At 43.8% G+C, this 144179-nt stretch overlaps 1 protein-coding gene across 2 annotated transcripts; it reads left to right on the top strand.

Annotated features, from left to right (window-relative positions):
* Positions 1 to 49890: 49890 nt before the first annotated feature.
* On the top strand, positions 49891 to 123626 carry LOC116501370 (microtubule-associated protein 1B-like). 2 transcript variants are annotated; one of them, XM_032206877.1, is made up of 7 exons: positions 49891 to 50150; positions 57977 to 58078; positions 99739 to 99821; positions 110619 to 110759; positions 111372 to 117636; positions 121951 to 122189; positions 122904 to 123626. In XM_032206877.1, exons 1-7 carry the CDS (start codon positions 49979 to 49981, stop codon positions 123057 to 123059), a joined length of 7158 nt encoding a protein of 2385 aa, XP_032062768.1. In that variant the 5' UTR covers positions 49891 to 49978; the 3' UTR covers positions 123060 to 123626. The 2 variants fall into 2 exon arrangements, with proteins under 2 accessions (XP_032062768.1, XP_032062769.1); XM_032206878.1 differs by lacking the exons at positions 49891 to 50150; positions 99739 to 99821 and having other exon boundaries at positions 58058 to 58078.
* Positions 123627 to 144179: the final 20553 nt, after the last annotated feature.

Raw genomic sequence — 144179 nt, 5'->3', positions numbered from 1 at the left:
AAAGAATTGGTTGGTTGGTCACAGCCAAAGGGTTGTGGTCAACGGTTCTATGTCTGGGTGGAGGCCAGTCACAAGTGGTGTCCCTCAGGGGTTGGTCTTGGGACTGGTACTCTTCAGCATCTTTATCAACGACATAGATGACAGAATCAAGTGCACTCTCAGCAAGTTTGCAGATGACACCAAGCTGAGCGGTGCAGTCGATACAATAGAGGGAAGGGATGCCATCCAGAGGGACCTGGACAGGCTGGAGAAGTGGGCCCATGAGAACGTAATGAGGTTCAACAAGGCCAAGTGCAAGGTTTTGCACTTGGGCTGGGGCAATCCCAGGTATTTATATAGACCGGGCAAAGAAGAACTTGAGAGTAGTCTGCAGAGAAGGACTTGATGGACTTCCTTCTGGACGAGAAGCTGGACATGAGCTAGCAGTGCATACTTGCAGCCTGGAAGGCCAACTATGTCCTGGGCTGCATTAAAAAAGAGGCGGCCAGCAGGGAGAGGGAGGTGATTGTCCCCCTCTACTCTGCCCTTGTGAGACCCCACCTGGAATACTGCGTGCAGGCCTGGGGCCCCCAGCGCAAGAAGGATGTGGAGCTCTTGGAACGGGTCCAGAGGAGGGCCACTAAGATGATCAGAGGGCTGGAGCACCTCCCCTATGAAGAAAGGTTGAGGGAACTGGGCTTGTTTAGCTTGGAGAAGAGAAGGCTCCAGGAAGACCTCATTGCAGCCTTCCAGTACTTGAAGGGTGTTGAGGGAATCGGGAAACAGCATAGATCCCACGGCCTGCTGCAGCTGAGCAAACCAAGATACCAGGATAACTGTGAGAAGCTTCTATGACAGTGTTCCCACATCGCCCAACTGAGGAATGCAGGAAAATATTGTTACCAGCAGCGGGTACCAAGGATAAGGTTTACGTGACTACTAATCACAAGGGGATTGTTTTCTTGCAGGTGGGGTTGTTTTCTTCTAGTTGTTTTTCTGAGTGCTTTGACCAATAATCTTGTGTGAAACACTGTCCACCCCTGTTAAGTTCTCTATAAAAGTTAGGCTATTCGGGCAATAAAATGTAGCATGATCTGACTCTACTGGTGTCTGTCGTGCTTTCGGCTGTGCTTCCTGCAATATATGGCGCCCGAACAGGCTGACCTGAACAGGACATCGCAGCGGTGCCGGGACGGACATCGCAGCGCAGTGGGACACTAGCGGCGCCGGCACATTGGACCACAGGGGGACCAAGAAGCCAGCGGCGTCGGGAGCAGCGGCGCCGCGACCCCGCCGCGCCGCCGGGACATCGGAGCACCCATCTGACCGGCGCTGGAGCAGACCAGACACCGACCCGAAAACACTGTACACGGGCCTCACGGTGAGACGCGGAATCGCGGAGGGACGTGGAATCGCGGTGGGATGCGGAAAACGGACTCGCGGTGGGACGCGGAATCGCGGTGGGACGCGGAAAACAGACTCGCGGAGGGACGCGGAATCGCAGTGGGACGCGGAAAACGGACTCGCGGAGGGACGCGGAATCGCGGTGGGACGCGGAATCGCGGTGGGACCCGGAAAACGGACTCGCGGTGAGACGCGGAATCGCGGTGGGACGCGGAATCGCGGCGGGACGCGGAATTGCTACGGAACGTGGGAAATTGACGTGATCACGGTGCGACGCAGGCCGTCCGGGATCGAGTTGCTACGGGAGATAAGAGGCGTCGCCGAACAACAGCAGGGCGGAGATCGCGTAACCATGGAGGCGGAGGCGGCCGTGCAGCTTCTCTCTAACATCCTCACTATGAGAGGCGTGGCTTGCAATACGAAAAAGGTTAAATCCTTGATAAATTGGGCCCAGAAGGAGGGTTTTCTGAAGGAGACCCCTCAAACTTTTAGCCCAGATGAGTGGCAACTCATAGGAGACCGTTTATGTCAGACGAGTACCACACGTGGAAAGTTTGACAAGGATTTATGTAAAACTTGGCGTTTGGTGATTGATGCCCTGAGCGGTCTGAAGGCCGAACGCCAGGTTGTCATGGCAGCGACACAGGCTTTGTCCGTGCAGTCTGGGGCTACCAAAACATCGACTACGAAATCCGACACCTCATTGTCACGATTATTTCCATCGGGTCCTATACTGACCCCGGTTCGAGGCATGACCTCTTCAATAAAGGACTCAGCAGCAGCCATCGCCAAGGGACTGTCTGAGCCCGGTACGGATGCGGCCTGTGAACTGCCCTCTTCGCCTCCTGCACCGGAAAATCTCGACACGATGCCCCCAGCATCTGCGCCGCCGCCAGAGAACCATAAATCCATCCAGGGTGTCTCTCCCCCGTTATCTGCCACCCCAACTCCATCAGCACCGATATCAACCAGGTGGTCGGGTATCATACGTGACGCCATTCTCGAGGGAGATTGGCATGCCTCCTCCTCTTTGGCCTGCCCAGTTATTGTCAACTCTGGGCAAGGCACCGGATCATGGCAGCCACATGATTGGAAGCTTCTACAACAAGCTAGAAAAACAGTCACGGATTATGGCTTACACTCCCAAGCAGCACGACAGATAATTCACTGGATCTTCCAGGCAGATTTGATGTGTCCCTTCGACTGCCAAAACATAGCCCGTCTGTTGTTAACTCCCTCTCAACTGTTGATTTTTGAAAGAGAATGGCTACGATTGGCACAAGTGGAAGCGAGTCAACCGCGTCCAACGGGGGACCCCCTATATGGCACCACAGTTGAAATGCTAACAGGGACAGGCCCGTACTTCGACCCTCAGCTTCAGCTGCAGTTCCCTGAGATTGTTCATCGAACAGCTGCACAGCTTGCACTTCGAGCTCTTTTTGCCCTCCCTGGGGAAAAGAAAGCTCCTCCATTTGCTTCAATCCACCAGGCCCAAGGTGAACCTTATGCCAAGTTCATCGACCGATTGTGGACAGCGATCATGGATCATCCTGACCTGACACCAGACTTGAAACGGAGCATGTTTAGAATGCTTGCTTTTGACAACGCGAACACAAAAACCCAAAGCATCCTAGCTACACTACCAAAAACTGCTCCCATCGAAGAGATGTTGGAGAGGGTAGAGTGTGTTGATCAGTCCAAGCAAGCAGCTGTGATGGCTCAAGCTGTTGCATCAGCCATCGGTGATCCTTTGGCTGCCATAGTGTCCCGATCCAATGGTGGTCCCTCGAGACGTAACCCCCAGGAGCAGTGGCGATGTTATCGATGCGGGAGGCTTGGCCATACAAGAAGACAGTGTACAGCTACCCTCTGGTGCGACCTATGCCGATCTGATACACATGCTACACCGATGTGCAGGGCTCAGGGAAACTCCAAGAGGAGTGCGTTCGGCCGCGCGACGACAACAGTAGCCGCAGTACAGCCAGACGGGGCGGATTTCTCGACAATAATGCCCCAGCCACCAGAGGAAGCCTCGGGGTGGACCTGGCAACATCAGTAAGCGTCACGCTTTCCGATAAGTCTGTAGCGGCCATTCCTACGGGGATCCAAGGCCCACTATCAAACACACCATTAGGCGGCTTGCTATTAGGTAGATCCTCTGTAGGCCTTAAAGGATTGATGGTCATTCCGGGGGTTATCGATGCTGACCACGTAGGAGAAATTAGAGTCATGGCGTACACGTTCAACCCACCCTTGTTTATTCCGAAAGGTACCAGAATAGCCCAACTTGTTGCACTCCAAAATTATCAACCCTGTGCGGGAGCACAGGTCGACCGAACAGGAGGTTTTGGCTCCACGGACCATGTTATCTGTTTTACCAGATCTCTGGCCTCCCGACCTATGATGAATGTGATATTATCCATCGGATCACACCAAATTACTGTCACCGGCATGATCGATTCTGGTGCGGATGTTACGATCTGCAGCATCACGATATGGCCAAAACATTGGCCACTAACATCTCCAGCCACTGGAATTACGGGAGTTGGCGGCAGCTCAGCGACATATCTCAGTGCACAGGTTGTGACGTTAAAATTCCAAGAGAAAACGATTTCAGCTAGACTGTACGTGATGGCACTGCCCGCAAATCTTCAAATGTTAATCGGGAGGGATATACTTTCTCAGCTTGGGGCAGTGATTACTACCGACAGCAAGGATTTTCCTTAGTGGCCACTGCTGAGCAACCGCCCACCCTGACCTTGACATGGCATTCTGATCGGCCTATCTGGGTGGAGCAGTGGCCATTGACGACAGACAGGTTGCAGCAAGCACAGACTTTAGTTCAAGAACAGCTCCAGGCAGGACACATACACCCATCCACGAGTCCCTGGAACACGCCGATTTTTGTGATTCGAAAGAAATCGGGAAAGTGGCGACTCCTACAAGATCTCAGAAAAGTAAATGACCAAATGCAAGCTATGGGAGCCTTGCAACCTGGTTTACCATCCCCGACCATGCTGCCTGAACATTGGTCCCTTTTGATCATAGACTTAAAAGACTGTTTCTTTACAATTCCCTTAGCAGACAAGGACTGCCAGAGATTTGCCTTTACGGTACCTGCCATTAACAAGCAAGCCCCAGCAAAACGCTACGAGTGGCTCGTGCTTCCGCAGGGTATGAAGAACTCCCCCACATTATGTCAACTATATGTAGCCTGGGCCTTGGAGCCAATCCGAACAGCGTGGTGTGATGTCATTATTTACCATTACATGGATGACATTCTGTTTTGCAGGCCAGATTGCTTCCAGGATTCCGATCTACAGTTTATTCAGAATACCCTGTGTCCTGGTTTCAGTTAGAACAGAATTAATTTTCTTCCTAGTAGCTGGTGGAATGCTATGTTTTGGCTTAGGATGAGAAGAGTGCTGATAACACCCCGATGTTTTAATTGTTGTAGAGCAGTGCTTATACCAAGCCAAGGACATCTCAGCCTTTTGCTCTGTCCTGCCAACAGGCAGGCTGGGGGTGCAGTAAGAGCTGGGAGGGGACAGACCCAGGACAGGTGACCCAAACTAGCCAAAGGGGTATTCCATACCATCTGACGTCATGCTAAACAATATATAGGGGTGGTTAGCCGGGGGGAGGGAGCCGGACTGCTCGGGGTTAAGCTGGGCATCGGTCAGCGGGTGGTGAGCAATTGCATTGTGCATCACTTGTTTGTACATATTATTATTACTTTCCTATTATCACCATTGTAACATTATTGTTATTATTGTTATTATTATTTTGTTATTATTATTTTCCTGTCTTATTAAACTGTCTTTATCTCAACTCACGGGCTTCACTTTCCATTTCTCTCCCCCGTCCCAGAGAGGGAGGGGGGAGGGTGAGCGAACGGCTGCGTGGTATTTAGCTGCCGGCCAGGTTAAACCACGACAGTCTTTTTGGCGCCCAACGTGGGGCACGAAAGGTTGAGATAACGGCAGATCTGACCACAGTGTGTTAAACTAAAATTAGTGTAAGTATTAGACCTGCTTAATAGTCACTTGTCATAATGCTGATCGCTTTAATCTCAACTCTGCTGCGCCTGTTTTCCAAATTGAGTATTATAGTACATTATTTTCCGTACTTGCTCTCTGTCATGTTGTTTATCCTCTCCGGGCCCTGGTTTCAGATCATTATGGTACTGAGTGTTGTAGCAATGGCTTATGAGACGATGAGATATCTGGTCATGACTCTAACTTGGTATTTGTACTCAGTAACATCGTCGACTGTATTTTGGAAACTGTATCTTAGAAACTATTAGCAATTATACCTATTGTTTTTTTCCATTAGGGAGTCAATCTGTGGAGGGGAAAGGGGAAGATATTTTTTCTTACTTGATTACTCTCCCTTTCTCCTTCACCACCCCTGTATCCTCCTGCATCACTATGCCTTCCTCCTTCACCACCCTCTTACCCTCCGAGCTTGCTACAATAGCTCTCCAAGATATTGAATATTCTTGGGATACTCAGACCAGCATAGTCTTGTTGTTCTGCCTCCTGAATGCACTTCAGGTTCTGCTTAAAGTTAAACAACTACTTAGGAAGCTCATCCGGAGATCTGCCCGGAGGCAGTATAGTTGTGGGTGGCAGGGAGTATGGGAGGATATGGGCAGGCATCTAGAGCAGTTGGCACCCCCAGTGTTTTGGAAATTCACCCCTGAACAACTGCAAAATCCTCAAAAACTGGCAGAATGCTTGAGAAAAAGGTGTCATGATTCTGGCAGTTCCAAAGTGACACAAATCATTGTAACATGCTGGGGCCTGGCTCATGCCTATCGAGCTGCCATTGATACTGCTATCAACTTAGTGACAGACCCTGCGGCCACTCCAAGCCCTGTGACAGATCTAACGGCCACTGTGACCCCTACGGTGGACTCTGCAGCCGCTCCAGTCCCAGCTTCTGCAGATGCTCCAGTCCCAGTTCCTGCAGATGCTCCAGTCCCAGTTCCTGCAGATGCTCCAGTTCCAGCTCCTGCAGCCACTCCAGTTCCAGCTCCTGCAGCCACTCCAGTTCCAGCTCCTGCAGCCGCTCCAGTTCCAGCTCCTGCAGCCGCTCCAGTCCCAGCTCCTGCAGCCGCTCCAGCCCCAGCTCCTGCAGCCGCTCCAGCCCCAGCTCCTGCAGCTGCTCCAGTCCCAGCTCCTGCAGCCACTCCAGTTCCAGCTCCTGCTGCTACTCCAGTCCCAGCTCCTGCAACTGCTCCAACTCCAGTTCCTGCAGCCACTCCAGCTCCGGTTCCTGCAGCTGCTCCAGCTCCTGCAGCCGCTCCAGCTCCTGTGGCTGGGTCAGAGAAAAGAGCTGTAGCAGTGCAAGTTGACCCTGCAGAGGGTATTCCAACCCCTGTGGCAGACCCTGTAACAGGGTCAGAGAAACGAGCTGTAGCAGTGCAAGTTGACCCTGCAGAGGGTATTCCAACCTCTGTGGCAGACCCTGTAACAAGGTCAGAGAAACGAGCAGTAGCAGTGCAAGCTGCCCCTGTAGAGAAGGTGAAAAAATGGTATAGAGATTCAGGTCGTTTAGAACGCAGAGAATCTTCTGCCAAATCTAGGTATAGAGACGACGGAGACGACGACGACGCTGGGCCATCAAGGGTTCAGGAGGAGGAAGATGAGGATGCCGAAAAATCAACAGTAACTACCCGAAGCCTAAACGAGCATGAGTTACGAGATGTGCGAAAAGATTTTGGTCGCTGTATAGGTGAGCAGCTTGTCACCTGGCTGCTCCGATGCTGGGACTCTGGAGCCAATTGTGTGGAATTAGACGGCAGGGAAGCCAAGCGACTGGGATCCCTTGCTAGAGACGCAGGCATTGACAAAGCAATTGCAGATGGAGCACAATCTCACAGCCTCTGGAGGCGTCTCCTCTCAGCTGTGAGGGAAAGGTATCCCTTCAAGGAAGAACTTTTATGTCTACCAGGCAAGTGGACCACTATGGAGAAGGGAATCCAGTACCTGAGGGAATTAGCCGTACGGGAAGTGATTTATGAGGATCCAGACCTCAGACAAACATCCAAAGATCCAGATGAAGTCAGGTGTACACGACCCATGTGGCGGAAGTTTGTACGGAGTGCACCATCATCATATGCCAGCTCATTGGCAATAATGGCCTGGAAAGAGGACGAGGAACCCACAGTGGATGAAGTGGCTAAACAACTCCGGCAGTACGAAGAAAGTCTCTCCTCTTCCTTACAGGCCTGCGTCTCAGCTGTGGAGAAACTTTCTGAAGAGTTCCACCAACTTAAAGAGAATCTATCTTCATCCCCACCTGAACCAACCAGTGTCCACCGACCAAAAGAGAACACTGTGGAGAAACTTTCTGAAAAGGTTCACCAACTTGAAGAGAGATTATTCTCCTCCGTACCTGTACAGAGCAGTGTCTCAGCTATCAGGGGTAGGCGTTCATCCACACAAGGAAGACGATATGGTGGGTACTCACCCTGTGCCACCCTGTGGTTTTACTTACGAGACCATGGAGAGGACATGAGAAAATGGGATGGAAAATCTACTGCGACCCTAGAGGCACGGGTACGTGAGTTGCAAAAGAAAACAATCAAGAAAAAGGGATTCTCTGAAAAGTTTGCTGCTCCAACTTCCAGCAGACAGTCCTTCAAACACAGAAATGAAGAAGATTCTGACCAGGATTAGGGGAGCCCTGCCTCCAGCCAGGGGGAGGAAAGGGACAATCGAGTTTATTGGACTGTGTGGATTCGATGGCCTGGCACGTCAGACGCACAGAAGTATAAGGCTTTAGTAGACACCGGTGCACAATGTACTATAATGCCATCGAGATATAAAGGACCAGAGCCCATCTATATTTGTGGAGTGACAGGCGGATCTCAGCAGTTGACTGTATTGGAGGCTGAAGTGAGTCTGACTGGGAATGAGTGGCAAAAGCACCGCATTGTGACTGGCCCGGATGCTCCATGTATCCTTGGCATAGACTATCTTAGAAGAGGATATTTCAAGGACCCAAAAGGGTTCCGGTGGGCTTTTGGTATAGCTGCCTTAGAGACAGAAGGCATTAAACAATTATCTACCTTGCCTGGTCTCTCAGAGGACCCCTCTGTTGTGGGGTTGCTGAGGGTCGAAGAACAGCGAGTGCCAATCGCTACCACAACTGTGCACCGGCGGCAATATCACACCAAGCGAGACTCCCTGATTCCCATCCATAAGCTAATTCGTCAATTGGAGAGCCAAGGAGTGATCAGCAAGACTCATTCACCTTTCAATAGTCCCATATGGCCAGTGCGAAAGTCTAATGGCGAGTGGAGACTAACAGTGGACTATCGTGGCCTGAACGAAGTGACGCCACCACTGAGTGCTGCAGTGCCGGACATGCTGGAACTTCAGTACGAACTTGAATCGAAGGCAGCCAAGTGGTACGCCACAATTGATATCGCTAATGCATTTTTCTCCATCCCTCTAGCAGCAGAGTGCAGGCCACAATTTGCCTTCACTTGGAGGGGAGTCCAATATACTTGGAATCGGCTGCCCCAGGGGTGGAAACACAGCCCTACCATTTGCCATGGGCTGATCCAGTCTGCACTAGAGCAGGGGGAAGCTCCTGAACACCTGCAGTACATCGATGACATTATTGTGTGGGGTGACACAGCAGAGGAAGTTTTCGAGAAAGGGAAGAAAATAGTCCAAATCCTTCTGAAAGCCGGTTTTGCCATAAAACAAAATAAAGTCAAAGGACCTGCACGAGAGATCCAGTTTTTAGGAATAAAATGGCAAGATGGACGTCGTCAAATCCCAATGGATGTGATCAACAAAATAACAGCTATGTCTCCACCAACTAACAAAAAAGAAACACAGACTTTCCTAGGTGTTGTGGGGTTTTGGAGAATGCACATCCCAAATTACAGTCTGATTGTAAACCCGCTCTACCAAGTAACCCGTAAGAAGAATGAGTTTGAATGGGGCCCTGAACAACGACAAGCATTTGAACAAATCAAGCAGGAAATAGTCCATGCAGTAGCCCTTGGGCCAGTTCGAACAGGACCAGATGTAAAGAATGTGCTCTACACTGCAGCCGGGGAGAACGGCCCCACCTGGAGCCTCTGGCAGAAAGAACCTGGGGAAACTCGAGGTCGGCCCCTGGGGTTTTGGAGTCGGGGATACAGAGGGTCTGAGGCCCGCTATACTCCACCTGAAAAGGAGATATTGGCAGCATATGAAGGAGTTCGATCTGCTTCGGAGGTGGTCGGTATTGAAGCGCAGCTCCTCCTAGCACCCCGATTGCCAGTACTAGGCTGGATGTTCAAGGGAAGGGTCTCTTCTACGCATCATGCAACTGATGCTACGTGGAGCAAGTGGGTTGCACTGATTACTCAGCGGGCTCGAATAGGAAACCCCAGTCGCCCAGGAATATTGGAAGTGATTATGGACTGGCCAGAAGGCAAATACTTTGGGATATCATCCGAGGAGGAGGTGGGTCGTGCTGAAGAAGCCCCACTGTACAACCAGTTACCAGAGAATGAAAAGAAATATGCCCTGTTCACTGATGGGTCCTGTCGTATTGTGGGGAAGCATCGGAGATGGAAGGCTGCTGTATGGAGCCCTACACGACGAGTTGCAGAAGCTGCTGAGGGAGAAGGTGAATCGAGTCAGTTTGCAGAAGTGAAGGCCATTCAGCTGGCTTTAGACATTGCTGAACGAGAAAAATGGCCTGTTCTCTATCTCTACACCGATTCATGGATGGTAGCAAATGCCCTGTGGGGATGGTTACAGCAATGGAAGCAAAACAACTGACAGCGTAGGGGCAAACCCATCTGGGCTGCTGCATTGTGGCAAGACATTGCTGCTCGGGTAGAGAACCTGGCTGTGAAAGTACGTCACGTAGATGCTCATGTGCCCAAGAATCGGGCTACTGAAGAACATCAAAACAACCAGCAGGTGGATCAGGCTGCTAAGATTGAAGTAGCTCAGGTGGACCTGGATTGGCAGCATAAAGGTGAATTATTTATAGCCCGATGGGCCCATGACACCTCAGGCCATCAAGGTAGAGATGCAACATACAGATGGGCTCGTGATCGAGGGGTGGACCTGACCATGGACGCTATAGCACAGGTTATTCATGACTGTGAAACATGTGCTGCAATCAAGCAAGCCAAACGGTCAAAGCCTCTTTGGTATGGAGGACGATGGCTGAAATATAAATATGGAGAGGCCTGGCAGATTGATTACATCACACTCCCTCAAACTCGCAATGGCAAGCGCCACGTACTTACAATGGTGGAAGCAACCACCGGATGGCTGGAAACATATCCTGTGCCTCATGCCACCGCCCGGAACACTATCCTGGGCCTTGAAAAACAAGTCCTATGGCGACATGGTACCCCAGAAAGAATAGAGTCAGAGAATGGAACTCATTTCCGAAACAACCTTATAGACACTTGGGCCAAAGAACATGGTATTGAGTGGGTGTATCACATCCCCTATCATGCACCAGCCTCCGGGAAAGTTGAACGATACAACGGACTGTTAAAGACTACCTTGAAAGCAATGGGCGATGGAACATTCAAAAATTGGGATACGCATTTGGCAAAGGCCACCTGGTTAGTCAATACTAGGAGATCTGCCAACCGAGCTGGACCTGCCCAATCAAACCTGTTACGTACTGTAGATGGGGATAAAGTTCCTGTAGTGCATGTAAGAAATATGCTGTGTAAAACAGTCTGGGCTACTCCTGCCTCAGGAAAAGGCAAACCTATTCGTGGAATTGTTTTCGCTCAGGGACCTGGATACACTTGGTGGGTGATGCAAAAGAACGGAGAGGTCCGGTGTGTACCTCAAGGAGATTTAATACTGGGTGAGAATAGCCCATGAACTGAATTGTACCATGTTAATTACTATATAATACTGTATGTTATCACTACTATGACTACTGTAGGTTACTAATTAGAATGTATGGAAAAGAGTGTAACCTGAGCATGACATAAATGGTATGGAATAAGGGGTGGATAGATGTCCTGGTTTCAGTTAGAACAGAATTAATTTTCTTCCTAGTAGCTGGTGGAATGCTATGTTTTGGCTTAGGATGAGAAGAGTGCTGATAACACCCCGATGTTTTAATTGTTGTAGAGCAGTGCTTATACCAAGCCAAGGACATCTCAGCCTTTCGCTCTGTCCTGCCAACAGGCAGGCTGGGGGTGCAGTAAGAGCTGGGAGGGGACAGACCCAGGACAGGTGACCCAAACTAGCCAAAGGGGTATTCCATACCATCTGACGTCATGCTAAACAATATATAGGGGTGGTTAGCCGGGGGGAGGGAGCCGGACTGCTCGGGGTTAGGCTGGGCATCGGTCAGCGGGTGGTGAGCAATTGCATTGTGCATCACTTGTTTGTACATATTATTATTACTTTCCTATTATCACCATTGTAACATTATTGTTATTATTGTTATTATTATTTTGTTATTATTATTTTCCTGTCTTATTAAACTGTCTTTATCTCAACTCACGGGCTTCACTTTCCATTTCTCTCCCCCGTCCCAGAGAGGGAGGGGGGAGGGTGAGCGAACGGCTGCGTGGTATTTAGCTGCCAGCCGGGTTAAACCACGACACCCTGGAAGCGAAAGGACTAAAGATAGCTCCAGAAAAAGTTCAGCGGAAACGGCCCTGGCTATCCTTGGGATGGAAGATATCAGACTCTACCATCCGACCACAGAAGGTCGATATATCTACTACTTTGCATAATTTAACGGACGTCCAAACATTCTTGGGCAATATTCAGTGGGTCAGGCGTATCGTGGGAATTAGTAATGATGACCTGGCTCTATTGTTACCTTTGTTGCGGGGTAGGAGGGCAGAACAAAGCATTACACTGATGAATGAACAACGGCAGGCCCTTTCCCGCATATCTTTAAAGATTGCAGCTGGCGCGGCTTGCAGACGCATCACAAAACTTCCACTCTCTTTTGTAATAGTCAATCATGTGTCTCACCCATTTGCAGTGATTGGTCAGTGGCAAAAAGAAGAGGGTGAAAATAAGGGGCAACAAAGACAGGAACAGTGTGAGGCGGATGCCACTGACCCTAAAAGTAGAAATGATATAACTAAAATAGATAATTATGAAGGAAGGATGATAGGGCAACATTTTCGAATTTTGGAATGGATTTTTCTATCAATACAGCCAAAAATGAGTATCCAGACCCAGGCGGAAGCTATTGCGGAATTGGTACGTAAGGGTCGCTCTCGGAGTATTGATATCAGCGGCCAGGAACCCGGGGATATTAGTCTACCGATAACTCAGGATCATTTGGAATGGTGTTTACAGCAATCCATTCCTCTACAAGAAGCCGTGCTAGGATTCCCGGGATTGGTACATTCCCAGGCCCCGAAAGGGCCTCTATGGCAAGTTATAAGATCGTATAAATGGCAAGCGGTACCGCAAATTTCGCCTCGGCCGGTAGTGGGTCGCACAGTCTATACTGATGCCGGTGCAGTAAGTAGGCAGGCAGTGTGTGTGTGGTATGAGAATGGCACCTGGGAAAATCACCTAATTACAGGGACAACAGCGGATACATTTCAAACACTAGAATTGTCCGCAGTTGTTTGGGCTTGCCAACGCTGGATGCATGAGCCAATTAATATCGTTTCAGATTCTCTGTATGTTGTCAATGTAGTGAACCGGATTGAGGACGCCTTGATACGGCAAACTAAGAAGGACAGATTGTTGTCATTGTTTCTGCAACTGCGAGATGCCATTCAAGGAAGAACCGCACCTTACTGTGTCATTCACATACGTAGTCACCAGTTCTCAATTGGATTAGCAGAAGGTAATGCGCAAGCAGACAAGTTGGTAAGTGTAATCACAGCAAGACCAGAAAGTGACTTTATGCATGCACGTGTGTCGCATGAAATGTTTCACCAGAATGCAAAAGGTCTTCGGAGAATGTTTGGACTTACTTGGGCAGAAGCTAAAGGAATAGTAAGAGCATGCCCCTCCTGCAGTCATCATGGGCCGGGGTTAGGCTTGGGTATTAATCCACGGGGTGTTAAGGCACTCGAGGTATGGCAAATGGATGTCACGCACATGCCAGAATTTGGTACTAAAAGATATGTGCATGTGTGTATTGATACCTTTTCACGATTCATATGGGCAACAGCACAGGGAGGGGAAAAGGCACTCCATGTGTGCAGGCATTTGACAGTGTGCTTTGCCATCATGGGGGTACCACAGCAGATCAAGACGGACAACGGCCCAGCGTATGTCAGCAAAAAGATCAGCACCTTTATGAAGATGTGGGGAGTAACGCATATCACAGGCATCCCATATTCTCCCACGGGCCAAGCAATTGTCGAACGATCACATCAAGTCTTAAAGGAACAGTTAGCAAGGTTAAAAGAAATTAAAGATGTTGATGAGCGACTGTCCAAGGCGTTATTCGTCTTGAATCATCTATGCTTGACCGGTGACTGAGAAGATCCTCCTGCAAGTATCCATTTTCAATCCATGAATAAAGCAGCACCAAATGTGCTGCCGCAAATAAGAGTAAGTTACCATGATCCTGCTACAGGAGTCTGGAAGGGTCCAGTTCCTGTCTTGTTCATTGGCCGGGGATATTTCTGTGTCTCTACAACGGCCGGACCAGTTTGGGTGCCAAGCCGGTTCGTGAAGGCCGTCCAGAATGTTCCAACGGACGGAGAAATTACGGACGGAGATTCTAATATTGTCAGCAATGCTTGCACTTGTGACCAAGATCAAGCAACAACAAAATCTGTGAGTGCCGGAGATGGTCAGAACAGTATAATGTCACCCTGTCTGTCCCGGGCGTCACCTACTCCAGAAGAGTAGTACATGAGAGAGACTCAAAATGATATTGGTTCTTTCAATTAATAGCTCGATGATTTGTTTTAAACAAGGTGTAGATGGTTGCTGGGTTTAGTCACAAGGGGATTAAAGATTTGGTTTATGGTGGTGGTAATCATCGTAGTGTGTTGTAGGTATAGCTAAAAGAGTTACTTGTAAAACTGCTGTGTCAGGCTTGGTTTGCTCAAAAGAAGAAGGGGGAATTGTTGAGGGAATCGGGAAACAGCATAGATCCCACGGCCTGCTGCAGCTGAGCAAACCAAGATACCAGGATAACTGTGAGAAGCTTCTATGACAGTGTTCCCACATCGCCCAACTGAGGAATGCAGGAAAATATTGTTACCAGCAGCGGGTACCAAGGATAAGGTCTACGTGACTACTAATCACAAGGGGATTGTTTTCTTGCAGGTGGGGTTGTTTTCTTCTAGTTGTTTTTCTGAGTGCTTTGACCAATAATAGGGCCACTAAGATGATCAGAGGGCTGGAGCACCTCCCCTATGAAGAAAGGTTGAGGGAACTGGGCTTGTTTAGCTTGGAGAAGAGAAGGCTCCAGGAAGACCTCATTGCGGCCTTCCAGTACTTGAAGGGAGTGTATAAACCGGAGGGGGGACGCCTGTTTACATGTGTTGATAGTGATAGGACAAGGGGGAATGGTTTTAAACTAAGGCAGAGGAGATTTAGGTTAGAAATTAGGAGGAAAGGAATAAGGAGGATACTAATGAATAGCAGGGTGTGAGAACAGGGTATAACAAGAATGCCAGGTTAATGCTCTAGTCAAGCAGTGTCAGAATACTTGGAGGTTTGAGGTCGAAAGAGTTACAAATTCTAGAAAAACTGCTATATAGCTTCATAGCTGTTAAGAAATGTAATTCTTCTTGTGGTTCTCTCAAGGGCATAGTGAATGTGTTGGTATTGCTAGTAAGATGCTCGTTCAATGAGTTGACATTGTAGAAAATGGGTATGAATACAGATTTTTATTTTACTTTTATTAGGAGACAGTGGATAAGCATAAACTTCTTGGTACAAATATCTGGGCATTTGCAGTTAACAATCTGCTGAAAGCTCAGGATGTGGTTAGTTAATCATAAAGAAGTATATTTCTAATAATAAGAAAATGAGTAGCTTATCAGAATCGTAATAGCTGTTTTATTGTTGCAGATACAAATAAAGACTTATGTGATTGTCTCTCAGTGGATTTCTTAGGTATCATGGGCTTCAAAGTGTAAATATTGAAATCCAAAACTGTTAAGAGGAAGCTTTTTTTCAGGATTTGATTATATTTAAGCATCAGTTTGTGTGTTTGTCCCTGGGTTTTGTTTTTATTTTATGTTATTTTATGTTATTTTATGTTATGTTATTTTATGTTATTAATTTCAGATTTCACCTTAGCTAAAAGCTATTGCTTCAGTATGAAAACTGCAGAAACTACTTTCAGATTGTTCTCACTCTGCGTATTGTGAGCTTATGGTCATTGCTGTTTGAAATGACACAGTAGTACATAAACTCATTCAATAATCTTTGTATCTAGAAAGCTATAAATGCTGTGTGTACCAAATTCAGCTTTTCCTTAACAGGTTCTCTCTTCAGAAACTAGAAGAACTCAGTCAGTATCCAGATTTCAACAACTACCTGATTTTTGTTCTTACAAAGTTAAAGTCTGAAGGTAAGTTTTTTTTGAGATATTGACTGTTTTATGCTCCCCCCTCCCCCCGCCTCACTTTCTTCTCTTCAGTTTGATAGAAATAGGAAGCTTATTCCTGTTGTCATCCAGCACTATGGAGGACAGGCAGGTTCTTTAGGGACCCTTGGCAGAATGAGGACTGCAACAGGGTTGTGGTTTCAATTATAGATTTATTTTTATTATTACATTAAAAATATATTAACAATCAGTATGGCTTATCTACAGTTTCTAGCACTTAGCGTAGCTTATAGTTGCACAGAATTTCTAGAATTGTGAGTTACACAGGCTTTTCAGTTACCTGGATGGACCTTCTGCAGATTGGGTCAAATTCTTATTGTTCACTGTGTAATATAATCATAACCTAGACTCAGGCTTTATGTAAAAGAACATGAGTCACTCACTCAGTCCTCTGAGGAAAAAGGTGATGGTGGAGTGGTGGAGGCAGCCCTGGCCACTGGGTGAGGGGGAAGGATATCATGGGTTTTGTTGCCCGGCAGCACTTCCAGTCTAAGTCCCAATTAGGGCTTGTTGCTGCTCGATTTTATAGACAATGCACCCTGTGCTGTTACATTTCCCTGTTCCAGGAGGGATGTCATCATCTCCTGGCAACCCCGCACCTGGGTATTGATAGCCCTGAGAAACTTAATCACCCTGTCAGTTGGTTCCCCCATATCATCCTTGGTGATTCAGCACTTGGGTCTTGATAACACTAATGCTTTTTATCACCATGACAAAGGGTGTCCTCACACCCTGGGGCCAGAGAGGGGGAGGAGAAGGGGGCAGGGGTATACATTAACAGCCTGCTTACATATTACGGATATTTGCCTTATTGCTGGTTCTGCTAACCATACTGTCAGGGGTCAGGAGCAGCGGGTACCAGTTATACCTATAGTCAGTTTGCTGGTTGATTGATCTATGTGGAATCATGGAATGGTTTGGGTTGGAAGTGTTATATATGGAGTGGTAATTCGTGTCGAGAAAATGGTTAATATTAATAAAGAAGGGGGAGATTTAGGAATGTGGCCATGGGGGTTGGAAAACCCCATGATTGATATAACATTAGACTCTTAACGATGAGGCCATCAGGAATATAAAAGAGTTTAGAGGGAACAAAGAAGGGTGATTCAGGAGACTCCATGCAGTCTCGGGTTGCTTGTTCTCCAGCTGGTTCTCTTGTTCTCCAGCCATTAAGGCATGGATGTTTCTGGGTGTTTGCTGTTGTTGTTACATTCAAAGTTGTTTGACCAATGAAAAAGTTGTTTTGAAAAGAACTGCTGTGGAAAGAAGGGTATAAGAGGGGAGCCTGCCCTCAAGATAAAAAAAAAAAAAAAAAAAAAGAAGACAACACGATGTGAAGAAGTTATGTCATCAATAAAGAAGCAGAAAGAAGGAATGAAAAGGAACAGGCTAGCAGAACGGAGACCAGGACGGGAACAGGCACGTTGATCACCTCATGAAGATAGGTTCGGCCAAACTCAGCAAACTGCTCAGAGAAGCTTGTACAGAAAGTCGCTGGAAACAGGCGCACTGGAGCTGGAGAGAAGCTCGAGCTGAGAGAAGCGGACCCGTGCACACAACTGCCTCTCGCTGGTAAGCAGTTGCGCATTATGGGGAATCATACGTCCTTAGGAACAAAGACTGTCCTGGTAACCTTACAGCTTATTCTCCTTCTTAACAATCGGACAGTTTATGATCCTGAAATATGGGACCAAACTGAGGTCAAGGTGTGGGACTCTGCAACTAAAAACGACAAGGTTGCAGTGGGATTGCTCGGCACCTGGCGAGCAATCTCTGAGGCCTTAAATAACCATGTGGAGCCACAATCACAAACGTGTGGCTTGCCAGATAGTGAGGGAGCTGCGGGCTCCTTTACTGATCCGACTGCTATGCCACTGCCATCGGCCCCTCTGCTGCCACAGCCATCGAAGGCTTTTGCTGTTATGCCCCATGTTGACCTGGACGTGCCTTTTGACCCAGGCCTATTGGCCTTGAAAAGGAGATGGATATGCTTTTCTTCGATCTGGGAAGAATGGGATACATAAGGCCTGAAGACCGAGTTGCTTGACAACTTAAAGCGAGACATATTGTTCAAAAGGAATGGAAAATGGAGACTTATTAGTAATCAAGAAAAGGAATGGAAAATGGAGACTGTTAAGTCATGGAACTTAAAGGATTGTTTGTTACCTTTCCTGATTGTATGTATATATAGGCATGCTTGCGTTTAGTATGTAAAGCAATGTTCTGTATATTTAGAATGTTTGCTGTTCGTGTGTGCGTGTTGATGGAGCGTAGACTCCCCGCACACCCAGCGCTGTTTACTTGCCTTTTATACCTTTTATAGCTTTTATACCTTTTATAAATATTAGTTTTATAAATATTACAAAATTCAGATCGAGTTGAGACCTCATTTATAACTGAAGGGACCTTAAAGATCATCTAATTCCAAACCCCCTGACATGGGCAGGGACACCTTCCACTAGACCAGGTTTCTCAAAGCTCCATCCAGCCTGGCCTTAAACACTTCCAGGGATGGGGCATCCACAACTTCTCTAGGCAACCTGTTCCAGTGCCTCATAGTCGTGGTGTTTTTACCCCACTGTTATAAATGGCTCAGGATTCAAATTAGGATTAAATAAAAAAAATAGGATTTATTGAAAGAATATAAAGGAATAGAGGTAAGCAAACAGCGCTGGGTGCACCGGGAGTCTCCGCTCCACCAGGACGCACACCAGTTACATCAAGCAGCTGATTTTTATGCTCCCAGACTAATACATATTCATTACTACTTCTAAAAAAAATAGATTATTAAAATTAGCTTCCGGGGTGCAGTCCCTCCTACTGGAGCATGCGCAGTCTCCTCTGGGGTCTCTTCTGGGGGTCTCTAGGGGTCTTTCATGCTGAAGGCTCGTAGTCTTCCTCTCCCCCTTTGTACTTACTGGGCACCATACCAAGTTTATAGAACATCCTCTTCAAGTCTTGTCTCCCAGCCGTCCTTCAGCTTCTTTCTCCTTCCTCTTTATCTCTCGGCCCCCCCTAACCAGATACCAAAGATCCACATAGTATCCCATAACAGTCACTAGTTGTTATCAGTTGTTCTGAAACTCCCAGACACACGAGTAATTAAAACATTCTTCCCCAGCCATTCACAGACACATCTATAGCAGTGTTAGAAATAGAAGTCCGGAATAACAAAAGCAAACAGGTTCATAACTTTAAGAAGTGATAAATTGACTAGAATGAGGGGGAGACTGGGACACACTGCATCTGTGGTTCAAGAATTAAATTGCCAGTGCAGGGCCCAGAGGCAGACAGGATTCAAACAGAATTGTTCTTTATGGACACGAATTGTTAAAACATTCCTCACACTACCGAGCAGCTGAACTCCACCACAACTGTGTTCTCACTCCCCCTCCTCAAAGGGAAAGGGGGAGACAATACATTGAAAAGGGCTCAAGGGTTGAGATGAGGATAGGGAGATCACTCAACAATTATCATGACGGGCAAAATGGACTCAGCATAGGGAGATTAATAGAATTTATTGCCTGTCACTAGCAGACTAGAAGAGTGAGAAACTAAAAGTAAACTAAAAACATCTTCTTCCCCCCTCCACCCTCCCTCCATCCTACATCCTCCCTCCGAGCAGTGCAGGGGAACAGGGAATGGGGGTTGCAGTCAGTCCATAATACTTTGTGTTCGCTGCTCCTTCACAGTCACTCTTTCCCTGCTCCAACGTGAGGTTCCTCCCACAGGATGCAGTCCTTCCCAAACTGATCCTACATGGGCTTCCCATGGACAGCAGCTCTTCAAGAACTGCTCCAATATGGGTCTGTACCATGGGTTCCATCCAAAGCAGTTTTTCATAGTTTGTTATGTGATTTTTGAACAACTTTTGACTTTCAGGTAATTGACAAGTTATAGGAGAATATGCACATTTCTGGTTAAATTTATTCAGTATTAATATCAGTGTGGTTCTGCAGGGTAAATGCCAATAAATGGGAAATGCTAATTTTTGGTTAATTATGAAGAGTAGTCGAACTGTAAGGCCACATTTCTGTGTAGAAGGATGGTGTATATCCTAAAGAAGTAAATTGTATACATTCAGTACCCAGGGTAATGAGAGCTCTGGTATGTGAGCAGCAGGGAAAGAATTATCTTTTGGGAAGTCTTTCCTCTGTTAATTAGCATACATGTGCTGAAAGATAATAAATGATAGCCTTTTTGATGGGGTTAAAAGAAATATCTAGGTGAAAGCTTTTGTATTATAGAACAGATGCATCAGGTTAGTTTTTCAGCTGGTATAATTTGACATATTGATAACATGGATTACACTAGCTAATGACCTGGAGATTATTCAGGGATTTGTATGATTCTGTGATTCAGGAGCAAACTGCTCCAACACGGGTCCCCCACGTGTGGCAGCTCCTGCCAGATCACCTGCTCCTGCGTGGGCTCCTCTCCACAGGCTACAATGTGAAAATTTGCTCTGCTGTGGTACACCATGGACTGCAGGGGGACAACCTGCTCCACCATGGTCCTCTCCACAGGCCGCAGGGGAACTTCTGCTCCAGTGCCTGGAGTACCTCTTCCCCCTCCTTCTTCACTGACCTTGGTGTCTGCAAGGTTGTTTCTCATTCCTCTCTCTCCCAGCTGCTGTTGTGCAGCAATTTTTTTCCCTTTCTTAAATATGCTCTCACAGAGGCACAATCATATCACATTGGCTTGGTTCTGAGCAGCGTTGGATCCCTTTGGAGCTGGCTGAAACTGGCTCTTATGTAATGTGGGGCAGCTTCTGGATTCTTCTCACAGAGGCCTGTCCTGCAGCCCCCTACTACCAAAACCTTGACACATAAACCCAATACAATAGCGAAGAATTTCTTTGTTATATCCATTCTAAATCTACACTCTTTTAGTTTAAAGTTGTTGCTTCTTGTCCTATCACTACACCCCATCTCTATCTTTCCTGTAGGCCCTTTTTAGTTATTGGAAAGTTGTTATAAGTTTTCCCTGGAGCCTTCTCTTTTCCAGGCTGAACAACCCCAACTCCCTAAGCCTGTCTTTTTAGGAGTGATTTTCCAGACCCTTCATCATCTTTGTGGCCATCCTTGGTTTTCGTTCTAATGCTTCCATGTCCTTCTTTTGCTGGAGGCTCCAGAGCTGAACCCAGTACTCCAACTGGGGTCTCATAAGAGTCTCGATAGAGGTGGAGAATCACCTCGCTTGACCTGCTGGCCAAGTAGTAAAACAGATGGTAAAAGTTTTACAGTAGTAAAACAGATGGTAAACAGTAACGACGTTCCTAACTCCTGTGTCTGCTTTCTCATCTCTGCTTCTCCTCTGTTGGCTGCAACCTCCTTGCTCGCTGTTGGGGTTTGGGTGTTTGCAGCTACGGGTGTCCCGAGGTGGCCAGGTCCAGGTGTTGCTTCTTCCCTCGCGTGTTGTGGCTGCTGGAGCTTTCTATTTGTATTCGATTCGGGGGGCTGAGGAAGAAGCACCTTGTTTAATCTCCACCTGGCATTGAGGAGTCCATGTTTTGTCGCCTCCAGGCTCCTGATGGTGCAGGACACACGTGGGAAAGGCTGAGGGCAACGCTGGAGGACCCGAGGAAACCCAGGTGGTTGGAGGCATACCTCCAATGCTGTGCTAGGGAAATACATGTATATACATGTATATGTAGGAATATCTGTATTCTGGCTAAGCAAGTATGCAGGAGTTGTGTAGGATGTCAGAAGGTAAATAGGAAAATTATCTGCAGTCAGTCCAAAGCGGGGCGAGAACCAGGAATTCAACCCTTCCAAAGCATACAGGTAGATTTTACAGAACTCCCTAGAGTACGTAGATTTAATAGTTACTAGTCTTGGTCAATCATTTGTCAGGCTGGGTGGAAACTTTCCCATCAGTATCTGCTGCTGCGAACACGGTAGCTAAGGTAATTCTAGAATAGATAATTCCTAAGTATGAGACCTGAGAGACTGTTCCTATAGGCGAACCTTTAAAATTAAAAATAAGGAGGAGGTGTGAATCATAGTTGTAAATTGACATTTAACTTTTCCTTAGGAAAAATTAATGAATACCACGTGTAATTGGGAAAAAGAGTTGGATTACATAGAGTTAGAGTGTTTCCAGGGTATTCTGGTTTTTATATTAGTATCTTGATTATTCTCCATACTGATGAAAATTCACGGGACAATAATACTGATCCTAGGTGTAGAAATGTTACGTGTGAGATAGGAAATTATCCATACGGTACCGAATATGGTAGCTACAGGAATGCTAATATGTATAATGCACATCAGACACAACAATGGAATCATCCTGTAACCAGATGGCCAGTCCCAAACGGCAAGGGCTGATATTGGCTATGCGGTAATAAAGCGAGGAATGTGTTGCCCCGAGGATGGAAGAGAAATTATGCCCTGGGGGCGATAATTCCAAATGTAACTATTATTGAAGACATACCAAATGTAACTATTGAAGACATTCCAAATGTAACTATTATTGAAGACATACAAAGCCAAAGCCCCCTTGGGACCCTTTCGCGTTAAGGGGTGTAGCTGATTAACCGTTATGGGCCCGGTCGGATTCAGGGTACTGAACTATCACAATCACAGATTTCACCAATAATGCATTAACTGCAATGCATAGAATCTATGATTCTATGATTCTATGATTAACCATTAGGGGTCCGGTCGGATACTCACCAATAACCGTCTGGGGTCTGGTTGGATTCAGAACACTGAACCATCACGGTCACGGATTCACCAATAACATATAACCACCCTTACCCTAGTTGCGCTTAATGAGAGCTATAACAATGCAATCAAGTGTGATTTATTACAGCAACAGGTACACAGGTTCTTTGGATTGCCGGCGATAGTGATTGTCTGCAAAAGCAAGCTAGCATGCATGAAATACACAGGTGTTACAGGTGGGCAGCCTAGAAATTAACGTGTTAAAAGGATCAAAGATTCTAGAAATTTTTATAACCAAGTGTTCAAATCTCACCCAAAGGCGTCCCAATGGGGGAGTGGGGGGGGAAGAGAAGCTCAGCCCGTCGACTGGTCCCGGGAGTCAGGGGGTCCTAAGGATGTTGTATTCCCTCGGGATAGTATCTTCCCTAACATCCCCTCTCTCTTAGGCCAATTTATATTATTTTCTATCTTTTAGGTGGAGCTTGAGTGGCTCTAGTCAAGCATATCTTAGTTATGATTGGTGAAAAGTTTTAAAGTTTTCTCACTTTCGTTTAAAGGTATAGGCTCTGAGAAATTCAGCGTGCATGCTCAGTGAGGGGTGGTTGCACCTTGGAGGCGGGTAGCTTTTGGGATGGAGGTGTGTTTTGGTATTATAATGATATTATAATGAGCAAAAGTACACTAGGGGACAGCATTTGTCAAAACATGACAGGTCCTTGGCTCAGGGTAGCAAAAAGTGCAGCTTATCCGTCTTTGTGTGCAGAAGAACAGTCGTGTCCCCACCTGGTCACAGAGCCTAGCCGTGGTGTCTCCACTCCACTCTACGCTCCGTACTGTTCCTTAGAGCTAGCACACCAGGTTTCTCCAGCGCAATAGCATCTAAGGTTGGAAGCCTAGGGAACGCTCAGGTAATGCAGCTATGCCCTACCCTGAAAGCCTCTTCAATGCTGTACATTTTCTTTAAAATGTGAATGTTAGTTTTATTTTCCTAGTTACTTCAGGCAATTACACCACAGACCCATACACACAGAATTAAGAGGACTCCAGCTAATCTTCTAGTGAAAAGGAACAGGGAAATGTTGGAAAAACTCAAGAGTGGGGAATGTAAAAAGGTACAAAAGCAACAATAGGAGTAAGAAAAGAAGAGGAGGGGGGAATTGTGAGAATTAAAGTTGTGTTTTTGCAGTGGAAAATTCCACTAACCTTGCATATTCAAAAGTGATTGGGAAGGCATAACAGAGGCATAGCAGTGTGGAGCATGTTAAGCAGATAAGGGGAAGGTCCCAAATAAGGAGGACATCTAGGGAAAACAGGATGAGCAGTGCAAAATCTGTAAAAACAAAAAATCACAGGCCCTCTAGTCACGAGAGAAGAAGGAAAAAAAAAAAAGGAAAAGGAGAAATTAATGGTTGGTCAAATAAAATTGTACATATATGGCATAGAAGTGCGTCAAGTAGGTTGTGAACCTGTAGTACTCAGCCAATGAGAAAACGGGAGGAATCAAGTGTCAGGTAATAGGGAATATAAGCTTTTGCTGTGCACTCCTGCTTACAGGATGCCTGCCATTACAATCACGAATAAAAATGCTACCTCACTGAGATCCTTGCCTGAACCTGTGTTATTGGCTACAGATTGTTTCTCACATTACTGTTATCATTATTATTATTATTATTTGTCTTCCTTTTCTGTCCTATTAAACTGTCTTTATCTCAACCCACAAGCTTTTACTTTACTATTTCATTTCTTTTCATTTCCTTTTCATTTCATTTACTTTACTATTTCATATACTTTACTATTTCATTAAATTTCAGTTTATATACCACTGTTTCACTTTCAGTTTATATACCACACCTTTTATAGAATGATTTGCATTACAAAATGGTTGTGGCATGTGTGTGTTGCTAGGAAACCAGGTGACATTCAGTGAGAACAAACCTGAATCAATATTATAGGATGAGGTTATGGGTTAGCATCTACCAATATGACACGGAGGCAGAGGAAAAAAGGTAAAGTAAATGAACTTGCTTTCATTTAAAGTATACATCAATCATTTTTCCTTCTGGTCATCTTGGCCATCAATGAATATTTCAAGAGGCAAAATCAAGAGTTTCATCTCCAGTCATTTCTTTAACTACCATTTTATTTGGACATTTAAGTTTAGATGAAACTCAGCAACTGAAGAAGTGACAAAGTGTTCATTCACTTCAGCAGGGCTTCATATACCACCTTTACATGCCAACAATGAACCAATGCCTTTTTGACTTGTCATCAGCTAAGCACCCAGAAATACTTTAGCCTTCATTCAAAATTGGTAACTTGGTCACTTTCCATACACAATATAAAATGTTACCATTATAAGCTTTAGTTACCACAGTTAATTTTTAGGCATTTAATCTAGTGGCCTGAATTGAAAGGTTCATATTCCTTATACCTGTCGTGGTTCCGCTCGAGTGGGCAGACGAGCTCCACCACAGCCGCTCTCTCACTCCCCCTCCTCAAAGAGGAATGGGGAGAAAATATGTGAAAAGGGCTCAAGGATTGAGATAAGGACGAGAAAATCACGCAATAATTATTGTAACGGGCAAAACAGACTCGGCATAAGGAGATAGTAAGATTTATTGCCTACAAATAACAAGCGAGAGAAGTGAGAAAACAAAGGAAAAAAAAAAACAAAAGCACCTTCCCCCCCCATCCACCCTCTTCCACCTCCTCCCCCCGAGCGGCACAGGGGAACGGGGGAATGGGGGTTATGGTCAGTCTACAGCACTTCTTCTCTGCCGCTCCTTCTCAGTCACTCTCGTCCCCTGTGCTGTGGGGTCCCACCCACGGGATGCAGTCCTTGATGAACTGATCCGGCGTGGGCTTCCCACAGGCAGCAGCTCTTCCAGAACTGCTCCAGATATGGGTCCGTACCACGGGGTCCATCCCTCAGGAGAAAACTGCTCCAACCTGGCTCCCCTACGGGCAGCAGCTCCTGCCGGGTCACCTGCTCCTGCGTGGTCTCCTCTCCACGGGCTACAGGTCCGGCCCGGAATCTGCTCCGGCAGGGGTCTTCCACAGGCGGCAGCCTCCATCGGTGCAGGGCCACCTGCTCCACCGTGGTCTCCTCCACGGGCTGCAGCATGGAACCCTGCTCCACCGTGGTACTCCATGGGCTGCAGGGGGACATCCTGCTTCACCATGGTCCTCACCACAGGCCGCAGGGGACTTCTGCTCCGGTGCCTGGAGCACCTCTCCCCCTCCCTCTACACTGACCTTGGCACCTGCAGGCTGTTTCTCACTCCCTTGACTCTCCCGGCTGCTGTCTGGCGCAGCGTTTTTTCCCTGTCTTAAATATGCTCTCACAGAGGCGCAAAACAACATCACTTATTGGCTCAGATCTGGAAAACAATGGGGCCCTTCCCAAACATGGGGCAGCTTCTAGATCTTTCTCACAGAAACCACCCCTATGGCTCCCTGCTACCAAAACCTTGCCACGTAAACCCACTACACCTTATCAGGCTTTCAGTACTTAAAGGGGTGGTGAGGCAATGGAACAGATTACCCAGAGAAGCTGGGGATGCCACATTCTTGGAAGTATTCAAGGACTTTGAGGAACCTGGTCTAGTGGGAGGTGTCCATACCCACGACAGGGGGGTGGTGGAATTAGATGATCTTTAAGATCCCTTCCAACCTAAATCATTCTATGATTCTATGATTCCTCAGTTCCCGTTGCAATGAGTGGAGGAAAAGGGGCACTCTTGCAGAGTGCTGTTCACAGCACCCAGATTAGGCTCCTGCTCCGAACAACATCTCATCTTCTTCTAACGATATAGGAAGCAGACAGATTTCCTTCCTAACCTGGACACCCAAGTCTGGCGCCTTGCATAGAGAGAATAACTGCTCCCAATGTTCAGTGCAGTTTTCAAACTTAACTAGTAATTGCTATCATTGGGAAATACTTATGTAGTCATTATCCAATATACATGTATGCAGCATAAGTAGTAATATACAAGGATAGACCATTATGTCATTAAGACTGCAATGAAGACAAGATGCAGTTATTATGGTGACTTTCATTAGACCCCAGATTCAACCCAGTGTGAGCTAAGGCTTGGAGAGGTGAACAAACAAATTTGAAAACCAAGGCAACAATTGATTAAACCTTACATAAGAGGACAAAGTGTCCATATTAAGTATATCCCATTTTCTGGAAATGTAACCTTTTAGGACAGGTTAAATCAACTGAATGAAAATATATTAAGCATTTCAAAAAAGAAGATTAGAAGCTATTTGGGGCAACTTACACGTTATTACTTTTTTTACACGTTATTACTTTTTTACACGTTATTTCTTTTCCTTCCTAATAAAATGTCTTTATCTCAACACATAAGCTTTTACTTTTTTTCTTGATTTTCTCCCCCATCCCGCTGTGAGGGGAGGGTGAGTGAATGGCTGCGTGGTGCTTAGCTGCCAGATGGGTTAAACCACAACTTCCTTTGTTAGTATTATCACAGCATGCTAAAAGTGTATCTGGAGAGTAGATGAGCAGACCTCAGATGAGATGTCTCAGGCTAAGAGACAGCAAAAGGGAAAACAAACAAGAATGATAATTCTCTCATGTTATGAAATCTCACATTCAACTAATTTACATGGTGACAGCATCTCTCTGCTTTTTAAATCAATGACATCAAGCAGATAAATGATTAAGGTAAAGAAAATAATAGAGGAACATTAGGAGAAAAATCCTTAAAAGTCAAATATACATGTAGGAAATTGAGGGGAAGAAAATAAATGTAAACAAAAATGCAGAGAATAAATACTTCTATTTTTGCTAAGAACTGAATATCTTCTAGCAGAACATGGCTAAATGTGGCCAATAATTTGAAAAATTATTAATCCTTGGTACATCTCCTTTTATCATGTATTTCAAACAGCTTTCAAAAGAATAGCAAGTATTACTATCTGCTGTTTATAAATGAGAAAACACGAGAATAATGACGGTCAAATATGTGATTCAATATAAATGCATTTGTGACAAATATAAAACACATTGGTTCCATTAGCAAATTGACTCCTCTCATTCCTTCAGAATTATATTAGCTTACTTTACTTGCTAAAATAAGATTTTACTATTTTTTAACTGCCATTAGCAGTAGAGAACAAATTCAGATCTTGGAAGATGAGATGGTGTGGTGGTTTTACTCAGGTGGGCAGCCGAGCTCCACCACAACCGCTCTCTCACTCCCCCTCTCCTCAAAGAGGAAGGGGGAGAAAATACAACACAGAGAACTCGAGGTTTGAGATGAGAAAGGTTTAATTAAAGGGAAAGGGAATGGGGAGAAAAAGAAACAAAATAAACAATAAGTCCGTGCGGAAGCACAGAGAGAGGGAAAAAAAATTATTCTCTACTTCCCATCAACAAGCGGTGTTCGGCCATGTCCTGGGATGCAGGGCCTCAAAATGCGTAGTGGTTGTTCAGGAGGAACAGCCCCCTCCCCCATGAGAGCCCCCCTTTTTATTGCTGAGTGTGACATCAGGTGTTATGGAATATCCCTTTGGTTGGTTTAGGTCAGCTGCCCTGGCGATGTCCCCTCCCCATCACTTGCCCACCCCCAGCCTGCTGGCTCTTGGGGGCTTGGAAGGAGTCCTGATGCTGTGCCAGCACTACGCAGCAATAGACACAACACTGGAGTGGTATCAGTGCTGTTCCAGCTACGAGTGCAGAGCACAGCACTGTGTGGGCTGCTGCAGGGAAAGGTGACTCCAGCCCAGACGGACCCAACACAACCTCCACCCCTTATTTCATAACATTTGTGTCACAATCAGGTACCACACAGTTTAGTATATAGATGCTCTCATCACCTTTGTTCTCTGTCCATTTAAGTATTTATACGTCTGTACTTCTTTTCATTCCATAGGTCTTTTCCCAAAATGTTCATAAAAACTGTTGATGGTTTCAGCTTCATCTGTCAAAGTGGTCACTCAGGGCAGGCGAAGTTGGTTTTCTCGACACCAGTACCAGCTTAGCTCAAGTCCTTGTTGCACTGCCCGGTTCCTTGCAAAGTTTACCTGTTGTTGCTTCTGCAGTGTCCTCCTACAACACATAACTTGGATGACAGATTAATTTTCTCCCAGTGTTAAATCTCCTTGAGGCACACACTTGATATCCCCATCCTTCTGCATTACCCACCAGGTATACCCTGGTCCTTGGGCAAAGACCATCCCATGAGTGGGTTTGCCTTTTGGCAGAGGCAACCCACACACCGCCTTCCCCATCCACTTTCCCACATGCACTACAGGGACTTTAGCTTCTCCCACAGTGTGTAGGGGTTTTGTTTCAGCAGGACTAGGACGGCTGTCAGGCCCCCTGTTGTTAACTAGCCAAGTGGCCTCTGGTAGATTTATATCCCAATGTTTCCACGTCCCAGCACCCAATGCTCGCAGCATAGTTTTTAACAGTCCATTGTACCTCTCAACCTTCCCAGAGGCTTGTGGGTGATAAGGGATGTGATACACCCACTCAATGCCATGGCTCTTGGCCCAGGAGGTGACCAAATTGTTTCGGAAATGACTCCCATTGTCGGACTCAATTCTCTCCAGTGTACCATGTCGCCACAGCACCTGTCTTTCCAGGCCCAAGATAGTGTTTCGGGCCATGGCATGCTTTACTGGATATGTTTCCAGCCACCCAGTAGTTGCTTCTACCATGGTAGGTATGTAACGTTTGCCTTGGCGGGTTTGTGGGAATGGTCCGATATAGTCAATTTGCCAGACCTCATCATTTCAAAATCCAAGCCATCTCCCCCTGTTCCAGGGAGACTTTACCCTCATGGCTCGTTTGATTGCAGCACAGGTCTCACACTGATGGGTGATCTGTGTAATGGCTTCAATGGTCAGGTCCACCCCTCGATCACGAGCCCATCTGTATGTGGCATCCCTCCCCAGATGTCCTGATGTTTCATGGGCCCATAGAGCTACAAACAGCTCACCCTTACGTCCCCAGTCCAGGTCCACCTGAGCTACTTCAATTTTCGAAGCTCGATCTACTTCTTCGTTGTTCTGATGTTCTTCGGTAGCACGATTCTTAGGCATATGGGCATCTACATGACGTACCTTTACAGCCAGGTTTTCTACCCGGGCAGCAATATCTTGCCACAGGGTAGCAGCCCAGACAGGTTTACCTCTGCGCTGCCAGTTGTTCTGTTTCCATTGCTGCAGCCACCCCCACAGAGCATTTGCCACCATCCATGAGTCAGTGTAGAGATACAGTACCAGCCATTTTTCTCTTTCGGCAATTTCTAGGGCCAGTTGTATAGCTTTCACTTCTGCATACTGACTCGACTCACCTTCCCCTTCCATGGCCTCCACAACTCGTCATGTGGGACTCCACACAGCAGCTTTCCACTTCCAATGGCTCCCTACCACACGGCAGGATCTGTCAGTAAACAACACATACTGCTTTCTGTCTTCTGGCAACTCATTGTATGGTGGTGCTTCTTCAGCACGAGTTACCTCTTCTGTCGGTACTCCGAAATCCCTGCCCTCCGGCCAGTCCATAATCTCTTCCAGGATTCCCGGGCGGTTGGGTTTCCCCATTCGAGCCCGCTGTGTAATTAACGCTACCCATTTACTCCACGTAGCGTCGGTTGCATGGTGTGTAGGGGGGAGTTTCTCTTTGAACATCCAATGTAACACAGGTAGCCGTGGGGCCAAGAGGAGTTGTACTTCTGTACCAACAACTTCTGAAGTGGCTTGAATCCCCTCATATGCTGTTAATATTTCCTTTTCAGTTGGTGTGTAATTGGCTTCTGATCCTCAATAGCCCCGGCTCCAGAACCCCAGAGGTCATAGAATCACAGAATCACAGAATTGTCTAGGTTGGAAGAGACCTCAAGATCATCAAGACCAACCTCTGACCTAACACTAACAAGTCCTCCACTAAACCATATCACTAAGTTCTACATCTAAACGTCTTTTAAAGACCTCCAGGGATGGTGACTCCACCACTTCCCTGGGCAGCCCGTTCCAATGCCTAACAACCCTTTCGGTAAAGAAGTTCTTCCTAATATCCAACATAAAACACCCCAGGTGCAACTTTAGCCCGTTCCCCCTTGTCCTGTCACCAGGCACGTGGGAGAATAGACCAACCCCCACCTCGCTACAGCCTCCTTTAATGTACTTATGAAGAGCGATAAGGTCGTCCCTGAGCCTCCTTTTCTCCAGGCTGAACAAACCCAGCTCCCTCAGCCACTCCTCGTAAGACTTGTTCTCCAAACCCCTCACCAGCTTCGTTGCCCTTCTCTGGACTCGCCCGAGCACCTCGATGTCCTTCTTCCACAACACTGGAGTGATTTCAGTGCTGTTCCACCTACGAGTGCAGAGCACAGCACTGTGTGGTCTGCTGCAAGGGAAGGTGACTCCATCCCAACAGACCCAACAGAGATGGATTTTATTCTGATTTACTTACCATCAAAATAATTGTTAATTAAATTCTCAGTGCAAAATATCACTGTAGATGCATCAGCCCAAAATAATCCAGCTTGACTTTCAGTGTTTATTATATTCTAGTGTATGTTTTCCTGTTCATGCTCAGGAAAACAAAACAAAACAAAACAAAACAAACAAACAAAAAAAAAAGCAAAGCAAACCAACCAACCAACCAACCTAAAAAAAAAAAAAAAAAAAACGGAACCAAAATCCCTTTTAAATGGAAATTTGTCTGGAAGTCACTGGAAAAGAATTCTTCTGGAATAAAACTTTTAGTGGCTACCCTCAGTGAGAAAGGAAGGCAAAGCCAAGCTGGAAATAAGTTAGATGTCCCTGACTAGTCCTTGTGCATTTGTTGCTGGTGCAATCAATAGTGGATGGTCAGGCTAAGTCAATAGTAACACAATGAGAGAGATAGAAGGAGGCAGGGGTCTGCATGCAAACTTGCAATCTTGCAATTTCTCCCCAAAGGCATGGAGTTCAGTATGCTTGTTCATAGTATGATCGCTCTGAAAAATGCTTACTCACAAGAGCATCCCATTAACTTTCAGACTTGGAGCCAGAACACCTTGGCATTGCCTGAAAAGAAGTTAAAAAGCAGCACACTATAGCAATCCCGCTATATGATTCTATGCTGCTACTTTGGACAAACAGTCCTGTTAATTGCAGCAGGCTTTTTTTATTGTAGTCAGTAGGTCCATGGAAATCTGCAGGTGCTATCTCAGGGGATGTGGAAGGCAACTTGGAAAATCTAGTCTGTTGTATGTTGCAGGAAGGACAGCTGAAAACATGAGAGACACCAGTATGGTCAGATCATGCTCTCTCTTTATTACCCGAATAGCCTGACAAACGGATGAGACACGATTGCTTACCAGTAAGAAGAGTGCACCTTCTGCTATACATCTGGAAGCCGTGCCAGCTGCAACCTTAGAAGCTATTTGTGAAAGAGCCTGCCAGTGGTCATTTGTTAGTGTAATCTGCGGCTCTGCATTCCTGCCCCGCAATAAAGGTAGTAATATAGCTAAGTCATCATTAGTAATCCGTACAATGTGGTGACCCCACTGAATATTACCCAGGAACATTTGTACATCTGTCAAATTATGTAACACCGTAGTTATATCAACTATCTGTGGATGAATGGTAGAGTCTGATATGTTCCATCCCAAGTATAGCCATGGCTGTTTCTGTTGAACCTTCTCTGGGGCTATCTTCAACCCTTTTGCTTCCAAAGTATCCTGAATAAACTTTAAATCTGAATCCTGGAAGCATTCTGACCCAAATGTCATCCATATAATGGTAAATAATTACGTCACAACATGCTGTCCAAATTGGTTGTAATGCCCAGGCCACATATAATTGACATAATGTAGGGGAATTCTTCATCCCCTGCAGAAGCACTAGCCATTCATAGCGCTTTGCCAGGGCCTGTTTGTTAATGGATGGTACCGTAAAAGCAAATCTCTGACAGTCCTTTACAGCCTGTGCCACCACATCTGGTTGCCTGGACTGATCAGCTCTCTGTACCCTTTCCAACATGTCCTCTAACGGTGTGGTTCTCGGCAGTGTAACTAAGATGTTTTGAGTTTTTGGGTTTGCATTGTCAAACGCAAGCGTTTTAAACATACTGCTTTTAGACTCCGCAGTTAGATCAGGATGATCAGGAATTGCTGCCCACAACCGATCGATAAATTTAGCATATGGTTCCCCAGGGGCCTGTTGTACTGATGCTAACGGAGGTGCTTTCTTTTCCCCTAGGAGACTAAGAAGAGCCCTCAGTGCGAGCTGTGCAGCTGTTTGGTGAATAATCACAGGAACTGCAACTCAATCTGGGTACTGAGATAAGGACCTGTTCCCTTTAACATCTCTGCAGTAATCCCATACAGAGGGTCCCCCGGTTGACGCAGTTGACCCGCTTCCCCCTGTGCTAACCACAACCATTCCCTTTCACAGAATCACAGAATCACAGAATTTCTAGGTTGGAAGAGACCTCAAGATCATCAAGTCCAACCTCTACCTAACGCTAACAGTCCCCACTAAACCATATCCCTAAGCTCTACGTCTAAACGTCTTCTAAAGACTTCCAGGGATGGTGACTCCACCACTTCCCTGGGCAGCCTGTTCCAGTGTCTAACAACCCTTTTGGTAAAGAAGTTCTTCCTAAGATCCAACCTAAAACTCCCCTGGCGCAACTTTAGCCCATTCCCCCTCGTCCTGTCACCAGGCATGTGGGAGAACAGGCCAACCCCCACCTCACTACAGCCTCCTTTAAGGTATCTGTAAAGAGCAATAAGGTCGCCCCTGAGCCTCCTTTTCTCCAGGCTGAACAAGCCCAGCTCCCTCAGCTGCTCCTCGTAGGACTTGTTCTCCAGGCCCCTCACCAGTTTCGTCGCCCTTCTCTGGACTTGCTCAAGCACCTCCATGTCCTTCTTGTAGCGAGGGGCCCAAAACTGAACACAGTACTCGAGGTGCGGCCTCACCAGAGCCGAGTACAGGGGGACGATCACCTCCCTAGCCCTGCTGGTCACACTGTTTCTGATACAAGCCAGGATGCCGTTGGCCTTCTTGGCCACCTGAGCAGACTGCTGGCTCATATTCAGCCGACTATCCACCATCACTCCCAGGTCCTTCTCTGCCAGGCAGCTCTCCAACCATTCATCTCCCAGCCTGTAGCTCTGCTTGGGGTTATTGCGCCCCAGGTGCAGGACCCGGCACTTGGCCTTGTTAAACTTCATGCAGTTGACCTCAGCCCATCGGTGCAGCCTATCCAGATCCTCCTGCAGAGCCTTCCTACCCTCGAGCAGATTGACACACGCGCATAGCTTGGTGTCATCTGCAAACTTACTGAGGGTGCACTCAATGCCCTCATCCAGATCATCAATGAAGATATTAAAGAGGACCGGCCCCAGCACCGAGCCCTGGGGGACGCCACTAGTGACCGGCCTCCAACTGGACTTGGCTCCATTCACCACGACTCTTTGGGCCCGACTATCCAGACAGTTTCTAACCCAACGAAGCGTGCGCCAGTCCATGCCAAGAGCAGCCAGTTTCTTGAGGAGAATGCTGTGGGAAACAGTGTCAAAAGCCTTGCTGAAGTCAAGGTAGACCACATCCACAGCCTTTCCCTTATCCACCCAGCGTGTCACTTTGTCATAGAAGGAGATCAGGTTCGTCAAGCAGGACCTGCCTTTCATAAACCCATGCTGACTGGGCCTGATCGCCTGCTTGCCCTGCAAGTGCTGCGTGATGACTCTCAAGAGGATCTGCTCCATGAGCTTCCCTGGCACTGAGGTCAAACTGACAGGCCTATAGTTTCCCGGGTCTGCCCTCCGGCCCTTCTTGTAGATGTCACATTTGCTAGCCGCCAGTCAACTGGGACCTCCCCCGATAGCCAGGACTGCTGATAAATGATGGATAGTGGCTTGGCCAGCTCCTTTGCCAGTTCTCTCAGTACCCTTGGGTGGATCCCATCTGGCCCCATCAACTTGTGCACATCCAAGTGCCATAGCAGGTCACCAACCAGTTCTTCGTGGATGATGTGGGCCACATCTACATTTCAAACAATAACAATGGGGAAGGAGTTAACAATAAGCGCGCCAAGTTTTGACAGTCAAGTGGACACATTAGTTCTGCCTGGAAAAGCCATTGAATTATCTGTCGAGCCGCCTGGGATTGTAATCCATAGTCCAAAACCATTTTTCGAGCTTGTTGTAAAAGCTTCCAATCATGCGACTGCCACAACCCGCTGCCTTGCACAGGGTGGATAATAATAGGGCAGGCCAAGGATGTAGCATGCCAATGTCCTTCTATGATGGCATGATGTACGACGTCGGAGCACCTGTCCCTCCTTGGTGCTGACAGTGTTGTAGCGATAGATAATGAGGGAGTTGGCTTCGGTGGGGCAGACAAGAGAGGAAGCTCCTCCGAATCCTTAATTTTTAAGTTCTCCAATTTCTCTAGCAGTTCTTGGAACAGCTACTCCAATGATGGAGTCGAGTCCGGTGGGGCAGACGAGAGAGGAGGCTCCTCCAAATCCATAATTTTTAAGTTCTCGAAGTCCACTAGCAGTTCTTGGAACAACTCCTCCAGTGAAGGTCAGTTTTCGCAAGCTGCTGCTGCACCTCTCATTGCCAAAGCATCCCGAGTGGATTTATTGCTGCCTGACAGTGGCACAGATGCTGGCAGCACAGCTTTATCAAGATTTTCTGGCGCAGGGGGTGGGGAGGGCAGCCCCCACTCCCCATCAGCACTCTGCTTCGATAGTCCCTCAGTTATTTCTGCCATTGATTGATTTATTGGAGAGGTCATACCTGGAACCGGGGTGGGTGCAGGAACCAACGAAAAAGATCGTGTCAGCCGCATTCCTGAGGTCTCAGGTTTTGTACTTCATGGTCTGTCAGTCCCAGACGGTACTGACAAGGCTTGCACCGCCGCCATAGCGAGCTGCTGTTTGGTTTTCATATCACACAGTTCATTAATCACTGTGTGCCACGTCCCACTTACACCTTTATCTAGCTTTCCACTTGAGATGGATTTATCCCATAAGCAATCTCCTACGTGCTGCCACTCATCTGGGCTAAACATTAGAAGGATTTCCTTCAGACAACCCTCCTTCTGAGCCCAGTGCACCAAGGATTTGATCTATTTTCTACATTGCAAGATACACCTGTCTTAGAGAGAATACTAGAGAGAAGCTGGATAGCTGCTTCCTTCTTCGTGGTTATGTCAGACAAGCCGCAGGGTCATGATCTCCACCCCTCTGCTATGTGCCAACTTGCCACACGGTGCGGTCGTCTGCTGTTTCCACTGACGCCTCCGATCTCCTGTAGCAACTCGGCCCCGGATGTCCCGCGTCTCACCGCAATACGTCACTTTTCCGGGTCTCACCGTTATTCCTCTGTTCCTGTGTCTCACCGCTATCTCTGTATCTATCTCCGCGATCTCTGTATCTATCTCCACATCTCACCGCGATCTCTCTATCTCCGCGTCTGCCAGGTCTCTCAGTGTCTCTCAGCGTCTGTGGCTCTCAGCCTGTTCGGGCGCCATATGTTGCAGGAAGAACGGCCGAAAACACGACAGACACTAGTATGGTCAGATCATGCTCTCTCTTTATTACCCGAATAGCCTGACTTTTATAGCAAACTTAACAGGGGCGGATAGTGTGTCACACAAGATTATTGGTCAAAAGCACTCAGACAAACAACTGCACGAAAACAACCCCACCTGCAAGAAAACAACCCCCTTGTGATTAGCAGTTACGTAGATCCTGTCCTTGAAGCCAGCTGCTGGCAACAATATTTTTCTAAATTCCTCAATTGGGCGATGTGGGAGCACTGTCATTGGAACTTCTCATAGTCGTCCTGGTAGCTTGGTTTGCTCAGCTGCAGCAAGTCATGGCCTCCTTGCTGTTTCAAGAATACCTCAACAGTCTCCCAATCTTTTCTTCTTCAATTTATGACTTTTACTGGTCCTTCTACTGTGGTCTTAATTACATTTTCCATTAAATTGGCCATGGGTGGCTGCTTAATACTCCCCACACAGAGACACTAATTGAATGAGAAGAAAATGTTATGGTGAAACTGGAGGCTTGAGCCTAGAGCTATAAGATGCTGTAAAATGAAAAGGTAATCAGAGACTCCTCTGGGGATAAGCAAAACTTTTCATTGAATGATTTATCTACAATTATATTAATGTTAAAAATACAATGTGTGAATGCAGAAATATAATAACGAACTATTTTATAGTGCATGGGTCATAAGGAATTGTTTGGATGCCTTTTCTAAATGACAAAAGCTGCTGTGACTAAACTAACTTAGTGTAAAACCTCCATAGAAAACACGCAGTCCTTGTGGTAAGGATGTCCAAATAAATAACCTTGTTTCCGTAATTTCTTAGTAAAATTATTTCCTGTTACAGAGTTGATATATTATGGTTTGCATAAATGTGATATTCTCAATAAAATGTGAAAACACAACTCTGACCATGTGTTGCTAAAATCCAGGGCCTTCATATTACCCAGTGTGGTGGCTTTACCTAGCTCGGCAGCTGAACTCCACCACAGCCACTCTTTCACTCCCCCGCTTCAAAGGGAAAGGAGGAGAAAATATGATGAAAAGGGCTCAAGGGTTGAGATAAGGACTGGGAGATCACTCAACAGTTATTGTCACAGGCAAAACAGACTCAGCATAGGGAGATTAACATAATTTATTACTTATTACTAACAAGCTAGAGCAATGAGAAACAAAAAGCAAACTAAAAACATCTTCCCCCCATCCACCCTCTTCTACATCCTTCCCCCAAGTGACATAGGGGAACGGGGGATGGGGGTTGCAGTCAGTCTGTAAAACTTCATCTCCGTCCCTGCCTCATGGTCAGTCTCTTCCCCTGCTCGAGTGTGGGGTCCCTCACATGGGGTACAGTCCTTCCTGAACTGCTCCTATGCGGGCTTCCCACAGGCAGCAGCTCTTCAAGAACTACTCCGATATGTGTCCGTACCACAGGGTCCATCTGTCACAAGCAAACTGCTCCAACATGGGACCCCCATGAGCAGCAGCCACCTTCAGGACAGATCTACCCGCTCCACCGTGGGCTCCTCCACAGGCTGCAGCGTGGAAATCTGCTCTGCCATGGTACACCATGGGGACAACCTGCTCCACCATGGTCCTCTCCAAAGATCACAGGGGAACTTCAGCTCTGGCACCTGGAGCACCTCCTCCTTCTTCAGTGACCTTAGTTTCTGCAAAATTGTTTCTCACTCCTCTCTCTCCCAGCTGTTTTTGTGCAACATTTGTTTGTTTGTTTGTTTGTTTGTTTTTCCCTTTCTTAAATATGCTTTCTTAAATATGCTCTCACAGAGGTGCAAACAACATTACTTATTGGCTTGGTTGGCTTGGCTCTGGGCAGTGGTGGGTCCCTTTGAAGACGGCTGAAACTGGCCCTTATCTAACATGGAACAGCTTCTGGATTCTTCTCATAGAGGCCACCCCTGCAGCCCCCTGATACCAAAACCTTGCCACGAAAACCCAATACACCCAAAAATGGGGATTACATTCTACTGCACAATGTAATTCAATGAATTTATTTGGAGGGGTTATATTTTTCACACTTCCTTTCAAAAAACTGAGTACAACTGCAGCATGTTGTGTTTTATCTCAGAAATAGCAGCCTTTCAGCACTGGACAAAATTATTCCTATATGTAGAAAATTGTAGTTTCAGGATTACTGGGAGTAGAAAGAGCAGTGGGCATTTAAATACATATTATTGTGCCAGATAATGACGTTATAATAGTAAAATATGTCAGATCTTGCTAACATAAACCTTGCCTTCCTTGTGTTTTGAAGACTAAACCTTTTAAATTTGTAATTTAAAAACTTGCTGTAACGAACATAACAGAGGTTCAAAAAAAAAGTTCATGCTATCTTGGTGTCCTGGTTTCAGTTAGAACAGAATTTTCTTCCTAGTAGCTGGTAGAATGCTGTGTTTTGGCTTGGGATGAGAAGAGTGCTGATAACACCCCGATGTTTTAATTGTTGCAGAGCAATGCTTATACTAAGCCAAGGACATCTCAGCCTTTTGCTCTGTCCTGCCAACAGGCAGGCTGGGGGTGCAGTAAGAGCTAGGAGGGGACAGACCCAGGACAGGTGACCCAAACTAGCCAAAGGGGTATTCCATACCATCTGATGTCATGCTAAACAATATATAGGGGTGGCTAGCCGGGGGAGGGGGGGCGGACTGTTCGGGGTTAGGCTGGGCATCGGTCAGCGGGTGGTGAGCAATTGCATTGTGCATCACTTGTTTGTACATATTATTAGTAGTAGTACTATTATCACCATTGTATTATTATTATTATTATTATTGTTATTATTATTTTCCTGTCTTATTAAACTGTCTTTATCTCAACTCACGGGCTTCACTTTCCATTTCTCTCCCCCGTCCCAGAGAGGGAGGAGGGGGGTGAACAAACGGCTGCGTGGTGTTTAGCTGCCGGCCAGGTTAAACCATGACACTTGGATAAAACCGAATGAAATACTTTGAAAAGAACACAAATATAATGCTTCTTTTCTGCATTTTGATATTTGCTTGGTAGCGGAGCTATGTTTTTGTATTGGAAATCATACTTTTCAGCAATGGCTTTAATATTGTCACTCTACTGCATTTGCAATACTGAAAAAGAACAAAACTTTTACATATTTCAGAAATATGTTGAGAGCACTCTAGCATTAGAAGTTGTCATACAACATTTGCTAAACACTGGAACCTGACAAAAACTGGGACAATTCTTTGGCAGAAATCATGGAGGGCTCCTGCCTTTCCCAATGTATGGTTCCAGCTCCACAAGTGCTCTTGGGGCGCTGCCTTGGCAGGACCAGGAAAGACCCCCATGGGTGCAAGGCAAACACTGACTGTGAGCCCTTGTACATCAGAGTGCACTGTGGTGGTGGTCTCTACCCACTCCCAAAAATAGAGGCCCTTAAGCAAAATGCTCTGCTTGCTGCCCTCTCTAGGCACCCCTGATGCATGCCGTCTACTCGGGCCATTGACTAAATTCTACAATGTAACTCTTAGTCAGCAAATCTCAACCTACTGCATAATATTGATGACTAGGAATGACATTAAATTAAAGAGCAAATAAAGTAGAAAGAAAGAAGATATCAGAGGAAAAACATCCTTAAATCATCTTTACTTTGTATCAGCCTGTTGGGAGTGCATGGAATACACAGATAAAATTAGACAGAAACAAACTGGAAGCCAAAACCAACCCAAAATGATGCTGCAAAACTATATGGATAGTAACATTGCTCTTAAGCCATAATAGAAAGTGCAAGATGATGGAGAAGAAGCAGATGGTTACTCATGTAGATGGTTTGAACAAACAGCTCTGGTGTTTTGTTTTCAGAGATGTAACATGAAGTTAACCATGCCTCCTGTTCATTCCGTAAACATAGCAAGTTCTAAGGAAAAATATGAGCTTTTGTTGTAACTGAAATAAAGAACTAGATTATCATGGCAGTATGGCTAAATGACACTTCAGTAGAATAACTAAAACCTGTAAAGGCAGTATCAATCACAAAATATTCCCATAGGAATAGGCCACATTTCATTCTAACATACTACACATCTTTAGGTGATATCTAGAGTTCTTGAAAAAGAAGTAGAATGAAACATGTCATGGTTTTGGCTGGGATAGAGTTAATTTTCTTCCTAGTAGCTGGTATGGTGCTCATTTTTTTGATATAGGATCATAGAATCATAGAATGGCTCGGGTTGGAAGGGACCTTAAAGATCATCTAGTTCCAACTCCCCTGCCATGGGCAGGGATGCCACCCACTAGATCAGGTTGCTCAGGGCCTCATCCAACCTGGTATTGAACACCTCCAGAGATGGGGCATCTACAACCTCTCTAGGCAACCTGTTCCAGTGCCTCACCACCCTCTGAGTGAAGAATTTCCTCCTAACCTCTAATCTAAATATCCCCTCTTTTAGTTTAAAACTATTTCCCCTTGTCCTGCCATTGTATGCCTGAGCAAAAAGTTGTTCTATGTCTTTTTTATAAGCCTCCTTTAACTATTGAAAAGCTGCAATAAGGTCACCCCTGCACCTTCTCTTCTTCAGGCTGAACATAGAATCGTAGAATCACAGAATGGCTTGGGTTGGAAGGGACCTTAAAGATCATCTAAGTCCAACCCTCCTGCTATAGGCAGGGATGTCACCCACTAGATCAGGTTGGCCAAGGCTCCATCCAGACTGTCCTTGAACACCACCAGTGTGGAATGGGGCATCTACAACTTCTCTGAGCAACCTGTTCCAGCACCTCACCACCCTCTGAATGAAGAATTTCCTCCTAATGTCTAGTCTAAAACTATTCTCTTTTAGTTTAAGGCCATTCCCCCTTGTCCTGTCATTATCTACCTGAGTAAAGAGTCCTTCTCCATCTTTTTTATAAGACCCCCTTTAAGTATTGAAAGGCCACAATGAGGTCTCCCCAGAGCCTTCTCTTCTCCAGGCTGAACTTGCTCAGATCTCTCAGCCTTTCTTCATAGGAGAGGTGCTCCAGCCCTCTGATCATCTTTGTAGCCCTCCTCTGGACTCGCTCTAACAGGTCCACATCCTTCTCGTGCTGGGGATCCCAAACCTGGATGCAGTACTCCAAGTGGGGCCTCACAAGGGCAGACTAGAGGGGGACAATTACCTCCCTCGACCTGCTGGTCACACCTCTGTTGATGCAGCCCAGGATGCAGTTGGCCTTCTGGGCTGCAAGCATGCACTGCTGGCTCATGTCAAGCTTTTCATCCACTAGAACTCCCAAGTCTTTTTCTGCAGAGCTGCTCTCAATGAATTCTTCACCCAGTCTATGCTCATGTCTGGGATTGCTCCAGCCCAGGTGCAGCACCTTGCACTTGGACTTGTTGAACTTCATTAGGTTCATGCAGGCCCACTTCTTCAGACTGTCCAGGTCCCTTTGAATGGCAGTTCTTCCTTGTTCAGTATCAACCGCACCACTCAGCTTGATGTTATCTGCAAACTTGCTGAGGGTGCACTCAATCCCATTGTCTATGTTGTTGATAAAGATATTAAACAATACCAGTCCTAGGACAGACCCCCAAGGGCCACCACTCATCAGAAGCCTCCACCTGGATATAGAGCCCTTGACCACTACTCTTTGGGTATGACCCTCAAGTCAATTCCTTATCCACTGAATGGACAATAATGTTGATAACACACTGATGTTTTAGTTGTTGCTGAATTGCGCTTGCATTACGTCAAGGACTCTTTTGTTTCCCATGCTGCCTGCTAGTGAGAAGGCTGGCAGGTACACAAGAAGCTGGGAGGGGAAACAACCCAGACAGCTGACACAAACTCACAAAAGGAATATTCCATATCCTGTGACACCATGCTGAAAAAGAAAACTGGAGGGAGTTGGCCAGGGGGGCAGCCAATGCTTGGGGACTCAGGCGAACCAGTGTACTGGCTATACCCAAAGTCTTGCTCATGCATATAGGGACAAAAATATCAGCTCAAACTGGGTGCTGGAGAAACTGACAGATAGATGTCTTGCTCAGCAGCTGAAGGCCAATGTAGCACATGCCAAGAAAAAAAACCAATATGACTATTAATCTATTATCTTACCCCATAAATAATGAGCAGGACAAGGGCCCTTTAAGCTCTTCTGCATGGCAGCTGACTGCTACATGTTCTCCCCTTAAGTAGGGATGCCTCTCAAGGTCACACTTGCTGCAGAGAACACTTACTCCTTGCAAGAGATTCCTTTCCACGACAGATCCTCGGTAAGTGATTAATAGCTTGCTAAACTTTGTAAGCTTCACTAAAATTATATCTTAGATTGATCGTGCATATATAACCTTGATATAAACAGCTGAACAACTCTGGGACTAGGAGTGGATTCAACCGCACCTAGGCTCCTTACCTCTTTGGCTCAAGGAGTTTAGAAATCATGGAGTTTTAGAAAACAAAACCAAAATGCATAGACAGTGGAGACAGAGATACTCATCCTGGGAAGATTATAAGGGTATGGCCCAGTGTACTGGGTCTGGCTGGGATGGATTTATTTCCTTGCAGCAGCCCATATAGTGTTGTGTTCTGCACTTGTAGCTAGAACAGCATTGGTTTCACACTGGTATTTTGCCTATTGCTGAGCAATACTGGCACAGCATCAAGAGTCCCTCCAAACCCACCCAAAAGCCAGCAGGCTGGGAGTGGGCAAGAAGTGGGGAGGGGACATCACCAAGGCAGCTGACCTAAACCAACCAAAGGGATAGGTTCTTTGCTAACCAAGGACAGCAAAGGAAGTTAAAAGAAACTGTATCCCCACAGTGAGTGAAACAATCACAGAATTGTCTAGGTTGGAAGAGACCTCAAGATCATCAAGACCAACCTCTGACCTAACACTAACAAGTCCTCCACTAAACCATATCACTAAGTTCTACATCTAAACGTCTTTTAAAGACCTCCAGGGATGGTGACTCCACCACTTCCCTGGGCAGCCCATTCCAATGCCTAACAACCCTTTCGGTAAAGAAGTTCTTCCTAATATCCAACATAAAAAACCCCTGGCACAACTTTAGCCTGTTCCCCCTAAAGAAGACCCAGCTAAAAGCGACATGGAGAAGGCTGAGGTACTCAATAATTTTTTTGCCTCAACTTTGACTGGCAAGTGCTCTAGACATATAGCCCAAGTCACAGAATCCAAAGGCAGGGACTGGGAGAATGAAGAACTGCCCACTATAGGAGAAGATGAGGTTTGAGACCATCTAGGGAACCTGAAGGTGCACAAGTCCATGGGACCTGATGAGATATATCTGCAGGTCCTGGGGGAAGTGGTTGATGAAGTTGCTAAGATACTGTCCATCATATGTGAGAAGTTGTGGCAGTCTGGTAAAGTTCTCACTGTCTGGAAGAGGGGAACAGATCCCCCATTTTTAAAAAGGGAAAAAGGAAGACCCGGGGAACTACAGGCCAGTCAGTCTCACCTCTGTGCCTGGCAAGATCACGGAGCAGATCCTCCTGAAAACTATGCTAAGCCACATGGAAAATAAGGAGGTGACTAGTGACAGCCAACATGGCTTCACTGAGGGAAAATTGTGCCTGACAAATTTGGTGGCCCCCTATGAAAGGGTTGCAGCACTGGTGGATAATGTTGTGTCCTAGTTTTGGCTGGGATAGAGTCTCTGTGAAGAGTCCAGAAGCTGCCCCATGTTAGATAAGGGCCAGTTTCAGCCGGCTCCAAAAAGGGCCCACTGCTGGCCAGAGCTGAGGCAACAAGTAATGTTGTTTGAGCCTCTGTGAGAGCATATTTAAGAAAGGGGAAAAAACTGCTGCGCAACAGCAGTTGGAAGAGAGAAGTAAGAAACAGCCCTACAAACACCAAGGTCAGTGAAAAAGGAGGGGGAGGAGGTGCTCCAGGTGCCAGAGCTGAAGTTCCCCTGTGATCTTTGGAGAGGACCATGGTGGAGCAGGTTGTCCCCCTGTAGCACATGGTGTACCATGGCGGAGCAGATTTCCATACTGCAGCCTGTGGAGGAGCCCATGGTGGAGCAAGTAGATCTGGCTAGAAGGAGTCTGCTGCCCATGGAGAGCCCCCACCAGAGCAGAATCAGGGCTGGACCAGTAGCCTGTGGAGAGGGGACCATGCAGGAGCAGGTGACCTGGCAGGAGCTGCTGCCCATGGGGGAGCCATGTTAGAGCAGTTTACTCCTAAAGGACGGACCTCAAGGTACAGACACATATTGGAGTAGTTCTTGAAGAGCTGCTGCCTGCAGGAAGCCTGCATAGGAGCAGTTCAGAAAGGACTGTATCCCATGTGAGGGACTCCACGTTGAAACAGGGGATGACAGTGACCATGAAGCAGGGGTGGAGATGAAGTGTTACGGACTGACCGCAACCCCCATTCCCCTGTGTCGCTCAGGAGGAGGATATAGAAGAGGGTGGATGGGGGGGGGAAGGTGTTTTTAGTTTGCTTTTAGTTTCTCACTGCTCTAGTCTGTTAGTAATAGGCAATAAATTATGTTAATCTCCCTATGCTGAGTCTGTTTTACCTGTGACGATAACTGTTGATTGATCTCCCAGTCCTTATCTCAACCCTTGAGCCCTTTTCATCATATTTTCTCCCCCTTTCCCTTTGAAGCGGGGGAGTGAAAGAGTGGCTGTGGTGGAGTTCAGCTGCTGAGCTGGGTAAAACCACCAAAAACAGCAAGTGGATATTCCAACCAGGACTAGAGGGGCCCTGCCTCTGGACAGGCAGAGGAAAGGGACAATCGGATTTACTGGACTATGTGGATCTGATGGCCTGGCACATTGGACCCGCAGGAGTAGAATGCTCTAACAGACACCAGCACACAGTGTACCTTAATGCCATCAGGCTACCAAGAGTCAGAACTCATCTGTATCTCTGGAGCGACGGGGATCCCAACACCTAACTGTATTGGAAACTGAAGTGAGTCTAACTGGGAATGAGTGGCAAAAGCACCCTATTGTGACTGGCCTGGAGGCTCCTTGCAACCTTGGCATAGACTACCTCAGGAGAGGATATTTCAAGGACCCAAAAAGGGTACCAGTGAGCTGTTGGCATAGCTGCCTTAAGTACAGAGAAGATTAAGCAGCTGTCTACCCTGCCTGGTCTCTCAGAAGACCCCTCTGTTGCGGGGTTTGCTGAGGGTTGAAAAACAGCAGGTGCCAGTCGCTACCACAGCTGTGCACTGGCAGCAATATCACACCAACCGAGACTCCCTGATTCCCATCCATGAGCTGGTTCATCAGCTGGAAAGCCAAGGAGTGATCAGCAGGACTTGCTCACCCTATAAATGGGTTTCCAGATACATAAAGATGATGACAAACAAAACTACTGAAGTGAGATTCCAGTAGGGCAAGTTACAGTGTGAATACTACCAATGGAGCTGAGAACCTGCAGCTTTCTCAGAGATGCATCCATAAGGTTAAAGCATCTTTTCTTCTTTGACTTCTATCTCAGATGAAGTGGCATATGCTTGTGAATACATGAGGGCAGAGGTCTGCATCCCTTAAAGAATTTAGTACAAGACCATTTTCTTCCAAATGTAGCCTCTTGTTCCTTAAGGTTTTAATGTGTGAAATATGTCCCATCATCATACAGTTTGACTGTAACAGTTCACATTTTATACTTTATTCTAGATGCATATTATTTTACAACACAATATAAAATAGAGGACTACCTCAGGAGGCTATTTCAAATATTTATATGTATTACCTACCTGCATGCAAGCATTTTTGTCTTTGACATAATGTCCAGCTTTTGGCTAGAATAGTTAATTTTCCTCCTAGTAGCTGGTATGGTGCTGTGTTTTGGATTTAGGATGAAAATAATGTTGATAACACTCTAATGTTTTAGTTGTTTCAAAGCAGTGCTTATGCTAAGTCACGGAGTTTTCAGCTTTTCATACCACCCTGCCAGTGAGCAGGCTGGGGGTGCACAAGGAGCTGGGAGGGGACAGAACCAGGACAGCTGACCCAAACTGGCCAAAGGGATATTCCATACCATATGACATCACGCTGAGCAATTAATATGGGGTGGCTGGCCAGGGTTGGGGGGGACTGCTGCTCAGGGATGGGATGGGCATTGGTCAGCGGATGGTGGGCCCACTGACTGATGCCCATCCCATCCCCTAGCAGCAGGGTTTGCATTGTGCATCACTTGTTTTGTTCACTATTATTACTATTATCATTATTTTATTTTTTCCTAATAAACTGTCTTTATCTGAACCCATAAGCTTTTACTTTTTTCTGATTCTCTCCCCCAACCCACCTGGGGGGGAGGGTGGAGTGAATGCTGTGTGGTGCTTACCTGCTGGCCAGGTTAAATCACAACACAAAATATATCCATTTTGCCTTTTGCTCTTCAAATCCATGGACATTTTTTCAGTTATGTATATTTTCATTTTTTCTTAAAATAACAAAGTGCTAAAAAGCATATATAATGTCTTTTGTGCACTGGCATGTATTTCTCAGAGTAACACATTTAATCTGCTGTGCTTGTGAGGCAAGTAATGGTTTTACCTTAATGTCCAAGAACCACTATCACTCCATTTTGCAACCAGTTAGCAAGTCCCCTTAGAAAGCTCCTTCCTGTGGTGGTTTTACCTTGCTAGGCAGCTGAACTCCACCACAGCCACTCTCTCACTCTCCTCCTCAGAAGAGGAGGGGAAGAAGAAAAGGAAAGAAACAACTCACGGGTTGATATAGGGATAATTTAATTAAAGGAAAAATAATTATTAAGGGGAAAATATTAATAGTTTAAAAATTTAACTAAAGGGGAAAAAAAAAACAACAAGCAAAGGCTGTATGGAAGTGCAGAGGAAAGAAATTACTCTCTACTTCCCACCAACAAGTGATACTTGACCATGTCCTTGAAGCAGGGCCTCAACGCATGTAGATGTTGCTTGGGAAGACAGACGTTTTCATGAGAGCCCACCCCTCCCCTCGCCTTCCTGTTTCCACCTTTTATTGCTGAGTGTGACATCACATGGTATGGAATATCCCTTTGATTGGTTTAGGTCAGCTGCCCTAGTGATGTTCCTTCTTCACCTCTTGCCCACCCCCAGCCTGCTGGCTCCTGGGGGGTTAGAGGGAGTCCTGATGCTGTGCCAGTATTGCTCAGCAGTAGACACAACACTGGTGTGATGCCAATGCTGTTCTAGCTGCAAGTGCAGAGCACAACACTGTATGGGCTGCTGCAGGGAAGATTAACTCCACCCCAGCCAGACCCAGTACACTTCCATACTCCAGAGACTGGATGCTCTTGTTGGTGATTGGAATAAATACATATCCCAAAACTATGTATTGCAATTGGAGAAGCCAGAAGCTGGCTTCCTCTAAGGGGCACCATGTGGCAAGTATTGAGGATATCTATAATAAGAATACAGACTATTAGTGTTGGGGTCACATAAGACATAGCCACAGTGGAGAGGACATTATTTCTAGATAAGCATGTGCACCCATATTAATTTGGGCCTGGATATGCTATCTCATGGAAACTGCCAGGCTCAACAAGAAAACACTAGTCATAGAAGGGCTCAGACAAATGGGGGTACCCTAAGAACAACATTCTCTACCCATGAATACCTTGCCAACTTTAGAACTGCTACTAGCTCTTCTGCATCTATACAATTGCATTTGTTCTATCAGCAGTGTCAGCTCTAGTGAAGAATGAGCACTGTTGCTCTTTATCTTTGCATCATCTTAGCCATCTGACATGGCTGTAAAAATGCTTGCCCACAGCCTACAATCTGAGCTGCTGTAATGGCAGCTCAGAATAGTCTCCTTTGAATGCAACATCCGAACACATCACACATTAGCCAAGGCTCTCAATGCTGTATTTATGTAGAACTATTCATATTAAAAATAGTAGCTGCTATAGGTACCTGAAACACACATTAATTAGAATGAATTCACTATGCCCTAAAACAACATATATATTCTGAGAAAATAGGACTGATGCATTGGTTCATCCAGGCAAGTACTGTTTCTGAGAAGTAGGCAGGGAATATGAACAGTCAGTACTGGAAGGAGCTGCACACAGAGGAAGTGTCATCTCAGTCACGGACCAGAAGTTATCTAGGTCACAGTGAGATTTTTCCCACATCACTTTAGCCATATAAACAAAATGCAAAATGTAAAACAGTGCCTGGTTCCTGTCAGTGAAGTGAGAAGAACATCTCATAGAGGCTGATTTATTTTAGACTGCTCTATCCCATTTTAGGGGAAAATAACGCACAATTAGAAGGTGACTGGGTTTCTCTCAAGTGGGTCTCAGTGAGTATCAGAAAGCCAATGTCTAATATTTACATGGTAATCAAGAGGGATCCAGCCTTTGTTTCTGTAATTGTAGATGTTTTCTGATACTACTGCTCCCTAGAGTTGCTCAAACCTAATCAAAATTAGTTACTCAAAGCCCTTTGAACTTTTGGAGCCTTAAAATTATGGATTTTATCAGCTAGTGCTTTTCTAGGGTGAGACAAATATATCCATGGGCCTTGAATACGTGTAAAAACCTGCTTCCAAAAGAAAAAAAAATAAGAAGAATATTTAGATTGCCAGTTGTGAGGGGGGAAAAACACGGCTCAAATTTTGTGGCAGTGTTACAGTAAGATGCAGGAGACTGGACTCGTGGCCTTAGACAACTGAGCTGCTTTTTTCATTCAGTCAGGAGTGCAGCTGGAGCCCCAATGCCAGCTTTTCCAGATCACAGAATCAAAGGGGTTGGAAGGGACCTCGAAAGATCATCAGGTCCAACCCCCCTGCCAAAGTAGGTTCCTCAGAGCAGGCTGCCCAGGTAGGCGTCCAGACAGGCCTTAAATACCTCCAGAGAAGGAGACTCCACAACCTCCCTGGGCAGCCTGTTTCAGTGCTCCATCACCATCACCGTGAAGAAATTCTTTCACGTGTTGGTGCGGAACTTCCTGTGCTCCATTTTGTGGCCATTGCCCCTTGTCCTGTCCCCACAAACCACTGAGAAGACGTTGGCCAAATCCCTCTGTCTCCCACACCTCAGGTATTTATACACATTGATGAGATCCCCTCTCAGTCTTCTTTTCTCCAGGCTGAACAGACCCAGGTCTCTCAGCCTTTCCTCATAAGGAAGATGCTCCAGGCCCCGTATCATCTTTGTGGCCCTCCACTGGACTCTTTCCAGGAGATCCCTGTCTTTCTTGTACCGGGGAGCCCAGAACTGGACACAGTACTCCAGGTGAGGCCTGACCAAGGCAGAGTAGAGGGGGAGGATAAACTAATTAGATGAACTAATGAGGTTTGCCAGGGATCACCTGTGGCTCCTCATGGCATAGCCACCAGGCTTCCAGGACAGCCAAGCCACAGGCTGAGATCTTAGGAAGGCCTTGGGGAGTGAGGAATGGCTAAGCCAGCAGAGTAAGAGCAAGAGGGAACAAACAACAAGGAATGACCAAACTGGGAGGGTGAGAACCCTGAAGGGCACAGGGGGAGAAAGGGAGGTGGAAACTGCACCAAAGCAGACGGTGCCAAAGGAAGAGGCCCTTGCCCCCAGTCCCAGACAGGTCCTGCTGCAGGCCAGGGCACACTCCAAGGCTGTCCCCACAGTACCCCCTCGGGGCAATGTTCGCATCCCGTATCCTTCCTGCTTCCAGGGGCTGCTGCAGGGAGGATTTACTGCAGATGACATCAGCTGTGGATGCTGGAAAAGCGGCAGTGGCAGTGCAGGGATGTGCCGGCTCCCCCCCTTCCTCCTCCTCCTCCTAGTTGCTAGGTCCCTGCCCTGCACTGTCTCCGTATAAAAGCGTCACCACCCTTCCAGTTGATCTCAGTCCCTGCCACTTGCGGATCTATCACCGAGCGGCCCTCCTCCCCTCAGAGTCCCGGGGTGGAGCGGGCAACCGCGATGGCCACTGTGGTGGTGGAAATAGACTCGGAGCCATCTTGTAGCATCCCCAACCCTACCTCGTCCAGCCTTTCGCACCGCTTCCTGGACAACAAATTTTACCTGTTGGTGGTTATCGGCGAGCTGGTGACTGAGGAGCATCTGCGGCAGGCCATCGCCAACATCGAGCGAGGTGAGGCGGCGGCAAGGTGCAGGACAGCCGCAGGCGCGGCTGCACCGCGGGGCGAGCCGGGGCGTCGCGGAGCGTGGGCGGCCACTCACATCTACCGTCGACCCCTTGCTGGTTGTAGGGAGCTAGGGGAGGAACAACACAAACATGAGCTGCAAAATCTGTTCACTTATCATTTTATGAGGGGATTATCGTCCCGCCTGACTGCACGTCCCTCCTATTCCCCCTCCCGCCCGGTCGCGTACGAGCGCCGGGGCGCGGCGGTCAGAGGCTACAGGGTGAGCCCCCTGAGGCTTACGGCGGCGGCTCCTCGCTGCCAGCCGTACAAAGATCCACAGTCGTCTCAGCGTGCGCCGTTCCTCAACCCCCGTTCTGCTTGCTGGCGGCGGGCGAGGTCGGTGAGCCCCCTCCTCGCCATTGTCGGGGTGGAAGCGCTGGGGCTCCGGCAAGAACCAGATGCTTGCCAACTCCGTCTGCTCGGAGAAACCGACGGGTGGGTGTGGTGCAGTCCGCACTGCGGTCCCTATGGCAGCCCAGAGCGGACAAAGGGCACCCGCGCCGCCGCTGAAAAAACGCGTTTGGGTTAGGGCAGTTTTTCTGTTTTTTCCCCCTCGGCTCCCGAGCAAACGGTTCTCCTTCACCGCGAAATCAAACCGACAGAATTCGGGTATTTTTTCCTCTGGCTAGCAAAATTTTCTCCGAGCAGGAATGCATCTGTGCCTATTGTGTCTAACTTTCAGCAATGAGACTTTCTGTTTGCTACTTTTTTTTTTTTTCTTCTTCTTTTTTTCAGGACCTAAGCTTTAAATACACACTGGTATCTATATTTAAACAAATAAAAACATGTAGGTAACAAGGCTAATATCTGAGTGTTCAGCCTCATTATTGTCCAGCTACAGGCTGCTATGACTCAATGTTTATTTGTGATACCTTCACGTATTGCTGTCTTAAGAAAGAGACAAATGAAATAACTAGAGTTTCTAAGTTATTGATGTAGTTTCTAATAAAATAGATAGCGGTGCACATGGAGAAGGGAAAAAAACCCTGTTGCCATAATAGCGGTATGAAACACAAAGGAAGCTATTGCTGGACCCTATAGTTTAAGCTCAATTGAAACATGATTTTGTAATATCTATTTTGTTCTGGTCTGATGAAAGCAGAGATCAGAAACCTGCCATTGTTAGAGAGGAGAAAGACCATGCAAGGGGGAACTGGTAGCAGCCTTGTCATGTGGGTGTGGTTCAGCAGTCTAGTTAGACTTGAATAGTCTCTATTGTTTTCTCAAACATTGTTGGTTTAGTTGGCTATTTCTCTTGTTTCTTTTTCTTCTCTGTTTGTGGTAAAGGGCTGCCTCATCACAGATAACTAGCGTTACTATGACCTGTTCATCTTTATTGTGACTATCGTGTTTTAGGGAGAATTACTGAGGTAGATGCTTTGTCATTCAGAGCCTCTTCAGCATTGCACTTTCCTAATTTTATCTAAGTTTTGACTGTCAGAAATGACTTGGCTGCATTTTAATTAAATAAAATTTATAGAGCAAAAAACTTCTACCCTGAAGACATCTGATGTCATCCTTCCTCTGAAGAAATGCCCTTCAGTCTCTTCTTGAAGCTTCTACTATACAGTCACTAAGCATAATACCCACTTACAGTTTTAGATGTTCAGAGGGAATGCTTTGGCTTTTTCATCATTTTGGATTAGAAGTCACCTCACTGCTCCTGGTGTCAGATGGTCTGATTGGGATTTTGCTCACTAGGAAAAAACCTTGATCAAATTTTGCATTGTGTTGCTCTGGATGAGTATACTAGTCTGAAGCTCTATCTGTGTGAGGCAAATATGAACTTGACTAATCTTTCTTTTGGGCAAGTATGCTGTAGTCTAGGGGAAGGAAAAAAAAAAAAAAAAAAAAACAAAAAAAAAACAAACAAAACAGCTTCTTTCAAGCTTTATTCTCAGCAGAGCCTTAAATGAGTTTAGGGTTCTTGATTATTGCCTTGATGTCTTGTACATCTCTTAAGTCATCACTGAAAAGTGTGAATTCATGCACTGAACTACAGAGCAATGTGTTAAAGACAATATTTGCTGATAACACAACAGTGGCATGACGTTATACAACCTGGTAGAATTCAGAGTCATATCATGAAGCAGGAGTGGCTTGAAGCTTCATTTCTAAATGATTACATTTGGGATAACTTTTTTTTTTTTCAAAAGGGGCAATCCTCCAATCTGCTATTCATCAAAAAATAAGGGAGGAGTAAAAAGAAAGCTTCAAGATCTTTCCACTGATTCAGCAGATGCTACTGGGTGTGCTGTCTGATTAGTCCTGTGTCTAGTGGCATTGCACTCCTAAGACTTCAGAAAGAAATAGCTCCAGCTCAGTCATACTTCCAGTAGTTAATTCCATCCTGTTAATGCTGTACATCATTGGATTGACCTTGAATTTTACTTCCAGAGTTATCTCCGTTCTATCCAAACATGATTTGGTTATATAATGAATATAATACATTATACTAGATTATAATGTACATGTACAATTTTTGCATTCAGAATGCTGAATCATGCAGCTGCAGATCTGGGATATTCTATCTAAATCCCAATTTCAGCTTCTAGGACTACCATGCACATGGTATGTCTAGACTTTTTTAGGTATTTATTTTACATTGAGTGGTGTATTTTGGACACTGTCTCAGCAGCTTGACTATGCCTAATCAATCAGAACTTTATCCCTACCACAAATCTGGATTCATGACAAAGGTCTAGCAGAGGCAGTCTTTGGCTACAAGCTGACTAACCTAGTGAGGTGTGCTTTAAACTGAAGGACTTGGGGGGTGGGGTCCATAATAACAATGCTTGTGCCATTGCAATGGACTGGGGAATGAGCCAGGCCAGCCTAATGAGCAACAAATGTTCCTTAGCTGCCTCCAATGACAGAAGCCATAAGACCAGCTACCTCAACAGTGAGTATACCTATGAGAAATCCTCTTGCATCCCTCTAGGGATACCTGTACCCCCTGCTTCCCTAAAGTGCCTGTATACCAATGTATGCAGCATGAAGAATAAATAGGAAGAACTAGAGATCCGTGTGCGGTCACAGGGCCATGATCTCACTGTGATCACGGAGACTTGGTGGGACAGCTCACATGACTGGAATGCTGTCATGGATGGTTATGTCCTTTTTAGGAAAGACAGGTCAGGGAGGTGAGGTGGTGAAGCATCTCCTTATGTGAGAGAGCAACTGGAATGTATCGAGCGCCACCTGGAAGTGAATAATGAATGAGTGGAAAGCTTGTGGGTGAGAATTAAGGAGCAGGCTAACATGGGTGACACTGCTGTGGGTGTTTACTACAGACCACCTACAGGCTTTCTACAGGCAGCTAGAAGTATCTTTCATGTTCACAAGCACTGATTCTCATGGGGGACTTCAATCATCCTGATATTTATTGAATAAGCAACACTTCCAGGCACACATGGTCCAGGAGGTTCCTGCAATGCATTGAAGATAGCTCCTCTACCATCTGCATCAGAAAGTTAATGAGGAGAGGTGCTCTGCTGGACCTTGCTCTTACTAACAAGGAAGGGCTGGTTGAGGGCAACCTAGGATGCAGCGATCAGAGATAATAGAGTTCAGGATCTTGTGTGGAAGAAGCAAAGCAGTTAGTAGGATTGCAACCCTGGACTTCAGGAGAGCCAACTTCTACCTCAAGGACCAACTTGGAGGTATCCTAGCTAGAGTGTTGGAAGGTAAGGGGGCCCAAGAGAGTTGGTTGACACTTAAACACAGCTTCTTCCAAGCTCATATCGGTGCATCCCTAAGAGCAAAAAAACAGGGAAAGGTAGCAAAGGGCCTGTGTGGATGAGCAAGGTGCTCATGAATAAACTCAAAGGAAAGAAGAAAGTCTATGAAATGTGGAAAAAAGGCCTGGTCACTTAGGAGGAATACAGGAATGCTGTCAGGACCCATAGGGATGCGGCAAGGAAGGCTAAGGCCCATTTGGAATTAAATCTGGCAAAAGCAACCTTCCAGGTTGCACCTGAGTAACCTTCCATGGGGTCAAAGATAACAAGAAAATCTTCCTTTTACTATCAACATAAAAAGAAAAGCCTAGGGAAAATTTGGGTCCGCTACTGAATGAGGTGGGTGCCCTTGTAACAGGGAACACTGAGAAGGTGGAAATGCTGAATGCCTTCTTTGCTTCAGTCTTTACTGCTAAGACTGCCCCTTGGGAATCCCAGACCCTGGAGGAAAAAGAGAGAGTCTGGAGAAAGGAAGACTTCCCCTTGGTTGAGGAAGATCTGATCAGAGAGCATCTAGCCAAAATCAGTGCACACAAATCCATGTTCCCTGCACCCATGTGTGCTTAGGGAGCTGACAGATGTGATTGTTGAATCACTCTCTATCATCTTTGAAAGGTCATGGAGAATGGAAAGAGGTACCAGATGACTGGAGGATAGCCAATGTCATGCCAGTCTTCAAAAAGGGCAAGAAGGAAGACCCAGGCAACTACAGGCCAGTCAGCCTTACCACTGGTCCCTGGAAAGGTGATGGAACAACTTGTTCTGGATACCATCTCCAAGCAATTTGAAGAGAAGAAGGTTATCAGGAATAGTTAACATAGGTTCACCAAGGGGAAATCATGCTCGACCAATCTAGTAGCCTTCTGTGATGTCATCACTGTCTGGGTAGATGAGGGGAGAGCAGTAGATGTTGTCCACATGGCCTTCAGCAAGGCTTTTCACAATGTCTCCCAAAATATCCTTTTAATGAAGCTCAGGAAGTATGGGATGGAAGAGTGGACAGTGAGGTGGATTGAGAACTGGCTGACTGGCAGAGCTCATAGGATTGTGATCAGTGGTGCGGAGTCTAGTTGGAGGCCTGTAGCTAGTGATGTTCCCTAGGGGTTGTTACTGGGTCCAGTTTTGTTCAACATCTTCATCAGTTACCTGGACGAAGTGATAGAGTCCACCCTCAGCAAGTTTGCTGATGATACAAAACTGGGAGGAGTGGTGCACCAGAAAGCTGCGCTGCCATTCAGTGAAACCTAGACAGGCTGGAGAGTTGAGCAGAGAGGAACCTGATGAGGTTAAACAAGAGTAAGTGTAGAGTCTTGCACCTGGGGAGGAATAACTGCAGGCATTAGTACAGGTTAAGGGCTGACCTGCTGGAGGGGAGCTCTGCAGAGAAGGACCTAGGGGTCCTGGTGGACAACAGCAGTGTGCCCTTGTGGCCAAGAAGGCCAATGGCATCCTGGGATGCATTAAAAAGGTCAAGGCCAGCAGGTTAATGGAGGTGATCCTCCCCTTCTATTCTGATCTGGTGAGGCCACATCTGGAATACTGTGTCTGGTTCTGGACTCTCCAGTTCAAAAAAGAGATCTAGAGAGAGTCCAGAGGAGAACCACAAAGATGATTAAGGGCCTGGAACATCTTCCATACGAGGAAAGGCTGAGAGACCTGGGTCTGCTCAGCCAGGAGAAGAGAAGACAGAGGGGATCTGATCAACATTTATAAATATCTAAAATGCAGGAGGAAAATGGATGGGGGCCAGGCTCTTTTCAGTGGTGTGCAATAGGACAAGGGGCAATGGCTAAAAATGGGAATACAGGAAGTTCCACACAAATGTGTAAGAACTTCTTTACAGTGAGGGTCACAGAGCGCTGGAACAGGCAGCTCAGAGAGGTTGGGGAGTCTCCTTCTCTGGAGATCTGGTCTCAAGACCTGCCTGGATGCTTTCCTGCTCAACCTACTGTAGGGAACCTGCTTTTATCAGGGGTCTCGGACTTGATCTTCAGAGGTTCCTTCCAACCCCTACAATTCTGTGACCCTGTGGTTAGGGATGGTGGACAGGCTCATCATTAACAGTATTGCTGAATTATAGTCAATTTTGCTTAATTGATTTCCAGAAAACTTTGAAGCACCCCCCCCCTCCCAAGCTTGCTGTTAGTGACCTGTTGTCTTCTAGCTTCTTGAAGTTCAGCACTCATTCATTCAATATACATCAGCCTCATGATCAATATCAGTTTACTCATCAGTTTTCAAATGCACTGTACATGCATGGTGTTATATAGTCTTTACTTTCCTCTTTTCAAATATTCCAACACCTGGAAAACATTAAAGCTTGCTGAGTTGTATTTGCCTGTCAATACCAAATATACCATATGGCCAAGAGATTTCTGAGAAATGAAAATCAGGAGACTTGCAGAAGGATACTTGTTGCTTATGCCTCTGAACAATGATGCATAAGTGATTAAGTGGAAGTAGATGATCATAGTTCAGTTATATTTTAGAAGAGCTTCAAAGAAACATACAGGCAATGCTGTATTTTGAAATCTATGTAAAGCTTAAAATACCAACTACTTAATAGCACATGCTTCTTACAGGGATACACTACTAGTTCATACCTTGACTGTCCTACTGACAAGGAAAAGTGCTCAATGAGTTATCTCAGAAGGATCAGACTCTTGAAATGCAGATATCCATAACTGCATAGAGAACCTCATCAGAGCTGCAATGGGAGATCAGCAGTACAGATCTGGTTTATCTACTCTTCCCCCTCTTTTTCCTCCTTATCCTTCAACCCTACAACATGGCCTCTACCAGAGTGAGGCTTGACATTTCTGCTGCCTTGAAAGAGAATAAAATATGAGAGGTAGTGTTGACAGGAAAGTTAGCAGCCTGTAGTGCTAGTCTCATGGTAAGGGGTTGGCCATGCGCCTCTTCAGGCTTTTCTTCCACCCCAAAAAGGTACCAAATCAGAAAGTGATTTAACTCAACAATTTCATGCAAAGACATGTTCGGGCATGTGGGAAGGGGCCACTAGATCCTTTGTCACCTGCACTCCATTCCATATTTTCCAGTTGATTTGTATAAGCCTAATGACATTCTGTTGGAATCAAAATCACAACAGTACCTAGGCTTACCTTTAGTGCAACTACTCATTATTTTTCAAAGCTAAACAAGAAAATTGTAGAAAAATGTTAAAACATATTCTTCTATTAGTAGTGTTGGTGGTTTTATGGTTTTTTTTATTATTATTATTTATTTTTTTCATACAAATCTTATGGTAGGAATTTATATGTTTATCTTTTGGCTGCTGTGAAGTTTTTTCTTTTTCCCCAGTCAAATTTCAGTCCTTAAAATGTCTGCTTTCAAAATATCTTTTTATGTTCACATTATATGTCAAGTATCTTACTTTTGAAGTAGCTGGGGGGGAAGCTATAGGGAGTAAAGATGTGATATTTATTTTTATTTATTTATTTTTAAAGAAAAAGATCAAAAAGATCTATTTTTAAATCTTAAAACTAGATTTTAATATTTAATAAATAAAAGATCACTTAAATTTTAATTTAAAATATGGGATGCTTCAAAGCTTTTGAATGAAGAGGTCAGCATTTTAATACGTCATATTTAAATATTAATTTACAACATGCTAGATGATGCTCTTTTTTCACAGGGGGACAAATAAAGTGGCTGTGGAATGTGGCTAAAGTATCGCCTGAGTGATTCACTCTACAATTTTGTAAATTGCTATTCTAAAGTAAATTCAGGGACATCAATAACTTCTCATAATGTCACTACTTGGATGCAGGACCTTAAAGGACTGTTACCTCTTGGAAAGGCAAATTTCTTCTTGCTTTTGACTGATCCCTGTCCAGAGTGCTTCTGAGCACTCAGCACTTTGCAGAAGATGGTTGTGTGGCTTGAAAGGAAGAGAGGCTGCTTTTGGAATTTAAAAATATGTAAATAACAAGAATTTAAATTTAGTAGTAGTGAATTATAACTTCTAATGTTCATATGTCAAGCTAGATGTTTTGTATTCTGAATTTTAGGAATCCGGTCATGGGACACAAACTTGATTGAGTGCAATTTAGATCAAGAACTGAAACTTTTTGTGTCTCGCCATTCAGCTCGATTCTCTCCTGAAGTTAAAGGTGAGTTTTTGGAAGTTTATCATTTTTTTTGAGAGGAGAATTAATAAATATGCTTAGGTATCTGATGGCCCATTTTTGTCTCTGGTTCTTTACAATTAATACTTTTTTCCTTTATTTTAAAATATGGTTTAAATTTGTCTTAACTTTCTGACAAAAGTAAATGTCACTTACTGAAGCTGTCACTTAAATGAAACTTTAAAATATTCATTTTTTTTACATTAGCGTGATGTGTATATGATCACGATTACTTTAGTAATACATTTTAGTTTTGGGGCACCATTAAAATTAACTGAAATTTACTTTTTGACCGAACAGCTTATGTAGTGTCAATCTATTAGTCTTGGAGACTTAAGCTGTTCCTTATTGCGGTAGGTAGAGCACATACAAAAAATAACCTGAAAGCTTAGCTCTACAGTTTGACAGAGCCAGAAATGGTGTCACGGCTGTTGTACAAGTGTAGCTCAAGCTGTGTTTCTCCCTCAATGGCTTGGAACTTTTTCTTGGTATAAAAAGCTGAAGGGTGAAGGGTCTATCTTGGCTTACAGGATCTTTGTTTTTCATGAGAAAGTTAACATTTTACAGGACTCATGAGACTAAATCTGCTTCCTTTTCAAGGCTGTCCTTCCTTTAGAGGATTCATAAAATTAAAAATAAAAAATAAAAAAAAAATAAAATTGAGTTGTAAAACTTGATTTTGTTCTGGTTGCATGGGACTGAAGTGTTTGGTAAGTTTTAACATCTTACTACTTTAACACAAATGCTGAATGAGCATGTGTGAAAATTAATCTTGGTTTTCATATAAAAATATATAGCCTTCTCAAAGGAGTACAGTTTGCTTTCATTGGTGAAATCATTGTGGCCATGTGCACGTTGACCAGTACAACCTAGTACTAATAAACGTTATAAATTCCAGCTTCAGCAACATCTCTTAAGTATGGTGAAAAGGGCCATGAAATGTTGTATCATGCTACTGTATCACATTCCTAGTGTCAGTTACTATACACTGTTGACAAAGAGATCGTGATGTCTTGCTAACATGACAGCATTGACCTGATGGTCTTGTATAATGTACCAAAATGTCTTATGTAACTAATTATTCCTTTTGCAGCATAGATTATAGCAGACTTTGTCATATCTGCCCATATCTATAAAGAGTAAAATATGGCCAGATTTAAGGAAAAGATATGCCTCTATTTTTTCCCTGGTTTGAAAACCAACAGATCTTTAACATGTACAAAACTTCATCTTTAAAACTTCAGGGGGAAAAAAGATCCTATGCTGCTTCTTCAGCAAAATATTCTAATGTGTTTAATAATTTTTGCTGTCTTTTTAAGGTGTTATCTCTTAATAGCATTGAATAGCATTGCATGAATTAAATACTCTATTTTTATATGATAAATGAAAGATTATGCGCCTCTCTTTTTTTTTTTCTTTTTTTTTTTTTTTTTTTTTCTATAGATATATTATAGAATCCTTTAGGAATTGTATTTTTTGTTGTTTTTCTTGTTTGTCTAGACCTGTCTGAGCCTGTCATTGTGTTGAATTACAGCTTAATTGCATGCGACTGGAATTAATCAACATCTCTATGTCAACCAGTAAAGTATGTGTTTTTTCAGCACTGCTCAATCTTTAAACAATAAGTTGCCAAAATTGATGAGGGTCCTTTGTGTCTTCTCTACTGTTTGATGTGAAGGAGAGCTTTTTGTTGTTGTTGCCATATGTTCATAAAATTTTAGAATGTTTCATTTGTTACAATGCCCAAATGTTGAATTTTGGTGAGTGTTCAATCTGTGAAACTGGCAACATAAATACTAAAATGATGGTTGGAAGTACATATTTCCTTATGGTCTCAAATTCAGAAATTCCTTGTATAAGAGGCTACCCAAATTCTACAGAAAGTGTTCATCCAAGGTGAGAGGATAGTGTATGGCATGTCAGATGGGATGTAATTAAACAGCTTTTTTTTTTTATTCTCTCCAGTCTTCTGAGACTGAACTCTTTGTGTAACACAAAAATAGGGATAGTTTACTCATGAGGAAGGGCAGAGGAATTTAGTGTGTCTGCACAGCTCTTACTGTAGTGAGGCTTGACTACTGACTGAAGCCTCTTTATTTATGCACCACCAGCTCAGTACGTGTATCAATGTGAAGGGTATGAGTCATTCTTAAAAAGGAAGCTTGGAGGAAATGGGGTCAAATCTATCCCCACACCATATGCCTGCAGTGTTGTGGTGGTTTTACCCTGCTGTGGTGGTTTTACCCTGCACGCTGCTTCTAAAAGGATGGAGAAAAATGTATTAACGATATCAATTGTGGTGTACCACTTGGCTGCCTTCGATTCCAGTTCGTACTGGAGTTCTAGCATGTCAGGCACTGCAGCAGTCAGCGGTGGCGTGACTTCATTCAGGCCACGATAGTCCACTGTTAATCTCCACTCATCATTAGACTTTCTCACTGGCCATATGGGATTATTAAAAGGTGAGTGAGTCCTGCTGATCACTCCTTGGCTTTCCAGCTGATGAACCAGCTCATGGATGGGAATCAGGGAGTCTCGGTTGGTGTGATATTGCTGCCGGTGCACAGCTGTGTGTGGTGGTTTTACCGTGCTGGGCAGCTAAACCCCACAACCGCTCTCTCACTCCCTCTCTTTTAGATGAGGAGGGGGAGAAGTAAAGCAAAGAACAACTCACGGGTTGAGATAAGGATAATTTAATTAAAGGGATATAATAATAATAATTAAATAAAGATTATTATGAACTAAACAATTTAACTAAAGGGAATAAAAAGGGAAAGGGGAAAAGGGAGGGGGAAAGAGAAAATAAAAAGAAGGGAGGAAAACAAACAAATAAAATAAATGAAGGCTATGTGGAAGTGCAGAGGAAAGAAATTACTCTCTACTTCCCACAAATGAGCGATGATTGACCACGTCCTTGAAGCAGGGCCTCAACGCACGTAGCCGGTGTTTGGGAGGAGGACTGATGTTTTCCCAACAAGAGCCCACCCCTCCCCTCTTCTTCCTGTTTCCACCTTTTATTGCTGAGTGTGACATCACATGGTATGGAATATCCCTTTGATTGGTTTAGGTCAGCTGCCCTGGTGATGTTTCTCTCCTCACTTTTTGCCCACCCCCTAGGGGGGTTAGAGAGAGGCCCGATGCTATGCCACTGCTGCTCAGCAGTAGACACAACACTGGTGTGATAACACTGTTGTTCCAGCTACAAGTGCAGAGCACAGCACTGTATGGGCTGCTGCCGGGAAAGTTAACATTCCAGCCAGACCCAGTACACTGTGGTAGTGACTGGCACCTGCTGTTTTTCAACCCTTAGCAAACCCCACAACAGAGGGGTCTTCTGAGAGGTCAGGCAGGGTAGACAGCTGCTTAATCTTCTCTGTACTTAAGGCAGCTATGCCAACAGCTCACTGGTACCCTTTTTTGGGTCCTTGAAATATCCTCTCCTGAGGTAGTCTATGCCAAGGTTGCAAGGAGCCTCCAGGCCAGTCACAATAGGGTGCTTTTGCCACTCATTCCCAGTTAGACTCACTTCAGTTTCCAATACAGTTAGGTGTTGGGATCCCCTGTCACTCCAGAAATACAGAGGGTTTCTGCCCCTTGGTAGCCTGATGGCATTAGGGTACACTGTGTGCCGGTGTCCACTAGAGTGTTGTACTCTTGCGGGCCTGATGTGCCAGGCCATCAGATCCACACAGTCCAGTAAATCCGATTGTCCCTTTCCTCTGCCTGTCCAGAGGCAGAGCCCCTCTAGTCCTGGTTGGAGTATCTGTCTCTTAATTCTTGCAAATGCGAAGCAGAGGTCCCTTCATCAGTGTCAGGAGTAACATCAGCCTTTCTACTCCCTCTGGGGGACTGCCCAACAAAATACAGAGCAGTAATTTTCCTAGGAAACCCCCTTTTGGCTGCTGTATTTCCTTTCAGTTCATGTACCCGAGCTGCTAGGGTCGAGGTAGGCTCTCCATCCCACTTCCTCATATATTCCCCATGGTTACGCAGATAAAACCACAGGGTGCCATGTGTTGTGCATCCTGGGTACTTGCTCCCTCAAGCAGGAAAATGCTGACTCTTAATGGCTGAAATATTGCTCCATCTGGGTGAGGAGGAAGATATATTTTCTTCAAGGTGGTGGACCTGTTGGGACAGTTTCTCCACAGCTGAGATGCAAGTCCATAGTGGTGCAGAGACATTTTCTTCATATTGCTGAAACTGGCTGGATACAATATCTACTGTTGGTCCCATCCCATCTTTTGAATTTATAGCTGACAGTGTGCTGGCATGCGATGATGGTAATGGTGCACCCTGTACAAACTTCTGCCATATGAACGGCATACACTGGGCTTTATTGGGATCTTTGGGTGTCTGGTCATTGTCCACATCACTATAGACCATCTCCAGCACAGCTAATTCCCTCAGGTGCTGGAGACCTTTCTCCATGGTGGTCCACTTGCCTAGGTGATATACAATATCTTCCCTGAAGGGATACTTTTCCTTCACACCTGACAGGAGTTGCTTCCAGAGGCTGAGAACTTGTGGCTCTCTCCCATTTTCTCTGTCAATGACCCTTTCTCTAGAGAGGGATCCCAGCTGCTTGGCTTCCTTGCCTTCTAGTTCCTGGCTACCTGCCCCAGTATCCAAGCATCAAAGCAGTCAGGTGAGGATGTGCTCACCTGGGTGATGGCTGAAATCCCTTTGTATATCTCGCAACTCTTTCAGGGATAGGGATCGGGTGGTTTCTGATTCATTTTTGATTTCTGTCTCTTCTTCCTCCTGTTTTTGTGATGACTCTGCTTTAGAGCTGCCTGCCTATTTCAGTTCTCCCTCCTGGGACTTCCCTTACTAAATGAGCTGAATTCTGTTTCCATTGTTTTGTCTTGGCTATGGGTCCAACTGATACCATAGATGGTTGGCCCTCTGGTTTAGCCACAGTGTTTCTTATCTGGTCATCAGATTCAGCGACCTCCTCCTCCTTCCCTTGAGGGTACTCAGTAGTGTTAATCACTGTTTGATAGGTGCAAGCCAGGCCCCAGCACAGTGCTGCAAGCTGTAGTTCTCCAGCATTGCCAGGGTCAGGGCATAAGTTTTTCAAACATTCTATCAATTTTTTAGAATTTTGCACTTGTTCATTGGTGTGTATTCAAGACCTTGTCTAAATAAAATCAATTTTATCTAGATATCTAATCAGTACCTAGTTACCCCTAACCTTTGTCTCTAGGAAGAAATACTGCTCAAGCAATGCACTGTGGCTTTTTTGTACTTTGTCCTCTTGTCACGAAGTACGTGTATCCATGGAAGACACACTTACTATCTCAACAGTACCAGAAGGTCTTCTACTGAACACAATTCAACTGTTGGTGACCACGCTGGCTTAAGAGAGTCCTTTACCTGTGCCCAAGACTCTTTCACCAGTCTTCCTGTGGCCAGGGAGGAAGTTGTCAGTGCAAGAGTTGTTTGGTATCTCCACGGCAGCTGCCTGTATCAGCAGGCTTGACTCCTTCAGGCTTCCTAGGCTGTTGTTCTGTGAAATGGTCATTGCCCCAAAAGTCTTACAGCTTTCATTTTGAAAACTACCATTTCAGAAGTTGCAGTTAAGGATTATTATTGTCCTGTTGAGAATTTTTGGGCCTGGGCATTTTGGTCATCAATACCTGCAACTCCATTGTTTGCCAAAACGATAATGTAGTTCTATTACCTTTGTCAAAGCTGATCTGTACCCAGATAATAGCACACCTGGTAGCTTGCAATGTGAGATTGTGGTGTTGCTGATAAAAATCCTAAAGACCAGGAGTTTAGCGCTGTCTTCCTGGAAACCACAAGTCATCAAAACTCATCAAATAAGATGACAGGTATTTGAGCAAAAGCTATCACTTAAAATGAAATAAACAAAAAAGTCAAGGCCAGACTTCTGTTTTGCTTACACCCACCTAAAACAGAGTAACAGATCATCAGTCTGGCTTTTTGTCTCTACTGTGAGATCTGTCTAGTAGATTTTATAGTCCTATGTGAGTAAAAGCAAAGGGTGAATTAGCTGGAATCTGAGCACCGTCACTAAGTTCTTAGGAATTAATTCAGCTTAAAAACTTGAGTAGTTTGGTATACACATTTAGGGACAATCTATAAATATGATTCTACAGCTATTAGAGACTGTGATAGCTGGAATAGCTGTCAAATGGAGTAATTTCAGCTCATATGTTTGGAGAGGCTAATTTTAGTTGTCTCCCAGACTTGTTTTGAGTTTTAAAATATTTGTGTCTTGGAAGGAAGAAACTGGAGGCAGAGTAGGACTTGAATAGGGAATTGAGCTGACTTGTGCTGCTCTGGTGCAATGACAGTGCTACCCAGTTGCCAGCAGTGCAGGGACCAGGGAGTGCGGGTGTCCTTGCAGAGGCAATCAACAGGGAGGCCACACGCAGTGCTCTCATCCACTTGCAAGCTGTTTTTGTGTGGAATGCTAGGATTTTGGTGTCTCAGGAGAGGATTACAGTGCAAGACTGTTAAGATCCATGAATTGTCAAAGCCTTCCTTTTCTTAGTAATAACCAAAATGCCAGAGATGAGCTAATAAGTGATTTTTTTTTTTCTTTCAGTGAATAAATTTTATCACTTATGTGACAATCATTCTGTCACTGACTTCCATTTCTACTCTTTTTTTAGGAATGTTCTCAAAGGAAATCATAGAATATCCCGAGTTGGAAAGGACCCACAAGGATCATTGAGTCCAAATCCTGGCACCACAGAGGTCTACCCAAAAATTCAGACCATGTGACAAAGTGCACAGTCCAAATGCTTCTTAAACTCTGACAGGCTTGGTGCCGTGACTACTTCACTGGGGAGCCTGTTCCAGTGTGCGACAACCCTCTCAGTGAAGAACCTTTTCCTGATATCCAACCTGAACCTTCCATTGCAGCTTGACACCATTCCTGCGGGTCCTATCACTGGTCACTAAAGAGAATAGATTGGTGCCTTCCCCTCCACTCCCCCTTATGAGGAAGCTGTAGACCTCAATGAGGTCTCCCCTCAGCCTTCTCTTTTCCAGGCTGAACAGGCCTAGTGACCTCAGCTGCTCCTCATATGTCTTCCCCTCTAGGCCCTTCACCATCTTCGTAGCCCTTCTCTGGACGCTCTCCAATAGTTTCACATCCTTTTTGTACTGTGGTGCCCAGAACTGCACACAGTACTCGAGGTGAGGCCGCAGCAGCACAGAGTAGAGCAGGACTATCACTTCCCTCAACTGACTAGCAATGCCATGCTTGATGCACCCTAGGATATGGTTGGCCCTCCTGGCTGCCAGGGCACACTGCTGGCTCATATTCAGCTTGCTATCAATCACAACCCCCAGATCCCTCTCTTCGGGGCTGCTCTTCAGTGTCTCAACGCCTAGTCTGTATGTATAGCCAGGGTTGCCCTGTCCCAGATGCAGGACCCAGCACTTGCTCTTGTTAAATTTCATGCGGGTTCGTGATCGCCCAGCTCTCCAATCTGTCCAGATCTCTCTGCAAGGCCTTTCCACCCTTGACGTAGTCAACAACTCCTCCCAGTTTAGTGTCATCAACAAATTTGTTCAAAACACCTTCTAGTCCTCCATCCAAATCATTTATGAAAACATAGAAAAGAACTGGCCCTAAAATAGAGCCCTGGGGGACCCCACTGGCGACTGACCACCAGCCTGATGTGGCCCCATTTACCACAACCCTTTGAGCCCTACCCATCAGCCAAGGAAAGCTAACTTATATTTCTTCTCAGATAAAAATGGTTCTGTATTTGCAGTGAGTTGCCTACCATTGAGTTCAGTAGTAGGACCAGACCCAGCCTTCACTGGGAAAAAGAGTTTAGATATTTCTTGTCTCTAGTCTAAATGAAAAGGGAAGCATGTATTAGTCTTTGTTGCCAAATGTAGTTTGAGAAGTACTGCTATGTCTGCTGCCATCAGCCTCACATCAACATGAAGAGCTCCAGCCTTCATGTACCATATAGAGACAAATGTAGAAAACATTGCAAGAGTTGCATTAACGCTGGCCATGGATCCAGGTGCTTTTGTCTGTAGACTGCTGGGAGTATCCCTTAGTATCTCATAGTCTGTATGAGTAGGTAGCTGTGGTGGTTTTACTCGGGTGGGCAGCCAAGTTCTACCACGGCTGCTCTCTCACTCCCCCTCCTCAAAGAGGAAGGGGGAGAAAATGCGATGGAAAGGGCTCAAGGGCTGAGATAAGGATGAGGAGATTGCACAATAATTATCGTGATAAGCAAAACAGACTCAGAGTAGGGAGATAGTAAGATTTATTGCCTATTACTAACAAGCTAGAGAAGTGAGAAACAAAGGAAAGAAACCAAAAATGCCTTCCCTCCATCCACCCTCTTCCACCTCCTCCCCCCAAGCAGCACAGGAGAAGGGGGGAAGGTGGGTTGTGGTCAGTCTATAGCACTTCGTCTCTGCTCGGTCACTCTCTTCCCCTGCTTCAGTGTGGGGTCCCTCCCACGGGATGCAGTCCTTAATGAACTGATCTGGCATGGGCTTCCCACAGGCAGCAGCTCTTCAAGAACTGCTCCAGATATGGGTCCGTACCACGGGGTCCATCCCTCAGGAGAAAACTGCTCCAACCTGGATCCCCCACAGGCAGCAGCTCCTGCCAGGTCACCTGCTCCTGTGTGGTCTCCTCTCCACGGGCTACAGGTCTGGCCCAGAATCTGCTCCGATGGGGGTCCTCCACAGGCCGCAGCCTCCATCGGTGCAGGTCCACCTGCTCCACTGTGGGCTCCTCCATGGGCTGCAGCTTGGACCCCTACTCCACCGTGGTACTCCATGGGCTGCAGGAAGACATCCTGCTTCACCGTGGTCCTCACCACAGGCTGCAGGGGAACTTCTGCTCCGGCACCTGGAGCACCTCTCCTCCTCCTCCTTCTTCACTGACCTTGGTGCCTGCAAGATTGTTTCTCACTCCTCTCACTCTCCCAGCTGTTGTGAGGCAGCATTTTTTTTTTTCCCCTTTCTTAAATATGCTCTCACAGAGGCGCAAACAACATCACTTATTGACTTGGCTCTGGTCAGCAGTGGGGCCCTTACCTAACATGGGACAGCTTTAGATTCTTCTCACAGAAGCCACCCTGCTTCCAAAACCTTGCCATGTAAACCCACTACAGTAGTGAAGACATGCACTTTAGTTAGAAGTAGTCACAAATAGAAAGCTGTTCTGTAACAGACCCATGCAATTGCATCAAACACCCATATCGTCCTCCCAAAAAGACATGATGGGTATGTTTGGCTTGTAGACACTAGTTGTAAACTGTTTCTAGAGTCAAGAGGAAAAGCCAATACTCCTGATGTCCTGTATTTGCATGCATTAGTGGTATAATCTTTGTCTGTGTAATCTTTCAGTGACTCTAATGGACTATAGAGATTGTTACCTGCAAGTCAACTCCCCTGTCAAGCTAGGCAGCTTTTAGAATCTGTTCCTATTTTATGGCAGCTATTCTGGCAAAAAGACGGATCCTGGCTTTGGCTTCCAAGTCCTGCGTCACAAATAGGCTTTACAAGTTCTTGTAAGCTCTTTATCTTGGGGTGAACCTGGCCAACAGCCAAGCACACAGAGAGCTGCTCACTTCCTCCCCTGCCAGCCTCCCTTCGGGAGAGACTATAAAGAGCAAAACCAAGAAAGCTTGTGGGTCAAGATAAAGACAGTTTAATAGGTGAAGGAAGGAAGAAAAACTAACAAGTGAAGTAAAAGAAATCACTCACCACCTCACAAAGGCAGACCAATGCCCAGGTAGACTATGAACAACAGCTGCCTTGGAAACCAAAAACCAAACCTTCTCCCTCTACCCCAGCTTTTATTGCTGAGCATTGTATATGGTATGAAATATCCCTTTGGCCAGTCAGCTGGCCCAGCTTCCAGCTTTGTTTCCCCCCAAATTCTTGCTCATCCCCATCCTACTCACTGGGGGACGGGGGACGGGGGACGGGGGGGGGAAGAAAGTCTTGATGCTGTGCAAACATTGTTCAGCAATAGTCAAAGCATTGGTGTATTATAAACATTGTTCTATGCACAAATCCAAAATACAAGCATCTTACTGGCTGTTGTGAAGAAAGCTAACTCCATCCCAGCCAGCACACACTTCTAGAAATGGATGGAGCCAGTACATACTTCTAGAAAGGTTTGTTTCTTAATATTTGTTTCTGTATCCATTAAGAGCAGCACTCTTGGATGAGTCATTCCAAAAGACTGTCAGGAAAGGACTGAAGTTTCTAGGATCACCCTAAGTGTGAGGAAATGGCCATCATGGCCAACTGTGCCTGGCTATACAGGACAGACATGATAGACTAGAAAAAATATTAACAGAAGGAAAAGGGAAAACTTGCTTTCATCTTTCTATGTTCAAATCACTTGTTTTGTTTTGTTTTGTTTTGTTTTGTTTTGTTTTGTTTCTGGCACCATTGTTGAACTTGAGGGAAATAAATATGGGATAAAGTCTGACAGTCCCCTAAAAAGAGAGACGAACTGAAGGGGTTTTGATTTTGATCTTGAGGCTTTGAAACATCCAGCATACTTCTTGGCATGGATATTATGTCCATCCAGCATGCTTTCATAACCTCAGGCTCTGTCTTGAAGCTTTCTCAGTCTTCTAGAACCTGCATGGAGTTTAGACAAGCTGAAAAAGAGAATGCAAAGTTGCTTTCTATATGAACAATACTTCAAATAGATAATAGAAGGCAATGTCTTCAAGAGTATCTAAGGATAGGATTTAATGCTTGTAGCAAGCTACTAATTTAGTGGCATTACTCAATTATTTGTCTAGTGCTATTGAATTTTTAAAGTTATTAGTAGCAGCATAGCTCATTCTAAAAAGTTATTAAAGTGGAAGATTTAAATATTTTAAAATACTAATTAGTTATTTGTACATTTTAAATTTCCAAAGAAGTTTAAATCTTTGTTTATTTTTTCAATAATTGTATTATAGAATACCATTCTTCTTATATTTCTTATATAAGAAATTTCTTGTCTTATATAAGACATCTTCTTATATATAAAAGCTTGAAATAGTCTTTTGTTTTTTATACATTTGTTTTGAATTATGTTAATGAAATATATCACATAGATCAACCTGATGTAGATCTCAGATACTTTATTGTTTAAGTAATTTTCTTTTCTTATGCATGAAAAATGCTTTTGATAAACCATGTTGATCATAGAATGGTTTGGGTTGGAAGAGACCTTAAAAATTATCTAGTTTCAACCCTCCTGCCATGGACAGGGACACCTTCCACTAGACCAGGTTGCCCAAAGTCCCATCCAACCTGGCCTTGAACACTTGCAGGGATGAGGCACCCACAACTTCTCTGGGCAACCAGTTCCAGTGCCTCACCACCCTCATAGTAAAGAATTTCTTCCTAATGTCTAATCTAAATATATTTGCTTTTAGTTTAAAGACATTGCCCCTTGTCCTGTCACTATACTCCCTGATAAAGAGTCTCTCTCCATCTTTCCTGTAGGCCCCCTTTAAGTACTAAAGGCTGCTATAAGGTCTCCCCGGAATCTTCTCTTCTCCAGGCTGAACAACCCCAACTTCCTCAGCCTGTCTTTGTAGGAGGGTTGCTCCATTCCTCTGATGATCTTCATGGCCCTCCTCTGGACTCCCTCCAACAAGTCCATGTCATTCTTGTGCTCTGGGCCCCAGAGCTGAACACAGTATTCCAGATGGGGTCTCATGAGAGCAGAGCAGAGGAGGGAAAATCACCTCTCTCAGCCTTCTGGCTGGTTCTTCTCATGCAGCGCAGAATACTATTGGCTTTTTGGGCTGCAAGCACCCATTGCTGGCTCATGTCAAGCTTTTCACTAACTAATACCCCCAAGTCCTTCTCTGCTGGACTGCTTTGTATCCACTCAATCGACATACCTGTATTCATGTTTGGGATTGCCCAGACCCAGGTGCAGGACCTTGCACTTGACCTTGTTGAACTTCAAGAGGTTCACACAGGCCCACCTCTTGAGCATGTCAAGGTCTCTCTGGATGGCATTCCTTCCCCCTCCAGCATGTTGACTGCACCACACAGCTTGGTGTCATCCGCAAACTTGATGAGGGTGCAGTCAATCCCACTGTCCATGTCGCCAACAAAGATGTTAAACAGCGCCAGTCCCAATACTCACCCCTGAGGAACACCACTCATTACTGATCTCCACCTGGACATTGAGCTGTTGATTGCAACTCTTTGAGTTTGACCATCCAACCAATTCCTTATCTACCACATAGTCCATCTGTCAAATCCATGTCTCTGCAATTGAGAGACAAGGATGTTGTGTGGGACAGTGTCAAATGCTTTGCACACCTCCAGGTAGACCTGCACAAATCTCTGCACAAATCCAGAGACCTCTTCCCCTTGAGGATGCTAGCTATTGCTTGATATGCTCAGTCCAGGCCCCAGTACAGTGTAATGAGCTGTGACTCTGGAATTGCCAGAGTCAATGGCCTGAATGAGAAGGGGAAGGTGTCATTCCCTGTATCCTCTACAGTTGGGCATTCAGAGGAGTAAAGGTAAAAAGTATAACTGTTAATAGATGGTTCCCAAAGTACAAAGATGTGGTGTTTTCACACTGATGGTTAGTTCAATGGTTCTCCCCTCCTCAAAGGAACAGGTAGAGAAAATACAATGAAAAAAGCTCATGGGTTGAGATAGGGACAAGGAGATCACTCATTAATTACCATCACGGGCAAAACAGACTGAGTGTAGAGAGATTAATATAATTTATTGACGATCACTAGCAGACTAGAACAGTGAGAAACTAAAAGCAAACTAAAACTACCTGTTTTGCTCATGGGGTGGGGTGGGGGGTGGTACAGTTTCTTTTATTTTCCTTTGCTGTTTTGCTGTCCTGTGTGGTTGAAGAAACCTTTTGTTATTTTTTACATCTCTAGCCAAGTTCAGCTCCAGCTGTGCCTTGGCTTTCCTGATCCCCTACTCGCACTCCCAGGACATACCCCTATAATCTTCCCAGGATGCGTATCCCTGCCTCCACTGCCTATGCTTTTTTTTTTTTTTTTTTTTTTTTTTTGGCTAAGAGCTCATAACTTAGACAAACTGGTCTCCTGCCTCCTCTGCCCAACTTCTTGTGTGTCGGGATTGAGAGCACTTGTGCCCTAAGAAAAATTGCCCAACTTCTTGTGTGTCGGGATTGAGAGCACTTGTGCCCTAAGAAAAATGATAGTAAATATCTCCCATCTCTCATTTATTCCTTTATATCTGTGGCAGTTTCCCAAGGGATCCCATGCACTACTGCTCTGAACAACCACGTTTGCTTTTCTGAAGTTTAGGGTCTTAACTCTACTTTTTCTCCATTCTGTACCCCTCAAGACTGAAAATTCTACCAGGGCATGATCACTGCAGCACAGGCTAACTCCAGACTTGGCCTTTCTGATAAGTTCTTCCTTCTGCATTGGTCAGCAACACATCCAGTAATGCCACTCCTCTGCTTGGGCTCTCTATCACCTGTACTAGGAAGTTTTCCTCATTGCACTCCAGTAGTTTCTTGGAACAATTGCAGTTTGTTGTGCCACTCTTCTAGCAGATGTCCAGGTCGTTGAAGGCCCCTAGCAGGATCAGGGCCTGTGATTGTGACGCTTCCTGTAGTGTAAGAAAGAACTCTTCATCAACATCCTTTCCTTGATCAGGTGGCCTCTAGTAGAAACCAACCACAAAGTTTACTTTGTTGGCTTCGTCCACAAGCTCTTGACCTGTGCATTGCTGTTATTCAAAGATGGCTCCGTGCAATCAATCCTGCAATCCTGTTTTTTTTTGTTTGTTTGTTTGTTTTACAGAGGGCAAACTCCCCACCTTTCATTCCTTGCCTGTTCCTTCTGAACAGCTTATAGCCACCAATTGCAGCACTCCATTTGTGTGATTCATCCCATCAATTTTCTGTGATAGTAATCAAGTTGTAGTTTTCCAGATTGTTGTCCGTAGGTTTGTGCCCAGTGTGCCGCGACAATAAGTACACAGAGTCAGAATCCACATGAAGGTCTTTTAATTAAATAATTATATAACTCTGCAGAGTCAGGTGTTTGGCAATCTTTTGCAAAGCAAGCACACCTCTGACTCAAATCACAATAATTTATACACAGAAAACTTATGAAAACTATCTCTTTGGCTACTTTTGATTGGCTATTACAGCTCACCTAATTTATCTCTACTGAGTTTGCGCATTACGAAGGAACAGCGGGGGGGGGAACGACGACAGACATGACACATCAAATCCCACATTAGCATATATTACAATTTTGATTGGTGTGAATTTAAATATGTTAATGAGCATTAATGAGCAAAAGGTTGCCATGGGTCAGTCTGAAGCTGTTTTTCTCCTTCTTGTTTTTTACCTTTTATCCCTTATCTTCCTTGCTTCTGCTAGCCCAAGGCTACCTGTCTCTCTCTTTCAGCTAAAAGACTACACAAGCAATAGAAAGACTACACAAGCTACAGGACTCCCTATTTTCTTCAAGGCTTTCTTGTTTTTTTTTCCCAGGTTTGGGACTACAAGATGGGTGGTGGTACCAGCTCCTCTTGTTTGTTACTCATGCTATATCTGTTTGCATAGAGGCATTTCATTTGGACCTTCAACTGTCTAAATTTTTTGACAGAACCTTTTTGGAGAGTTGGGGAGCATTCCTCACTACTCTGGTAGGTTCAGTCTTCCTCCCTGTTGCTCATGAGTGTCATGGTTTAGGGCCCTATCGCCTAGGTTTGTTAGTTTAAAGCATGATGCAGCCAAAGCCAACCTGCCAGTGAAGATTCTCCTTCGTTTCCTATATAGGTGGATACCAGTTCTCCCCAGTAATCTGTATTTGTCATAGTACTTTCTATGATCATAAAAGCCCTGTCGATGACACCAGCCACATAGCCAGGTGTTAATCTGCATGATGTGTCAACTTCTGCCCATGACCCTGTCTCTGACTGGCAAGATGGAGAAGGCCACCACCTGGGCCCCCATCCCCTTCACTTGTGCCCTTAGGACCCTGAAGTCCTACTTGATTTTTCTCAGGATATGCTGCACCATATTGTTGGTGCCCGCATGGAAAAGAAGTAGGGATAGTAGTCTGTGCTTTTTACCACTTGTGGCAGTCTCCCTGCAGCATCCCAGACCTTGGCTCCTGGCAAGTAGCAGACTTTCCCTAACTGAATATCAAGTCAGCAGATGGGCACCTCAGTGCCTCTCAGTAGGGAGTCACCCCCTACCAGTACTCGCCATTTCCTTCTGTTACTTTTAGCATGCATAGCTGATGCTGTTTCACCCTGTGAGTCTTGCTCTTTGATTTCATCCACTGCCAAAGCTTCATATTTGTTGCTGGTTGGTACTTGTGAGGAAACAGGGGAATCATCATCCTGTTGCCACGAGTTACAAGAGACCGTGACACCTCCTTTTCTAAGGTGCTATCTGTGTCTTGTTGATGTTTTTTGTCTGCTACTCCTTGGAGGTCAGTGTGACAGGGCCCTAGTAATTCTCTGTGCAACGCCTCAAGTAATACTCTATTTCTTATTCTCCTTCTTTAATGCATTGTAACCTGCTGACTTCCTCCTGTAGTTCTTCCACCTGCTGCCTGAGTGACTCCACCAGTGCACGCCTTGTACAGGTGGAGCTCCCATCCTCCTTTACCCAGGAGTGTGAGCTGCAGATGTTGCAGCCATCCACATGGACAGCAGCCTCCCTAACAGGAAGCTCTGTCTGGATGGCCACCTCCACTCATCCCAGGCTAGCCTGGCTAGGGAGATGGTTTCTGGCTGCTGCAGAGCATAGCACTTGCCTGATCTCAACTGCTATTCTTCCAAGGATCTCAGAGCACTGCCTAATCAGCCCTGATAATTCCTTGGAGATCTCAAAGTGCTTGGTAGGTTCACACAAACTACAGGAGTCCAGAGAGACCTTCAAGGCTTCAGTCTAAGCCTGCTGGTGAGAGGGGGAGATGGTAGCCCACCTACTGGCAGAGTACACCACCTTTCTCACACAAACTGCCATATTCCTGTTTGCATGCCATGTTTGTGGTGCTCCTAGTCACTGGTGCTCCCTAGGGGTAAGATATATATGGTTGCCTGTACTTTGAACTGGCTACACAGTCAGCCAGCACTGCCCAACTCTTGCTCAGCCCTCCCATGAGACCAGTTGTCTGTCAGCCAGCACCTCCACACAGACATCACACACAGCCCGAGGGTGTCAGGGTCCAGAAATCCCCTCAGACAACCCATGGGACTTTGCAAGCCTCGCGCTCTTCTCAGCACACAGCAATTGCTGCTGTTGCCACTTCTAGTGATACTTAGTAATACTTGGCTATAATAGTGATGCTTGCTTACTGTTAATAAACATACTTGCTAATGAAACAACTCCTAAAATTATTGCACTTAAGGATATATCTTCAGAAAATACAATGTTAGAGGGTTTATAATAAGCACACACAGTAGCTGAAGACACTGATTAATTTAATCAGGGTTATTTTACCTGCTGCTAAAGTATAGGAGTATGGATGCTGCCACTGGAAAATGATGGAGCATTGAAGTTGTGGCTATGTATTTAGGGAAAATATCAGTTCAGTCATCCTGTTTCAGAAACACTGGTAATGCAAAATATTGTCTCCATTATAAAGGTAGTAGGTATTTACTACCTTGTTCAGATCCATTTCTTATGAAGCAGAATGACATTTAATACTATGAATCTTAATAATGCCCAGAGGCATTCATGTGAAAATTTCTCATTTAATTTTTGCTGGATTATTTTTCTCATTTAAACAAAAATAATAATGCGAAATTAAGCACAGAGCTCCAGTAGCTAGTAAGGGTTCTTTCCCAATATTCTCCACCTAATTTTGAAAGATTTATCTTTTAATATACTTAGGGAATCATTGAAGGCCTGTTATTTCCCTTATATCAGCCCAAGGGAAATATTGCTGTTTCTAAATATAGATTTTTTTTCCCTGGAGGAAATAATTATTAATAGCCAATACTCGAATTCAGACATAGAAATTGCTTTTGTGTTGTCATGAAAAAAAAAATCAGTGCAGTACATACTCCATTTTACATGTGCTCTTCAAACACCATTTTCAAGTTAATCAGTACTATAGGAGAATACTTAGAAAGTTTATACTTTTTAAAATGTTACTAGGTGAGTGGCTCTTCAATGGCCAGACAACCTGTTCAGACCAGTTCTCAGTGTACTAACATTCGAAGGTAGAGTTAATTCAGTATTGTGTTTATTTCTTTGTTGTTGTTTTTTCGTTATCTTATTCCTTTGCTAACAGCTCCCTTCTACTATTATACTAATCTGATAATTAGGGAGAAAATGCAGAAAATCTTGACATAATCACATACTTCAGAACTTTAAATGGCTGGTTTAATTATGAAAAAAATCTGCATTTGTTAACAAAGTAATAAAATGCAGAAAGAGGGAATAAGTCCCCAAGCGGGAGAACATATATGCTGCTACTAATCTTGCACAGGAATGCTTACATGCTTAAAATTCATGTTCTGTTAAAATGCCTTGTTCATTTTTTTCCTTAGATAAAGGCTTTTTCAGATATAAGTTAAATGTATCAAATCTTATATTCCTTTTGCTGCCCCCACAATTTTCATATTGAACACAGTGTAAAAATTCAGTTCCATTTAAAAAGTATCATCAGAAAAGCATTGTTTAACAGTCAGCATACACTTGACATTTTCAGGGACATGCATACAAATTCTTCCCTTTCCACAGTTTATTCAGGGAGAGGGGTGAGGGAGGATGATCTGCACATCTGAGGCACGGGTACTTAATTAGGTCATAAGTAGTAGTAGCAGCTGTGGGTTGATGTGCCGATACTGCCCATGGGTTTACGTGGCAAGGTTTTGGTAATGGGGCCATAGGGGTGGCTTCTGTGAGAAGGATCTAGAAGCTGCCCCATGTTTGGTAAGGGCCCCACTGCTGACCAGAGCTGAGCCAATAAGCGATGTTCTTTTGCACCTCGATGAGAGCATATTTAAGACAGGGAAAAAAAAAAAAAGCTGCGCCACACAGCACCTGGGAGAGTGAGAGGAGTGAGGAACAGCCTTGCAGGCGCCAAGGTCAGTGAAGAAGGAGGGGGAGAGGTGCTCCTGCTTCATGGTCACTCTCTTCCATTGCTACAATGTGGCGTCCCTCACACAGGATTCAGTCCTTCCTGAACTGATCCTGCGTGGGCTTCCCACAGACAGCAGCACTTCAAGAACTACTCCAAAGACAGATCCGCACAATGGGGTCCATCCTTTAGGAGCAAACTGCTCCAACCTGGGTCCCCCAGGGATGGCAGCTCCTGCCAGATCATCTACTCCTGTGTGGGCTTCTCTCCACGGGCTGCCGGTCTGGCCCGGAGTCTGCTCTGGCGGGGCCTCTCCATGGGCCACAGCCTCCTTCAGGTCAGATCCACATGCTTCACCACAGGCTCCTCTATGGGCTGCAGCATGGAAATCTGCTCTGGAGCCTGGAGCACCTCCTCCCCCTCCTTCTTCACTGACCTTGATGTCTGCAAGGTTGTTTCTTACTCCTCTCTCTCCCAGATTCTGTTGCTCAATTTTTCCCTTTCTTAAATATGCTCTCACAAAGACGCAACCAGTGTTGTTTATTTTCTCGGCTCTGGACAGTGGCATAGAATCAGAACGACTTGGGTTGTAAGGGACCTTAAAGATCATCTGGTCCCAACCCCCTGCCATAGGCAGGGATGCCACCCACTAGATCAGGTTGCTCAGGGCCTCATCTAACCTGGTCTTGAACACCTCCAGGGATGGGGCATCCACAACCTTTCTGGGCAACCTGTTCCAGTGCCTCACCACCCTCCGAGTGAAGAATTTCCTCCTAACTTCTAATCTAAATCTCCTCTCTTTTAATTTAAAACCATTCCCCCTTGTCCTGTCCTTGTCTGGTTGAGCAAAGAGTCACTCTTCATCTTTTTTATAAGCCTCCATTAAGTACTGAAAAGCTGTAATGAGATCACCCCAGAGCCTTCTCCAGGCTGAACAGCCTCAGCTCTCTCAGCCTTTCTTCATAGGAGAGGTGCTCCAGCCCTCTGATCATCTTTGTGGCCCTCCTCTGTACCTGTTCTAACAGATCAACATCCTTCTTGTGCTGGGGGCTCCAGACCTGGATGCAGTACCCTAGGTGGGGCCTCACAAGGGCAGAGTAGAGGCCCCTCGACCTGCTGGCCACTCCTCTTTTGAGTGGCATGTCCCTTTTGTATCCATGAAACTGGATCTTATGTAACATCTTGTCTTACATGGGCAGCTTCTGGACTCTTCTCACAGAGGCTGCCCCTGCAGCCCCTCTGCTACCAAGTCCTTGCCATGTAAACTGAAGAGACTTGTCCCAGCAAGTCTCACTAATACCAATGATCTACCTCTGGGAAAGGTCCAAAGCTTCCAGTTCATCCCGTTTGTTCCCTATACTGTGTGCATTGATATACAGGCATTTCAGATGTACTCCTGAATCCGCAGTGCTCCCTGGAGCAGTGTATATTGCCACCCTCAGACAGTGCCATACACATCCCTTGCTTTAACCTCAGTGTTCCCAATGGTATTCCCCTCCCCCATTGATCCTGGTTTAAAGCTCTCTCAATCAGTCTCAAATAACAGCAAACATGCTGTGGCTTGATGGTACATCTATAAAATATAAAATAAAATATATATGTAAAATATATATTAATATATATTAAATATATACTATAGATAATATATATAATATAAAATATAAGTCCACATGCCACCCGAGGGAACAGGAGAGATGTTTACAGCTGCATATCTAGATTTTAGGTTGGATGTTAGGAAGAACTTCTTTACCGAAAGGGTTGTTAGACATTGGAACAGGCTGCCCAGGGAAGTGGTGGAGTCACCATCCCTGGAAGTCTTTAAAAGATGTTTAGATGTAGAGCTTAGGGATATGGTTTAGTGGGGACTGTTAGCGTTAGGTCAGAGGTTGGACTCGATGATCTTGAGGTCTCTTCCAACCTAGAAATTCTGTGATTCTGTGATTTAATATTTGCTAACAGCAAATTGATTAAATTTATATGCAGTGAGAGATGTGCCAAAGAATGTCTATTTTTATTTTATAGTAAGCAAGTCAAGGACAGTTTGTAATAAATGTGCCAATTTTCTTGGGATTCTTTAATTTATTTATTTTTATTCTTTTGCATATGAAAGAGAAAATATTTCCTTCAATTGTAATTATCATTATGAGGGTTTTACTGTTGAACATATATTATTCTTGGGGTCTAATATTTATACCTGACAATATCTGTGCTTAGAATCTGATTGGATTTAAGCCCATGCTTTGTTGTCTTTTAAGTAAAAAACAAAAATGCACGTACTGTCTCATAATAAGGGAAATCATAAGGGAAAACAGGGCAAGGAAGAATTGTTGGAAATCCCGGAAACTTGCTGAGGCCTTCAAACTGGAAAATAAGGGATGCAAGTGAGGGTGGAAGAGACTGTTTTGAAATCTAAATCTGTTTTATTTCTACACTGTTGGTCATTACTTAAAGCATTGGAAAGTCCGTCTCTGACCCATTGTGGTGGTTTCACACTGATGGCTAGCTAAACTCCACCACACTGCTGTCTCACCCCCCCTCCACAAAAGGACAGGAGGAAAAAATATGATGAAAAAAGGGCTCACAGGTTGATATATGCACAGTTTAATTAAAGGAAAATAAAAAATAAAAATCAAACAAACAAACAAAAACCAAGCAAAGGCCACATGGAAGCAAAGGGAGAAAAGATTCTCTACTTCCCATCAGCAAGCACTGTTTGGACATGTCTTGGGTAGCAGGACCTCAATATGTATAGCAGTTGCTCAGGAAGACAGATGTTTTCATAATGAGAGCCCTCCCTCCCCCTTCTCATTCCCCTTCCTCAGCTTTTATTGCTGAGTGTGACATCATATGGTATGGAATATTCCTTTGGTCAGTTTAGGTCAGCTGCACTGGTGACGTCCCTTCCCCAGCTCTTGGCCATCCCCAGCTTACTGGCTTTGGGGAGTGGGGTGGTTGGAGACAGAGTCTTGATGCTATGCCAGCATTGCTCAGCAATAGACAAAACATTGGTGCGATATCAATACTGTTCTAGCATTACACCATCTTATCTGAATCAGGAAAATGTTTTTTCTCTTGATTGTTCCAGTGGGCTTCTTCAAGGTATCTTGGAATGGGCCTCCTTTTGTGTGTGCCTGTCCAAGGGCACACTATTAAAGCTTATGAATATCCTCTTCCAAATGCAATAAAAAATCCCATTTTTGCTCTAGATTCTGCAAAATTTAGGGCAAGTAAAACTTGCAGAAAGTTTTGAGGCTTGCTAGATCAAAATTAAGCTGTTGGGTTTTGATAAGTGATTTATACTTATATATATACTGTCTACTGTATTTACCTTTCTCCCTTGTTCTCATTCACATGAGAGCTGAAATATTTTTCCTCTCTTTTCTGGATATTCTGGATATCTGAAGCATATCGCATTTTAAAAAACTCACAAGGTCTGTTTTTTTTTTTTTCTTTCTTATTTTTTCCCCCATTTATTTATTTATTTATTTATTTATTTATTTTTCATTCTGGCTCTTGTATTCCCCAATTGTTTTATTTGGGGAAACTCATCATGAAGATACTTTCAACAATATGACTTTTGGGGCTACAGCTAAGATCCTCCAGAGGTGAGGATTCTTGGAGCATGTATGTTTTCAGGGGCAGTCAGTGCACAGAGATAATATCAAGGCCTGTAGCCTGCCTAGGAGAGACAGAGGCATGAAGGGACCATCTCTATAAATGAGAATGTGGACTGCCTCTCTTTAAAAATCCAGACTGTTCTAAGTCCCCTAGTTTAAACAGAACCTTTGCATCTCTGGGATCTATCAAGGACTGTATAAGAGCTACCACTTCAGATAAATTATCAGTGTGAATCATGAAATCCCCAGATGGAATATATATACAACACAACTTTTAAAACTGTACTGGGTCTGTCTGGGACAGGGGTTGCCAATAGATTTTTTTTTTTTTTCACAGCATGATGAAATTTGTATAATGAAACCTGCTTTAATTACTCAGTTGGTGCCTGCAAATGATTCCTTAATGATTGGTGGCCTTTCTGTTCAAGTCTATGGGAAACCTGTGATTTGTGGGCTAGGACACTAGCTGATGTAAGTCAGCATGATTCTGTTGATTTAATCAGTGTGCACTAAGTTAACTTAGTTAAAAATATCTCCATATATATTAAATAGTATAGATAGCCTCTGTAGACAAGACAACGATGACCAGTAAAGGAGACTCTCATATGGTATTCAGTGCACTCATTTCTCTTTTATAGATGTCTTTATTTTCTCTGATTGCTATCTTAAAGAGTACTTAATCAGCTCTGCAGCAATTTTACTTTTGGAAAGTATTAGGTAAAGCTGACCATATGGTAACTTAAGAAGACTAGCTGTTGAAAAGCATTGCAATATATTCATTCCTAAATAAACATATCTGTATTTGAATCCATGATTCTTCTAAATAAATAATGTTTAAAGTACGTGTATTTAAAATAATTTAAAAAGCATTATTGTTCAATTACAAATATCCAAACTGTAAACAAAAACTGTTCTCAGTGGGGGAGAAAGTGTTAGGAGAATAGAATCATAGCAGCTTATGGATTAATCCCCTAAGCAGAGACTGGTCTGTGCATGTTATGGAAGCAGCTTTCCAGTTACAGGGCATCAGATGAATAAGAAGCAAACACTGCCACAAATGCTATTAGTAGTGTGTAATAAGATTAACTCTCTATAGTACTTGCAATATCCTTGAGATTTTTCCTAAAGCAGCACAGGGGCGATCACTGCATCTTAAACAATGACAAATTTTATCTTTCATTGTTGTATGGATACAACTCTCATTGGCATTAATAGGTGTTAGGCATGTACATAAAGGGAAGAATAGACCTTAAAGTTTAAGTAATCATGGTATGCTAAAGCTTTCTAACAATTTCACAAAGGACCAGACCAAAGTTGTACAACTCTTCCCATGGGGTGAAAATATCAAGTGTTTTCTGATTCATATCTTTGAGGCATAAAGGGTGATTAGAGGTTCCTAAATAACAGTTTAGGAGAAATCAATAAGATTTAGCTTAAAGAGACAGAACCCAAGACAGAGCTCATATTTGAGCTCATAAATGTTTTTCCTTTCCATGATTGGGTGAGCCTTTTCTTTCCTTCATTTTAAGGTAACTAGCTTTATGTGTACTGAGTATTTCAGTGGAATTCCTGTGAGTTTGTTGAACATTTATCTAGTTAGAGATGCAAGATGAAACGATGTTAAAAGGAAGTTTTAGCAATGACAATATTAGAAGGGAGATAAAGTACATTTAAAAGGTATTTTATTTATTTTATTTTATTTTATTTTATTTTATTTTATTTTATTTTATTTTATTTTATTTTATTTTAAATACAGGAAGGATCTTGGCTACTTACTTAAATTCCATTAAGGAGAAACATAATGCTGATGTTTTTTGTCTTGTTTTCAGTATCAGATATTTATAATCAGAGAAACTCCTCCAGTCCTCATTGAGCTCAGTGGCAGTTTTCCTATGTAGTTCACTTGAAATTGAGTTAGGCACTATGTTGTTTAATACAGATTGGCACAACCGTGCTGTTATACAAAATCATTGCAATAAATCCGATGCTTCTTTTAAAACAGAAAAAAAAAAAAAAAAAGCAAAAAAAAAAAGCTGCCCCTGGAAAAAGTCCCAAGCATTTTTCCTTTGATGCACAAATTTGCTTAGCATCTTTAACAGCCTAGTAACTGGTTTGGCTTATAATGTTGTGAATATATCAGGCATTCAGTATAACAAAAGAACAATTATACTTCTAACCATTCCTGTGAATTATGATATAAGGTACTGCTTGATAAACACTGGTGTGTGAGGTAATGAGCCACACAGGTTTGTTTTTTTGTTTGTTTTTTTTTTCCAAATAAGATTTTTTTTGGCTATTTGACAGTTATACCAATTTGGGATGTAAAAGTGAGATTCCTTTTCTGAATAACTCAGCCAAGTTAAAATATCACACTGCTGTAACTATTGCAGAAGAAATTACACTGGGAAATGGACTGCTCTGCTCATGATTATTTTAGTTTCTGGGTCTGAGATATTTTCTGGTGGTAAGAGAAGAAATTTCTTTCTAGGCAGAGAAGATTGTTTCTGGAAGAGGTCTGATGTTGTGCAGTTCTCTTTTCTTTTCCCTGGTTATTAATGCTTCCAAATGCAGGTTCGGACAAGGACTTTCAGTGATCTTCAGGACTGATGAGTCAACTCTGCATCACTGCAGCCTCCCATCATGGTGTGTGTTGGCTGCTAACTTATATGCAGTACGTTTATGTGCTGTGCAGCTTAAAACCAAAACTCCAAATCAGTGGAACAGTTCTGTAGCATAACCTAGAGCTTCCCTTGCTATTTACTATGCATTTAAGATTTAAGGGCAGGAGAGAGGTTATGATGAGACAATGAGAGGATTACAGCCTAAAGATATGGGGCTGACCATAGCATATGAATCATTAACTTCCTAATTTGCTGTTAACGGGTTTTTAAGATTTACTTATAATTGAAATGTGTAACTCAAGACAACTGCTTACAGAGAATCTTACATTGTCCCACCTGTCTGTATCAAGTTTATGAAGTATAAAAAATAAGAAAGGAAAAGACAAAACTGATTTGCTTTTGTTAGATAGTCCTGGCCAAATTTCTCACTAACTTCAGTGGGTGCTGTTTTCTGTTTTCTATTGCCCTTTGTACCTAGAGTTTCAATGTCTGGATTGATAAAATTATTATTTGTTGAATGATATAGATATCTTATTAGCCATGCACATGGTTTATAGAAGAACTTCAGCTGTGGAAAGTAGTTAAAGGTGACTTAGGGAGTCCTAAAAAATAATCCATTATATATAGCTTTTTAAGTATTTGGTATTTTATAATGTACAATATTGTGATGTACCCAGCAGAAAAAAAAAAGGATTATGTAACTAAAGCACTCTACTTGGCTTCTAAACCTTCAGGTTTCTGTATGACCTTGGAAATTGTTTCCTTATCTCTATTTTATGGGGTTAAAATCCTTTAACACCTACAAGATGGGCTCTAAAGATAAAATTAATTGTGAAAGTAGTTGTTCAGAGATCAGTGTATTTAGATTTCTAATCTACAAAACCAATATATGGAAATATTTCTAAACAAGACTAAAATATGCATTTCAGGAAGCCAATCTGAAGTGTGAGCATTTTGGAGGAAGATCCCAAGTTTTGTTTATATGGAGCATTAATAAGTGCTACCTTGAAACTACAAGTGCTTACCTTGAAAATAATGGAAAACACAATTTAATTTATATTAAAAGGCTTTAAGGGTAAAACAATTTAAGACATAAAGAGGCATATGAAGATTTCTATGTTGATGAGTGCTGCCATCTTCTAGCTGTCTCTGATACCTCTCATTTCAAGGCTGAAAGGGTGATTCTTGTGGGAGATGGTGACTTCAGGTATATGAATTGTTACTGAAAATTGTGTATGACTGCAGCAATGCTATTGAACAAGGCAGTTCTCCTGACTACAGACAGTGCAGGGCCCTCTGGTTAACAGCCATTACTCTTCCCTTTCTTCCCACTCAGATATGAAATTGTCCTGCTCTCTAAACACTCTTTTTTTTTTTTTCCTTTCTGTAATTACAGGACATCTTTACTTGCAGGAGGGTCATAAAGATACATTTACCTGTCTGCAAAGCATAATTCCAGATGTGCCAGTTCAGATTTACCACCTTTGCTTGCCATCATCTCACTGAATTTACAATGCTGCCAAATAGTGGTGGACAAAGCTTCTAGGATTTTAGCTTTATGCACCATGGGGATTATAAATGACCCAGGTCAATGAAAGAATAGAAGTGGCAGAGAACAGAAACAAATGTGTCTGCCTACAGCAACAATTAGGCATCAAATGAGAAAGCAAAGACTGCTGCCAGGAACCTGATAGCTCTGCAGCAACCGGTTGGGGTACTAGGTAGTTCTCTCAGAAATGAGAGAAATCTTAGATATTGGGAATATTAGGTTATCTTAGGATGGATAAGGAATGTTTGGTCTCCTACTCAAAGAAGGATTCCAATAATTAAAGACAGTCACTCACCCACTGAGCAAACTCTTTGTCTCCAATTGCTCCTCAAAATACTTCAATGTTCTTTGCAAAAACTGTTTAAAAAAGTGACAAAAAGGCTGCTTTCTTCAAGACAAGGCTTGTCTTCTTGCCTATTGGTAGAAAATTTTAATGCTAGATAACAATAACTTGCAGCTGAATTAATCGAACAGATCGATGCTGTTGACTGACTACTGGATATATTTTTCCTTAAGCAAAGCCAAGAGGGAACCCATTTATCAGGAGCACTGGATTCCACTACTGTTGCAAGTGCAGTATATGAACAGGAGATATATTCTTGTTCTCTTTGGCTCTGATTTTACTACTAATTTTCCTCTGACTTTTACTAAAGTCAGCCCAACTTCAAAATCGATTCCTTCCCGGGATTGAGTATGATCTGTCGTTTTTAGAAATCTAGAGAATACAGACACAGTTGCTGCTGGAAATAGCAATCAGGGACAAGGCCTCTTCAGTCTTTCTAGGCATCTGGGTGCAAATCCAACAATTATTTTGAGATCGAATTCAAGAGATGTTCTGGATTAATTGGAAATGCTGACTTTTCCCTCCATCCTATCACAGAATCACAGAATGACAGAATTGTCTAGGTTGGAAGAGATCTCAAGATCAATGAGTCCAACCTCTGACCTAACACTAACAAGTCCTCCACTAAACCATATCACTAAGTTCAACATCTAAACGTCTTTTAAAGACCTCCAGGGATGGTGACTCCACCACTTCCCTGGGCAGCCCGTTCCAATGCCTAACAACCCTCTCAGTAAAGAAGTTCTTCCTAATATCCAACCTAAAACACCCCAGGTGCAACTTTAGCCCATTCCCCCTTGTCCTGTCACCAGGCACGTGGGAGAATAGACTAACCCCCACCTCACTACAGCCTCCTTTAATGTACTTATGAAGAGCGATAAGGTCGTCCCTGAGCCTCCTCTTCTCCAGGCTGAACAAACCCAGCTCCCTCAGCCGCTCCTCGTAGGATTTGTTCTCCAGACCCCTCACCAGCTTTGTCGCCCTTCTCTGGACTCGCTCGAGCACCTCCATGTCCTTCTTGTAGCGAGGGGCCCAAAACTGAACACAGTACTCAAGGTGTGGCCTCACCAGAGCCGAGCACAGGGGGACAATCACTTCCCTAGCCCTGCTGGCCACACTGCTTCTGATACAAGCCAGGATGCTGTTGGCCTTCTTGGCCACCTGAGCACACTGCTGTTTCATATTCAGCTGGCTATCCACCAATACTCCCAGGTCCTTCTCCGCCAGGCAGCTTTCTAACCACTCTTCCCCCAGCCTGTAGCTCTGCTTGGGGTTATTGCGCCCCACGTGCAGGACCCGGCACTTGGCCTTGTTGAACTTCATACAGGTGGCCTCAGCCCAATGGTCCAGCCTATCCAGATCCTCCTGCAGAACCTTCCTACCCTCGAGCAGATCGACACATGCACCTAACTTGGTGTCGTCTGCAAACTTACTGAGGGTGAACTCGATCCCCTCATCCAGATCATCAATAAAGATATTAAGGAGGACTGGCCCCAGTACCGAGCCCTGGGGAATGCCACTAGTGACCGGCCTCCAACTGGATTTGACTCCATTCACCACGACTCTTTGGGCCCGGCTATCCAGACAGTTTTTAACCAAACGAAGCATACGCCAGTCCAAGCCACGAGCAGCCAGTTTCTTGAGGAGAATGCTGTGGGAAACGGTGTCAAAAGCCTTGCTGAAGTCAAGGTAGACCACATCCACAGCCTTTCCCTCGTCCACCCAGCGCGTCACTTTGTCATAGAAGGAGATCAGGTTCGTCAAACAGGACCTGCCTTTCATAAACCCATGCTGACTGGGCCTGATCGCCTGCTTGCCCTGTAAGTGCCGCATGATGACACTCAAGATAATCTGCTCCATGAGTTTCCCTGGCACTGAGGTCAAACTGACAGGCCTATAGTTTCCCGGGTCTGCCCTCCGGCTCTTCTTGTAGATGGGCGTCACATTTGCTAGCCACCAGTCGACTGGGATCTCCCCCGATAGCCAGGACTGTTGATAAATGATGGAAAGCGGCTTGGCCATCTCCTCTGCCAGTTCTCTCAGTATCCTCGGGTGGATCCCATCTGAGGATCACTAATCCACTGAGAATAGGAATTACTAAGATAAACTTAAAATACATCATTTCTATGTATATATACACCTCTATAATAATTAAGAAATAATATTTAAGATAAACAATAAAAATCACAAACTAATAAGGATTCTTCTGGTGGGGATTAAACACCTCCCCTTCTCCCACTTCCAGGAAGTGTTCCCTGGAAACACTCCAATTCCGTGATTCAATCCCTTTTACTCATTAATTCATTAAGAATTCTAAGGAGAAGTTAAAGGTTTACAGTAGATAGTTTTAACAGTTTTACCCTTAAAAGTCTTTGCTAATGTAGTCTCTCTGGTATCAGGGTTAAGTGATGCTTTTACCCAGGTATGAGTCCACCCTTTCTCAGCCGTTCTTCCTGTCGTCTCAGTAGTCAGGAGCACTTGGAACAGTCCTTCCCACTCAGGTTGCAGTTTCAATTCTCTCCACGTTCGCATCAGATCCCAATCTCCTGCTTGGAATGGATGGATCAGGGCTTCCAGGAGTGGGGTTTGAGCTAACAGTCCACGGGTCCTGAGAGATGAGAAAGAAGACGACAGCCTGAGTATATAGTTCTTAAGAAAAGCATCTTTTGTCTCAAATTGAGGTAATGCCCAGGTACAGCAATCCAAATAACATTTCCTATGGTGAAACTCCCATGTCTTTTCTTGGGGCAGGTGCAATTCAGAGAAGTGCCAAAGGTAAGCACTTCGTTTGGGGAAGCTGAGTTTCCAGAACTTAGTTAATTGCTTCCTTACTGTCTGCTCCGCTCCACCCTTCCAGAAGAGGAAGGACGCCAAGGAGAGTGAAATTTCCACTTGATCCCTAGACTCCACATTAGCCCTTGCAATATTGCTGACAGGAGGTGATTTCCTTGCTCAGAGTCAATATTTTCAACAATTCCATACCTGGGAATTATTGTTCAAGAATTACTTTAGTTACTGTGTTCACAGGAGCAGATGCTGAAGGGAAAGCTTCCACCCACCCTGATAAATGATCTACCAAGACTAATAAGTATTTAAATCTACCTACTTTAAGGAGTTCTGTAAAATCTACCTGTACATTTTGGAAGGGTTGAATTCCTGGTTCTCACCCCCCTTTGGGCTGACTGCAGATAATTTTCCTATTTACCTTTTGACATACTACACAACTCTTGCGTACTTGTTCAGCCAGAATATATATATTCCTACACATACATATTTCCATAGCACAGCATCACACATTGCTTGAATTCCCCAATAACCCTCTTGATGTAAAACAGTTAATATTTGCCTCATTAGCACTTTATTCAGCATTTCTCTCCCCTCAGGGAGTATCTGTTTTCCTTTGGACTTTGTGACTCCTAATTCCTTAAAAACCTCTTTCTCTTAAAACTTTTTAGTTCTTTTTAGTTTTGGGTAGGGGTAGCTCAACAATTCCCTGAATCCTCTCTGGATTTATTCTTCATTCCCTCTCAGACACTAGATGCCATAACTATTTGACTACTCTTTCTACTAATTTTAATTTATTTTCCAATACTTTCAAGCCCTGTTTTCCCAGAAAGTCAAATAGCTTGTTGGTGGCTTCCTTCACAACTGTTTTCTCCTGTCCTGACAATAAAAGATCATCCACATATTGTAACAGTAAAACCTCCTTTGGAGGTGTGTCGTGGTTCCGCTCGAGTGGGCAGCCGAGCTCCACCACAGCCGCTCTCTCACTCCCCCTCCTCAAAGAGGAATGGGGAGAAAATATGATGAAAAGGGCTCAAGGGTTGAGATAAGGACGAGAAGATCACGCAGTAATTATTGTAACGGGCAAAACAGACTCGGCATAGGGAGATAGTAAGATTTATTGCTTATTACTAACAAGCTAGAGAAGTGAGAAACAAAGGAAAGAAACCAAAAGCACCTTTTCCCCCATCCACCCTCTTCCACCTCCTCCCCCCGAGCAGCGCAGGGGAACGGGGGAAGGGGGGTTATGGTCAGTCTACAGAGCTTCTTCTCTGCCGCTTCTCTACCTTTCCACTGCAGCCCCCACTCCCCCCCCCGTGCCACTCAGAGCAGGGACGAGGTGGAAGTCAGTGGATGGGGGAAGGTGCCCCCAGCTTGTTTCTTTGTTTCTCACCGCTCCAGACCATCAGCAATAGGTAATCAATTTTATTAATCTTCCTATGCTAAGTCTGTTTTGCCCGCAACAGTAATTGTCATATAATCCCCACTGAGGTACACTTGAGGAACCCTTGAGGTACACTTTTTCATTTATCAGGGAACTAGCTTTCTGAGAAGCCCCAACTCCCTTATTCTGAATTTATAACAGCAGTCTCTCCTTCTTCCGCTCTGGATATTCCTATTTGAAGTGGCCGGCCTGGCCACACTTAAAACATCTTCTCAAAGCCTGTCCCTGCTAGGATTTAGGCTGCAACACAGGTAGTTTTCCTTGTCTGCTATTCCTCCATCTCTCTTCCTCTCCTTTCCATCCTGGGCCCTCCAGGATCTCCCCCTTTGCCTCACTACCCAGTATGCTGTGAATACCATTTATTTTGCTCTCTGCTTCTCCTTCTCATCTCCCCTCCTGGCATACACCTTCATACTACCTGCACTGTTCACTCCATCCTCTCACCTTCTGGAACTTTTTCTGTATATCTGGCCAGACTTTAATCACAAAATGAACTTTAAAGAGCCTTTAGGCTACCGAGTCCTCAGGATTCATCCCCGAGTACTTTCTAATTCTGACCCTGAGTCTCTCATAGGATTTCTATGTTGTGGGATGTTACTATTTCAGATGGATAAGCAGATATTTCTGCTCTATCGGAATTACTCTCAGTCGGGGGAGGGGGGGGGTTAGTTCTTTCCCATTCTTGCATAGCTGCCTGGCAAATCATTCCCCTCCTAAACATTCTTCTCCAGTGAATAACATACCCAAGATTGACATTTCCCCCCCAGGAATACAAATTAGGCCTTAGAAATGGATTTGACTGCTCTGCTAGGCCCTCAATTAAAGACTTCATTTCCTTCTTAAAACTCCTAACCTTTCTGCTGGTAAGGGGGGAGTGGCACTGGCCCTGCACGGCCCTACCGGGACCCCCCGCCTCCACTCCTGCTGCTCTGCGCTCCCCGGCAACTTCTCCAGGGACAGCGTCAATTGCAGTCCCTGTCTCCCCTCCTGGAGCAGTTGCTGCTGCCTCCGGTGCAATATTAGGATTATAGGGAGCATAACTTGATTCCTCCTCTGAAAATGGAACCTTATTGTTTACGTATAAATTTCAAGCCTGAATTTTCATCGGACCCGTATTTTAGCCAAAATACTGAAGTTCCTTTTATTAGCTTTTTAGGCCAGACAATTACACAACGTCAAACCATTTTTAAATATTTTTTCATATTTTTTAATCCTTTTCCCTAGCTTTTGGCTTGTTTTTCCAAAACCTTATCATTCTCTCCAAAGGGCTATCTTTAGGCACAATGCCGGGGTCTCTAACCCCACACTGCTGACTCTTGGAACCCTTAATCCCCATCTCTTCCAGACGTGCTGCTGTGGACTTTACCACCCACAGGGTACCACACGCCTTCACCTAGGATTAGGACAGAGGTGGGGTGTACTGCTGAGCACCTCAATTCACCGTGCTCGGGGTACCGTACACCTAAGGGCCCAACCCCCCCGAGACTCTCTTTCACTTGTCTCTCTTTCGCTTTGTCTCTCTCCAGCCGAGGGGACTTTGTTCGTCCCCTCATGGGACTACAGAACCTCACGGATCGGGACTCCACACTCGCTTCGCACTAAAAGTGCATCTCATTCACACTCCACACAAGTCTCCCGAAACCCAACCCGAGGCAAGATATGGTAAAGTTTCCCTTACCTCGGTCCGTGCATGGCTTCCCAGTCTGGGTTATCAGCAGTAATCCCCGTGCCTGTTCCCGATCTGGGCTGAACTATATCTGGGCTGTGTCTCTGTATGTCTGTGCTGACCTCCCTTCTCCCCAGTGCTTCGCAGAGTCTGTCTTCAGATTAACAGTCTCAGTCCTTTGCCGGCCATACCGAGATGACCCACCACCCCCGATGGCACCACTGAAATCAGCGGGGTGCACCTTCCTGTCTGTGGTGGCAAGAGATCTTCGGCAGGCAACAAGATTCCAGACGAGCCCCCAAATTGTGAGAAAAATCTCTAATAATTTTCTTCAGACAGGATCTTCTGTGAAGCTATTTTATTCGTGATTGCAATGGCGGGCGTCCTGTCAATCAGGAGCACATTTTAGTAAACAAATCATAACCTTTTATTCCCTATTACCCGATGCCTGATCACCTCCCCTGTTTCCTCTTTGTCTGAGTACTACAGGTTCACAAGCTACTCGATGCTCCTCTTTACCATATATGTACAATTTTTCTTTTTTTCAACCCTTTAATTTTGCCTTTCTCATGTTTTGAGAACTCGTGATCTTTGTTTTGCTGTTCTCATAATGCTCATCCTGTTTCTCTCAAGCTTCTACCTTATTTTGGAACAGTGAGGCCTTCTACTGTCCACTTATCTACTTAGCATTTCTCGTTATTATGACTACACAACTACCTTGGAATACAGAAAAGTAATTCTCTACTGCAAAAACACAACTTTGTTTCTCACACAAATACCCAGAATATGAAAAACACAACCAACTACACATGTACTAACTTATGAAACAACTCTATAGAGAATGTTAGGTTTCCCGAGGAAGCACTCGGTATAACCGAGAGTTCAAATCTTACCCAATAGGAGTCCCTGTGGGGGGGGGAAGAGAGGTTCAGCCCATCAACTGATCCCCGAAGTCAGCGATGTCCTTACAACTTATCTGTGATGGTGTCTTCCCCTACATTTTCCTTCTCTTGAGCCATTTTTATACTATTTTCTTACTTTTGTGTGGAGCTTGAGTGACTTCAGTCATACGTGTCTTTGTTGATTGGTATAAATTTTTCTCGCATTTGTTTAAAGGTATAGGCTCAGAGAAATTCAGAGCCCATGCTCAGTGAGGGGTGGTCGCACCTTGGAGGTGAGTAGCTTTTGGGATGGAAATGTGTTTTGGCATTATAATGAGATTGTAATGAGCAAAGTTCACCCAGAGGACATGACTCGGTTATCAGTTAGACCGAGGGCTACCAATACCTAAGGTTGCAGGCTATGTTGCCAAGGAGACTATCAGGGAACAGATTCAATGCCTAACTGTCATATTTCACCCTGGAAATTTCTTCACCACTGAACCTTCTCTTAAGATGACAGGTATCCTTACACAATAGGTTTGAGGCTCTGGAGCTTGAGGAATGGGTAGGTGAGGATGTGGTGGAAGGACCACCCATGAGGTTGTCTAGGGCAAGGAATTTTACTCCATGCCTCAAGACTGCCTCCACCAAGAAGGAAAGAAGGGTAGCTGTTGTAGGCAACTCCCTTCTGAGGGGAACAGGGGGCCCCATATGTCGGCCTGACCCTATCCATAGGGAAGTCTGCTGCCTCCCTGGGGCCTGGGTCAGGGACATTACCAGGAAACTTCCTGGCCTGGTTCGCTCCTCCCATTATTACCCCTTAGAGATAATTCAGGCTGGCAGCAATGAAATCGCTGAGAGAAGCCTGAAGGCTATCAAAAGGGACTTCAGGGCATTGGGGTGGTTACTGGATGGAGTGGGAGCACAGGTGGTGTTTTCCTCTATCCCTTCAATGGCAGAGAGGGATACTGAGAGGACCCAGAAAAACCAGCTGATCAACACATGGCTGGTGCCACTGCAGGAATTTTGTTGTGTTTTTTTTTTGACCATGGGGTGGTTTACTTGACACCTGGCCTGATGGCTGCAGAAGGGTCCCCCCTATCTCAAAGGGGGAAAGGGATCCCAGCCCAGGAGCTGCTGGGGCTCGTTGAGAGGGCTTAAAAGCTAAAGAGGGCTAAAAGTTACAACTAGGTATGAAGGGGGACGGGGATGAAATGAGGCTTGATAGAGATGAGCCTGGGGGAGCAATGCCAGGGTTGGGGGTGAAGGCAATGGCTCAGTTGAAGTGTATCTACGCTAATGCACTCAGCATGGACAACAAACAGGAGGAGCTGGAAGCCATTGCGTGGCAGGCAAACTACAACTTAGTTGCCTTCACTGAAACGTGACCACTCCCACAACTGGAGTGCTGCAATGGATGGCTACAAGCACTCCAGAAGGGACAGGCAACAAAGAAGGGGCGGTAGCGTGGCTCTCTATATTAGAGAGTGTTTTGATGTTGTTGAGCTCGGGGCTGGGAATGATAAGGTCAAGTCCCTATGGATAAGGATCAGGGGGAAGGCCAACAAGGCAGACATTCTGGTGGGGATCTTTTATAGACCACCAAACCAGGATGAAGAGAAGGATGAGGCGTTCTATAAGCAGCTGGCAGAAGTCATGCAATTGCCGGTGCTTGTTCTCATGGGGGACTGTTGTGGTTTAACCCGGCCGGCAGCTAAGCAGCACACAGCCGTTCGCGCACCCTCCCACTGACCGATGCCCAGCCTATCCCCGAGCAGCCGGTCCCCCCCACCCTGGCCAGTCCGCCCATATTAATTGTTCAGCATGACGTCAGATGGTATGGAATACCCCTTTGGCCAGTTTGAGTCAGCTGTCCTGGGTCTGTCCCCTCCCAGCTCCTGCTGCACCCCCAGCCTGCCCGCTGGCAGGACAGTGTGAGAAGCTGAAAAGTCCTTGGCTTAGTGTAAGCACTGCTCTGCAACAATGAAAACATCAGTGTGATATCAACATTATTCTCATCCTAAATCCCAAACACAGCACCCTCCCAGCTACTAGGAGGAAAATTAACTCTATCCTAGCTGAAACCAGAACAATATCCACCCCTTATTCCATACCATTTATGCCATGCTCGGGTCCCACAGTTTCCATTATAATATTATGATAATTAATCACCAATTTTCATATATGTATATAAAATGTCCACTGAGTTTGTGTAGTCCATGACTGACTTTGGGCTCCATATGTCTTAACAATCTTTCAGGGCAGATCAGATGGTGTGTGATGTTGGATCGTCGCATGCTGAAGCCTGTTCTGGCTACATCACACAGCTATGCTTGTCCAATTCTATTAACATTCATTCATTGTTATCTACATGACTGTTAGTGTGATACCATTAATAGGACATATAGCCATCATAGTAGTGATGACATACAGTATTATATAGCAATTAACATCATACAGTTCAAATCATATACTATTCTCTTCCCAAGTCAAATCCTCTTCAGGTACATATCCGATTTCCCCATTCTTCTGCATTACCCACCAAGTGTATCCAGGTCCCTAAGCAAAAGCAATCCCAAGGTTTGCCTTTGCCTGAGACAGGAGTAGCCTAGAGTGCCTTCCCCAGCATGTTTTTTACGTGCACTACAGGAACTTTATCCCCTTTTACAGTATATAACAGCTTTGATTGGGCAGGTCAAGCTCGATTGTCAGATCCCCTAGCGTCGACTAACCAGGTGGTCTTTGCCAAATGTGTGTCCCAATTTTTGAATGTCCTAGCACCCATTGCCTTCAGTGTAGCCTTTAACAATCCATTGCATTGCTCGACTTTCCCGGAGGCTGGTGCATAATAGGGGATGTGATACACCCACTCAATACCATGCTCTTTGGCCCAATTGTCCATAAGGTTGTTTCGGAAATGAATCTCATTGTCTGACTCAATTCTTTCTGGGGTGCCACGTCGCCATAGGACTTGCTTTTCAAGGCCCAGGATAGTATTCAGGGCAGTGGCATGGGGCACAGGATATGTTTCCAGCCATCCAGTGGTTGCTTCCACCATTGTAAGTACGTGGCGCTTGCCAATGTGAGTTTGAGGGAGTGTGATGTAATCAATCTGCCAGGCCTCCCCATATTTACATTTCAGCCATCGTGCTCCATACCAAAGAGGCTTTAACGTCTTGGCTTGCTCGATTGCAGCACATTTCACAATCATGATTAACCTGTGCAATAGTGTGCATGGTAAGGTCCACCCCTCGATCACGAGTCCATCTGTATGTTGCATCTCTGCCTTGATGGCCTGAGGTGTCATGGGCCCATCGGGCTATAAATAATTCACCTTTATGTTGGCAGTCCAGGTCCACCTGAGCTACTTCAATCTTAGCAGCCTGATCCACCTGCTGGTTGTTTTGATGTTCTTCAGTGGCTCGACTCTCAGGTATGCAAGCATCTACATGGTGTACCTTTACAACCAGGTTCTCTACCCGGGCAGCAATATCTTGCCACAATGCAGCAGCCCAGATGGGTTTGCCCCTGCTCTGCCAGTTATTTTGCTTCCATTGCTGTAACCACCCCCACAGGGCATTTGCAGGATAACTAAATTGTCAGATCATGGGGATCTTCTATTAACAGAGCAATTGGATGTTTTACTGAATGTAACCTTATGTATGCGTTCCTGTTAGGCAAGGAAGAAGAGCTATTAAAATAAAATTAATTACAAAGTCTAATGCCAGAACTGGATGCTACAGAGGGAGACCTGCCCTCTTTCCCTTTCACAATATACAGTCTATCTGCTTTCAAATAAGTACACCAAAAAGAACAGATGTTAAGAAAACTAGCTTTCTTTAAATGAATTAGATCATTAGCCCCAAGTCTCTAGGCACTGTCACACACAAGACAATAGACAGCAACCCCATCTCACATTTTGAGAATATTCTTTTTTTCCCCCCTTCTTATTTACTTTCTGTCATTTGATTATAAGCTTATATGCTTATATAAGCATGTGTTTATATATGCAGAGCTTCCCCAGAGCAACAAGAAATGATGCATTGAAATTTGAGCTCAGTGAGCTCAAGGCAAGGAGGATAGGTGCAGGCAGGACAAGGAGGAGGAGGAGTGCAGGAGGGGTGCAGGCAGGGGCTGTGTGGGAAAGGCTGGCTACCCACCCACTCAGACTGCCTTGACACTGCTCTTGTTTTTTTCAGGAATGCAGTTTACGTGGAAGGGAAAGCTATTCTGGTTTTCAGACTAATTACCAGTTTCTCAATGACAACACAGCTGATAATTAATCTTACTGCAGTTCTCACAGAAAGACATGCTGATAAAGAGTTGCCAATTACTGTGAGAAAAAAAAAGTCAAGAGTAGTGTTGTGTTTTTCTTGCATCAAATCCCAGTCAGATGAATACCATTACTAAATACACAAAGTATGAAAGCCAATGGGCTGTGAGGCTGCACTAAAATTGCTTGCATATTATTCATCCAGGAGCTAGATTTATTTTGCATGTCTGTTCACTCTTGTTGCCTATCATTGCTTTTTACAGTTTGTTAGGGGATCGCGTTGTTTCCCCTAGCAGAATGGATCTCCCCAGGCATCCAGAGTTCACTCAAAGAGTCGAATCTTAATTAAAGCACCAAGAATGTAATGGTACCCATGTATCAGTGTTATAAATGAAGTCTCAACGCAATCTGAATTTAGTAATATTTATAAAAAATATTTATAAAAGGTATAAAAGGCAAGTCAACAGCACTGGGTGTGCGGGGAGTCTACGCTCCACCAACATGCACACACAAACAGCAAACTTTCTAAATATACAGAACATTGCTTTTACATACTAAACCCAAGTATGCCTATACAATCAGGAAAGGTAACAAACAATCCTTTAAGTTCCATGACTTAACAGTCTCCATTTTTCATTCCTTTTCTTGATTACAAACACAGGAGAATTCCAGGGCTAGTCGTGGGAACAATACATCTTGCTTTAAGTTGTTAAGCAATTTGGTCTTCAGGCCTTATGCATCCCGTTCTTCCCAGATCGAAGAAAAGCATATCCATCTCCTTTTCAAGGCCAATAGGCCTGGGTCAAAAGGCACGGTCAGGTCAACAGGGGGCGTAACAGAAAAGGCCTGCGATGGCAGTAGTAGTGGGGGAGCCGATGGTGTAGGGCTCGTTTACTGATCTGACTGCTTCACCATCAGCCCCCCTGCCGCTACTGCCATCGCAGTGCCTTTTGACCCAGGCCCTATTGGCCTTGAAAAGGAGACTGATATGTTTTTCTTGGATCTGGGAAGGTTAGGATACATAAGGCCCGAAGACTGAGTTGCTTGACAACTTAAAGCAAGATATATTGTTCATGAGGAATGGAAAATGGAGACTGTTGTTTTTAATCAAGAAAAGGAATGGAAAATGGAGACTGTTAAGTCATGGAACATAAAGGATTTTTTGTTATCTTTTCTGATTGTACATATGTATAGGCGTACTCGAGTTTAGTATTTAAAAGCAATGTTCTGTATATTTAGAATGTTTGCTGTTCGTGTGTGCGTGTTGGTGGAGCGTAGACTCCCCTCACACCCAGCGCTGTTTACTTGCCTTTTATAAATATTACTAATTTCAGATTGAGTTGAGACTTCGTTTATAACAGGAGGATGGCTTCTGTTATTAGTGCAGGCTCTGATTTGGTGCTGTCCTTATTGAGCACCCCCCCCTTCCCCCATCGGTGCCTCCCAGGCCCCCCAACACAATGCCGCTCACTGTTGCTCAGTCACCACTACATACCAGGTTCAGGTGATGCAGAGCTCATTCTGTGGCCTAAGGTTTCACTAAATTTACTCTACTAATGTGAAACAATAGCTACCTGAATTCTTTACATACTAGCAGCTTGTTTCCCTTTCTAGTTTTTGTAAGTAGGAGAAAGATTAATCAGTACAGCAGGGCGGTGGGGTAAGTATCCAACCATCCTGATAGGGAATTTCTCACAATGTCCTGGTATTAAATAATATTAGGGAAAGGCTGAAAGGGGAGTTTTAACACCATAGTTTTAATTAACCTGGTTCATTTGGTATGTCTGGGCACGTGGGATTTACATAGGATGCTACCTGGCTTGAGAGTGCTCCCATGATGCATGATGGGGAGCACGTGTGTGCCATGCAGGACAGTGCTGCTGCTGGTGGGGAGTGGGGGACAACCCCTGTTATTTGCTAATTTCACAAATTGTGTTTGACAGTGTGGGAATAGAAATGTTGTTTTTGCAGAGTTACATTGTTTAGAAGGAAGGAATGTGGTACTGAGATATGCTTACAGTGATAAGAAAGCTTAGCAGGCGACCTTGTAAAATGCAGACAACCAGTCTCCTTAGGACAATTAGGTGAAAATCACGGTGTTAAGTCAAGTCAGATAAGTGAAGAAACATTACCACTTCAAGCAGTAAAAATGTCAAAAGAAATTTGAAATTTAACAGGCTGGCAACTGAAGGCCATGCATTGTTTGTGAAGCATCAGATAGATTGTGAACCTGGATTACCCACTCAGTGGGGAAACAGGGGAGGGTCCTGTCATCAAAAAGTATATAAACTGTGTTTTGGAACTAGTAGATGCACTCTCTGCTGCTTGTGGGGCGCCCGCCATTGCAATCACGAATAAATTACTACTTCACTGAGGTCCTCGCCTGAGCCTAAGTTATTGGCTACAGAGTGTTTCTCACAATTTGCAGTGCAGGTGTATGTTGCAAGTATTCACTTTGCTTCTTGTAGGGGAAGTTTGCAGCCCGTGCTGGCTTTCCAGCTGCTGTGGCTAAGCTGCTAATAGTTCCTGGAAAACCTTATTTAAAACCACCTGTTCATGTTACAGGACTGTGTAATCTGAGGTATATCTGTGGTGTAGATAAGTCCATAAAAATACAGGGCCATACGCTCAGCTGGTGACAGTTACTCTAGTCCCTGATCCACACCAGCTCAGTGAGACCAAGGTGAGTAACAGGGAGTCCTCCTGTCAGGGAGAAGAGGCAGGGCCCATTGCTATTGCTAGTTTTTTGTTTTTTTTTTTTTTAATTGCCTTGAATTTCTGGAGTTTCTGGCCCCTAGGGCTGTTGTATGAAAAAGCAGATCCTTTCCCCAGTGTGCAATAATCCAATTCTCACACACTCAGGAGAGCTATTGCTCTTATTTAGGCCTGGGTGCTCGTTGGATTTTCCACAAGTCAAGCACACCTGTAATAAATGACTGAGTCCCAAATAGGATTGCAATTAAAGTTTACAATTTATTAAACAAATGGAGGCAAGCAAACAGCGCTGGGTGCGCCAGGAATCTCTGCTCCACCAAGACGCACACCTATTACATCAGGCGGCTGGGTTTTATGCTCCTAGTCTAATACATATTCATTACTACTTAGAAAAGGCAAGGTTATTATAATTAGTTCCTGGAATCCGAACCCTCCCACTGGCACATACGTATCAGTCTCCGGTGGTCCCTCTGGGGGTCTTGTGCTGAAGGCTTGTAGTCTTTCTCCCAGGCTTTGTTCTTCAGTTGTCCTTCAGCTTATCTCTCTCCTCATTTGGTAGTCTCTGGGCCAGATGTCAGAGACTTGTGCAGTGTCTTGTGCAATAGTCAGCAGTTATCTCAAAACCCTTCTTTCTCTTATCTCCTTCGAGGGGGAATGGGAAAAAGTTGCACCAGGGGAGTTTTAGTTTGGATGTTAGGAAGAACTTATTTACCGAAAGGGTTGTTAAACATTGGAACAGGCTGCCCAGGGAAGTGGTGGAGTCACCATCCCTGGAGGTGTTTAAAAGATGTTTAGATGTAGAGCTTAGGGATATGGTTTAGTGGAGGACTGTTAGCGTTAGATCAGAGGTTGGACTCGATGATCTTGAGGTCTCTTCCAACCTAGAAATTCTGTGATTCTGTGATTCCTAGTCTCAGGCCTGGGCATCAATGTTAACCCTTCAAATCCCCTATTGACACGAATTGCTGGACCATTCCTTTGCAAGATACAAGAACTATATATATTAACCACTCTGTTTTTCTTAGACTTGTGGTTACACAAGGATATGTAAGACCGAAGGTCACATTTCATCATATCATGCGGCCCTAGCATTGTTCCATATTGACACGAATCAGATGAACACATTTCACACACCTAATGCCAGTTTCTTGATTAAATGTATCGTCATACTTCTTGGCTCCTTTTCAGGACCTTCTGTGCATGTCTTCCTTTCTTTGGGGGTCCTTGGTGGTCTTTGGTGGTCTTTTCTGATGAAGTACCCTAACCCTTTTTAATCCATATATGGTCACATGTCACCTAAGGACAATTTAAGGCTACTTTCTCTTGCCAACTTTCTATTGTTTCTTACAGAAGGAGTATTTTGTCCCAGATCAAAGGGAGCTTAGGTTAAATGATAAACATTCTTTTTGGTCCTGTACTACATAAATGATACTTGATTATAGGGACGTTTATTTAAACATAGACAATACCTCTTCTTTTCCAAGGGAGAGTTTGTTCCATTACAGGACAACATGATAACATATTTCTGAAGACATGAGCCAGTTCAGCTGCTGTGGCCAGTGTGTGATGCTCTTGGTTACCAGAGAGCTACTGAATGGTGGGACATATAGCTAGCTCATGGAAAGTGCTGTTTTAAACCATGCTGGATGGCTGGTTTAATTTAAATTTTCTTTTATTTTTTTTCTCTCTGTGCTTGCAGGTCAGAAAATTCTTCACCATACAAGTAATGTCTTAGAAACTGTAGTCCTGATCAATCCCTCAGATGAAGCAGTTAGTACTGAGGTAAGTCAGTCAGAAATATTTCATTGCATGGACCATACTGTTACTGTAAAAGTCGATCAAAGAAGTTCTCTTAAGACTCAATTTGGAGTTTTAGAAAGCAGGCATTCTTTAATTGCTGCGCCAGACACACAGGGGATCGCTCCACCTAGTGTGCGTGCTGAATTGTTCAAGCTACGGGAGTTATATACAAACAGAATACACATATTCATTAGATTTCCAAGAAAGAATTAACATATTCATACCGTTTCCCTACTCATTAAAATATGTAAATGTACCGGATGCATGTGCATTTGTTTCTACTGGTGGTCTTTCTGGGTCTTCTGGTGGTCATCGATAGTCAATTTAGGCATGCATACTAAGATAAGTCATTTACATATCAAAGGACCTATGCATACCATGAGTTCCTCACCTATTCTTTTTCAGACACATCCTCCAGGCCTGGGTTATCTTGACCTCCTCCCCCATCCTGGGACAGAGTTCTGTATGGTCTTATAGATAAGGCTGACTAGTGGGTAAGGTGACGCTAGAGATACAGAGTTTCTAGACTTCCTTCTATCTAACTAAACATAGTAAAGGTTTGGCTCATCTGTTCATAAAATATTTCAGATTTGGTTCTATTACTCTACCAGGGAGAAAACCATATGTCCTTCTGACTCAATATCAACAGGAGCTGCATTAAGTGGACAGGATGAGAGCAGGGCCTAACTATGGATGAAAAGGCACGTTAGGAGCAAATATCATCAAAATCATCAGCCATCCCTTGATTTTTTTTCTTCCTGGTTTCCCAGACTCCTGGTAAAATGTCAGCGGTGTAGGATAGAAACACACCTCTGATCTCAGTGCTCCTTTCCTCATAATGCACCAAATTTCCTTTTGCTGAAGTGGAGGCATCTGTGCTGAAACTGCATCTGCTTTTCTTCTGCTTTTCTTCTGCTCATCCATTGCCTGGTAGCTCTGAATGCCTATTTTGCACATGAAAAAGAGCTTGAAAAAAAACTGGTTGCCCTGAGTCAAATTGAGATCTTTGAGAAGAATTACATCTATGTGATGTGTCCTTCAAAATGTACGTGAAACGATCAATAGACTTTGGAGAGTGCCCCAGAAGAGAATTGTCAAATCCTCATTAACTCACTAGTGATGCAGTGAAAACTCAATAACCAAAGTTATTAAGCAGGTATTCTTTATTATGGCACCGTATGTGTGTGGGGATCGCTCCGCCAAATACACACACCAAGGATGTGCAGTGTGCTTATTAGTGGGATAAATACATATTCATTTAATTTCCCGTAAGTGTCTTGCATATTCATCAGGTCTCTGAAGAATCATTAACATGGGTTCCTGCCCCTGTTCGCATGTGTACTAGAGTCCTTGGGTGGTTATCCGAGATACTCTGGTGGTCTTCTGATGAAGGCCAGAAGTCTTCCTCGCTGCTAAACTTCTGACCTTTCCTTTCTTTGACAGACTTCAGCAGTCCAAGCCAGTTCTTGCTGGTGCCATTATCTATGCATACACTCTTTTACTCCCTTAACTTAGGGGTCGTTAACATATAATTGCCTTAGCTAAGACCTACGGAATCAACATCCTTTACCTTGTTCCCTGTCTCAAGTCCCCCCTTTTCTTTATCTTAAGCAAATTCTTTTGCTTATAGCACTCCTTGATTCAAAGTTTTCATAAAATTCTTACCAGTTTTTACTTGGTGCTTGATTTGGTTACACTTCCAGGTTTCATAATCATCTAGGCCTTTTATACAGCACCAAAATACATACTGTACCAATACACAGGTTAAGAATACTAATAAAAGCAAGATCAATATTCCTACAAGTAACTGCTTAAGCTAAGAAAGGTTCAGTAACCAAGAAGTCATTTTCTTCCATAAATCTCGAAAACCCCACGAGGTGTCACCTTGAACTACATTATGTAAGATCTTGATCTTTTCCAGATATTTTCTGAGACCAGTCTCAATTCATCCTGCCTCATTTATATACATACAGCAACTAATATTTATTAAAGTGCATACTTCCCCTTGGGAGGCTAATAAAAGGTCTAGAGCCTAAAATGTTCTTATTGATTTGTTCTAGTTGCTTGCCCCAAACTATAATGTTATAAATGAAGTCTCATTTATAACACCATTCTTGTATAGCAGCTCTCCTCCTGATCATTCCCATTTCTTTCCCTGTAAACAACATACTTATAGACATAATTCCCTTCCCCAAGAGTATAAGTCAGGTTGTAGGAATTGGTCTAATTGTTCAGCTAGGCTGTTGGGGTCCTCGAATAAAGACTTCCTCTCCTTCTTAAAAGTCCTAACCTCTCCGTTGGTAAGGAGGGGGTTAGTTCACCTAAGAGGATACACAGTTAGTGTTAGCACTGTTAGTATCAGGGAAGGCAAAATTCTCAATATATCTTCTACCTTGTTCTAATTCTTGCCAGAGCCTAGAGTACGATCCTTCTTTAGGGACAGTGTTAATTACAGTCCCTGTCTCCCTTCCTGGAGTGACTGCTGCTGCCACGGGTACAATAATAGGATTATAGGGGGCATAACTTGTCTCCTTCTCCGAAAAAGGAATCTTCTTGTTTACACATAAATTTAAAGACTGAATTTTCATCAGACCCGTATTTTGGCCAAAATACTGCTGTTTCCTTAATTGGTTCTTTTGTCCAGACTGATACACAATATTTAACCTTTTTTTTTTTTTTTTTCTTTCTTTCACAATCCCCTCTAATTTTATGTTTCCAATTTCTTACCATTCTTCAGGAAGAACTATTGGTAGGCACTCCCCCAGGGATATCTCCCTGTCCCCTGGAACCCATATTTCCCATTTTTCATAGCCCTCGTCAGTATGTTGCTACAGAAATTTCCCTTCTGCAGTGTACCACACACTAACATTCCGATTCTGAAAAATGGGGGTGTACTGCCAAGCACTTCCCTGTGCAAGGGTTACCGCACACCTATGAGTTTACAAAATTCCCTGGTGTACTTCCAAGCACTCCCCCATGCAAGTGTTATAAATTAGACCACACAATTTACTGGTCAATTGAAATTATTTTATTAATCAAGTAAGCAGACACAATCAAAACAGTCCTGGGCGGCTGGGGAGTCTCCGCTCCACCACGACACGCAACTTCCCTTTCCAGTGTTGCTGTTTTATAGCATTCAAGTTCCAGCTTGTCGAGACCTATCGACTTGTCGACTTGTCGAGACTTGTTCTGAGGCTGCGCAGTCTGTTGTTTGGGGGTCGTTATTCTTCCTCCGGTGATCACGCGTTGTGCTTGTGTTCAGGTGGGGGCAAAACAGGATGTCTTGCGGTGGGTGGGTGGTATCTTACAGAATCTTTGTGTTAACAAGGATGTTTACCCAACCCCCCTTCCCCATTTGTCCCCATGTCACAATGCCGTGAGTTGTGAAACCTTATCTCCTCAGTAGATTCTTTGAATTCTCAAGGACAATGAACAAACCCTCTACTAATTTATCACACAAGGGTTACCGTACACCAAATGTCCCTGGTGTAGTGCCAGCACTTCCCTGTGCGAGGGCTTACCATACACCAAATTTCCCGAGACTCTTCCTTTCTCTCCTTTATCTCATGCTTCGTCCGTCTCCGGCCACGCCCATCACGGAGCCACGGAACCGCGGATCAGGACTCCACACTTGCGTCGTACAGAAGTATGTCTCACTCGCACATCACACAGAGTCTCACCCGACCCCCAAGGCAAAACTTAATATTTCTTACCTTGGTCTGTGCACAGAGTTACCGGATCGATTCTTAAAAACCCAGAGTGCCTACCTTCTTCCCTTCCCCACTACTTCACGGATCCTGCCTCTTTAACCAGTCTCGGGCCCTCTGTCAGCTTTCCGCAGAACCGCCACTGTCGATGCACAGGACCTCTGAAATCAGCAAGGCATGCCTTCCTGCTACTGCGGCGGTGGAGCTCCCCAGTAGGTGACTGGATCCTGGACGAGCCCCCAAATTGTGAGAAACACTCTGTAGCCAATAACTTAGGCTCAGGCGAGGACCTCAGTGAAGTAGTAATTTATTCGTGATTGCAATGGCGGGCGCCCCACAAGCAGCAGAGAGTGCATCTACTAGTTCCAAAACACAGTTTATATACTTTTTGATGACAGGACCCTCCCCTGTTTCCCCACTGAGTGGGTAATCCAGGTTCACAATCTATCTGATGCTTCACAAACAATGCATGGCCTTCAGTTGCCAGCCTGTTAAATTTCAAATTTCTTTTGACATTTTTACTGCTTGAAGTGGTAATGTTTCTTCACTTATCTGACTTGACTTAACACCGTGATTTTCACCTAATTGTCCTAAGGAGACTGGTTGTCTGCATTTTACAAGGTCGCCTGCTAAGCTTTCTTATCACTGTAAGCATATCTCAGTACCACATTCCTTCCTTCTAAACAATGTAACTCTGCAAAAACAACATTTCTATTCCCACACTGTCAAACACAATTTGTGAAATTAGCAAATAACAGGGGTTGTCCCCCACTCCCCACCAGCAGCAGCACTGTCCTGCATGGCACACACGTGCTCCCCATCATGCATCATGGGAGCACTCTCAAGCCAGGTAGCATTCTATGTAAATCCCACGTGCCCAGACATACCAAATGAACCAGGTTAATTAAAACTATGGTGTTAAAACTCCCCTTTCAGCCTTTCCCTAATATTATTTAATACCAGGACATTGTGAGAAATTCCCTATCAGGATGGTTGGATACTTACCCCACCGCCCTGCTGTACTGATTAATCTTTCTCCTACTTACAAAAACTAGAAAGGGAAACAAGCTGCTAGTATGTAAAGAATTCAGGTAGCTATTGTTTCACATTAGTAGAGTAAATTTAGTGAAACCTTAGGCCACAGAATGAGCTCTGCATCACCTGAACCTGGTATGTAGTGGTGACTGAGCAACAGTGAGCGGCATTGTGTTGGGGGGCCTGGGAGGCACCGATGGGGGAAGGGGGGGGTGCTCAATAAGGACAGCACCAAATCAGAGCCTGCACTAATAACAGAAGCCATCCTCCTGTTATAAACGAAGTCTCAACTCAATCTGAAATTAGTAATATTTATAAAAGGCAAGTAAACAGCGCTGGGTGTGAGGGGAGTCTACGCTCCACCAACACGCACACACGAACAGCAAACATTCTAAATATACAGAACATTGCTTTTAAATACTAAACTCGAGTACGCCTATACATATGTACAATCAGAAAAGATAACAAAAAATCCTTTATGTTCCATGACTTAACAGTCTCCATTTTCCATTCCTTTTCTTGATTAAAAACAACAGTCTCCATTTTCCATTCCTCATGAACAATATATCTTGCTTTAAGTTGTCAAGCAACTCAGTCTTCGGGCCTTATGTATCCTAACCTTCCCAGATCCAAGAAAAACATATCAGTCTCCTTTTCAAGGCCAATAGGGCCTGGGTCAAAAGGCACATCCAGGTCAACAGGGGGCATAACAGCAAAGGCCTGCGATGGCAGTAGCGGCAGGGGGGCTGATGGTGAAGCAGTCGGATCAGTAAACGAGCCCACAGCTCCCTCACTATCTGACAAACCACATGTTTCTGACTGTGGTCCCACATGGCTCTTTAAGGCCTAAGAGACTGCTCGCCAGGTGCCGAGCTTAACGTTAAGCTGCTGAAAGTGAAGATAACTTTTTAAATAAAATAACAATGAAGATGTGGTAGAGTTGGGATCTTCTTTCAGATACGTACTCTTCAGAGGCTGTTTTCTACTTGTACTGAAAAAATTAGTTTTTCAGCAGAGATTTAAGTCAAATCTTCCTCGTGTAGCCTCCCTGGTATGAGAAGGAATTATTTAGAACAACTGATTGCTTAACAATAAATATATAAATTTGAAATGATGGATTGTTAGGAGAGATGAGGTGATTATGTCACCTTCATGGAGATGGAGCTTGAATGCAATATCTACACATGGAGTTGTTCCGGATGGACTCTTCTCATTGAGTTTGATACATGGATAGCCTTATTCTGAAAACACCATTCTGGTTTAACTTAATTCTTCTTGAACAGAGGAATGCTACACTTGAGATTTGTACCTTACCTTAATCAAAATTATCAAATCAAAATAATCAAAATCGCCACTTGCCAAGGTGATCAGCCGAGGGGCAGACGCATTCTGCAGCAGAGTGGGGGACAGGCAGGGCTTTTTTTCTGGCATCAAGCCCACTTGAGGGAGCCGCCAGGACCCGGCAGCCCTACCGAGGGAGGCTGACGAGGCATAGGCAGAGCCAGCAGCATCAGCAGCGGGCCATTTAAATCGGGCGCCACTGCCATTTCACAATGGATGCGAGACACCCCAAATGGGGGTGGACCCCCTTCCCTGTTGCTGTCAGGCGGAGGGAGGGGACCTAGGAGTTGAGGAGGAATGGAGACAGGTCCCTGCTTGACATCGAAGGCGATGCCCCCCCTACCGGCCCCACCTTCCCAGGTGCCCTTACACAACAGATTTGAGGCCCTGGAGCTTGAGAGACAGGTAGGTGAGGATGAGGTAGAAAGTCTACCCAGGAGCATGCCTAGGGCGAGGAAGTCTGCTCCATGCCTCAGGACTGCCTCCACCAAGACAGAAAGAAGGGTGATTGTTGTAGGCGACTCCCTTCTCAGGGGAACAGAGGGCCCTATTTGTCGGCCTGACCCTACCCATAGGGAAGTCTGCTGCCTCCCTGAGGCCAGGGTCAGGGACGTTGCCAGGAAGCTTCCCAACCTGGTTCGCCCCTCTGACTATTATCCTCTTTTGATAGTCCAGTCTGGCAGTGATGACACTGAAGAGAGAAGCCTGAAGACTATCAAACGGGACTTTAGGGGACTGGGTCGGTTAGTGGAAGGAGCGGGAGTACAGGTGGTGTTTTCGTCTATCCCTACGGTGGCAGGGAGGGGTACAGAGAGAGCACGGAAAGCCCACCTGATAAACACGTGGCTCAGAGGCTGGTGCCAGCACAGAAAATTTGTTTTTTTGGACCATGGGGCGCTTTACTCGGCACCCGGCCTGATGGCTGCAGATGGGTCCCTATCTCTAAGGGGAAAACGGATCCTAGCCCAGGAGCTGGGGGGGCTCATTGAGAGGGCTTTAAACTAGGTAAGAAGGGGGACGGGGCTGAAACAAGGCTTGTTGGAGCTGTGCCAGGAGTAACAATGGCAAGGCCAGGGGAGAAGGCAATGGCCTGGCTGAAGTGCATCTACACTAATGCACACAGCATGGGTAACAAACAGGAGGAGCTGGAAGCCATCATGCGGCAGGCAGGCTACAACTTGGTTGCCATCACGGAGACATGGTGGGACCACTCTCATGACTGCAGTGCTGCAAAGTCTGGCTATAGGCTCTTCAGAAGGGACAGGCAGCACAGAAGGGGTGGTGGTGTGGCTCTCTATATTAGAGAGTGTTTTGATGTTGTGGAACTCGAGGCTGGGAATTGTAAGGTTGAGTCCCTATGGGTTAGTATCGGCGGGAAGGCCAACAAGGGAAGCATCCTGGTGGGGGTCTGTTATAGACCGCCGAACCAGGATGAGGAGACAGATGAGTTCTACAGGCAGCTGACAGAAACTGCGAAATCGTCAGCGCTTGTTCTCGTGGGGGACTTCAACTTCCCAGACATATCCTGGAAGCACAACACAGCCCAGAGGAAGCAGTCTAGGAGGTTCCTGGAGAGTACGGAAGATAGCTTCCTGACGCAGCTGGTTAGTGAGCCTACTGGAGGGGGTGCCCCGCTAGACCTTCTCTTCACAAACAGAGAAGGACTGGTGGGAGATGTGGTGGTTAGAAGCTGTCTTGGGCAGAGTGACCATGAAATGGCAGAGTTCTTCATTCTAGGAGAAGGCAGGAAGGGGACCAGTAAAACCGCTGTATTGGACTTCTGGAGGGCTGACTTTGAACTGTTCAGGACACTGGTTGGCAGAGTCCCTTGGGAGGCGGTTCTGAAGGGCAGAGTCCAGGAAGGCCGGGCACTCTTCAAGAAGGAAATTTGAAAGGCTCAGGAGCAGATCGTCCCCATGTGCCCAAAGACGAGCTGGCAGGGAAGAAGACTGGCCTGGCTGAACAGAGAGCTGTGGCTTGAGCTAAGGAGAAAAAAGAGGGTTTATAATCTTTGGAAAAGAGGGCGGGCCACTGAGGAGAACTATAAGGATGTTGCGAGGCTGTGCAGGGACAAAATTAGAAAGGCCAAAGCTCATCTGGAGCTCAGTCTGGCTACTGCTGTTAAGGATAACAAAAAGTGTTTTTACAAATACATCAACGTAAAACGGAGGACTAAGGAGAATCTCCATCCTTTACTGGATGCGGGGGGAAACTTAGTGACGAGATGAGGAAAAGGCTGAGGTGCTTAATGCCTTCTTTGCCTCAGTCTTTAGCAGCAAAACCAGTTGCTCTCTGGATACCCAGTACCCTGAGCTGGTGGAAGGGGATGGGGAGCAGAATGTGGCCCTTACTATCCATGAGGAAATAGTTGGTGACCTGCTACGGCACTTGGATTTGTGCAAGTCGATGGGGCCAGATGGGATCCACCCGAGGATATTGAGAGAACTGGCAGAGGAGCTGGCCAAGCCACTTTCCATCATTTATCAACAATCCTGGCTATTGGGGGAGGGTTTATGAAAGGCAGGTCCTGCTTGACGAACCTGATCTCCTTCTATGACAAAGTGACACGCTTGGTGGATGAGGGAAAGGCTGTGGATGTGGTCTACCTTGACTTCAGCAAGGCTTTTGACACCGTTTCCCACAGCATTCTCCTCAAGAAACTGGCTGCTCGTGGCTTGGACTGGCGTATGCTTCGTTTGGTTAAAAACTGTCTGGATAGCTGGGCCCAAAGAGTCGTGGTGAATGGAGTCAAATCCAGTTGGAGGCCGGTCACTAGTGGCATTCCCCAGGGCTCGGTACTGGGGCCAGTCCTCCTTAATATCTTTATTGATGATCTGGATGAGGGGATCGAGTTCACCCTCAGTAAGTTTGCAGATGACACCAAGTTAGGTGCATGTGTCGATCTGCTCGAGGGTAGGAAGGCTCTGCAGGAGGATCTGGATAGGCTGGACCATTGGGCTGAGGCCACCTGTATGAAGTTCAACAAGGCCAAGTGCCGGGTCCTGCACCTGGGGCACAATAACCCCAAGCAGAGCTACAGGCTGGGAGATGAGTGGTTGGAAAGCTGCCTGGCGGAGAAGGACCTGGGAGTATTGGTGGATAGCCAGCTGAATATGAACCAGCAGTGTGCTCAGGTGGCCAAGAAGGCCAACAGCATCCTGGCTTGTATCAGAAGCAGTGTGGCCAGCAGGGCTAGGGAAGTGATTGTCCCCCTGTACTCGGCTCTGGTGAGGCCGCACCTCAAGTACTGTGTTCAGTTTTGGGCCCCTCACTACAAGAAGGACATGGAGGTGCTCGAGCGAGTCCAGAGAAGGGCAATGAAGCTCGTGAGGGGTCTGGAGAACAAGTCCTGCGAGGAGCGGCTGAGGAAGCTGGGTTAGTTGTGCCTGAGAAGAGGAGGCTCAGGGGCAACCTTATTGCACTGTACAGGTACCTTAAAGGAGGCTATAGGGAGGTGGGGGTTGGTCTATTCTCCCACGTGCCTGGTGACAGGACGAGGGGGAACGGGCTAAAGTTGCGCTAGGGGAGGTTTAGGTTGGTTATTAGGAAGAACTTCTGTACTGAAAGAGTTGTTAGGCATTGGAATGGGCTGCCCAGGGAAGTGGTGTGATCACCATCCCTGGAGGTCTTTAAAAGACGTTTATATGTTGAACTTAACGATATGGTTTAGTGGAGGACTTGTTAGTGTTAGGTCAGAGGTTGGACTCAATGATCTTGAGGTCTCTTCCAACAATTCTGTGATTCTGTGATTCTATGAAAATTGATTTTTCAATGTTGGACAAGGCTTTTGAAATATTTTCAGAGTGTTTACTCAACAGTGCATAGTCTTACAAAAGTTTTGTTTAGTTTTGTTCTTCAATTTAAGTTGAATTTAGCCAATAGAAGTATACTGAATATATGGATTTTTCTTAGCGTACAAGTAAGTCTCCCCCTGGGTGGAAACAGGAATTATTACTAGCTGCAGTGACGATCAAGTAACAAGAATCTACTTTAAAATAGTTGAGATTTTAAAATGCAGAAGAAGGTTATTTCTCGGTAGCAAACTACTTTGAGGCATTAGGCATCCACATAATTTTCTAATGTTTTTTGAAAAGGTCTTTGGCTGCTACACTTTAAGAAGTTATAGTGCCCATACTTAGTGATATCATGAAATGTAAATGATTCATGTGACTGTATCTGAGTGCCTGAAGTTCAAGTTTATGTTTATGGTGAAGCAGAATCGTGATTTGTGGCTGTTAATTTCCAGTGATGCTTTTGCAACTGAATGGAAAGTCATGCTGTATATTGGAAAATAAAGAACGACCTTCCAAAAACTGTCTGACACATGTAGTTGTTCCTCATTATCATGTGTGAAACAGTTGGCCAAGACTGTCCTGATACAGTACTATTAAAATTCACCAAGTTACATAAGAAATGCATTTGTTCATGAAAATATTATTTTTTCATTCAAATTTTATTCTCTTCTGCTCCTTGTTCTTTTATCCATGTGTTTTTTATTCATTAGGTCTTCTCTCTAAACTCTTCTTGTGCCTCCTTTTTTCCCTTTTGCTCCTTGTAACTTGATAATATTTCAACAGTCCTGGGAGACTGGTGCAAAATATGTTTTAAATTAGGCAAGGTAAACTGCATGTTCTCAGAGAAATATAGAACCGCATGCTAACTCCCATTATTGATGTACTTATCTCCTTCATTCTAGGTGCGTTTAATGATCACAGATGCTGCAAGACACAAACTCCTTGTACTAAGTGGACAGTGCTTTGAAAACACAGGAGAACTCATTCTTCAGTCAGGGTCCTTTTCCTTCCAAAACTTCATTGAGATATTCACGGATCAAGAGGTGTGTTCAGAAAAGTGTCTTCCATACATTGTTATGTGATGGCACAAGTTTCTAGAAGACTAAAAATGGCCTTCTGTTAAGTTAGAATTAGCACTGATAGCTTGACGCTGATGCTCTTTACTCTTTAATAGAGGGTTTCTTTCAAAACGTATTTAATTTACTTTAGCTTTGATATAAAATGCTTAACAAAAAAAAATACATTTTAATTTGGGGAATTAAGATTATGACTTTGAGAAACAGAAAACAGAAAGAACTGAAGCCCATGTGAGGAGGGGTGGGGAAGGCAACTGCCCCTGGGAGGATGCTGACCTCCTCCAGGCTGCAGATACTCTGTGCCTGTTAAGAAGATGTGCTGTTTCCCTTAGATATTTGGACAGCTCTTCTGGATGGACTGAGGCAGCACAGAGACTCTTGAGCCTATGGCAGAGATAGTGGCAGCTCTGGCAGCATTAGCTTCATAGCCCTCATCCCCTCTGAATATACAAACTCGTACTATCCTCCTATAAAGAGTGAAAGAGGGAAGGGGGAACCTTGGAAAATGCTGTGTTATGGTATTAATTATTAAAAATGAATCTACATGCATCTTCTTGTGTTTTTGTTTTAAAACCCTAGATTGGTGAATTATTGAGCACCACCCACCCTGCTAATAAAGCCAGCTTAACTCTTTTCTGTCCTGAGGAAGGGGACTGGAAAAATTCTAACCTTGACCGACACAACCTTCAAGACTTTATTAATATTAAACTCAACTCAGCTTCCATATTGCCTGAAATGGAAGGACTCTCTGAATTCACAGAGTATCTGTCAGAATCTGTAGAAGTACCATCACCCTTTGACATTTTAGAACCCCCAACCTCAGGAGGCTTTTTGAAACTCTCCAAACCCTGCTGTTATATTTTCCCAGGTGGAAGAGGGGACTCTGCATTGTTTTCAGTGAATGGATTCAACATGCTTATCAATGGAGGATCTGAAAGAAAATCTTGCTTTTGGAAACTTATCCGACATTTGGACCGGGTAGATTCCATTCTGCTCACTCACATCGGAGATGATAACTTGCCAGGAATCAATAGCATGCTTCAGCGAAAGATAGCCGAATTAGAAGAGGAACAGTCCCAAGGGTCTACTACCAACAGTGACTGGATGAAAAATCTGATCTCACCTGATTTAGGAGTTTTATTTCTTAATGTACCTGAGAACCTGAAGAACCTGAATCCTAACTTTAGAATAAAAAGTAGTATAGAAGAAGCTTGTTTTACTCTCCGGTATTTAAATAAACTGTCTATGAAACCAGAACCTCTTTTCAGAAATGTAGGAAATACCATTGACCCCATCATTTTATTTCAGAAAATGGGGGTTGGCAAACTTGAGATGTATGTGCTCAATCCTGTCAAAAATAGCAAAGAGATGCAATATTTTATGCAACGGTGGAGTGGTACTAGCAAAGATAAAGCTGAATTTCTGCTACCAAATGGCCAAGAACTAGACATTCCATTATCCTATTTCACCTCTGTCTCATCCCTGATTGTGTGGCATCCAGCTAATCCTACAGAAAAAATAATCCGAGTTCTATTTCCTGGAAACAGCACCCAATATAATATTCTAGAAGGATTAGAAAAACTCAAACACTTAGATTTCCTTAAACAACCAATAGTTACACAAAAAGACCGAACTGTAAACATTGCTAGTCTGGCTGTGAAACAAGAAAAGGTGAAACAACGAACAGACAGCAAAGAGAATCTCAAGCCTGCTGCAAAGACACCACCAATCAAGATAGTCAGAAAAGAATCTAAAGAAGAAACACGGGAGCCTGCAAAGCCCAGTCCAGCACTGGAAAATACTCAGAAATTAGAAAGCAAAGAAAAAGTTCCAGTTAAAAAAGAGAAACCAGCCAAAACAGAGACCAAACCTATAGTGACAGAAAAAGATGGAACAAGCAAAGAAGAGCAAATAGTGAAATCTGAAACTCCTGAAAAACAAGTTACAGATGTAAAATCAAAAGTGGCAAAGGAGAAGACAGTGAAAAAGGAAGTCAAAAAAAAACCTGAAGAAAAGAAAGAGGAAAAGGAAAAAACAAAGAAAGAGATTTCTAAAAAAGAGGAGAAAATACTTATCAAAAAAGAGGAAAAACACAAAAAAGAAGAGATCAAGAAAGAAGTTAAAAAAGATGTGAAAAAGGAAGAGAAGGAAAGTAAGAAGGAAGTAAAGAAAGATGCTCCACCAAAGGAAGCTAAAAAAGAAGCGAAGAAGGAACTTAACAAGGAAGAAAAAGAAGCCAAAAAGGATATCAAAAAGGTTTCTAAAGAAGCAAAGAAGACAACTGGTCCTTCAACTGAAGCCAAAAAGCTAGCAGCAAAGCCTAAATCACAAAAGAAGGAGGACCCTGTTAAAAAGGAAGCAGTACCTGCTGGAAAGCCAAAGGAAAAAGGAAAAATTAAGACTGTGAAGAAGGAGATCAAATTCAGTGGAGCACAAGTTGCCCTTGTAGCAGTTGGAACTGCTGCCACAACTGTAACAGCTGTAGCAGCTGCAGAAATTACAGGTAGTGGAAAAGAACTTGAAGTGGAAAGATCCCTTATGTCTTCACCAGAGGATTTAACAAAGGATTTTGAAGAATTAAAAGCTGAAGAAGTAGAAACAATAAAAGAAACAAAACCTCAGGTTGCATTCATAGAGGATGAACTGAAACTCACTGGCAAAGAACAAAAAGAGGCCTTTGATTCCCAAAAAGAAAAATTAGAAAATGAAGGACCTTCAGAGTCCTCTGATGAAGGTATAACAACCACAGAGGCTGAGGGTGAGTGTGAACAGACACCTGAAGAATTGGAACCAGTGGAAAAGCACAGGGTTGATGACAATGAAAAATTTAAAGATGAGGGAACTGGCTTGGCAGAATCATCTGAAGTGGAAAATTATGAGGAAAAGGCAGAGACAGAAGATGCTGAAGAACAAGGTGAAGATGAGGAAGAAAAGACATCATTGGACACCACAAAACTATACATGGAAGAAGCAAGAATAATGGAAGAGAGTTCAGAAGAAATAATGGTCAAAGCAGATGTTAGCATTAAAGATGAAAAATATATTGAAAAGGCAGATTATGAGGCATCAGGTGAACAATATGAAGAAACAGTAGAAAAGGCAGAAACTAAAGAAACTGAGGAAGAGGAGGAAGACAAAACAGAAGATAAAGAGGATACTGAAAAAATAGAAGCTAAAGAAGATTATGTGATGGCTGTTGTAGACAAAGCTGCAGAAGCTGGTGAAGTTGAAGATAAATATGGCCTACTCATAATTACACCAACAAAATGCTCAGAGCCTCAGTCTCCAGCAGTTGAACTGGCCTCACCAATCCATGATGAGACATTACCAGGTAATTCAGAAAGTGAAGCTATTGTTTCTGATGAAGAAAATAGAGATCAACCTGAGGAATTCACTGCTATTTTGGGTTATACACAGTCTACTACCGAAATACCCAGTAAACCAACTTCAATGGATGAAATGTCTACACCCCGGGATGTCATGAGTAATGAAACTAATAATGAGGAAAGTGACTCAACTTATCAGGAGTATGCGAACATCACCAAGTATGAGACATCACTGTACTCTCAAGACTTTGGTAGACTTAAGCTTTCTACACTTCCGGATGCTTTTAATGGAATATCTGAAGGAACCAAAACAGAGGCCACAGAAGGTAGAGACTATAATGCCTCAGCTTCTACCATCTTGCCACCTTCTTCATTAGAGGAAGACAAATTCTGCAAATCTGCATTCCAGGATGTATACTGGCAAAAAGAAAATGAAACCCAAGGCACTACTAAATTAGAAATCAAAGAAACCTGCTCAGAAAATGTTGGTGGAAAATGTAGTCCAGCCAAGAGTCCATCTGAGAATTTGTCTCCTCTATCACCAGTTGTCAAAACACCACTGAGTGAACGTAGTGTGAACTTTTCACTTACTCCCAATGAGATCAAGGTCTTGGCTGAGAATGTCCCCATTGCTATATTGCCTGATGTACATCAAGAAGTTGCCAAAGAGCACTGTGCAAGCCTTGAAGATATAACATTAGAAGTAGTATCTCCCTCACAGTCTGCTGCTGGTAGTGCTGGCCACACACCTTATTATCAGTCTCCCACTGATGAAAAATCCAGTCAGCTTCCCTCTGAAACCAGTGAAAAGTCAACAGAAGCTCCAGTTAGCTTTGAATTCAGTAAAGTCATAGATGAGTCTTCAAAACCCATAATAAGCCCTATGGATGAACCTGTGCCAGATTCAGAATCTCCTATTGAAAAGGTTCTCTCGCCTCTACGGAGTCCACCACTGATAGGTTCAGAGACCACTTACGATACATTTTTGAGTGATGATGTAAAGTGTCCCACCAGAGATTATGGAAGTCCCTCTAAGGGAATACCTGAAAAAGAAAAAACACCTGTTCAGATGAGCCCAGCTTCTGAAGGCAGCTCTGTGGGCCTTTGCCAAGAAAAGAAAGATGAAAAAAGCATGGAGTTTATGGTAATTAAGGAAAGCTTCAGCCTAGAAAGGAAAGTGGAGGATACAGAACCCAGCAACTCTCAGTCCTCATTGGTCTTGGATGACCAGAAGTTAACAGGTGATCTCTCACCTACTCAAATAGATATCAGTCAGTTCAGTTCTTTAAAAGAAGACACCAAAATGTCAATTTCTGAAGGCACTGTTTCTGACAAATCTGCAACTCCTGTTGATGAGGTCATAGCAGAAGACACCTATTCCCATATAGAAGGAGTAGCTTCTGTCTCTACAGCATCTGTTGCTACTAGTTCATTTCCAGAACCAACTACTGATGATGTATCTCCTTCTTTGCATGCTGAGGTTGGATCTCCCCACTCTACAGAAGTTGACGATTCCTTTTCAGTGTCAGTTGTACAAACACCAACAACGTTTCAGGAAACAGAAATGTCTCCATCTAAGGAGGAGTGCCCAAGGCCTATGTCGATTTCTCCACCAGATTTCTCACCTAAAACCGCAAAATCAAAAACCCTTATGCATGATCACAGATCTCCTGATCAGTCAGTAGAATTTGGTCAGGAGTCCCCTGAGCAGTCTTTAGCAATGGACTTTAGTAGGCAATCTCCAGAATATCCTACTGTAGGCATAAGTATACACCATATATCTGTAAATGGACCAACAGAAGTAGATTATAGCCCTTCAGATATACAGGAGGCAACTTTTGCACAGATTTCCCCTGTGGAGCAGACATCTTACACTCAGGAGAAGGATATTTCAGAAATTATTTCAGTTTCTCAAACTGAAGCTTCATCTTCAACTTCATCAGCTCATACACCTTCCCAGGTAACTTCACCACTGCTAGAGGAAACTTTTTCAGGTGCTGTTTCACCCAGAGATATGTCACTACATTCTTCTTTTACCTCAGAAAAGGTATTGAGCCTAGGAGAAAGGCTGTTTCCAAAGTCTGACCCATCTCCACTAACTCCAAGGGAATCTTCTTCTCTATACTCTCCTAGTTTTCCAGATTCACATCCTGTAATCACAGAAGTAGTTTCAGATAGTTACACATCTTCATTGTCACTGCAAGTGTCCTCTGACAAAGCATTTGGTAAACAGGCTGTCATATTACGGGAACCTCTAACAAAGCACAGCCCAGAACTTTTATTCAACCCAGAAATAATAGATTCACCGATAAGCAGTAGGTCACCAGAAGAGCTTAGTTATTCTTATGAGGCCACAGAGAAAACTACTAGGTCACCAGAGGATATTAGCTACTCCTATGAGGCAGTTGGAAAATCTACTAGATCATCTCAGGCCACAGATTATTCCTATGAGACAACAGGGAAAACCACCAGATCACCTGGGGCCATAGATATTTCCTATGAGAGAATTAGGAAAGCTAACAGATCACTTGATGCTATGGATTCTTCCTATGAGACAACAGGGAAAACCACTAAGTCACCAGAAGCCATTAGCTACTGCTATGAGACAACTGGGAGAACCACCAAGTCACTAGAGACCATGGCTTACTCCTATGAAATAACTGGGAAAGCCACCAGCTCACCTGAAGTTAGTAGCTATTGCTATGAAGCAAGTGCACATCTTACTCCAGGAAAATCATTAGCAGAATCTTGTCAGGATGTTGATTTATGTCTTGTGTCCTCCTGTGAATATAAACATCCTAAAACTGAACTTTCACCTTCATTTATCAACCCAAATCCCCTTGAGTGGTTTGCAATGGAACAGTTTCAAGATCAAGAAAAGCCATTAACTCAGTCTGGGGGAGCCCATCCACCTTCTGGGGGAAAGCAGCAAGAGCGTCAGTGTGATGAAACCCCTCCCACATCAGTGAGCGATTCTGCCCCATCTCAGACTGATTCAGATGTTCCCCCTGAGACTGAGGAATGTCCTTCCATCACTGCAGATGCTAACATTGACTCAGAAGATGAATCAGAAACCATTCCAACAGACAAGACAATTGCATACAAACACATTGACCCACCACCTGTCCCAATTCAGGATCACAGCCCTTCCCCTAGGCACCCTGATGTCTCCATGGTTGATCCAGAGGCTTTGCCAGTCGATCAGAATTTGGGTAAAACTTTGAAGAAGGACCTCAAAGAAAAGACAAAAACAAAAAAGCAGGGCACTAAGACCAAGTTGTCTTCTTCTGTTAAAAAAAGTGATGGTAAATCAAAGCAAGCGGCTTCACCAAAACCAGATGTAAGAGATTCTTTAGACAAAAATTCCCAAACAGATTCTCCAAAAAAGGAGTTTGTGGAGAAGAGAACCAAAAATATCTCTAATCCAGATGTAAAGTCCCAAGTGGAAGAGAAAGATAAGGATACCAAGAATGCAACAAATACAACAGCATCCAAGTCAACAAAGACTGCAACCACAGGTAAAGGCAGATAGGATCTCCCTAGTGTTAAGATTTTCTTAGTTGTTTAAGTGAAGTTAGGTTGTCCTTATATCAGTTGAGAATGCAATTTACAGCAAACACCCAAAGAAAGTCCATGCTTTAAAAATAAATCCAGAGTGTAAAGGCTGCATTTAAATGAATGAAATATGCTGAATTAACTTTTGCGATCTGGGAAACTAGATGCATCAGTTTGCTCAGATGTAAAGAATTAGAGTGAGTACATCAAGTATAAAAAGATTAATACTAGCTGTCTAAATTAGTTAGCCAACTAATAGAATTAAAAGTATTGCTTTTGTAGGTGAAGTGAAATTAGTAGTAAAGTGACCCACTTTATTCATTGTAAGAATCATGTAGGCATAATGCTCCTAACATAAACCATTCAAACCAATTCATTTTAATTTTGTGAGAGGCAAAGGTGATATAGGACATTGGATGTGTTTATTACTTTGCTGGATTCTTTTTAAAGAGTATTTTAAAAATAACAGCAGTATGAGAACTTTCAGTGAGCTAAGCATGTACATCACATAATCTGGTTAAAGTCTTATGCTGTCAGTGATGGCTAAATATATGGAAAGTTAATGTTATTTTGAATGACTGTTGTGTAGTCTATAAGTAGTAATAAAATATGAATTATATCACTGAAGGAGGCATTGTGCTAATATGTTGTTTCTGGCAGATCTTGTTACAGAGCATTTTGAGGATACTTTGATTTTGCTGTTGTCATCAGGACTGATATTCTATTGAAAGCTTTTTACAAGACGCAAGTCTAGGATTCAGTACAAGCAAACCAGCATTCATCTGTCTGTAGCTTCCCCATTTTCTGTGGTCTTCTGTTCCTTTCATATACCATCATTTGCAGGTCTCTGTTAATAGATGCTTTTCAAAGTAGTGGTATAGTTCCTCATGCTGTACATTTCTCCAACACTTTATATTAGATTCTTCTTCCTTGAAGCATACTTCTCAGACATACACTAGAGCTGAAGACAAGGCTTTATTTGATATTGACATTTAGGTGTAAAATATAATGTCTAATACTTTAGCCAGTGTTGGTATTCACAGTTCAAAAGGTTTATTACAGACTTTTTATCACAGATGATCAAAGATTTTGTAAAATATGCATTAGTTAAAATGATCTAATTCAGGAAAACTTATCATATTATGATGCTTATTTGGCATATTGCTCTCTGATGAATATCATCAGGTCATGTTAGACAATTGTAATGGACTTTCCTGGCCTTTCAATATGTAACCCTTAATAAAGTGTATTGCTCAGATAATTTAGTTTACCAAACTTCATACTCTGTAACTTCATGGAGAGGCTAATAAAACATAAATGGTGATCATCTAAATACAATTACTGATTGAATCTTGATTGTCAGGTCACCCTGTGATTCAATGTGTGACAAAAGCAACTTTTATGAAATATTTTTAGTGCTAGTGTTTAAACTTTGAACTTCCTTTTGACTGAAGCTCTTAGAACAGGTACTACACTATGTATAACAGCAAAAACACTCTTCCCCTTACTTTTTGTGATGTGGCTAATTTGTGTATGCAAATAAGGAACTAGCAGGCAAACAAATACTTGTTCTTAGTTCCCTGAAGTAATTGAATTAGGAAATTTCACTGTCCTCCCAAGTTCCTTTTTGCCCCTCTTTCTGCTCTCATTTAGTAGCTTCCTGATGCTGTAAGACAGCCTGAAAATATCAAAGCTGTTGTGCTGATACCCCAAATCTCAAGACTGTTTAAAATCTGCATGACTTCCTGTGTGATCCTAAGTTTTATAATCATGCATACCCAAGACTTTGGAAAGCTGTGATTCTTAACTTGAGAAATAGAATCATAGAATGGCCTGGGTTGAAAAGGACCTTAAAGATCATCTAGTTTCAACCCCCCTGCTCTGGGCAGGGTTGCCAGCCACTAGAGCAGGCTGCCCAGAGCCGCATCCAGCCTGGCCTTGAATGCCTCCAGGGATGGGGCATCCACAGCCTCCCTGGGCAACCTGTTCCAGTGCCTCACCACCCTCAGAGTGAAAAACTTTTTCCTAATATCTAACCTAAATCTCCCCTGTCTTAGTTTAAAACCATTCCCCCTTGTCCTATCACTATCAACAGATGTAAACAGGCATTCCGCCTCCTGATTATACACTCCCTTCAAGTACTGGAAGGCTGCAATGAGGTCTTCCTGGAGCCTTCTCTTCTCCAAGCTGAACAAGCCCAGTTCCCTCAACCTTTCTTCATAGGGGAGGTGCTCCAGCCCTCTGATCATCTTAGTGGCCCTCCTCTGGACCCGTTCCAAGAGCTCCACATCCTTCTTGTGCTGGGGGCCCCAGGCCTGCACGCAGTGTTCCAGGTGGGGTTTCACAAGGGCAGAGTAGAGGGGGACAATCACCTCCCTCTCCCTGCTGGCCACCCCTTTTTTAATGCAGCTCAGGACACAGATGTCCTTCCAGGCTGCAAGCATGCACTGCTAGCTCATGTCCAACTTCTCGTCCAGAAGGAAGTCCATCAAGTCCTTCTCTGCAGACTACTCTCAAGTTCTTCTTTGCCCGGTCTATATAAATACCTGGGATTGCCCCAGCCCAAGTGCAAAACCTTGCACTTGGCCTTGTTGAACCTCATTAGGTTCTCATGGGCCCACTTCTCCAGCCTGTCTAGGTCCCTCTGGATGGCATCCCTTCCCTCTATTGTATCGACTGCACTGCTCAGCTTGGTGTCATCTGCAAACTTGCTGAGTGCACTTGATTCTGTCATCTATGTCGTTGATAAAGATGCTGAAGAGTACCAGTCCCAAGACCAACCCCTGAGGGACACCACTTGTGACTGGCCTCCACCCAGACATAGAACCGTTGACCACAACCCTTTGGCTGTGACCAACCAACCAATTCTTTATCCACCTAACAGTCCATTCTTCAAATCCATACCTCTCCAATTTAGAGAGAAGAATGGTGAGGGACCATATCAAAGGCTTTGCTCAAGTCCAGGTAGATGATATCCATCACCCTTCCTTTGTCTACCGATGCCATCACTCCATCATAGAAGGCCACCAGATTGGTTAGGCAAGATCTGCCTTTGGTGAAGCTGTGCTGGCTGTCTCGAATCACCTCTTTATCTTGTGCATGCCTTAACATGTCTTCCAGGAGGATCTGCTCCATGATCTTCCCAGGCACAGAGGTGAGGCCCACCTGCCTGTAGTTCCCTGGGTCTTCCTTTCTCCCTTTTTTAAAAACGGGAGTAACGTTTCCCTTTTTCCAGTCACCAGAGACTTCACCCGACAGACATGATTTTTCAAATATGATGGAGAGCGGCTTGGCAACCACACCATCCATCTCTCTCAGCACCCTGGGATGTATAACATCTGGCCCCATGGACACATCCAATTTCATTAGGCCGGACTTGTTCCACTGTCACAGTGGGACGGAATCCGCTCCTCTCACCCTCTCCTTGAGGTTCAGGGTCCTGACAGACATAGGAAACTTGACCACCAGTGAAGACTGAGGCAAAGCACTTACTGAGTACCTCAGCTTTTTCCATGTCTAAGAAAGCCAGTTCTCCCATCTCGTTTATCAGAGGGGGAACACTCTCCTTGGCCTGTCTCCTCCTGCCTATGTATCTGTAGAACCCCTTCTTGTTGTTCTTCACACCCCTTGCTGAGTTCAGCTCCATCTGTGCTTTGGCTTTCCTGATCCCATCTCTACACATCCAGACAACACCCCTGTATTCCTCCCAGGCTACGCAACCCTGCTTCCATTTCCTGTACATTTCCCTCTTTTCCCTCAGTTTAAGCTGAAGGTCCGTGCTCAGCCATGCCAGTTGCCTGCCTCCTCTGCTTGATTTCTTTTGCTGGGGGATGGAGAGCTCTTGCACTCTCAGAAGGGTGTCCGTAAATTTTACTTACTTTACCTTAATTTACTGAATGGTAATTCAGTATTCACGGGCCTGCAATTGTAATTGTTGGATAATAATAGCATATTACTTATATAAGTAATACATATATAAGGTTTAGTCAATTGTTGTTTATGTGGTAGTGAGCTTTTATTGTATTATATAGTTAGTTACATTTATTATTTTTTCCTCTTAGTACAGTTGTAACTGGGATACAACAGATCTGGAAAGTGTCATTAGGAGGGTAACGCCATAACTGTTTCAAAGGACACAGAAGTACAGCTGTAGCTATGTAATGCTTAACAAACAGCAGCTATTTTAAGGAATATCACCTCAGCAATTATAACATAATTAGTAAATGCATGTTTTTAACCAGCCTGTAATATATTCTTTTGTTGTTTTATTTCCAAAGGATCTGGGAATACTAAGTTGGCAAAATCTACGGTGGTGCCTCCAGGACCTCCAGTGTATTTGGATCTGGTGTATATTCCCAACCACAGCAATAGCAAGAATGTCGACATTGAGTTTTTCAAGAGGGTGCGGTCATCCTACTATGTGGTGAGCGGGAATGATTCTACAGCTGAGGAACCAAGCAGGACTGTTCTGGACTCCCTGCTGGAGGGCAAAGCCCAGTGGGAGAGTAACATGCAGGTAAGCTCTTCACTAGTGTTTCTACCTGGAACTTTAAACTTCTCCGGGAAGCAACTATGGGAAGCCAAAGCATTGTTGGAGTGGATGGCGACTGCTCGGGACATGGGATTTCCAGCCAGGGCACCTCATTTTGCCAATAATGTGAGAGGACACCCAAGTCAAGCACAGAGATGCACCATACTCAGCCACTCCCCCATTTCTGGACCATCTGACCTGTCCCTCGAGAATAAAACAATTTGGAACTCATGGTTTACAGGGCCATTTAGCTGTTTCACACTATTGCTATACCATATATGATCCAAGTTTGGAAACTTGCAGTTTGTAAGTAGGAAAGAAAAGTGAATATTTCATGCTTTGTATAGTAATCACATACACTTGGAAACTTCTTGTACCTTTCCAATATGGTAAATAAATAAACAAAATATTTGGCCATAATCTGAAGAGCTATCAGTACAGACAATAACCTGCTACTTCTCTGGAAAGCTGCATCTCAGCAGCTTATAGAACCAAAACTGCTTCTTTACAGTCATTTCATCTTATTTACATATTTACTTATTTCCTTTTATCCATTCATTTACCTAAGTATTTATTGCATAAAGAGACACTCTTTCCAAAAGGGAAAAATGTTTGTTGGCCAGGACTTCTAACAGACATTTTTCTTATCAGTTGTTTCTGTTGCCAATTCCTGAGGAGTTATCCTGTTTTGTGTTGCAGGTGACCTTAATCCCAACCCATGACTCAGAAGTGATGAGGGAATGGTACCAAGAGACCCATGAGAAACAGCAGGACCTCAACATCATGGTTTTGGCAAGCAGCAGCACTGTTGTCATGCAAGATGAATCTTTTCCCGCATGCAAAATTGAACTGTAAGAATGAGACCACGTACCACAACATTAAACTTTGTTTCCAGAAATTCTTCAGTTTGAAAACACCTTTTATAAAAATTCAACCCACCTATTTTAGCTGCTGAACTATATACCTGCCAAATGCTTTACTGTGTCACAATGATGTAAGTCACTAATATTTTTCAGTCTTTGATAATTACTAAGGGAAATGACAGTATTCCCACAGTAGGATTCATAGTACTGTGACAATACAGATCCAGTTTCATCTCCTCTGAATGTTTGGAAAGCATGCACTAGCAACTCCAACTGACTTCCGTCAGGTAGAGGCATTTGCCTTCTAAAGAAACACAAAGAGAGAGAAAAAGAGAGAGGGTTAGGAGGAGAAAGTAATAAAAAATTAGATCTGCGTTAGTCTCATGGCAACAGATGTATCGCTTGCTGCAGTTTGCTTATGCTCTCACATGAAAAGACAGTTTTAAATTTGTATCATTCTGAGCTATAGCAAAGGAAGTCCTTACTTTACAGAATTGTTAGCTGGAAAATAAGAAGCGGCAGAATGTGGTTGGGAAGGGATGTACAACCTAAACTCTCATTAGCAGTTTTCCACTTTAATTTGAACTCTGCATACTGACATACCATAACAATCACAGGCCAAATATACACATAGTCTGAACCCCATTCAGAAATTTAAAACCTTCCTTTCAACATGCAGAACATGTCTAAGGCATGCTCCCAGTGAAAATACACTTACGCCACTCAGAACTGACCAGTCCATATGCTTAAACAGTCATGTCAACTGTTGATTGACTGAAGTAACCAAAGCAGTTAGAAGTACATACATACATTGACCAAAGCAGTTAGAAGTACATACAGTATACAATTTGCCTTAGAACGTGACTTCAATGTATAAAGAAACTTGCACTTATTTTTTTACTGTTGAGACATCAAATTTATAAAACATCTGTGTAGGATCATAGTTACACCAGTAAAGTGTGAGTGTGCATGTATGGTACTAGAAACCTATCTGACTAGTCAAACAGCTTGGTGCTATGAATTACATATGTTAGTTATGTGTGCACTTCATTGATGCACCTGGACAGCTCAACAAGGCAAGACAAGCATTTTTTACAAAGTTTCTTTTGTATTGTGGAAGCAAGATTGAAGTGGTGTCCACTATGAGAGTTGCAAAACTTAGCAAAACATTCAGGATGATGAAAAAGGTTACCTGCAAGTCTGTACAGTATTAAACCTTCCTTGGTTTTACCTTGTTTTATTTGTTTAATTTAAGAGTGAATGGGTGTGTTGGGTCTGGAATAAATGTACAGAAACCTTTCTTTTAGTGCTGCATGAACTTTTAATAGATGAACTTTTAACAAAAGTCTTAATTTACAGGAAAATGCAAAGAAAAAAATCAGGTAAAGGCAAATTTTTCTTAGTAGTTTTGTAAGATAAATGAATAATTTGTTTAAGGTTCTAGTAAGAATGGATATTGAGGTAAAATTTATTGAAAATAGTCAACTACCAATACCTTGCAGTGGGGGGCACCCTGGTGGTAAAATTAACCTATTGATGATAACAGAAAATGGGATTTGAAATGTTGATTGCCTAATATTTACAAGGGTGTAGCCTACATTCTCAACCCTCACAAGATCTTGAAAAAAGATACAATAAACTAAAACAAGTCTTTCCTTTCCTTTCCTTTCCTTTCCTTTCCTTTCCTTTCCTTTCCTTTCCTTTCCTTTCCTTTCCTTTCCTTTCCTTTCCTTTCCTTTCCTTTCCTTTCCTTTCCTTTCCTTTCCTTTCCTTTCCCTTTCCTTTCCTTTCCTTTCCTTTCCCCCCTTCCTTACCTTCTTAAGACTGCTTGCAGAGGAAACAGCATATAGAACAGTTCCATGATTTAAAATAGTCTGGATTTTTTTAATCTCAGAAGTTTTACCCCAATAAAAACATATTGTTACATCGTAGAAGGTTTGTGAACTGGAATTTGAAGAATGTACAAAAGCCTCCAAAATGGAGATATGTGCTGGCCTGTATGATTCACCCTTATGGCTGGTATTAAGTTTCACAGTGTAGTGGACTATGACCTCATTTTATTTTATTTACTTATAATTTATTTCAAATTTACATTCTTTAGGATATTTTTATTTAATAGGCATATGTTTGCACTCCTAATTTTTTTTTTTTTTTTTTTAATATATACTGCTTTACAACCCTTTAAATGTGGGCTCTTGAGGCCTATTTAATACTGTAAATTACTGTTTATCAGGTGTTGGGATTTTCAATTTATTTTTAACATTATCTTTTTTTTTGTTGTCTCTAGCAATACTGCTTTATTAAGCTTTTAAGTTGTAAAGAATAACTCAGAATGACTATGGCACAGAAGACAGATGGAAATGTATTGTGAAATTAAGCATTTTTTCTGGGCTCATAATCATTAACTTAAAATTGCCTTTGTAATACGTAGACTTCAAAGCTATATTTCTGCAATTCTTTCTGTTTTGTCTACTTTCTTACATAGGTAAGATTTCAAACTTTTTGAGGGGGTAGGAACAGATTTTCTGACAATATCTGAAATGTTTTATACCTCTGCTTTGATAGAAAATCTGTTTTAAGTACAGCAGTGGTTCAGAGACTAATCTAACTTATGCCAATGTGAATCAGGAAAAATTTCACTGCAATCAGAGAAGTTACAGTCATTTGGTCCTACTGTAAATTAAATTAGAATCAAGCCTTAAATCTCCCCAAGTAAGTTTGTGATGACTCAAGCATTTGTTTTACTTTAAAAAAAAAAAAAAAGTAGTTAAAACCGATCTTAAAATGTACATTCGTTTTTTGCTACTACAATAATATTAAAAAAACAGTCTGGCTCTTCTGAGGTATTGGAATGCCTATTCCATCTATTCCCTTTTAAATGGCAACTGTGTCTGGGTGTAACACAGTGATGAACTCCTCCATTAGCTTCTTTTACCCTTAATGTCTTTCCTGCCTGTGGAACTAATCTAACTGTGCTAGTTATAATACTACACGATTAACTTAGTAGCAGTCATCAAAATGTACTGTGTACATTAACGATGAGTGCTGTTGATCAGCATAGATTTCTAGGAGCATGGTTTGTTATTGATTAATTATAAAAAATCAGTATTTGAGTGCAAAGGACGCTCAATTTAAATCATGGTATTATACATAATAGCATGCCCAGTCATGATCTTTATGCTATTACTATACTCTTTCATAAAATTAAATGAAGAATTAACTTTAGAAATCACCTTCCACTCCTGAACTTGGACAGGGTCTCTCTTGCATGCCTTTTCCAAGTCCTGTGGTGGGCCTAACTTCATTGACCTCAACTTTTCACCCCATCTTTTATAGAATTCATTTTTGATTTTTTAAAATTATCTTACATACTGTGGTGAATGGAGGTAACTGTGTATATAAGTATTTTTAATTGTCTACAATAGCTTATGCATTTTAGGACAGTTCTGGTACTCATTTACTAATATTTAATCAATTTGTTGAATTTTTAATCCCTCCCACCGCAAGCAAGTCAGCTCCACAGAGCACTTAATGTGCATTTGGGACATTTTTGTCATATGCTTCACTTTGTTCATCTGTTGCCAGAGGTTCTTGTTCAATAATGATGTTTTGAGACAAATAGTAATTTTGCTGGTCTGGGCTTATTAGAAAAGGAAAAAGTATAATGTTTGCACTTGAAAGAAACTGTAAGCTTTCATCTTCACATAATTGAACAAAACACTAAAAGCAACTGGGGTAAGCATTTCTTAGAATGCAGTTATATTGTTCACCTGGTTTAAAAATGTTTGCTGTTTAAAAATTAAAAAAAAGTCTGTTTATTGTGACTAACATAAATAAATAAATAAATAAACCAACAAAAAATACTGAAAGGAGAAAAAAGGAAGGAAAAAAATAAAAAGCTTCTCTGCACTAGATGGTGGGAGCTATCTGTTCAAGACCGAGCTGTAATCACAAATGAAAAAGAAAAAATCTGAAATATGTTTTCACGCATTTGCATGTGGCCATTATTTTCTAAGCTATGGAAAGGAAGAGTCTTGTTGCTGTCTGAGAAGCACTTCACACACTTCCTCTCTCTTGTTCTGAACGGTGTTTGTGTAGGTCTGCAGCTGTGTATGGTATTATGTCTTATAATCCTGAATCACTTATATTCTATCCAGTCATATCTACCATAGAAAAGTAGTTTCCAGTGAAAGTAATATGTAGTGCTTTTATTATATTTGTGTGCAATATCTGCTCTTCCACTGAGGATATTTGATGTAAAGGAAACAAACTCAGTTACACAATAAAATACAAAAGTGGTAAAGTGGTGTTGACCTGTTTCTTGTCCTTGTGTATGCATGTATTTGTAAGTTTTCCCTTTCCTTCAGTAATGACTACCTACTATACAGAACTTTTCTCAAAAGGTCAGTGACTATTTAAACACTAGATAAGAACCAAACTCTATTTAGAAAATAGAAAATAAATGAAGATTACTTTTATTTCTTATGGTGTAAAACATTACTATGATGTACCATGATGTGTCTTCTTTTTGATGTTCTCATTTCTGTATTCCTCACTAGCATGAGAAAACACCTACTTTTCAGTAAGTATGCATTCAAGTGGCTGTGTCAGAGATGATACGCAATAAAGCTACATTAAACTGAGCCCACCCTGGTTTGAAAAGAGATCTGTTCCACACCAGGGAGTTGCAAGTTAACAAGAGTGCATTGCTTGTCTCCAGAGAACATGGACCCTTCACAACCACTGTTGCCCTGTAATCCTGGTGAGAGGAGATGGGGTCAGCTAGCATGGAGTATCTGGGAGAAGCAGGGAGACAAAACAAAACTGTACTTTCATGCTCAGAAGAAAAAGGCTCAAGGGTTGAGATAAGGACAGGGAGATCACTCAACAGTTATTGTCATGGGCAAATGAACTCAGCACCAGGGAGATTAATATAATTTATTGCCTATTACTAACAAACTAGAACAGTGAGAAACTAAAAACAAACTAAAAACACCTTCTCCCTCATCCAGCCCCTTCTACGTCCAACCCCCGAGCTGCACAGGGGAATGGGGGTTGCGGTCAGTCCATAACACTTTGTCTCCGCTCCTGCTTCATGGTCACTCTCTTCCATTGCTACAATGTGGCGTCCCTCACACAGGATTCAGTCCTTCCTGAACTGATCCTGTGTGGGCTTCCCACAGACAGCAGCACTTCAAGAACTACTCCAAAGATGGATCCGCACAATGGGGTCCATCCTTTAGGAGCAAACTGCTCCAACCTGGGTCCCCCAGGGATGGCAGCTCCTGCCAGATCATCTACTCCTGTGTGGGCTTCTCTCCACGGGCTGCCGGTCTGGCCCGGAGTCTGCTCTGGCGGGGCCTCTCCATGGGCCACAGCCTCCTTCAGGTCAGATCCACATGCTTCACCACAGGCTCCTCTATGGGCTGCAGCATGGAAATCTGCTCTGGAGCCTGGAGCACCTCCTCCCCCTCCTTCTTCACTGACCTTGATGTCTGCAAGGTTGTTTCTTACTCCTCTCTCTCCCAGATTCTGTTGCTCAATTTTTCCCTTTCTTAAATATGCTCTCACAAAGACGCAACCAGTGTTGTTTATTTTCTCGGCTCTGGACAGTGGCATAGAATCAGAACGACTTGGGTTGTAAGGGACCTTAAAGATCATCTGGTCCCAACCCCCCTGCCATAGGCAGGGATGCCACCCACTAGATCAGGTTGCTCAGGGCCTCATCTAACCTGGTCTTGAACACCTCCAGGGATGGGGCATCCACAACCTTTCTGGGCAACCTGTTCCAGTGCCTCACCACCCTCCGAGTGAAGAATTTCCTCCTAACTTCTAATCTAAATCTCCTCTCTTTTAATTTAAAACCATTCCCCCTTGTCCTGTCCTTGTCTGGTTGAGCAAAGAGTCACTCTTCATCTTTTTTATAAGCCTCCATTAAGTACTGAAAAGCTGTAATGAGATCACCCCAGAGCCTTCTCCAGGCTGAACAGCCTCAGCTCTCTCAGCCTTTCTTCATAGGAGAGGTGCTCCAGCCCTCTGATCATCTTTGTGGCCCTCCTCTGTACCTGTTCTAACAGATCAACATCCTTCTTGTGCTGGGGGCTCCAGACCTGGATGCAGTACCCTAGGTGGGGCCTCACAAGGGCAGAGTAGAGGCCCCTCGACCTGCTGGCCACTCCTCTTTTGAGTGGCATGTCCCTTTTGTATCCATGAAACTGGATCTTATGTAACATCTTGTCTTACATGGGCAGCTTCTGGACTCTTCTCACAGAGGCTGCCCCTGCAGCCCCTCTGCTACCAAGTCCTTGCCATGTAAACTGAAGAGACTTGTCCCAGCAAGTCTCACTAATACCAATGATCTACCTCTGGGAAAGGTCCAAAGCTTCCAGTTCATCCCGTTTGTTCCCTATACTGTGTGCATTGATATACAGGCATTTCAGATGTACTCCTGAATCCGCAGTGCTCCCTGGAGCAGTGTATATTGCCACCCTCAGACAGTGCCATACACATCCCTTGCTTTAACCTCAGTGTTCCCAATGGTATTCCCCTCCCCCATTGATCCTGGTTTAAAGCTCTCTCAATCAGTCTCAAATAACAGCAAACATGCTGTGGCTTGATGGTACATCTATAAAATATAAAATAAAATATATATGTAAAATATATATTAATATATATTAAATATATACTATAGATAATATATATAATATAAAATATAAGTCCACATGCCACCCGAGGGAACAGGAGAGATGTTTACAGCTGCATATCTAGATTTTAGGTTGGATGTTAGGAAGAACTTCTTTACCGAAAGGGTTGTTAGACATTGGAACAGGCTGCCCAGGGAAGTGGTGGAGTCACCATCCCTGGAAGTCTTTAAAAGATGTTTAGATGTAGAGCTTAGGGATATGGTTTAGTGGGGACTGTTAGCGTTAGGTCAGAGGTTGGACTCGATGATCTTGAGGTCTCTTCCAACCTAGAAATTCTGTGATTCTGTGATTTAATATTTGCTAACAGCAAATTGATTAAATTTATATGCAGTGAGAGATGTGCCAAAGAATGTCTATTTTTATTTTATAGTAAGCAAGTCAAGGACAGTTTGTAATAAATGTGCCAATTTTCTTGGGATTCTTTAATTTATTTATTTTTATTCTTTTGCATATGAAAGAGAAAATATTTCCTTCAATTGTAATTATCATTATGAGGGTTTTACTGTTGAACATATATTATTCTTGGGGTCTAATATTTATACCTGACAATATCTGTGCTTAGAATCTGATTGGATTTAAGCCCATGCTTTGTTGTCTTTTAAGTAAAAAACAAAAATGCACGTACTGTCTCATAATAAGGGAAATCATAAGGGAAAACAGGGCAAGGAAGAATTGTTGGAAATCCCGGAAACTTGCTGAGGCCTTCAAACTGGAAAATAAGGGATGCAAGTGAGGGTGGAAGAGACTGTTTTGAAATCTAAATCTGTTTTATTTCTACACTGTTGGTCATTACTTAAAGCATTGGAAAGTCCGTCTCTGACCCATTGTGGTGGTTTCACACTGATGGCTAGCTAAACTCCACCACACTGCTGTCTCACCCCCCCTCCACAAAAGGACAGGAGGAAAAAATATGATGAAAAAAGGGCTCACAGGTTGATATATGCACAGTTTAATTAAAGGAAAATAAAAAATAAAAATCAAACAAACAAACAAAAACCAAGCAAAGGCCACATGGAAGCAAAGGGAGAAAAGATTCTCTACTTCCCATCAGCAAGCACTGTTTGGACATGTCTTGGGTAGCAGGACCTCAATATGTATAGCAGTTGCTCAGGAAGACAGATGTTTTCATAATGAGAGCCCTCCCTCCCCCTTCTCATTCCCCTTCCTCAGCTTTTATTGCTGAGTGTGACATCATATGGTATGGAATATTCCTTTGGTCAGTTTAGGTCAGCTGCACTGGTGACGTCCCTTCCCCAGCTCTTGGCCATCCCCAGCTTACTGGCTTTGGGGAGTGGGGTGGTTGGAGACAGAGTCTTGATGCTATGCCAGCATTGCTCAGCAATAGACAAAACATTGGTGCGATATCAATACTGTTCTAGCATTACACCATCTTATCTGAATCAGGAAAATGTTTTTTCTCTTGATTGTTCCAGTGGGCTTCTTCAAGGTATCTTGGAATGGGCCTCCTTTTGTGTGTGCCTGTCCAAGGGCACACTATTAAAGCTTATGAATATCCTCTTCCAAATGCAATAAAAAATCCCATTTTTGCTCTAGATTCTGCAAAATTTAGGGCAAGTAAAACTTGCAGAAAGTTTTGAGGCTTGCTAGATCAAAATTAAGCTGTTGGGTTTTGATAAGTGATTTATACTTATATATATACTGTCTACTGTATTTACCTTTCTCCCTTGTTCTCATTCACATGAGAGCTGAAATATTTTTCCTCTCTTTTCTGGATATTCTGGATATCTGAAGCATATCGCATTTTAAAAAACTCACAAGGTCTGTTTTTTTTTTTTTTCTTTCTTATTTTTTCCCCCATTTATTTATTTATTTATTTATTTATTTATTTTTCATTCTGGCTCTTGTATTCCCCAATTGTTTTATTTGGGGAAACTCATCATGAAGATACTTTCAACAATATGACTTTTGGGGCTACAGCTAAGATCCTCCAGAGGTGAGGATTCTTGGAGCATGTATGTTTTCAGGGGCAGTCAGTGCACAGAGATAATATCAAGGCCTGTAGCCTGCCTAGGAGAGACAGAGGCATGAAGGGACCATCTCTATAAATGAGAATGTGGACTGCCTCTCTTTAAAAATCCAGACTGTTCTAAGTCCCCTAGTTTAAACAGAACCTTTGCATCTCTGGGATCTATCAAGGACTGTATAAGAGCTACCACTTCAGATAAATTATCAGTGTGAATCATGAAATCCCCAGATGGAATATATATACAACACAACTTTTAAAACTGTACTGGGTCTGTCTGGGACAGGGGTTGCCAATAGATTTTTTTTTTTTTTTCACAGCATGATGAAATTTGTATAATGAAACCTGCTTTAATTACTCAGTTGGTGCCTGCAAATGATTCCTTAATGATTGGTGGCCTTTCTGTTCAAGTCTATGGGAAACCTGTGATTTGTGGGCTAGGACACTAGCTGATGTAAGTCAGCATGATTCTGTTGATTTAATCAGTGTGCACTAAGTTAACTTAGTTAAAAATATCTCCATATATATTAAATAGTATAGATAGCCTCTGTAGACAAGACAACGATGACCAGTAAAGGAGACTCTCATATGGTATTCAGTGCACTCATTTCTCTTTTATAGATGTCTTTATTTTCTCTGATTGCTATCTTAAAGAGTACTTAATCAGCTCTGCAGCAATTTTACTTTTGGAAAGTATTAGGTAAAGCTGACCATATGGTAACTTAAGAAGACTAGCTGTTGAAAAGCATTGCAATATATTCATTCCTAAATAAACATATCTGTATTTGAATCCATGATTCTTCTAAATAAATAATGTTTAAAGTACGTGTATTTAAAATAATTTAAAAAGCATTATTGTTCAATTACAAATATCCAAACTGTAAACAAAAACTGTTCTCAGTGGGGGAGAAAGTGTTAGGAGAATAGAATCATAGCAGCTTATGGATTAATCCCCTAAGCAGAGACTGGTCTGTGCATGTTATGGAAGCAGCTTTCCAGTTACAGGGCATCAGATGAATAAGAAGCAAACACTGCCACAAATGCTATTAGTAGTGTGTAATAAGATTAACTCTCTATAGTACTTGCAATATCCTTGAGATTTTTCCTAAAGCAGCACAGGGGCGATCACTGCATCTTAAACAATGACAAATTTTATCTTTCATTGTTGTATGGATACAACTCTCATTGGCATTAGTAGGTGTTAGGCATGTACATAAAGGGAAGAATAGACCTTAAAGTTTAAGTAATCATGGTATGCTAAAGCTTTCTAACAATTTCACAAAGGACCAGACCAAAGTTGTACAACTCTTCCCATGGGGTGAAAATATCAAGTGTTTTCTGATTCATATCTTTGAGGCATAAAGGGTGATTAGAGGTTCCTAAATAACAGTTTAGGAGAAATCAATAAGATTTAGCTTAAAGAGACAGAACCCAAGACAGAGCTCATATTTGAGCTCATAAATGTTTTTCCTTTCCATGATTGGGTGAGCCTTTTCTTTCCTTCATTTTAAGGTAACTAGCTTTATGTGTACTGAGTATTTCAGTGGAATTCCTGTGAGTTTGTTGAACATTTATCTAGTTAGAGATGCAAGATGAAACGATGTTAAAAGGAAGTTTTAGCAATGACAATATTAGAAGGGAGATAAAGTACATTTAAAAGGTATTTTATTTATTTTATTTTATTTTATTTTATTTTATTTTATTTTATTTTATTTTATTTTATTTTATTTTATTTTAAATACAGGAAGGATCTTGGCTACTTACTTAAATTCCATTAAGGAGAAACATAATGCTGATGTTTTTTGTCTTGTTTTCAGTATCAGATATTTATAATCAGAGAAACTCCTCCAGTCCTCATTGAGCTCAGTGGCAGTTTTCCTATGTAGTTCACTTGAAATTGAGTTAGGCACTATGTTGTTTAATACAGATTGGCACAACCGTGCTGTTATACAAAATCATTGCAATAAATCCGATGCTTCTTTTAAAACAGAAAAAAAAAAAAAAAAAGCAAAAAAAAAAAGCTGCCCCTGGAAAAAGTCCCAAGCATTTTTCCTTTGATGCACAAATTTGCTTAGCATCTTTAACAGCCTAGTAACTGGTTTGGCTTATAATGTTGTGAATATATCAGGCATTCAGTATAACAAAAGAACAATTATACTTCTAACCATTCCTGTGAATTATGATATAAGGTACTGCTTGATAAACACTGGTGTGTGAGGTAATGAGCCACACAGGTTTGTTTTTTTGTTTGTTTTTTTTTTCCAAATAAGATTTTTTTTGGCTATTTGACAGTTATACCAATTTGGGATGTAAAAGTGAGATTCCTTTTCTGAATAACTCAGCCAAGTTAAAATATCACACTGCTGTAACTATTGCAGAAGAAATTACACTGGGAAATGGACTGCTCTGCTCATGATTATTTTAGTTTCTGGGTCTGAGATATTTTCTGGTGGTAAGAGAAGAAATTTCTTTCTAGGCAGAGAAGATTGTTTCTGGAAGAGGTCTGATGTTGTGCAGTTCTCTTTTCTTTTCCCTGGTTATTAATGCTTCCAAATGCAGGTTCGGACAAGGACTTTCAGTGATCTTCAGGACTGATGAGTCAACTCTGCATCACTGCAGCCTCCCATCATGGTGTGTGTTGGCTGCTAACTTATATGCAGTACGTTTATGTGCTGTGCAGCTTAAAACCAAAACTCCAAATCAGTGGAACAGTTCTGTAGCATAACCTAGAGCTTCCCTTGCTATTTACTATGCATTTAAGATTTAAGGGCAGGAGAGAGGTTATGATGAGACAATGAGAGGATTACAGCCTAAAGATATGGGGCTGACCATAGCATATGAATCATTAACTTCCTAATTTGCTGTTAACGGGTTTTTAAGATTTACTTATAATTGAAATGTGTAACTCAAGACAACTGCTTACAGAGAATCTTACATTGTCCCACCTGTCTGTATCAAGTTTATGAAGTATAAAAAATAAGAAAGGAAAAGACAAAACTGATTTGCTTTTGTTAGATAGTCCTGGCCAAATTTCTCACTAACTTCAGTGGGTGCTGTTTTCTGTTTTCTATTGCCCTTTGTACCTAGAGTTTCAATGTCTGGATTGATAAAATTATTATTTGTTGAATGATATAGATATCTTATTAGCCATGCACATGGTTTATAGAAGAACTTCAGCTGTGGAAAGTAGTTAAAGGTGACTTAGGGAGTCCTAAAAAATAATCCATTATATATAGCTTTTTAAGTATTTGGTATTTTATAATGTACAATATTGTGATGTACCCAGCAGAAAAAAAAAGGATTATGTAACTAAAGCACTCTACTTGGCTTCTAAACCTTCAGGTTTCTGTATGACCTTGGAAATTGTTTCCTTATCTCTATTTTATGGGGTTAAAATCCTTTAACACCTACAAGATGGGCTCTAAAGATAAAATTAATTGTGAAAGTAGTTGTTCAGAGATCAGTGTATTTAGATTTCTAATCTACAAAACCAATATATGGAAATATTTCTAAACAAGACTAAAATATGCATTTCAGGAAGCCAATCTGAAGTGTGAGCATTTTGGAGGAAGATCCCAAGTTTTGTTTATATGGAGCATTAATAAGTGCTACCTTGAAACTACAAGTGCTTACCTTGAAAATAATGGAAAACACAATTTAATTTATATTAAAAGGCTTTAAGGGTAAAACAATTTAAGACATAAAGAGGCATATGAAGATTTCTATGTTGATGAGTGCTGCCATCTTCTAGCTGTCTCTGATACCTCTCATTTCAAGGCTGAAAGGGTGATTCTTGTGGGAGATGGTGACTTCAGGTATATGAATTGTTACTGAAAATTGTGTATGACTGCAGCAATGCTATTGAACAAGGCAGTTCTCCTGACTACAGACAGTGCAGGGCCCTCTGGTTAACAGCCATTACTCTTCCCTTTCTTCCCACTCAGATATGAAATTGTCCTGCTCTCTAAACACTCTTTTTTTTTTTTTTCCTTTCTGTAATTACAGGACATCTTTACTTGCAGGAGGGTCATAAAGATACATTTACCTGTCTGCAAAGCATAATTCCAGATGTGCCAGTTCAGATTTACCACCTTTGCTTGCCATCATCTCACTGAATTTACAATGCTGCCAAATAGTGGTGGACAAAGCTTCTAGGATTTTAGCTTTATGCACCATGGGGATTATAAATGACCCAGGTCAATGAAAGAATAGAAGTGGCAGAGAACAGAAACAAATGTGTCTGCCTACAGCAACAATTAGGCATCAAATGAGAAAGCAAAGACTGCTGCCAGGAACCTGATAGCTCTGCAGCAACCGGTTGGGGTACTAGGTAGTTCTCTCAGAAATGAGAGAAATCTTAGATATTGGGAATATTAGGTTATCTTAGGATGGATAAGGAATGTTTGGTCTCCTACTCAAAGAAGGATTCCAATAATTAAAGACAGTCACTCACCCACTGAGCAAACTCTTTGTCTCCAATTGCTCCTCAAAATACTTCAATGTTCTTTGCAAAAACTGTTTAAAAAAGTGACAAAAAGGCTGCTTTCTTCAAGACAAGGCTTGTCTTCTTGCCTATTGGTAGAAAATTTTAATGCTAGATAACAATAACTTGCAGCTGAATTAATCGAACAGATCGATGCTGTTGACTGACTACTGGATATATTTTTCCTTAAGCAAAGCCAAGAGGGAACCCATTTATCAGGAGCACTGGATTCCACTACTGTTGCAAGTGCAGTATATGAACAGGAGATATATTCTTGTTCTCTTTGGCTCTGATTTTACTACTAATTTTCCTCTGACTTTTACTAAAGTCAGCCCAACTTCAAAATCGATTCCTTCCCGGGATTGAGTATGATCTGTCGTTTTTAGAAATCTAGAGAATACAGACACAGTTGCTGCTGGAAATAGCAATCAGGGACAAGGCCTCTTCAGTCTTTCTAGGCATCTGGGTGCAAATCCAACAATTATTTTGAGATCGAATTCAAGAGATGTTCTGGATTAATTGGAAATGCTGACTTTTCCCTCCATCCTATCACAGAATCACAGAATGACAGAATTGTCTAGGTTGGAAGAGATCTCAAGATCAATGAGTCCAACCTCTGACCTAACACTAACAAGTCCTCCACTAAACCATATCACTAAGTTCAACATCTAAACGTCTTTTAAAGACCTCCAGGGATGGTGACTCCACCACTTCCCTGGGCAGCCCGTTCCAATGCCTAACAACCCTCTCAGTAAAGAAGTTCTTCCTAATATCCAACCTAAAACACCCCAGGTGCAACTTTAGCCCATTCCCCCTTGTCCTGTCACCAGGCACGTGGGAGAATAGACTAACCCCCACCTCACTACAGCCTCCTTTAATGTACTTATGAAGAGCGATAAGGTCGTCCCTGAGCCTCCTCTTCTCCAGGCTGAACAAACCCAGCTCCCTCAGCCGCTCCTCGTAGGATTTGTTCTCCAGACCCCTCACCAGCTTTGTCGCCCTTCTCTGGACTCGCTCGAGCACCTCCATGTCCTTCTTGTAGCGAGGGGCCCAAAACTGAACACAGTACTCAAGGTGTGGCCTCACCAGAGCCGAGCACAGGGGGACAATCACTTCCCTAGCCCTGCTGGCCACACTGCTTCTGATACAAGCCAGGATGCTGTTGGCCTTCTTGGCCACCTGAGCACACTGCTGTTTCATATTCAGCTGGCTATCCACCAATACTCCCAGGTCCTTCTCCGCCAGGCAGCTTTCTAACCACTCTTCCCCCAGCCTGTAGCTCTGCTTGGGGTTATTGCGCCCCACGTGCAGGACCCGGCACTTGGCCTTGTTGAACTTCATACAGGTGGCCTCAGCCCAATGGTCCAGCCTATCCAGATCCTCCTGCAGAACCTTCCTACCCTCGAGCAGATCGACACATGCACCTAACTTGGTGTCGTCTGCAAACTTACTGAGGGTGAACTCGATCCCCTCATCCAGATCATCAATAAAGATATTAAGGAGGACTGGCCCCAGTACCGAGCCCTGGGGAATGCCACTAGTGACCGGCCTCCAACTGGATTTGACTCCATTCACCACGACTCTTTGGGCCCGGCTATCCAGACAGTTTTTAACCAAACGAAGCATACGCCAGTCCAAGCCACGAGCAGCCAGTTTCTTGAGGAGAATGCTGTGGGAAACGGTGTCAAAAGCCTTGCTGAAGTCAAGGTAGACCACATCCACAGCCTTTCCCTCGTCCACCCAGCGCGTCACTTTGTCATAGAAGGAGATCAGGTTCGTCAAACAGGACCTGCCTTTCATAAACCCATGCTGACTGGGCCTGATCGCCTGCTTGCCCTGTAAGTGCCGCATGATGACACTCAAGATAATCTGCTCCATGAGTTTCCCTGGCACTGAGGTCAAACTGACAGGCCTATAGTTTCCCGGGTCTGCCCTCCGGCTCTTCTTGTAGATGGGCGTCACATTTGCTAGCCACCAGTCGACTGGGATCTCCCCCGATAGCCAGGACTGTTGATAAATGATGGAAAGCGGCTTGGCCATCTCCTCTGCCAGTTCTCTCAGTATCCTCGGGTGGATCCCATCTGAGGATCACTAATCCACTGAGAATAGGAATTACTAAGATAAACTTAAAATACATCATTTCTATGTATATATACACCTCTATAATAATTAAGAAATAATATTTAAGATAAACAATAAAAATCACAAACTAATAAGGATTCTTCTGGTGGGGATTAAACACCTCCCCTTCTCCCACTTCCAGGAAGTGTTCCCTGGAAACACTCCAATTCCGTGATTCAATCCCTTTTACTCATTAATTCATTAAGAATTCTAAGGAGAAGTTAAAGGTTTACAGTAGATAGTTTTAACAGTTTTACCCTTAAAAGTCTTTGCTAATGTAGTCTCTCTGGTATCAGGGTTAAGTGATGCTTTTACCCAGGTATGAGTCCACCCTTTCTCAGCCGTTCTTCCTGTCGTCTCAGTAGTCAGGAGCACTTGGAACAGTCCTTCCCACTCAGGTTGCAGTTTCAATTCTCTCCACGTTCGCATCAGATCCCAATCTCCTGCTTGGAATGGATGGATCAGGGCTTCCAGGAGTGGGGTTTGAGCTAACAGTCCACGGGTCCTGAGAGATGAGAAAGAAGACGACAGCCTGAGTATATAGTTCTTAAGAAAAGCATCTTTTGTCTCAAATTGAGGTAATTAATTCCCTTTGTCCATGTACAGCAATCCAAATAATATTTCATATGGTGAAACTCCCACATCTTTTCTTGGTGCAGTTTGAATTCGGAGAAGTGCCAAAGGTAAGCACTTCGTTTGGGGAAGCTGAGTTTCCAGAACTTAGTTAATTGCTTCCTTACTGTCTGATCCTCTCCACCCTTCCAGAAGAGGAAGGATGCCAAGGAGTGTGAAATTTCCACTTGATTCCTAGAGTCCACATTAGCCCTTGCAATATTTCTGACATAAAGTGATTTCTTTGATCAGAGTCAATATTTTCAACAATTCCATACCTGGGAGTTATTTGTTCTAAAATTACTTTAGTTACTGTGTTCGCAGTAGCAGATACTGAAGGGAAAGCTTCCACTCACCCTGATAAATGATCTACCAAGACTAATAAGTATTTAAATCTACCTACTTGAAGGAGTTCTGTAAAATCTACCTGTACATTTTGGAAGGGTTGAATTCCTGGTTCTCACCCCCCTTTGGGCTGACTGCAGATAACTTTCCTATTTACCTTTTGACATACTACACAACTCTTGCGTACTTGTTCAGCCAGAATATATATATTCCTACACATACATATTTCCATAGCACAGCATCACACATTGCTTGAATTCCCCAATAACCCTCTTGATGTAAAACAGTTAATATTTGCCTCATTAGCACTTTATTCAGCATTTCTCTCCCCTCAGGGAGTATCTGTTTTCCTTTGGACTTTGTGACTCCTAATTCCTTAAAAACCTCTTTCTCTTAAAACTTTTTAGTTCTTTTTAGTTTTGGGTAGGGGTAGCTCAACAATTCCCTGAATCCTCTCTGGATTTATTCTTCATTCCCTCTCAGACACTAGATGCCATAACTATTTGACTACTCTTTCTACTAATTTTAATTTATTTTCCAATACTTTCAAGCCCTGTTTTCCCAGAAAGTCAAATAGCTTGTTGGTGGCTTCCTTCACAACTGTTTTCTCCTGTCCTGACAATAAAAGATCATCCACATATTGTAACAGTAAAACCTCCTTTGGAGGTGTGTCGTGGTTCCGCTCGAGTGGGCAGCCGAGCTCCACCACAGCCGCTCTCTCACTCCCCCTCCTCAAAGAGGAATGGGGAGAAAATATGATGAAAAGGGCTCAAGGGTTGAGATAAGGACGAGAAGATCACGCAGTAATTATTGTAACGGGCAAAACAGACTCGGCATAGGGAGATAGTAAGATTTATTGCTTATTACTAACAAGCTAGAGAAGTGAGAAACAAAGGAAAGAAACCAAAAGCACCTTTTCCCCCATCCACCCTCTTCCACCTCCTCCCCCCGAGCAGCGCAGGGGAACGGGGGAAGGGGGGTTATGGTCAGTCTACAGAGCTTCTTCTCTGCCGCTTCTCTACCTTTCCACTGCAGCCCCCACTCCCCCCCCCGTGCCACTCAGAGCAGGGACGAGGTGGAAGTCAGTGGATGGGGGAAGGTGCCCCCAGCTTGTTTCTTTGTTTCTCACCGCTCCAGACCATCAGCAATAGGTAATCAATTTTATTAATCTTCCTATGCTAAGTCTGTTTTGCCCGCAACAGTAATTGTCATATAATCCCCACTGAGGTACACTTGAGGAACCCTTGAGGTACACTTTTTCATTTATCAGGGAACTAGCTTTCTGAGAAGCCCCAACTCCCTTATTCTGAATTTATAACAGCAGTCTCTCCTTCTTCCGCTCTGGATATTCCTATTTGAAGTGGCCGGCCTGGCCACACTTAAAACATCTTCTCAAAGCCTGTCCCTGCTAGGATTTAGGCTGCAACACAGGTAGTTTTCCTTGTCTGCTATTCCTCCATCTCTCTTCCTCTCCTTTCCATCCTGGGCCCTCCAGGATCTCCCCCTTTGCCTCACTACCCAGTATGCTGTGAATACCATTTATTTTGCTCTCTGCTTCTCCTTCTCATCTCCCCTCCTGGCATACACCTTCATACTACCTGCACTGTTCACTCCATCCTCTCACCTTCTGGAACTTTTTCTGTATATCTGGCCAGACTTTAATCACAAAATGAACTTTAAAGAGCCTTTAGGCTACCGAGTCCTCAGGATTCATCCCCGAGTACTTTCTAATTCTGACCCCGAGTCTCTCATAGGATTTCTATGTTGTGGGATGTTACTATTTCAGATGGATAAGCAGATATTTCTGCTCTATCGGAATTACTCTCAGTCGGGGGAGGGGGGGGGTTAGTTCTTTCCCATTCTTGCATAGCTGCCTGGCAAATCATTCCCCTCCTAAACATTCTTCTCCAGTGAATAACATACCCAAGATTGACATTTCCCCCCCAGGAATACAAATTAGGCCTTAGAAATGGATTTGACTGCTCTGCTAGGCCCTCAATTAAAGACTTCATTTCCTTCTTAAAACTCCTAACCTTTCTGCTGGTAAGGGGGGAGTGGCACTGGCCCTGCACGGCCCTACCGGGACCCCCCGCCTCCACTCCTGCTGCTCTGCGCTCCCCGGCAACTTCTCCAGGGACAGCGTCAATTGCAGTCCCTGTCTCCCCTCCTGGAGCAGTTGCTGCTGCCTCCGGTGCAATATTAGGATTATAGGGAGCATAACTTGATTCCTCCTCTGAAAATGGAACCTTATTGTTTACGTATAAATTTCAAGCCTGAATTTTCATCGGACCCGTATTTTAGCCAAAATACTGAAGTTCCTTTTATTAGCTTTTTAGGCCAGACAATTACACAACGTCAAACCATTTTTAAATATTTTTTCATATTTTTTAATCCTTTTCCCTAGCTTTTGGCTTGTTTTTCCAAAACCTTATCATTCTCTCCAAAGGGCTATCTTTAGGCACAATGCCGGGGTCTCTAACCCCACACTGCTGACTCTTGGAACCCTTAATCCCCATCTCTTCCAGACGTGCTGCTGTGGACTTTACCACCCACAGGGTACCACACGCCTTCACCTAGGATTAGGACAGAGGTGGGGTGTACTGCTGAGCACCTCAATTCACCGTGCTCGGGGTACCGTACACCTAAGGGCCCAACCCCCCCGAGACTCTCTTTCACTTGTCTCTCTTTCGCTTTGTCTCTCTCCAGCCGAGGGGACTTTGTTCGTCCCCTCATGGGACTACAGAACCTCACGGATCGGGACTCCACACTCGCTTCGCACTAAAAGTGCATCTCATTCACACTCCACACAAGTCTCCCGAAACCCAACCCGAGGCAAGATATGGTAAAGTTTCCCTTACCTCGGTCCGTGCATGGCTTCCCAGTCTGGGTTATCAGCAGTAATCCCCGTGCCTGTTCCCGATCTGGGCTGAACTATATCTGGGCTGTGTCTCTGTATGTCTGTGCTGACCTCCCTTCTCCCCAGTGCTTCGCAGAGTCTGTCTTCAGATTAACAGTCTCAGTCCTTTGCCGGCCATACCGAGATGACCCACCACCCCCGATGGCACCACTGAAATCAGCGGGGTGCACCTTCCTGTCTGTGGTGGCAAGAGATCTTCGGCAGGCAACAAGATTCCAGACGAGCCCCCAAATTGTGAGAAAAATCTCTAATAATTTTCTTCAGACAGGATCTTCTGTGAAGCTATTTTATTCGTGATTGCAATGGCGGGCGTCCTGTCAATCAGGAGCACATTTTAGTAAACAAATCATAACCTTTTATTCCCTATTACCCGATGCCTGATCACCTCCCCTGTTTCCTCTTTGTCTGAGTACTACAGGTTCACAAGCTACTCGATGCTCCTCTTTACCATATATGTACAATTTTTCTTTTTTTCAACCCTTTAATTTTGCCTTTCTCATGTTTTGAGAACTCGTGATCTTTGTTTTGCTGTTCTCATAATGCTCATCCTGTTTCTCTCAAGCTTCTACCTTATTTTGGAACAGTGAGGCCTTCTACTGTCCACTTATCTACTTAGCATTTCTCGTTATTATGACTACACAACTACCTTGGAATACAGAAAAGTAATTCTCTACTGCAAAAACACAACTTTGTTTCTCACACAAATACCCAGAATATGAAAAACACAACCAACTACACATGTACTAACTTATGAAACAACTCTATAGAGAATGTTAGGTTTCCCGAGGAAGCACTCGGTATAACCGAGAGTTCAAATCTTACCCAATAGGAGTCCCTGTGGGGGGGGGAAGAGAGGTTCAGCCCATCAACTGATCCCCGAAGTCAGCGATGTCCTTACAACTTATCTGTGATGGTGTCTTCCCCTACATTTTCCTTCTCTTGAGCCATTTTTATACTATTTTCTTACTTTTGTGTGGAGCTTGAGTGACTTCAGTCATACGTGTCTTTGTTGATTGGTATAAATTTTTCTCGCATTTGTTTAAAGGTATAGGCTCAGAGAAATTCAGAGCCCATGCTCAGTGAGGGGTGGTCGCACCTTGGAGGTGAGTAGCTTTTGGGATGGAAATGTGTTTTGGCATTATAATGAGATTGTAATGAGCAAAGTTCACCCAGAGGACATGACTCGGTTATCAGTTAGACCGAGGGCTACCAATACCTAAGGTTGCAGGCTATGTTGCCAAGGAGACTATCAGGGAACAGATTCAATGCCTAACTGTCATATTTCACCCTGGAAATTTCTTCACCACTGAACCTTCTCTTAAGATGACAGGTATCCTTACACAATAGGTTTGAGGCTCTGGAGCTTGAGGAATGGGTAGGTGAGGATGTGGTGGAAGGACCACCCATGAGGTTGTCTAGGGCAAGGAATTTTACTCCATGCCTCAAGACTGCCTCCACCAAGAAGGAAAGAAGGGTAGCTGTTGTAGGCAACTCCCTTCTGAGGGGAACAGGGGGCCCCATATGTCGGCCTGACCCTATCCATAGGGAAGTCTGCTGCCTCCCTGGGGCCTGGGTCAGGGACATTACCAGGAAACTTCCTGGCCTGGTTCGCTCCTCCCATTATTACCCCTTAGAGATAATTCAGGCTGGCAGCAATGAAATTGCTGAGAGAAGCCTGAAGGCTATCAAAAGGGACTTCAGGGCATTGGGGTGGTTACTGGATGGAGTGGGAGCACAGGTGGTGTTTTCCTCTATCCCTTCAATGGCAGAGAGGGATACTGAGAGGACCCAGAAAAACCAGCTGATCAACACATGGCTGGTGCCACTGCAGGAATTTTGTTGTTTTTTTTTTTGACCATGGGGTGGTTTACTTGACACCTGGCCTGATGGCTGCAGAAGGGTCCCCCCTATCTCAAAGGGGGAAAGGGATCCCAGCCCAGGAGCTG

The sequence above is a fragment of the Aythya fuligula genome, chromosome W, assembly GCF_009819795.1.
Source record: "Aythya fuligula isolate bAytFul2 chromosome W, bAytFul2.pri, whole genome shotgun sequence".
NCBI classification, from domain to species: domain Eukaryota; kingdom Metazoa; phylum Chordata; class Aves; order Anseriformes; family Anatidae; genus Aythya; species Aythya fuligula.
This window is presented reverse-complemented; position numbering and strand designations above follow the sequence as displayed.

Coding starts and splice junctions, on each gene's coding strand:
- LOC116501370 (XM_032206877.1), top strand. CDS start 49,979: ATGGCCACTGTGGTGGTGGAAATAGACTCGGAGCCATCTTGTAGCATC. Junction 50,151..57,976: donor CATCGCCAACATCGAGCGAG/GTGAGGCGGCGG, acceptor TCTGAATTTTAG/GAATCCGGTCATGGGACACA. Junction 122,190..122,903: donor AGTGGGAGAGTAACATGCAG/GTAAGCTCTTCA, acceptor TTTGTGTTGCAG/GTGACCTTAATCCCAACCCA.